The sequence below is a fragment of the Dryobates pubescens genome, chromosome 11, assembly GCF_014839835.1.
Source record: "Dryobates pubescens isolate bDryPub1 chromosome 11, bDryPub1.pri, whole genome shotgun sequence".
Lineage (NCBI taxonomy): Eukaryota > Metazoa > Chordata > Aves > Piciformes > Picidae > Dryobates > Dryobates pubescens.
Window position 1 is genome coordinate 36,050,188 of NC_071622.1, and position 144,179 is coordinate 36,194,366.

General features: G+C 44.8%; 1 protein-coding gene across 7 annotated transcripts; it reads right to left on the reverse strand.

Annotated features, from left to right (window-relative positions):
* Window positions 1-61,888: 61,888 nt before the first annotated feature.
* PTBP2 (polypyrimidine tract binding protein 2) lies at window positions 61,889-119,237 on the reverse strand. Of its 7 annotated transcripts, none has more exons than XM_054165180.1 (15): window positions 119,079-119,237; window positions 117,410-117,440; window positions 107,446-107,521; window positions 89,386-89,558; window positions 88,857-89,000; window positions 85,792-85,806; window positions 84,124-84,288; window positions 83,937-84,047; window positions 74,707-74,902; window positions 66,870-67,009; window positions 65,302-65,335; window positions 64,619-64,711; window positions 62,770-62,986; window positions 62,256-62,333; window positions 61,889-62,120 (listed from the first exon to the last, which is right to left on the reverse strand). In XM_054165180.1, exons 1-15 carry the CDS (start codon window positions 119,084-119,086, stop codon window positions 61,988-61,990), a joined length of 1,614 nt encoding a protein of 537 aa, XP_054021155.1. In that variant the 5' UTR covers window positions 119,087-119,237; the 3' UTR covers window positions 61,889-61,987. The 7 variants fall into 7 exon arrangements, with proteins under 7 accessions (XP_054021155.1, XP_054021153.1, XP_054021152.1 ...); XM_054165178.1 differs by having other exon boundaries at window positions 61,889-62,117; window positions 66,870-67,024; XM_054165177.1 differs by having other exon boundaries at window positions 66,870-67,024.
* Window positions 119,238-144,179: the final 24,942 nt, after the last annotated feature.

Below are 144,179 nucleotides of genomic sequence, written 5' to 3' on the forward strand. Positions count from 1 at the left end.
CTAGTTCCTCCTGAAATCAGCCTACATAAGCTCCAAGCTCCGTGTTCTGCCTAAAGCAGAGTATTAGCAGCTTACATAAGACAGATATTTTCTAGTTCAAATCTGAAAGCAGCCATGCTGGAGGAAAGGGGGAAAAAAGAGGGGGTGGGGGTGTGGAGAATAAAAGGATGTTATGAAATCCCCCCCAAATTGAGGATCATTGCCTTCTGTCCTTAAAGTGTGGGTAAAAGCTCAGTCTCCTTCCCTTTTCATCAAGTTTCCAGCTGCTATCAAACTGCCACAGTGGCTGCAGCCTGCACAAGCATCACAGAATCACAGAGTTGTCAGGCTTGGAAGGGACCTCAAGGATCAGCCAGTTCCAACCCCCCTGCCATGGGCAGGGACACCTCACACTACAGCAGGTTGCTCACAGCCACATCCAGCCTGGCCTTCAAAACTTCCAGGGATGAGGCTTCCACCACCTCCCTGGGTAACCTGTTCCAGTGTCTCACCACCCTCATGGGGAAGAATTTCTTCCTAACATCCAATCTCAATCTACCCATTTCTACTTTTGCTCCATCCCACCCAGTCCTATCACTCCCTGGTACCCTAGAAAGTCCTTCCCCAGCTTTCTTGTAGCCCCCTTCAGATACTGGAAGGACACAAGAAGGTCTGCTGGGAGCCTTCTCTTCTCCAGACTGAACAGTCCCATCTTTATCAGTCTGTCTCCATAGTAGAGGAGTTCCGGCCCTCTGCTCATCCTCATGGCCCTTCTCTGGATACCTTCCAGCAACTCCAGATCCTTCCTGTAACAGAGGCTCCAGAACTGGTTGCAGTACTCCAGTTGTGGTCTCACCAGAGTGGAGCAGAGGGGGAGAATCACCTCCCTTGACCTGCTGGCTACACTTCTCTTGCTGCAGCCCAGGCTCTGGTTGGCTTTCTGGGCTGCAAGTGCAGCATGGATCCCTTCCCCCCAGCCTGTCAGCTGCCCCACACAGATTGATGCTGAGGGTGCACTCAATGCTGCTGTCCATGTGGCCAAGAAACAAGCCTGGTCCCAGTCCTGATCCCTGAGGGACTCCACTTGTCACTGGGTCCTGGCTTCTCTGTCTCCTATAAAAGATCAACATTTGTCCAATCATTCACAGAACAAGTACAAGAAATCTCGCCCTGAGAGCAGGAGCTCCATTCTCACTGGCATAGAAATAAGGATTATGGTGAAACCAGAAAAAAAAAACCACAAGAAGGAACAAAATGAAAGCCAAGCAGGCTGCATCAAGAAGCAGCATTACAAATACAGGCAACTTGCTGCAGTCAGCTTGGGAAAGACTCAGGGATCATCTCTCTTCTTTCACTCCTTTTGTTTGCAGCCTGCCCTGCATTCAGTCATGGGGAGCCCTGAGTTAAGAGGGGAAGGGAGGGGAAGGTCTGAAAGCAAAGGCAGGGCTGCAGACGTCAGAAGGCAGAAACAGAGTTCAGCTCTGTATTTAGCCATGTGTGGTACAGCTGAGGGCAACCCCCAGCATTATTGCTCTCTACAACTACCTGAAGGGAGGTTGTAGCCAGGAGGGGGTTGGGCTCTTCTCCCAGGCAACCAGCACCAGAACAAGAAGACACAGTCTCAAGCTGCACCAGGGGAAGTTTAGGCTGGAGGTGAGGAGAAAGTTTTTCCCATAGAGAGTTGTTAGCCATTGGAATGTGCTGCCCAGGGAGGTGGTGGAGTCACCGTCCCTGGAGGTGTTCAAGAGGGGATTGGACATGGCACTTGGTGCCATGGTTTAGTAGTCATGAGATCTTGGGTGACAGGTTGGACTTGATGATCTTTGAGGTCTCTTCCAACCTTGGTGATTCTGTGATTAGGTAGATTTTTACACTGCTTGTATTCCAAGTGAAATCTTTCTTTTGAAACTGGACCCTTCTTTGATAAGCTAATTAATGTAGGAAGCTTAAAATATCATTTCCATTGCATTAGGAAGCTATTGTTTTCTCCCCACATAAGAAACATGTTTCTCTGTAGTGTTCCACCTTATCAATGACCTGGGGAAATCATTTCCAGTTTCTTTCAAATGCAGCCTCTTTTTGCCTATTGGTGATTTTGGTTTTGCTACAAGTTGTGCAGCCAGCAGCCTGTTTGCAGTACTGGATAGCCAGAGGTGTATAATCACTTCCAGTTTAGTATTTAAAAAGTATTTAAATCACAGAATCACAGAATTACTGAGGTGGGAAAAGACCTCTGAGATCACCAAGTGCAGCCTATGACCTTACACCACCACAGCAGCTAAACCAGGCCACCAAGTGCCACATCCGAGCTTTTCATAAAGACCTCCAACGATGCCAACTCCACCACCTCCCTGGGCAGTCCATCCCAGTGTAGAATGGAATGGAATGGAATGGAATGGAATGGAATGGAATGGAATGGAATGGAATGGAATGGAATGGAATGGAATGGAATGGAATGGAATAGACCAGACCAGGTTGGAAGAGACCTTTGAGATCACATCCAACCCATCATCCAACACCATCTAATCAACAAAACCATGGCTTTCTGTCATGAAGTGCTTCCTAACATCCAACCTAAATCTCCCCTGGCACAGCTTCAGGCCATGCCCTCTTGTCCTGTCACAAGTTGCCCGGCAGCAGAGCCTGACCCCCACCTGACTGCAGCTTCCTTTGAGGTAGTTGTAGAGAGTGATAAGGTCCCCTCTAAGTCTCCTCTTCTCCAGGCTGAACATCCCCTGCTCCCTCAGCCTCTCCTCATCAGACTTTCCCTCCAGCCTCCTCCCCATTCTGGTTGCTCTCCTCTGGACCTGCTCCAGCACCTCAATACCCTTCCTGAAGTGAGGGCTCCAGAGCTGCAGACAGTGCTTGAGGTGAGGCCTCACCAGTGCTGAGCACAGGGCAGAATTCCATCCCTGCTCCTGCTGGCCACCACCATTCCTGATGCAGGCCAAGATGCTAATTGTATCACTTACTTTTAAAATAACTTTTAATGCTGAAAAGTATCATTCCAATATTGTCTGTAGAGGGAAGGGGGGCAGGGAGAGGGGAAGCTGTTATTGCCCCCCTGTTTTGCCAGGGGTGTTCTTGTGCTGTTTCTAAATACCTGTAAATATTGCAAATATTGCATAGTTTGTACATACTCATTGCATTTCATTTTAGACTGTAGTCCTGATTGTAAAATACAGCCTCATTTACTTCCAACTGAGCTGGTCTGGCAATTTTATGTTGGGGGGGGGGGGAGTGAATTTTCAACCCAACACAATCCCTTTCCTGTTCTCTCTCTTGCTATCTTTCTCTCTTTCTCTCCCCCCTCTCCCTCTTCCTCTGTTCCATGCACTTATATTCTGTTAACAAATAGCCTGGCTTTGCTATTTGGCCTCCCTTGTGCCTTTAATTTCCCAACACACAAAGGTGCAAACAGAACTGGGTCTCTCTGCCCCTTAGGACCAAGGCACTATACAAATCACACACGGAGCAAGGGGAAACAAGTGCCAGGGCTGCACTGGAGGTGCACTTCTGCCTTTGACAGGGGGATGGGGCATGGCTCCTTCTGCCTAGTTCAGAGGTTGCAGCAGCTTGTGCCTGCACATCACAGGTGTGCAGGGCTGTTGCTATGGAGACTGGACTCAAATGAGCAGGAAATTTCATTTGGATCAAGTTCCATTCTTGGGCAGAGGAAGAAGGCTCCGTGTTCAGCATCACATATGGCATCGGTTAGCGTCTGGGACGCACAGTCTGTAAATAACAACAGACCTGGGAGGAGAGTCACATTTTCCCCTTGTGGCATTAGCACCTGTAAATAATACCTTGGAAGCAGGGATTGCAATTTGGAACATCCCTGCAGCATGAATCTGGGCTTTTCCCTGTGGAGACTGTGGCAGGCAGAGCTGTCAGCAGAACCACAGCACGAGGGGCGGCATCACCACGGCACGCAGTGGCCAAGCTGGGCACTGGGCACGCAAAGCCTGTGAGGCTTTCTTCAGCTGAAAAGCAGGAAACTAATTGCAGGTGAAATGTTTCCTTAATTTTAACTGATGCAAAAACACTAATTTTGGTTAATCAAAGAAATCAGACTTCAGAGGGAAAAGCTTTCTGAAGGCACTCAATGAAGTGAACAGTTTGAAAACAGTGCAATGAAATCTTTTCACTTTTCCCAGCTGCCACGCACCAGGATTTATCAGCTCGACCAATTCATGGAAGCTGACAGAAATTTGCTGAACAATTCCACACACCACAGCTTAGATATTTTTTTTTTTTAGAGAGAAGGAGAATTTGACTGAAAGCTGCCACCCAGCTCTCCTCACTAAGGACAAAGAAAAGACATTATCCTGCTGGAGCGGATCCAGAGGAGGGCCACAAAAATGATCAAGTGGTTGGAGCAGCTCTGCTATAAGGACAGGCTGAGGGAGCTGGGGGTGTTCAGAGGAGGCTCCAGGGAGACCTAATAGCAGCCTGCAGTACCTGAAGGGGGCTACAGGAAGGATGGAGAGAGCCTGTTTGCAAAGGCCTGCAGTGCCAGAATAAGGGACAATGGCTTCAAACTAGAGCAAAGCAGATTGAGATTGGATGTGGGGAATGAGTTCTGCTCCATGAGGCTAGTGGAACACTGGAACAGGTTGCCTAAGGAGGTGTTTGGGGCCTGGAGATATTCAATGTGAAGCTGGACAGAGCTCTGGGCAACCTGATCTAGTTGGGAATGTCCCTGCTGACTGCAGAGGGGTTTGGACTGGATGAGCTCTGGAGGTCCCTTCCAGCTTGGATGGTTCTATGATCATCAGGCTGGAGAGCATCTGAAGTAGCTGCTGCTGCTTTTTGTTTAACCCTCAGCCACATTCTGGCCTCCAGGAACAGGGCTCAGTTGGTTTGTAAGCAGAGAATGAATGGCCACCCCTTTTCTGCAGAGCTCAGAAAGTCTCCTCAGACTGCCCAGGGCAGTGCTGGAGTCACCACCCCTGGAGGTGTTCAAGCAGCTGTGGAGCTGGTGCACAGGGACATGGTTTAGTGTTGACCCTGCAGTGCTGAGAGGAAGGTTGGACTGGATGAGCTCAGATAACTCCTCCAACTGGATGTTTTCTGTCATGGGTGTTCACCCAACAGAAGGGACAAAAATCTGCAATTCCTGGGAAAAGCCAATGAAGAGATTCAAGCAGGAGCCATGGACCAACAGGGGGACTGGAGATGCCACATGGCTGCAGAGTGGCAGCATAGCCCCTTGCCTAGAGGCTGTGGGTCACACATCATGTCTCAGTAAGGAAGGCTGGAGGACTTGAGAAATAGGATGTCAGACCTCCTCCAGAGGTTAAAATCTCATTAGGAGAAAAAGCTCTGAGCTGGTCTGGCAAACAAACAGGAGGTATCTTTGGTGGGATTCGGTTCATTGTTACTTATTGCATCTTGTTATTTGCAAGCTCCTGGCTATTTACATCTAGCAGCCTTATGCAAACAGCTATTACACTGAGAACTTTGTTTGTGTCAGAGTAATGTTCTTCTGCACTGATTCATAATAAAAAAATCCTTTAAAAAGATTCTACTACTGCTCCTGAATTTAGTGCAAGGCTGGTAAAGAACAGACTATGACAAATCCCTTGGCCTCAGAAGCACCTTTGCTGAAGCTAACTGCTGTTTCACTCAGGAAAGCCACGGGGAGATCCAGTCTGCCTCGACTTTGGAAAAGCCTTTGGCCCTGTTTCCCACAGAATTCTCCAGGAGAAACTGGCTGCTCATGGCTTGGCTGAGCAATGCTCTGCTGGATAAAGAACTGGTGGCACAAACGGGCCCAGAGAGTGGTACTCAATAGAGTTAAATCTGGCTGGTGGCTGGTCAGAAGGGCACCTGGGGGTGCTAATGGACAAGGAGCCAGCAGTGTGCCCAGGTGGCCAAGAAAGCCAAAGGCATCCTGGCTGGGATCAGAAATGCTGTGTCCAGGAGGAGCAGGCAGGAGATTGTCCCCTGGGACTCAGATCTGGTGAGGCCACACCTCGAGTGTTGTGTCCAGTTTTGGGCTTCTCAATCCAATAGAGATGTGGAGGTGCTAGAGCCAGTGCAGAGGAGAGTAAGGAAGCTGTGAAGGGCCTGGAGAAGAGCAACTGAAGGAGCTGGGGATGGTTAGTTTGAAAAAGAGGCGGCTGAGGGGAGACCTCATGGCTCTCTACAGCTACCTGAAAGGAGGTCATGGAGAGGTTGGTGCTGGTCTCTCCTCACAGGTAATTAGTGATAGAACAAGAAGGAACAGCCTCAAGCTGCATCAGGGTAGGTTCAGACTGGACATTAGGAAGAATTTTTTCCCAGCAAGAGTGGTCAGGCATTGGAATGTGCTGCCCAGGGAGGTGGTGGAGTGCCCAAGCCTGGATGTGTTTAAAGGTGTTTTGGATGCGGTGCTTGGGGCTATGGTTTAGGGGTGACCCCTGTTGAGCAGGGTTCTGGCTTGGTCTTGGTGTTCCTGAGGTTCTTTTCCAACCTGAATGTTTCTGTGGTTCTGTGATTCTGCTCCTGGCATATCTAAAGCAGCAGTCACTGCAGGGAAGGCCACTTGGCACAACTTAGCTATCATAACATCTCTCCCTAAACCCTATCTTAACTCCCATAAATAACAGATGAGGTGGAATCTCCTTTTGCTTGTCAGTATTGTGCTCTTTTATTATAAGAGGAATCTATTTTGTGCTGTAATAATACCACTTGCCACAATAAAATAAGAGGGCTTGTTTCTCCACAGTCCCTGCCTGAAAGAAGCACCTGGGCTGCAGCAAGATAAAGAAAAGCCAGAGGAAAAAAAGAAGCAGATCAATAAAGTTTCACTGGTAAATTGAAATATTTACTGTCTTGGGGTGGGGGGGAGAGGAAAAAAAACCCTGTTATTAAAATAAAAGTATCTGCAATAGTGCCAGGCAGTGTGACAATGAAGACATCATTACCAAATAGGAGTCTCTGGTCCCTTAGCTGTCAATAATTAATACATTATTTACACTTGCACACTCTCATTTCCCAGCTTTCCAGATTTCATTTACACTCTGATCCTTTGCTTAGCAGCAAATTTAACATCACTGTGACCTCCTCCTGCCTGGCACTATGCACCTATCAAGCAGGGAAAGGGAGCAGCATCTAATATGTGCATTTATTAAAGCAGGAAGCTTCAGCCGCCGGAAGATGTGACAAATGCCAGAGTTTGCCACCATAAACTGGAAGAGAAACAAATTGCTCCTAAAGAAGAAATCAATTAAGAAGCCATCTCAATAGTGCCGTTTGTGGGAGCCTTGGAGTTTGCATGTTTTAGGGAAATGCAGCTGAAGTGTTTCTAATTAAAACCCAAAGGAATTAGCAAACTTAGGGAAGTCACAGCACAAATTGGAGGCAACCTTCTGTTAAAGATAGACCATTTTAACTAGCTGGGATGCAAGTGCCCTGGTAGCTTGAAATAAGCATTTTTCTCGTGGTGCAGGGGAGAGGCATCCCTTCCTAGGAGAAACAATGTCAGATGGTTGTATGAGATGTAAATTGCTCTTCCATCCCAGTGTACATAAATGTACATATTTATTTAGTGTCAGAACATGCAAACTATCAGCAAGAAGAAAAAAATTAACAGATGATGCTAAAAACTCTGCTGTGAGCAAGGGCTGCCAGAAGAGAGAGAAGCCTTTGGAAGGCAGTGCCAGGTTGCACAGAATCACGGAATCATAGAATCATGGAACTACAGAATCATAGAACCACAGAATCATGGAATCATGGAATCATAGAACCACAGAATCATAGAATCACAGAACCACAGAAATATAGAATCACAGAATCATAGAATCACAGAATCATAGGATCATAGAATCACAGAACCACAGAATCATAGAACCACAGAATCATAGAATCACAGAATCATAGGATCATAGAATCACAGAACCACAGAATCATAGAACCGCAGAATCACGGAATCATAGAATCACATATCATAGAATCATAGAATCATACAATCACAGAATCATAGAACCACAGAATCATAGAATCATAGAATCACAGAATCATAGAATTGCAGAATCACAGAATCATAGAATCGCAGAACCACAGAATCATAGAATCACAGAATCATAGAATCACATATCATAGAATCATACAATCACAGAATCATAGAACCATGGAATCATAGAATCACAGAATCATAGAATCACAGAATCATGGAATCATGGAATCACAGAATCACAGAATCATGGAATCATAGAATCAGAGAATCATAGCATCACAGAATCATAGAATCACAGAATCACAGAATCATAGAATCACAGAAACACAGAATCATAGAACCACGGAATCACAGAATCATAGAATCATAGAATCACAGAACCATAGAATCATAGAATCATAGAATCACAGAATCATAGAATCACAGACTCATAGAACCACAGAACCACAGAATCACAGAATCATAGAATCATAGAACCACAGTATCATAGAACCACAGAATCACAGAATCATAGAATCATAGAATCACAGAACCACAGTATCATAGAACCACAGAATCACAGAATCATAGAATCATAGAACCACAGTATCATAGGACCACAGAATCATAGAATCATAGAATCATAGAATCACAGAATCACAGAACCACAGAACCACAGAATCACAGAATCATAGAATCACAGAACCACAGTATCATAGGACCACAGAATCACAGAATCATAGAACCACAGAATCACAGAATCATAGAATCACAGAATCATAGAACAACAGAATCACAGAATCATAGAATCATAGAATCACAGAAACACAGAATCATAGAACCACAGAATCACAGAATCATAGAATCAAAGAATCACAGAACCACAGAATCACAGAATCATAGAATCACAGAATCATAGAATCATAGAACCACAGAATCACAGAATCATAGAATCACAGAATCACAGAATCATAGAACCACAGAATCACAGAATCATAGAACCACAGCATCACAGAATCATAGAATCACAGAATCACAGAATCACAGAACCACAGAATCACAGAATCATATATCATAGAATCATAGAATCATACAATCACAGAATCATAGAATCACAGAATCATAGAATCATAGAATCACAGAATCTCAGAACCACAGAATCATAGAATCACAGAATCACAGAATCATGGAATCACAGAATCATAGAATCATAGAATCACAGAATCACAGAATCATGGAATCATGGAATCATAGAATCACAGAATCATAGAACCACAGAATCATAGAATCACAGAACCACGGAATCATGGAATCATAGAATCACAGAATCATAGAACAACAGAATCACAGAATCACAGAATCATAGAATCATAGAATCACAGAAACACAGAATCATAGAACCACAGAATCACAGAATCATAGAATCACAGAATCATAGAACAACAGAATCACAGAATCATAGAATCATAGAATCACAGAAACACAGAATCATAGAACCACAGAATCACAGAATCATAGAATCAAAGAATCACAGAACCACAGAATCACAGAATCATAGAATCACAGAATCATAGAATCATAGAACCACAGAATCACAGAATCATAGAATCACAGAATCACAGAATCACAGAATCATAGAACCACAGAATCACAGAATCATAGAACCACAGCATCACAGAATCATAGAATCACAGAATCACAGAATCACAGAACCACAGAATCACAGAATCATATATCATAGAATCATAGAATCATACAATCACAGAATCATAGAATCACAGAATCATAGAATCATAGAATCACAGAATCTCAGAACCACAGAATCATAGAATCACAGAATCACAGAATCATGGAATCACAGAATCATAGAATCATAGAATCACAGAATCACAGAATCATGGAATCATGGAATCATAGAATCACAGAATCATAGAACCACAGAATCATAGAATCACAGAACCACGGAATCATGGAATCATAGAATCACAGAATCATAGAACAACAGAATCACAGAATCACAGAATCATAGAATCATAGAATCACAGAAACACAGAATCATAGAACCACAGAATCACAGAATCATAGAATCATAGAATCACAGAATCATAGAACCACAGAATCATAGAACCACAGAGTCACAGAATCATAGAATCACAGAACCACAGAATCACAGAATCATAGAACCACAGAACCACAGAATCATAGAATCACAGAATCACAGAACCACAGAATCATAGAATCACAGAAGCATAGAATCACAGAATCATAGAATCACAGATCATAGAATCATAGAACCACAGAATCATAGAATCACAGAATAACAGAATCATAGAACCACAGAATCATAGAATCACAGAATCACAGAATCATAGAACCAGAGAATCATAGAACCACAGAATCATAGAATCACAGAATCATGGAACCAGAGAATCATAGAACCACAGAATCATAGAACCACAGAATCATAGAATCATATAATCATAAAATGTCCCAGGCCAGAAATTATGTCCAAAGCTCATCCAGTCTGATTCCCCCTGCAGTCAGCAGGGACATCCCCAACTAGATCAGGCTGCCCAGGCCCTCGTCAAGCCTCACCTTCAATATCTCCAGGGATGGAGTCTCAACCACCTCCCCAGGCAGCCTGTTCCAGTATTCCACCACCCTCAAGGTGCAGAACATTTTCCTTAGATCCAATCTTAATCTGCTCTGCTCTAGTTTGAAGACTCATGATGGAGTTAGTTTTTCTGTTTCAAAAAGCAAAGTCTTCTGGACCCATCTTTGCACACTGGAGACTGGCACTGGATTATTTTTTAATGAGAACCACAGAACTTTGGGCTTGGGGATCTCAGACAATTTGTTGTTGTTGTCGTTGCTGTTGTCTGTATTGAGTGCAATACAGTGCAATACAGAAACTGCTAGGAGTAAGTGCAACAGTAGACCTAGACTCATAGAATTGTCAGGGTTGGAAGGGACCTCAAGGATCAACCAGTTCCAACCCCCCTGCCATGGGCAGGGACACCTCACACTACATCAGGTTGCTCACAGCCACATCCAGCCTGGCCTTCAAAACCTCCAGGGATGAGGCTTCCACTACCTCCCTGGGCAACCTGTGCCAGTGTCTCACCACCCTCATGGGGAAGGAATTCTTCCTAACATCCAATCTCAATCTACCCATTTCTAGTTTTGCTCCACATTCTTCTTGTAACAGAGGCTCTAGAACCTGGACACAGTGCTCCAGGTGGGGTCTCACCCAAGTGGAGCAGAGGGGAAGAGTCACCTCCCTCGACCTGCAGGCCACACTTCTGTTCATGCAGCCCAGGCTCTGATTGGCTTTCTGGGCTGCAAGTGCACACTGCTGGCTCCTGTTGAGCTTCTCATCCACCAGCACCCCCAAGGCCTTTTCTTCAGGGCTGCTCTCAAGCCAGTCCCTGCCCATCCTATATCGGTGCTTGGGATCGCCCTGACCCAGATGCAGGACCTTGCACTTGGTCTTGTTGAACCTCATGAGGCTGGTTTGGGCTCACCTCTGCAGCCTGTCCAGGTCCCTCTGGATGGCATCCCTTCCCTCCAGCCTGTCAGCTGTACCACACAGCTTGGTGTTGTTGGTGAACTTGCTGAGGGTGCAGTCAGTGCCACTGTCCATGTTGCCAACAAAGATGGCAAACAAGCCTGGTCCCAGTCCTGATCCCTGAAGGACTCCACTTGTCAGTGGCCTCCACTTGGACATGGACCCATTGAGAGCCACCCTTTGGGTATGGCCATCAAGCCACTTCTGTATCCACTGAGTGGTCGATCCATGGAACCCATCCTGCACCAGCTTGGAGGCCAGGATGTCATGTGGGACAGTGTCATCCCTTGTCACAGAGTGCTTTACAAAACTGGACAGCTGAGGGAAACTCACACTCTGGTTTCCTGTTTGTTTGTTGTATGGCAAGCAAAAAAGAGTTTGCATGCAGATGCCATCTGTGCAGCATGTCCTCATAATAGCTCAGGAATCCAGAACAGATCTTCTTGCAACTGGGTGACATTTGGGCATGTTTTGGGTACTCAGCAATTTGAATCCAGGCCATGGCCTGGACTTTCCTGGAAGCCTGTAAGACAGTAAAATGGTTACTTTAAATTTTTTGGTTTGGCAGAGTGGATTCATTACTCTTTGCACCTCCATCACAAAGCTTGTGCCAGGGTTCCTGCTATAAAATATTGCTAACAAGAAAACACAGCCGATACAGTGGGCTCCTGGCAGGCAGCTGGCACGCAGGAATTCATCCTGGAGATTTTTATGTCCAATGAATGACACCAGTTTCTCAGAGTACAAAAGGATGCAGAAACTCCATTTTAGTGAACATCAACTCGATTTGGTGTGATTTTGTAGCAATCAGTTCTTTTAAAGCTTGTTGGGGGAAGAGAGAGGGACAGCAGGATGCAGCAAGCACCAAGCATGCAATAAGAGCTTGCCCACACCAGTGCCTCCTGAAGATTACTGCCTCCAGCTCTGGAGCCATCAATACAGGAAGGACATGGACCTGATGGAGCAGGTCCAGAGGAGGGCCATGAAAATGACCAGGGGGTTGGAGCAGTTCTGCTGTGAGGACAGGCTGAGGGAGCTGAGTGTTCAGCCTGGAGAAGAGAAGGCTCCAGGGACACCTAATAGCAGCCTGCCAGTACCTGAAGGGGGCTGCAAGAAGGCTGCAGAGAGACTGTTTGCAAAGGCCTGCAGGGACAGGATGAGGGACAATGGCTTCAAACTAGAGCAGAGCAGATTTAGATTGCATGTTAGGAACAAGTTCTGCACCATGAGAGTGGTGGAACACTGGTACAGATTGCCCAGGGAGGTGTTTGAGGCCTCATCCCTGGAGATATCAAAGGTGAGGCTGGACAGGGCTCTGGGCAACCTGATCCAGTTGAGGATGTCCCTGCTGACTGCAGAGGGGATCAGACTGGATGACCTTTGGAGTTCCCTTCTGGCCTGGCCCATTCTGTGATTGTATGATGCTGTGATTCTATGATTGATTCTATGAGTCTATGTATCTTTGATCCTATGATTCTGTGATTCCATGATTCTATGAATCTGTGATTCTATGATTCATTCTATGATTCCTTGTTTCTATGCTTCCATGATTCCATGATTCTCTGCATGTGGGCTTACAGACTGAGATAAGCAGAGATATAAACAGAGGTAAGTGATGAGAGGGGAAGGTTGGTTAATGCCCTTGACCATCTGACATGCTGTGATGGGTTAACACCCATCCCAGAAGCAGTGGGGGAGGGCTTGTGAGTGCTTTGCCCTCCCTGCAGGGCATTTTCCCTCCTGGGAAACTGAGTCTGTTCCACTCCCCCTCCCTGCCCAACGAGGGTATAAAAGGGAGGACACTGCAGCCATTAGCTTTCTTCTTGGCTCCTGCCTCTCCTGGACAAGAGCTACTGCAGCTGCCTTCCGGGTTCTCTACCATGTGGTCAGGCCTGATCCTTCTCCCTGATGCCTCCATGCCTCTTCAGAGAGACTGGTTTTGTATTTGGTTTTTATTTCCCTCCCATCCATCCTTGTTCCTTGCCCTTGTGAACCTTACCTGTTATTGTTCTACATTATACATATATATATTTTAAAGAAAAACTCTTTACCTCTCTACTTCCAAGTCGACTCCAAATTAGTTCTTGGTGAATTTGCTCCGTCCTTTTTTTCCCCTCTCTGTTGGGAGGGAAGAAGGGAGAGCAGAGGAAGGGATTCTCCGCCTTGCCCCCATCTGAGCTCTTAAGTCCCAGTGAAGGCTCAAACCACCACACATGCACTGGGCATTTTTTCCTTTTTCATATTTTGCCTAGAGGATAAAAGAATAGAATAGAATAGAATAGAATAGAATAGAATAGAATAGAATAGAATAGAGTAGAGTAGAATAGAATAGAGTAGAATAGAGTAGAATAGAATAGAGTAGAGTAGAGTAGAGTAGAGTAGAATAGAAAGAATAGAATAGAATAGAATAGAATAGAATAGAATAGAATAGAATAGAATAGAATAGAATAGAATAGAATAGCCTAAACTTCCCCTGGCACAGCTTGAGACTTTGTCCTCTTGTTCTGGTGCTGGTTGCTTGAGAGAAGAGGATAGGATAGGATAGGATAGGATAGGATAGGATAGGATAGGATAGGATAGGATAGGATAGGATAGGATAGGACAGAATAGAATAGACCAGGTTGGAAGAGACCTTCAAGATCATCACATGCAACCTATCATCCAACAGCACCTAATCAACTAAACCATGCAACCAAGCACCCCATCAAGTCTCCTCCTGAACACCTTCAGTGATGGTCACTCCACCACCTCCCCGGGCAGCCCATTCCAATGGGCAATCACTCTCTCTGTGTAGAACTTCCTCCTAACCTCCAGCCTAAACCTCCCCTGGCACAGCCTGAGACTGTGTCCTCTTGTTCTGGTGCTGGTTGCCTGGGAGAAGAGACCAACATCTGCCTGTCTACAACCTCCCTTCAGGTAGTTGTAGAGAGCAATAAAGTCACCCCTGAGTCTCCTCTTCTCCAGGCTAAGCAACCCCAGCTCCCTCAGCCTCTCCTCATAGGGCTGTGTTCCAAGCCCCTCACCAACTTTGTTTGCCCTTCTCTGGACACGCTCCAGCAAGTCAACCTCCTTCCTAAACTGAGGGGCCCAGAACTGGACACAGTACTCGAGGTGCGGCCTAACCAGTGCAGCGTACAGGGGCAGAATGAAGGAGACAGAGGCAGCTTTGGTTTCATAGGGTCAAGCATTCTGGTTTTGCTAGTTTTGGAACCTAGCTGCTGACACATGAAGAGAAGAGAATTCGGCAGGGCCAGCCCGTGCTGTGTGCCAGTCTGTGGCATGGGGACGGATAAGGATCCCGATGCAGAATGTGAGCTGTGTGTAAAGCCTCAGCAACCCATCTCCAGGAGGGGAGTTTATGTAAATCACTATTAGAGCCTTTCCTCTTGTTTGCTGATAAATTTATAGACATTAGCATCAAGGTAGCAATCAGGATTCATCAGCTTTGCCTTTTTATAACCTGTTAGTCTCTGATAACTTCCCTCTCCGAGTGCCACACCGTAACGCTGTGCGCTATTAAATGATATGCACAAATAAGCACCTAATGGTAGATTTAAAGATGTTGCAGCAGTCCAAGTCCCTTCATTTTCCTGATTATAAGGGCATTTGCATAATGTATGAATTCAAACATTATTGCTGTTAAATAATGCATAAATATTCTCCCATGCTGAAATCCATCTATTTCCTCTCCATGAATTATTTCGAATGTATCATTCAGTTGTTTTTTCTACTTAAAAATGGAGTTAGGACTCTGCATACATCAGTATTATGGCTGGAAGAAGTAGCAGCACAAGGAGCTGGCTGAGGCTCCAACCTGTAAATGAAGTATGCATTATTAAATGGGCCAGCTCCTTCCTTCTTCAGAAAGCACCACCACCAGAATGCAATATTGAGCGTTTCTGAAGCAGCGGAAAGGAGGCAGGTAGATGTTGGGTTAGCCTGCAGGTCTTGGGAAAGAAAGAGCAAACAAAACAACAGCTGGAAAAAAAGAAAAGAACCCAAAAAAAACCCCAAACAAGATAAAACCCTAGCCATTTGATCCTCAATCTTAAGGGAATACGAACAGGGTCAGACAGAAAGGGAGAGAAACCTGCAAAAGACAATTGTGTAAGTTCTTGAATAGCTCTTTGTGAGCAAGTGCAGGGTTCTGCACATGGGCCAGGACAATCCTCACTGTCAATACAGACTGAGGGAGGAGAGGTGATAGAAAGCAGCCCTGAGGAAAAGGGCTTGGAGGTGCAGGTGGATGAGAAGCTGGACATGAGCAGGCAGAGTGAGCTTGCAGCACAGAAGGCCAATGGCAGCCTGGGCTGCATCCAAAGCAGCATGGCCAGAGATGGAGAGAGGGGATCCTGTCCCACTGCTCTGCTATTCTGAGACCTCACCAGGAAGGACATGGACCTGATGGAGCAGGTCCAGAGGAGGCCATGAAGATAATCAGGGGTTTGGAGCAGCTCTGCTGTGAAGACAGGCTGAGAGAGCTGGGGGTGTTCAGCCTGGAGAAGAGAAGGCTCCAGGGACACCTAATAGCAACCCGCCAGTACCTGAAGGGGGCTACAGGAAGGCTGCAGAGAGACTGCTTGCAAAGGCCTGCAGGGACAGGATGAGGGACATTGGCTTCAAACTAGAGCAGAGCAGATTTAGATTGGATGTTAGGAACAAGTTCTGCACCTTGAGGGTAGTGGAACACTGGTACAGATTGCCCAGGGAGGTGTTTGCGGCCCCATCCCTGGAGATATTGAAGGTGAGGCTGGACAGGGCTCTGGGCAACCTGATCTAGTTGGTGATGTCCCTGATGACTGCAGAGGGCTTGGACTGGATGATCTTTGGAGGTCCCTTCCAACCCAGACCATTCTATGACACCCATTGACATCCAATTCTGCATCCCCCAGATGATGAACCTTTTTATTTGTATTTGATTTTATAAAACCTGCCATGCAGCAAGCTCTGAGATAAATCCTGTCCACACTGTCACAGCAGTCAGCTGCCTCAATGACAGGTGCCAGGATGAATAAAAGGATGTCAGGATTCCAGTGTCTAAACTTAAGCACAACAGAGTTTTACTCGGCGCATAACATTGACCAATCAAAAGGTCAGCATGAACATAACCTACAACCTGTGTCCCTCCTGGGTCCGTAGCCCAACTGAAATGGTCAGGAAGATAAAGAGTTGAATAAAATACAAAACATGAGCCAGCAGTGTGCCCAGGTGGCCAAGAGGGCCAATGGCATCCTGGCCTGCATTAGGAATAGTGTTGCCAGCAGGAGCAGGGAAGTCCTTATGCCCCTGTACTCTGCATTGGTTAGGCCACACCTTGAGTCCTGTGTCCAGTTCTGGGCCCCTCAGTTTAAGAAGGACATTGAGACACTTGAACGTGTCCAGAGAAGGGCAACAAGGCTGGGGAGAGGCCTTGAGCACAAACCCTGTGAGGAGAGGCTGAGGGAGCTGGGGTTGTTTAGCCTGGAGAAGAGGAGGCTCAGGGGAGACCACATTGCTCTCTACAACTACCTGAAAGGTGGTTGTAGACAGGTGGGGGTTGGTCTCTTCTCCCAGGCAACCAGCACCAGAACAAGAGGACACAGTCTCAAGCTGTGCCAGGGGAGGTTTAGACTCGAGGTGAGGAAAAAGTTCTTCACTGAGCAAGTCATTCATCACCGGAATGTGCTGCCCAGGGAGGTGGTGGAGTCACCGTCCCTGGAGGTGTTCAAGAGGGGACTGGACGTGGCACTTGGTGCCATGGTCTAGTCATGAGATCTGTGGTGACAGGTTGGACTCGATGATCCTCAAGGTCTCTTCCAACCTTGGTGATACTGTGATACTGTGAAAACCCCAAGAAGTTAAAGGCACCTTGTGGACATGCTTAGAAACGTGCCAATGTACAGGTTTGTCTGCTCTACCCCAGTGTCCTTGTCTGCTCTTTTATGCCACTTCATCATCTTGGCTATGAAATTTCTGCTTTTTGTATCTTCAGGGCTCAAAGTAAAATTTCACTTATGACTTCTAATTGCACTGCCTCCCCCTTTTCCCTTCTCTAAAACTGATGACTTGGTTTCTGATTACAGAAAGCACAGGAATCAAACATGCAGTTGAAAGTAACTCCAAGCTCATCCAGTCCAACCCTCCACCCAGCACTGCAGGGTCAACACTAAACCATGTCCCTAAGCACCAGCTCCACAGGCTGCTTGAACTCCTCCAGGGTGACTCCAGCACTGCCCTGGGCAGACCATTCCATTGTCTGAGAACCCCCTCTGGAAAGAAATATTTCCTAGCATCCAGCCTGAACCTCCCCTGCTGCAGCTTGGAACCATTTCCTCTGCTCCTGTCTCTTGCTACCAAGGAGCAAAGGCTGCTCCCTTCTTGCTCCAGTCTCCCTTCAGAGAGCTGTAGAGAGCCATGAATTATCCCCTCAGCCTCCTCTTTTCCAGCCTGAACGCCCCCAGCTCCCTCAGCCCCTCCTCATAGCCCAGGTGCTCCAGGCCCTTCTCAAGCCTTGCTGTCCTTCTCTGGATGTGCTCCAGAATCTACAAGGACAGGTTGAGGGAGCTGGGGGTGTTCAGCCTGGAGAAGAGAAGGCTCTGGGGAAACCTAACAGCAGTTTGCCAGTACATGAAGGAGGCTACAAGAATGCTGCAGAGAGACTGTTTGCAGAAGTGACAGGACCAGGGGCAATGACTGGAACCTAGGGCAGAGCAGATTTAGATTGGGAGTGGAATCTGGAGGGTGGTGGAACACTGGAAGAGGTTGCCCAAGGAGGTGGTTGGGGCCCATCCCTGCAGATATTCAAGGTGAGGCTGGACAGAGCTCTGGGTAACCTGATCTAGTTGGGGATGTCCCTGCTGACTGCAGGGGGTTGAAGGGGGCTGAGCTTTCCAGGTCCCTTCCAACCCAGACCATTCTGTGATTGCATGAAGTGCAATCATGCAGATTCCCAGGGTACAATTAGTGGAAAGCTGAAGAGCCAAATGGGCTGCCTGGAGCAGAGCTACCCTGTGTGACATCTGCTGTTCTTTGGCAGTTACCAAAAGTGGTGCAGAAAGGACCAGGGAGGTGGAAGGAAGTACGCTCTAGATAAAACTGCCTGTGTTTAATTGAGGACTGCATTAATGCTGTGTGAAACTCACCTCCTGATCTCACTGTGGGTCTGCTGTGGGGAGCAGAGGGGCACAGTTCAGAGCAGTGACAAAAAAGAGTGGTGGTGTACATCTGAAAGGCTGCTTCCCCTGGGTCGCTTGCTTTCACTTCTGCCTTTAATGCTGATAAGAAGTGACAGTAGTTGGATAAAACAAAACTGGAGCTGAAGAGCTTATAAACCTCCTGACACTTCAATAAACCAAAAGCCAATACAAACCTTAAAGACAAAAAACCCCAGAAAATCATCTATCCATTATTTTGTCTTTGAATGGCCACGTGGAACAGAACTAAGCCACACTCGGAGGGCTAGAAGTGACCTCCTGATTTATTTTACTCCCATTTAATACATTTTAACCAAAGGAGTGAGAGCTAAGCTCTACATGAAGAAGTAACATCTTTTATAATCTTTTAGACAGTTGCTGCCAGTTCTCAGGAGAGCTGCTGGTAAATGTCTACAAATCAATACTTAATATTTTAGAAAGATGAAGTCTTAATTATCCATCTCCCCTTTCAGCATCAAACCCCTTCCAGTGAACACACAACCATTCGCTGCTTGGGGCTTTGGCTGCTGCTTCTTAATGCATCTTTCCCTACAAGTCACAGAGAAGGGTTTCACAGGATCTCAGGCTGTTAGAGGTTGGAAGGGACCTCCAGAGATCATCAAGTCCAACCCCCCTGCAGGAGCAGGACCATAGAATCCAGCACAGGTCACACAGGAACACATCCAGACAGGGCTGGAATGTCTCCAGAGAAGGAGACTCCACAACCTCTCTGGGCAGCCTGTTCCAGTGTTCTGGGACCCTCACAGTGAAGAAGTTCCTCCTCATGCTTATTAGGATCAGTGTAACTTGCACTTTTGCTATGCTGGATTGTATTTGGCTTTCATCATGAAATCTCATTACACCAAAAAGAAATGGAAACACATTGTGCAAGTGAAAGATTTTGCAGAGTACCCTAATGAAATTACTCTGCACCTGTGAAAGAACACTTTGGATGTGGGTCATCCAGACCCTGAGTACTGCTCTGCTCCCATTTGCTGTTGAGAATGAAGAATGAATTCTGCAGTCTTTGGCATGATCACAGATTTGTGCTAAGCTAACTGAAGGGGTCTGTCTTGGCTCCTGAAGCAGTCGTGGTGGCTGAAGCCTGATGCTGAATTGGTGACTTACTTGAGAAGAGATATCTCTGTTTTTTGCTTGCAGCTCACAGGCTCACAGGGTGCTAGGGGTTGGAAGTGATCTCAGGAGATCTTCCAGTCCAACCCCTCTGCCAGATCAGTTCTATAGAATTCACCACAGGTCACACAGGAACACATCCAGACAGGGCTGGGAATTCTGCCGAGAAGGAGACTCCACAACCTCTCTGGGCATCCTGCTCCAGTGCTCTGTGACCCTCACTGTGAAGAAGTTCCTCCTCATGTTGAGGTGGAACCTCCTGTGCTGTAGTTTATATCCATTGCCCCTTGTCCTATCTCAGGGCACAAGCAAGCAGGGGCTGTCCCTGTCCCTTCCTTCCTGACCCCTCAGCCCTCAGATATTGATAGACATTGATCAGATCCCCTTTGAGTCTTTTCCTCTCCAGACTAAACAGCCCCAGGGCTCTCAGCCTCTCCTCATCAGGCAGTGCTCCAGTCCCTTCAGCATCCTTGTAGCCCTCCCTTGGACTCTATCCCACAGATCCCTGTCCCTCTTGAACTGGGGAGCCCAGAACTGGATGCAATATTCTAGGTGAGGACTCACCACAGCAGAGTAGAGGGGGAGGAGAACCTATCTGGATCTGCTGGACACACTCTTCTGAGTGAACCCCAGGATTCCGTTGGCCTTCTTGGCCACCAGGGCACATTGCTCCCATTTTGGTGTCATCAGCAAACTTGCTGAGCAGACTCTGTTTGTCTGTCCCCTCATCAATGTCATTGATAAAGATGTTGCACAGGAACAGACCCAGCACCGATCCTTGGGGGACTCCACTAGTTACAGCTCTCCAGCTGGACTTGGCACCATTGACCACCACTCAACATGTTTCCAACACATTTTTTTGTTTGCTGAAGAGAGTCTGTGTTTCACCTGAGTTTATCCATCCATAAGTCTATCTCAGCAGGCTTCTGAAGCTCCTGACATTGTCCACGCCTCCTCCAAGAGCCCAGTTCAGCATATCAGACTTAATTATGTGCTCTGCTCAGAGCTGCCTTCTTCCCCACGTAGGCAGCAGCCTGAACTATGTATCCAACATCAAAGCAGCAAAGGCTGAGCAAGGGGCAAGCAGGTCCTGCATAAAACCACAGCCAAATGGAAACCAAGTGTGAAAATTAGAGAATTATGTTACTTGAACATTTTGAATTTGCAGTCCAGACAAATGCTAATGCAGAATATCTGCAAGTAGAATGATTAAACATGTGCTAATGGAATCATGGAATCATACATTGGTCTGGGTTGGAATGGGCCCCCAAAGGACAGCCAGTCCAACCCCCTCTGCACTCAGCCAGATCAGGTTGCCCAGAGCCCTGTCCAGCCTCACCTTCGATATCTCCAGGAATGGGAGGTAGGGATGGGGCCTCAACCACCTCCCTGGGCAACCTGTTCCAGTGTTCTACCATCCTCATGGTGCAGAAGTTGTTCCTCACACCCAGTCTAAATCTGCTCTTCTCTAGTTTGAAGCCATTGGCCCTCAACCTGTCACTGCAGGCCTATATAAACAGGTTTGTAATATTATGTAGGCAGTTCTGAGGAAGGCAGCTGTGAAATCTGATGGCTCAGTGTTCATCCATCCCATGACTTAAAATGTTACTGCAAGTGCTCTGAGATTCACTCACATTCTGTTTAATGGAGGCTAGAAGAAAGTAAAAGAGGAGAATCCAGCACACTCCAGATCCTTTGAAAATGAGTTGCACACCAAATTCTTCTACTACTAATACCCATTTTTCAGGGTAGCACCTCCAAGCACGATGATTTTTAGCAGAGGCCAGAAATGCAGTCCACTGACACTAACAGCAGCCCTGCAGCAGCACCTGGATGAGCCCCAGGAGCACAAAATCACTGCAAAACTTAAATACACACACTCCAATTAAGTGGAGATTTTGACATGGGAACTCTCTGTTCAAAGAGAGCTGACAAAAAAACCAAATGGATTTTTCTAATAGCTGTTTCTATTTCAGAAAGCCACTTACCTGCTCCTCTGTTCCTTGCACTTGATCCTGCACTCAAGTCCTGTGCTGGGTCTGTGGCACCACATTTCGTTCTCTGGCCACTGATTTTGAGGTCACAGGCACAAGAACTCGAACTTCACTATAGAAGCTGAGCATGGAATGAGAGAGCAGCACTACAAGATAAATGAATGCATGATATCTGTGCCTGGTCAATAGGATACTAAAAATAAATGTCTTTGGAAATGTAAAGCTTCCATGTACTCATTTCTGCTTTCCTAAGCCTAAGAAAGCATGTTCTATCAGACTGCTGCTTAGGAATACAGCAGCCCTCCTCTTACAGCGCTCCAGATCCCACAGAACCACAGAGAACATCTGGGTGAAAGAGACCTCCAAGCTGATCCAGTCCAACCTTCAACCCAGCACTGAAGGGTCAACACTAAACCAAGTCCCTAAGCACCAGCTCCACACCCTCAGGGCTGGTGATTCCAGCACTGCCCTGGGCAGACCATTCCAATGTCTGAGAACCCTCTCTGGGAAGAAATACTTGATTTGATACTTACTGAAAAAGTTTGAGACTTAAAATGAGACAACTCTAATGGCTTTTCTGGAAAGCAGCTCCATGGAGCAAGACCTTGGAGTGCTGGTGGACTGCAAGTTGTCCATGGGACAGCAATGTGCCATTGGGGCCAAGAGAGCCAAGGGGATGCTGGGGTGCAGCAAGAAAAGTGTGGCCAGCAGGGCTTGGGAGGTTCTCAGGCTGGAGGTGAGAAGAAAGTTCTTCACAGAGAGAGCTGTTAGCCATTGGAATGTGCTGCCCAGGAAGGTGGTGGAGTCACCATCCCTGGAGGTGTTCAAGAAGGGATTGGACGTGGCACTTGGTGACATGGTTTAGTAGTCATGAGGTGTTGGGTGACAGGTTGGGCTTGATCTTTGAGGTCTTTTCCAACCTTATTGATTCTATGATTCTATGATTCTTCTCACCCTCTGCTCTGCCCTGCTGAGACCACACCTGCAATCCTGTGTCCAGTTTGGGGCTCCCCAGTTCAAGAGAGACAAAGATCTGCTGGAGAGAGTCCAAGGGAGAGCCAGGAGGATGAGCTGGGGACTTGAGCATCTCTCCTGTGAAGAGAGACTGAGAGCCCTGGGGCTGTTCAGTCTGGAAAAGAGAAGGCTGAGAGGGGATCTGATCAATATCTATCAATATCTAAGGGGTGGGTGCCAAGTAGAGGGGGCCAAGCTCTTTTGGGTGGTGCACAGTAATAAGCCAAGGAACAATAGAGACAAACTTGAACATAGAAGGTTTCAGCTCAACATGAGGAGAAACTTCTTTACAGTGAGGGTGACAGAGCCCTGGAGCAGGCTGCCCAGGGGGGTTGTGGAGTCTCCTTCTCTGGAGACTGTCAAACCCCACCTGGATGCATTCCTGTGTGGACTTTCCCAGGTGCTCCTGCTCTGGCAGGGGGGCTGGACTGGGTGATCTCTGGAGGTCCTTTTCAATCCCTAGCATTCTGTGATTTTGTGATTCTTTGCTGCTAAACACTCCAGGGTCTGGCAGTCAGCCCTTTCCCCTTAAAGTATCTCTTTCTTACACTAGTATTGAAAAATATCACAACTGGCACTATTTGCATACCCAGCATCTGTGCTGTCAAAACACTTAATGTTCAGGTTAAAACAAAACAAAACAAAACACAACCCCAAAAAAAAACCCCCAAAACCCCAAGCCAACATCCCAAAACAGAAGAGAGGCTACAGTATTGAGTTCTCTGTGTCATTCTGTCAAGTACAGGTCTTGCTGTGTCAGCCAGCACATGGACTCTGTGAATCAAGAATGAACACAACCATTCCATGAAGGCAGATTGAAGAGTCTGGGAATGAGAAAGGAAATCTCGGGTGCCAGTGTGATGAGATTAGTGAAATGTGGGCAAATCTTAATCATGTCACCAGGATTTGAATCTTTAGGGTAGAAAGCAGCACAATCTCCTCTGTTACAGCAAGCTCCTTTCGCCCAGCATGTCGCCGGAGGAACAGACTAACACCCGGGCTCTGTATTGCTGTGAGCAGTGCCTGTCTCCAACAGAAACCTCTTTGGTAAGACTGTAGGATGCTGCAGTGTCCATCAGGGAACCTCAGCTGTAGTAAGTGTGTGGTTTCAGGTAACATTTGATGTGCTGGAGCATGTCCAGAGAAGGGCCATGAGGATGAGCAGAGGGCTGGAGCTGGAACTCCTATGGAGACAGACTGAAAAAGTTGGGGCTGTTCAGTCTGGAGAAGAGAAGGCTCCCAAGAGACCTTCTTGTGGCCTTCCAGTATCTGAAGGGGGCTACAAGAAAGCTGGGGAGGGACTTTTTAGAGTGCCAGGGAGTGATAGGACTGGGGGGAATGGAACAAAACTAGAAATGGGTAGATTCAGATTGGATGTTAGGAAGAAGTTCTTCCCCATGAGGGTGGTGAGACACTGGCACAGGTTGCCCAGGGAGGTGATGGAAGCCTCATCCCTGGAGGTTTTGAAGGCCAGGCTGGATGTGGCTGTGAGCAACTAGATGTAGTGGGGGGGGTCCCTGTTCATGGGAGGGGGAGTTGGAACTGATGATCCTTGAGGTCCCTTCCAACCCTGACAATTCTATGATTAGGAGTCAAGATTTGCTGCCATACCCCAGGCTACCTAATCTGTTTATAGCCAGGTAGAACTAAATGTGCTTACATGACACTTCCATGAGCCAATGGCTGGGATTAGAAATGCTGAGACTAGCAGGAGCAAGGAGGTGATTATCCCTCTGTACTTGGCATTGGTGTGGCCACACCTCGAGTGTTGTGTTCAGTTTTGGGCACCTCCATCCAAGAGAGATGTGGAGGTGCTGGAGCCAGTGCAGAGGAGGGCAAGGAAGCTGTGAAGGGCCTGGAGAATAAATCTGATGAAGAGCAGCTGAAGGAGCTGGGGCTGGTTAGTCTGCAAAAGAGGAGGCTGAGAGGAGACCTCATGGCTCCCTACAACTACCTGAAAGGAGGGTGCAGAGAGGTAGGCAGTGGTCTCTTCTCACAAGTAACCAACGATGGAACAAGGGGGAATGGCCCCAAGCTGTGCCAGGGCAGGGTTAGGCTGGACATTAGGAAACATTTTTTCATGGGAAGGGTTGGGAGGCACTGGAACAGCTGCCCAGGGAGGTGGTGGAGTCACCATCCCTGGAGGTGTTTAAAAGCCATCTAGACCTGGTGCCTGGGGACAGGCTGGGTGGAGTGGGCAGAGTGGCTGGGCTGGGTGGGCTCAGGGGGCCTGTCCAGCCTGGATGAGTCTGTGATTCTATGAAGAAGGGACAACGGAGCCCTCAGGGCATCGTACCTTCAAAGAAAGCAGCAGGGCAGCCCCACAGTCTCCCTAGCACAGGGAGGATTTCCCTGGCAGTACTGTGATGTGCAGGCCTTCAAGTCTCCCATCAGCTGCTTTCATGGTGGCTGCAGACGAGTGGAGCATGCATTGAAGTTGCAGCTTTTTAGCAGCTGCTGTGTCTTTGAACAGTTGTGGCAGAGCAGCAGCATCTTCTCACCCCCTCCTATTTCTTCCTTGTGTTCATGCATTAAGAGCATTTCCTTGCCTCATTCAAGCACAGGCTCTGTTGAATTTGGTGCTGCCTCACTGAGATTTCTGGCCCTTCACAGCTTCCTTGCCCTCCTCTGCACTGGCTCCAGCACCTCCACATCTCTCTTGTATGGAGGTGCCCAAAACTGAACACAATACTCGAGGTGTGGCCACACCAATGCCAAGTACAGAGGGATAATCACCTCCTTGCTCCTGCTAGTCTCAGCATGTACTCCACTGCAATGTCTTCACAAGATTTTTTCTCCCCCACCCCCCAACTGAAATTGTCCCCAATACCATGAGTGCACAGCAGCTGGATCAGACATTTGGTCCACTAATTAAGGGAATGGGAATAATCAGCTTTAAAGCTCTAATACCCATCTCTAAATACTTCTAAATGAATTCCAAGTAATTTTTTTACACCACAAGTAGAGAGCACTGCTTCTTGCACAGGCTTCTCACTTTGGTCTAAGCTGATTCTTTCTGGGTTTGGTTTGGGGGAGGACAATCAACAGTGGTCTGATCCTGGTCGCTGTGGGTTAAAAAGGAGACTTTCATCTGGCATGAACAGAAGCAAGATCGAGTCCTAAATGCACCTCTTCCCTAGAGGACCAGGACATTGCTGATGTGAGGGATTGCTTCAGCAAGCAGAAAAATAAGCTGGAACTTCTCCTTTTGCTTTGTCCTTTGCATTTTTCATACTCTGTATTGACAGCTTCTAGATGTGCAGCATTCTGTAGCTGGTGATCCTTCCTACGTCTATGTGCTTTGCTGTCTACAGCCCTATTAACCTCAGATTTATTAGCTAGTTTGTCAGCCACTTACACTGCCAACTTCCCAAGAGGCAAATACTATCTGAAGATGCACCAAAAAGACAGCAATAGGGGAAAAAAAAAAAAAAGAAAGAAAACCAATCAAACCTACAACCCATCTCACCCTCTTAGACTTTAAAAACGCTTAAACAGCAAATAGTAATCGAAGATGCATTCTGCATGGACTCAACTGGGACTTACATCACAGAACCACAGAGGGTTAGGGGCTGGAAGGGACCTCTGCAGATCACCCAGTCCAACCCCCCTGCCAGAGCAGGGTCACCCAGGAACACATCCAGGTGAGGTTTGAAAGTCTCCAGAGAAGGAGACTCCACCGCCTCTCAGGGCAGCCTGCTCCAGGGCTCTGTCACCCTCACAGTAAAGAAGTTCCTTCTCAAGTTCAGCTGGAACCTTCTGGGTTCCAAGTTTGTGCCTGTTGCCCCTGGTCCTGTCAGTGGACACCACAGAAAAGAGCCTGGCCCCTTCAGGTATTCATACATAAGGTCTCCTCTCAGTCTTCTCTTTTCCAGCCTTTCCTCACCACAGAGATGTTCCAGTCCTGTCATCATTCTTGCAAGCCTCTGTTGGACTCTCTCTAGTATAGCCTTGTCCCCCTGGAACTGGGGAGCCCAGAACTGGACACAACACTCCAACACATGTAGCAAACTCAATTTGTCTGACCTTCAGCAACTTATGGGAAAAATTAAAAAGAAGGATCTCAGAGGAGATTTGGTAAGATATTAATAGTGAAAAAGAGACATCATTTTTCTGTGATTAAGGCTCAGCTGTAACATGTCCTCAAGGGTCATAATAGTGATTGTTGTGCTCAGGGAGAGGCTGAGAGCCCTGGGGCTGTTTAGTCTGGGGAAGACTGAGAGAGGATTTAATCGATGTCTATAAATATCTGGGGGCTGGGGGTAAAGAGGGAGGGGACAGGCTCTGCTCAGTTGCACCCTGGGATAGGACAAGAGGCAATGGATGGAAACTACAGCACAGGAGGTTGAGGAAGAACTTCTTTCCTGTGATGGTCACAGAGCCCTGGAGCAGACTGCCCAGAGAGGTTGTGGAGTCTCCTTCTCTGGAGGCTTTCCAGCCCTGTCTGGATGTGTTCCTGTGTGACCTGTGCTGGATTCTATGGTCCTGCTCTGGCAGGGGGGGTTGGATTTGAAGATCTCCAGAGGTCCCTTCCAGCCCCTAACAGCCTGTGCTCATCCTGTGACTCCCATGACAACGATATGCTACAATGCAAGCTGTGGGCACAGTATCTAGGGCAGAGACACAGACTTGCTTCACCACGTGCACATGGAGGTGGCCAGGACATATAAGTAACATTTACATTCCTGAACACCATGCATATCTGTCTGTAGGTGCCAACTAGAGACTGGAAATCAAACCAGGAAGGGCATAGCAGGGTAGTCTGACATGTTTGGCTAGCTGGAAACACAGAGGTAGGCTTTTGGCTCACACATAAGGTGAGCAGGGAAACTTTGCTAAAAGACAATGAGCCCTTTGCTAGTTTCCTCTGTGCAGATCAAACATTTCATTTTTTCAGGCACATGTCTGCAGTTAGGACACATTTGAAGAATAATCATTGTTCTCAGAGGCCTTCAAAACATATTCATCTTGCTGCACAGTCTGCTCTAGGGTGAGTTCGTCAGGCAGCAGGATAAAAGCCGTCAGCTGCCTCAACGCTGCTGTGGCTATTTGAAACAAAGCCTTTCCCTGGTGTACATCTCTGGCATTTAGAAGAGTGCAGTAGTGGTTTTGTGTGAGCAAAAGCTATGAGAATCCATGGAAAGCTGTGGGAAAGGCTGTTGTGGAAACAGGGAGGCAGAGTGGGGAAGGATACAGGTTCACAGAATCACAGAATGGGTTGGCTTGGAAAGGACCTTAAAGATCACCCAGTTCCAGTCCCCCTTGCCTAGGGCAGGGACACCTCCCACCAGCCCAGGTTGCTCAAGGCTTCATCCCACCTGGCCTTGAACACCTCCAGGGAGGGGGCATCCACAGCCTCCCTGGGCAACCTGTTCCAGTGTCTCCCCACCCTCACTGGAAAGAATTTCCTCCTAATCATCTCCAGTCTAAATAGAATAGAATAGAATAGAATAGAATAGAATAGAATAGAATAGAATAGAATAGAATAGAATAGAATAGAATAAACCAGGTTGGAAGAGACCTTCAAGATCATCGTGTCCAACCTATCATCCAACACTACCCAATCAACTAAACCATGGAACCAAGCATCCTGTCAAGCCTCACCCTGAACACCCCCAGCGATGGCAACCCCACCACCTCCTCAGGCAGCCCATTCCAATGGGCAGTCACTCTCTCTGTGTAAAACTTCCTCCTAACCTCCAGCCTAAACCTCCCCTGACGCAGCCTGAGACTGTGTCCTCTTGTTCTGGTACTGGTTGCCTGGGAGAAGAGACCAACCTCCGCCTCACTACAAATCTGCCCTCCTCGAGCATCCTCCTCCTTCCTCTCATCCTATCACTACATCAGCCAAGGTCAGCTCTCATTGCAGACAAGAACAGTTTCGCTTACTTACTCTTCCTATTTTCCTTAACCAGCAAAAACACCAAACCAAACCAATCCAAACCAAACCAAACAACAAACCAGAACAAAACCCAAGCAAACAAAAAGCTTACCGAAAGCAGGACTAGAAGTCAAAAAGCAAACTCTGGAGAAATAAAGAGGCAAAACCAAAACAAGCACAAAAAAACCCCCAACCCAAACACTCATCTCCAAAAAAGCAGCCTAATGTCAAGGAAACTTTAAAGAAAAAGAAAGGAAAATCCAGAAACTAGTGTTGGGTATCCAGCCGTGCTATCTTTTATCTCCCTATGCCATCAAGGACTCAGTGATATCTATTGCAGTGGCCTAAGATGCACTTGGGATGTAGGAAACCTTTTGAATCATTTGCAATAAATTCAGATGAAAAATAACCTGACAGAACAGATTTTCTTTTGAAGTGCTTGTGATATGGAAAGCATCAGCACTTTAGCAAGAATCAAATCCATGAAGGGCTGCTGAAGGAGTCTATTTCACTTACTGAACGAGTGCATTATTCATTGAAAATAAAACAAATAGGAAAGTAGTTTACAGAACCACAGAACTGTCAGGCTTGGAAGGGAGCTCAAGGATCAGCCAGTTCCAACACCCCCTGCCATGAGCAGGGACACCCCACACTACATCAGGTTGCTCACAGCCACCTCCAGCCTGGCTGCAAACACCTCCAGGCAGGAGGCTTCCACCACCTCCCTGGGCAACCTGTGCCAGGCTCTCACCACCCTCATGGGGAAGAACTTCTTCCTAACATCCAATCTGAATCTACCCATTTCTAGTTTTGCTCCATTCCCCTCAGTCCTATCACTCCCTGACACCCTAAAAAGTCCCTCCCCAGCTTTCTTGTAGCCCCATTCAGATACTGGAAGGCCACAAGGAGGTCTCCTGGGAGCCTTCTCTTCCCCAGATGGAACAGCCCCAACTCTCTCAGTCTATCTCCATAGCAGAGCAGCTCCAGCCCTCTGCTCAACCTCGTGGCCCTTCTCTGGACACCTTCCAGCACCTCCAGATCCTTATTGTAATAGGGGCTCCAGAACTGGATGCAGTCCTCCAGGTGGAGTCTCACCAGAGCGATGCTGAGGGGGAGTTTGCAATGGCTGGGATTTAATTCTAATGAATCTCTTCTCAACCACATATTTTCTTATCTCCATTCTGGAAAAAAAAAAAGAGGAAAAAAAATGTTGTAGTCTTGTATAAAGTGCCTGAGTGACTGGGGTATTGCTGCCTTTTTTCACCCTTCCTTTTTTTTCATTTCTTCTATTAAAATGTCCTTGTGAAGATGATGAATGCACCAAGGCTCTTAAAATGCAGAAGAGTACAAGCCTGTGAGAGCATGATAGGTCATGGGTACCTGTGGGTGTCACACTACCTGTCATGGTAGGGCCAAACCAGCCCCAGCACAAACCCAGACAGACCCTGATGTGTCTAGACGTGGTCCCCCTCTCCCCCCTCCTTCCTGCAGAAGTCAGGGTAATGTGGGAAAAGGAACAAAGGGGACAGCACCATGTGTGTCTGGTGAACAACTCTCCTTCTGGGGTAAGGGCACCTGTGCTGGCACTGCTCCTGCCTGACCAGGCTATGTTTCTGCCTTCTATGGCCACAACCTGGCAGAGCCCCTTCTGATTGGGTAACTATGTGCTGGCTTCAGTTGCCCTGTTGGCCCAATTGAATCTGGGGCAAGGCTGATTTCTGGAAGCTCTGGAGCTTGGAGAGCAGGAGCCTGAGAGGTGACCTCATTCCTGTTGATAAAGATGTGCAGGGTGAGTGCCAAGAGGATGAAGCCAGGCTCTGCTCTTCAATTCCTGTGTGATCTGCTGTAGGTGATGCTGCTCTGGCAGGGGCATTGGAATGGATGAGCTTTCGAGGTACTTCCATCCCCTAATGTTCTGTGAGTCTGTGATAAGGTTTAAAAGGTTTCAAACAGCAAAGTCTGGCCAGTCCTTGTCCTGCAATGAAGGCTTACCTGCAGGGGAAAGGGAAGTCTGGGGGAGATGTTACAGCATGCCACACCTGCCCATCCCTTTCCCTTCCTTCTACCCATCTGACACAGAACCTTTCTGAGTACAGCAGGAGTCCAAGCAATTGTTTTGATTTGTGCTGTGCCATTTGTGAGACCTTTCTTAAGATTTTACCAGATAATGAGCTTTTATATTGCAAGCATTCTTCCCTGCAAAAATCACACATGATTCACTCTGCATTATTTAGTTTGGTTGCTTTTCATGGTCACTGTTGCTTACCACGCAAGCAGAGGGAGTTGGGGCTGTTCAGCCTGGAGAGGAAAAGGCCCCCAGGAGACATTATTGTGGCCTTCCAGTATCTGAAGGGGGCTACAAGAAAGTTGGGGAGGGACTTTTTAGGGTGTCAGGGAATACATAGAATACATAGAATACATAGAATAAACCAGGTTGGAAGAGACCTTCAAGATCATCGCGTCCAACCCATCACCAATCCAACACCGCCCAAGCAACTAACCCACAGCACCAAGCACCCTGTCAAGTCTTCTCCTAAAAACCTCCAGTGATGGCGACTCCACCACCTCCCCAGGCAGCCCATTCCAATGTGCAATCACTCTTTCTGTATAGAACTTTTTTCTAACATCCAGCCTGAACCTCCCCTGGCGCAGCCTGAGACTGTGTCCTCTTGTTCTGGTACTGCTTGCCTGGGAGAAGAGACCAACATCTGTCTGTCTACAACCTCCCTTCAGGTAGTTGTAGAGAGTAATAAGGTCACCCCTGAGTCTCCTCTTCTCCAGGCTAAGCAACCCCAGCTCCCTCAGCCTCTCCTCGTAGGGCTTATGTTCCAAACCCCTCACCAACTTTGTTGCTCTTCTCTGGACTCGTTCCAGCAAGTCAACATCCTTCCTAAACTGAGGGGCCCAGAACTGGACACAGTACTCCAGGTGCGGCCTAACCAGTGCAGTGTACAGGGGCAGAATGACCTCCCTGCTCCTGCTGGCCACACTGTTCCTGATGCAGGCCAGGATGCCATTGGCCCTCTTAGCTGCCTGGGCACACTGCAGGCTCATGTTCAGTCTACCGTCGACCAGCACCCCCAGGTCCCTCTCAGCCTGACTGCTCTCCAGCCACTCTGACCCCAGCCTGTAGCCCTGCATGGGGTTGCTGTGGCCAATGTGCAGAACCCGGCACTTGGATGTGTTAAATCTCATGCCGTTGGACTCTGCCGAATGGAGCAAAACTAGAAATGGGTAGATTCAGATTGGATGTTAGGAAGAAGTTGAAACGATCAGTAAAAAGGCTACTACATGCCCAACCAGGACAGAAGTTCTTCCCCATGAGGGTGCTGAGACACTGGCACAGGTTGCCCAGGGAGGTGGTAGAAGCCTCATCCCTGAAGGTTTTGAAGGCCAGGCTGGATGTGGCTGTATGTAGTGTGAGGTGTCCCTGCCCATGGTGGGGGGGTTGGAATTAGACGCTCCCTGAGGTCCCTTCCAACCCTAACCATTCTATGATTCTATATTTTGCCTAAAAAGCAAACAACCCCACCCAATCCTGGTTTTGTCAAGGAATGTCTATGCACTTACTGGAGCTGACATTTGCAGCTACACACTTACAACTGCTTGCTCTTCACTGTTGGGTTTCTTGACTGAAATGCCATTTGTTTTGTGGAGATAAAAGCAACGTGGCTTGGCCCGTTTCTGGTTATTAAGATGTGGCCAAGCAGCAATTTCATTTCATTAAATAAAAAAAGCCCCTCAGATATCACTTTCCTTGCACTTGCTTCATAGATATACACTGTTTAAAATTCTGAAGAGGATCATTACATAATGCATTCATTCACCTTCTGCTTAGTGGAATCACTTCTATTAGCATAATGGCTTCTGCAACCCTCTGCTAATAATGATTCTGTTGTTTACACACTGTTTGCATGTGTGTAAGCTGTACTATTAGCTTTAACTAACTCCCCTAAACAACAAAATCATAAAAAAAAAAGGAATAATAAAGACAGCAGAAAATAGCAAAGCACAAGAAACTCAGGAATGTCAGAGGCTTGCAGAATGCAAGCCTTTACTCAACTCTAGACTCCATCAAAACCTCTTCAATTGCTCTGGGTAAATAGGACTCATCCCCCCCTTTAGGGACTGCAATAGAGGCTTCTACTGTTAATAGACAACAAAGTGGTTTGAAGTTCAGATTGCATGGCTTATAGCCACTAATAACTGGTGGTCAAGAGATCATTAAACCAAGAAATAAAGTCTGTATTTTAGTTGTTAAGGCAGAACTTCCCATAGAGGGGAAGTATCCCAGGGACAAAACATTCCCAGCTGAGCAATAATGCAGAGTATCACAAACTCAAGAGGTGTGAGAAGCTGCTGAAATCACTTTCCCACTACCAGAAACTACTAACTTGAAGAGAGCTCTGGAGGATAATGGGATAAATAATACCAGACAAGACCTGAGGCCATACTGTGGTCAGTTTGGGCTCCTACCAGACGAAAAGGAGAGAGGAGCCAGAGAAGGGCCACGGTAGTGAGAAAGGACTGGGCAGGCTGCTAGGTGAGAAGAGGCAGGGAGAACTGAGAAAGAAGGCTTAGGGAGCCCTTACCAACATGTTCCAGTGCTTTTAAAGGATTGCTACAAAGAAGCTGGAGGGTTCCCTCGTTGCAAAGAGTCACCTGGAAAGGACAAGGAGCAGTGGGCACAAGTCACGGCTGGGGAGACTCTGGACTAAAGTTTTTCCCAGTGACAACAGTCAGCCACTGGCATAAGCTCCCCAAGGAATTGGTTCCTATTCCCCAAGGTGCACAGGCTCACAGGATGTTAGGGGTTGGAAGGGTCCTCTGGAGATCTTCCAGTCCAACCCCCCTGCCAGAGCAGGACCATAGAATCCAACACAGGTCACACAGGAGCACATCCAGACAGGGCTGGAAAGTCTCCAGAGAAGGAGACTCCACAACCTCTCTGGGCAGCCTGCTCCAGTGCTTGGGGACCCTCAAGGTTGGACACTTAAGATTCACCTGGACAGGTGCTGGGCCAATTCGTCCAGAAGGTGCCTTTGCCAAGAAGGGTCGGACCAGATGATCTTTGAGGTTCCTTCCAGCTTTGGTGATTCTCTGAATCAGGGCAGTAGAAGGCAGTGTTTAAGCTGTTCTAAGTGTTAATATTGCTTTGACTTCAGAGGGATCCATCAACAGCCATGACTGAGTTAGGAATGGACTGTGCTGTTTATGTGTGCAGATCCATGACACTAGCTGCTGTGCTCCACTACAAAAGGTGGTTCTGATCTTCAGTTTAACTCCAGTCCATGAGGCAAATGACTGCCAGCCCCTAATCCTTTGGCAACGAAATGCAAATTTAAGTTAGCATAAAGCCCTTGTGATCCGTCCACAATTAGAAGTTTGGAAGTGAGTGTTGCACACACATCCTTCCCCCCATTTGAATCTTCAGCCATCTGTGTAAGGACTCAATAAAGAAAGCTATCCATCCTCTTTTGTCAAGCAGTAGTCCTCCAGTCTCCAGCTATAAATGAACAGCACAATAAATTAAAGGTTTGACAGGGAAGATGTATGGCTTCACAATACTGCTTGATCTATGTTCTTAAGGAAAACGAAGAAACAAACCAAAACCACTGAAACCCACAGCCCTGGCTGATGCCATTGATTCCTGGGGGGGGTTAGGGGGGATATGTTTAAATAAAAAATACAGAATGTCTCTTTTTTTTTTCACTCAACCTTGGAAATTATTTTAACTCACAAGGTGGTTGTAGCCAGGAGGGGATTGGTCTCTCACCCAGAGAGTGGTGGTGAATGGTGCCACATCCAGCTGGCAGCCAGTCACTAGTGGTGTGCCCCAGGGATCAGTGCTGGGCCCTGTGCTCTTTAACATCTTTATTGATGATCTCGATGAGGGCATTGAGTCCATCATCAGTAAATTTGCAGATGACACCAAGCTGGGGACAGGATTTGATTTGCTGGAGGGTAGAGAGGCTCTGCAGAGGGACCTCGACAGGCTGGACAGATGGGCAGAGTCCAAGGGCATGAGATTGAACACATCCAAGTGCCAGGTTCTGCACATTGACCACAGCAACCCCATGCAGAGCTACAGGCTGGGGTCAGAGTGGCTGGAGAGCAGTCAGGCAGAGAGGGACCTGGGGTGCTGGTTGACGGTAGACTGAACGTGAGCCTGCAGTGTGCCCAGGCAGCTAAGAGGGCCAATGGCATCCTGGCCTGCATCAGGAACAGTGTGGCCAGCAGGAGCAGGGAGGTCATTCTGCCCCTGTACACTGCACTGGTTAGGCCACACCTTGAGTACTGTGTCCAGTTCTGGGCCCCTCAGTTTAGGAAGGATGTTGAGTTGCTGAAAGGTGTCCAGAGAAGGGCAACAAAACTGGGGAGGGGTCTGGAACACAAGCCCTATGAGGAGAGGCTGAGGGAGCTGGGGTTGCTTAGCCTGGAGAAGAGAATGCTCAGGGCAGACCTTACTGCTGTCTACAACTACCTGAAGGGAGATTGTAGACAGAGGTTGGTCTCTTCTCCCAGGCAACCAGAACAAGAGGACACAGTCTCAGGCTGCACCAGGGGAGGTTGAGGCTAGAGGTTAGGAAGAAATTCTTCACAGAGAGAGTGATTGCCCATTGGAATGGGCTGCCTGGGGAGGTGGTGAAGTCACCATCATTGGAGGTGTTTAGGAGGAGACTTGATGGGGTGCTTGGTTGCATGGTTTAGTTGATTAGGTGGTGTTGGATGATAGGTTGGACTCGATCTTGAAGGTCTCTTCCAACCTGGTTTATTCTATTCTATTCTATTCTATTCTATTCTATTCTATTCTATCCTATCCTATCCTATCCTATCCTATCCTATCCTATCATATCCTATCCTATCCTCTTCTCTCAAGCAACCAGCACCAGAACAAGAGGACACAGTCTCAAGTTGTGCCAGGGGAAGTTTAGGCTGGAGGTGAGGAGAAAGTTCTTCACTGAGAGAGTCATTCATCATTGGGATGTGCTGCCCAGGGAGGTGGTGGAGTCACCATCCCTGGAGGTGTTCAAGAGGAGATTGGACGTGGCACTTGGTGCCATGGTTTAGTCATGGGGTCTGTGGTGACAGGTGGGACTTGATGATCTTTGAGGTCTCTTCCAACCCTGGTGATTCTGTGAAAACAAGAGGAAGCCATATATATATACACACATATATATACATATACATACACACATATAACAGCATGAAATCCACTTTGGTGCTAGAGGTAACCCTTCAGGATTAAAATGAAGGATATTGGTAACTCAAGTTGTCAAGATACTTTTGAAAGACACAGCAAAACAGAAGCTCCCCTCACCTGCCTGTCCAAAGTCACTAAATTAGGTCAGAACCAGTGGAGAGAAACAGTTACTGCAGGCATGACTTAACCTCCTATCTCTGCTAGAAACCTATCTTGACACAGGTCAGCCTGTCCTGTTGAGCTGCTTATCTCTGATGACTAATTTTGAGACTCCAGCAGATGACTGGTTCAGATGAGGTGGCTAATATCTAGGCAGCTGCGTTTAGAGGAGATGAATCACCCTGAAGAGCCTGCCTGGCTGCTGTTAAAAATAAATGGGAAGACAAATTTTCTGTGGTGGTGCAGTACAGAGTGGCCATTTTAACAACTCACTCGTGCTTCCATCTCGCTGGGATGTGCCGCACCAAAACCTGCAATAACTGAGCTGTTTGAAACACTGCAGGATGCCTCTAATGCAGGTGAAGCAGAGCTGTCTGTATTTATCATCTGTGGGAAGCTCCAGCCCAGGAAACCATTGATGTGAGCAGTTTGACTGAGTTGGTAGAATGGCTTTCAGACACAGGAAAGTTTGTGGTTAGCCATTAAAATCAGCAGAGCTGTAGAGTTCAACATGCATTTGGAGGAACCTGTGTCCATGAGGGATATAGAATCACAGAATGGGCTGAGTTGGAAAGGACCTCCAAAGCTCATCCAGTCCAACCCCTCTGCAGCCACCAGGGACATCCTCCACTAGGTCAGGCTGTCCAGAGCCCTGTCCAGCCTCACCTTCAATATCTCCAGGGATGGGGTCTCAACCACCTCCCTGGGCAACCTCTTCCAGTGTTCCACCACTCTCATAATAAAGAACTTGTTCCTCACATCCAATCTCAACCTGCTCTGCTCTAGTTTGAAGCCACTGCCCCTGCTCCTGTCACAGAACAGTCAGTTGGAGCAAACAGAGAGCTATTTTACCCTCCCCACCCCAAGAAAAAGAAAACAAACATGCACATTTGGGAAGTGAAATGGAAATACAATTCACAAGTGTACACAACAGTACCAAACACACAAATCCATATTCAGCCTTGGCCCAGTCCTCCAACCTGAGCTTACCCAAACCTCACTAGGTCACCACCGTCCAAAACCTTGCCCACAACCAAAGCTCCATGCCCCCAACCCTCTAGCCCACCCCATCCCCCCCATGCCTCCCTGCTTCCCTCCCAGCCTTCCTAGGCCTGAAGTGTGCAGCTGAAAATTGGCTTTGCCAAGGCTGCAGAAGTCAAACCTCCCCTGCAAGAGATAAGAGCCCTGCTGGGAGCAGCAGAGGGGGAGAATGGGGAAGAACAAACTGTGAACCTCCTTTAGATAGGGAAGATGCAGCAAGATGCAGCTACACAGTGAGGGGGACGGAGCCCTGCAGCAGGCTGCCCACAGACCTTGTGGAGTCTCCTCTCTGGAGACTTCCAAGCCACACCTGGATGCATTCCTGTGTGGACTGCCCTGGGGGATCCTGCTCTGGCAGGGGGGTTGGACTGGGTCATCCCTGGAGGTCCCTTCCAACCCCTACCATCCTGTGATTCTGTGATATGGAGCTGCTGCTATGGAAATGCTCTGTGTGAATGCTGCTGCTGCTGCTGCTATGGAAATGTTCTACCTTCAAGCTGCTGCTATGGCACTGCTCTACCTTACAGCACAACTTTGTCCATAATAGAGAGCTCTCTACTGCATGGTTGAGAGAAACCTGCCAATAATTGGCACTCAGGCATGAGCTCCACACCAGGAAATCAGGGAAAGTGCCCTGGAGGACTCTTGCAACCTTCAGGTGGACTTCACCCTGCACTGGGCTTCAGTGTCCCAGGACAGGCAGGCCCAGACTGAGGGTTGTGTCAGGAGCATCATCCAGTGCAGCTTAAGCCAAGATGAGATCTGCACAAAAGATGATCAGTCCCCTCAACAGGGCAGCACAGGGATGTCTCTCCTAGGTGAATGTCTGTTGCAAAACGCTTCCTCTTCTCTCCATGTCCATCTTCTCTTGACATATGACCTTTCAGCACCCAGTGCTGTGTGAAATAACTGTGATTTTCCTTCCAGCACCTATCAAGAGCGATGAGCTGGCAGATGGGGAGCACGTGATCGGCCCACTCAGCTCCCTGCCTACCTGCCAAAGCAAGGCTGCCACAGAACAGAACCTGCCCTCAGCTTCGGATCCTTTCTGGAGAAGCTGCTGGGAAAACTCTTGGAACATGGGGAGAGCAATAAAGAGAATGGGTAGCAAATAACTTGGGAGTCAGCAACCCCCTGTGCAGTCAGCAGGGACATCCCCAACTAGATCAGGTTGCTCAGAGCCTGTCCAGCCTCACCTTCAGTATCTCCAGGGATGGAGCCTCTACCACCTCCCTGGGCAACCTGTTCCAGTGTCTTACCACCCTCATGTTGAAGAACTTCTTCCTAACATCCAATCTCAATCTGTTCTGCTCTAGTTTGAAGCCATTGTCCTGCACCCTGTCACTGCAGGCCTTCACAAGCAGCCTCTCTCCAGCCTTCTTGTAGCCTCCTTTATGTACTGCAAGGTCAGTTAAGTAGGGAATCTGGTTTCAATGAGCTGACAGGGATGTTGTCTTAAAGTACAAAAAAGAAACGAACAGAAAATACAATCTCACTGCTAGTAAACAATGAAATCACTCATTGGTTGAGAGAAACAAGATCAGGCTTTGCTTTTGAGAGCTGTCCCTGCTGGGGAACAGCCTTGCAAGGCCAACAGCAAGTAGGTAACCCTGTCAGTCATACCACGTCAGGCTGAGATTGCCTAGGAAATTGTGTCAGAAACACCAGGCTGGGGCACAGAAGCCAGTAAAAATGGCCCCAGTGGGAGGAAAAGTCATCAGAGGCAGGTTGTTTATTTTGTGGGAGGGTGGGAGAGAGGAAACAAGGTCAAATAATGGGGAGAAGTGTGCCGAGGTGTGCACAGCTCCTCCATCTCATTGCAGGAAGCAGAAATTGCCTCGAGGAGAAGAGCTGCAGGATGCAGCCAGAAAGGGTGAAGTTGGATGCAGGATTGAATATTCAGGAGTGAAAGTAGCCTCATGGTTTGAGAGTTCAGGTTGGGTTTGCTTAAAAATCTTCTGGAGCTCTTGAACAAGCCATCAAGAAATTATCATATGATAAGGAAATAGTTTTCCAGAAGCTGCTTTCAGTGCAAGGACACTGCTGGGTCTTGAGGTGTTCAAGAGGGGATTAGATGTGGGACTTGGTGCCATGGTTTAGTAGTCATGAGGTGACAGGTTGGACTTGATGATCTTTGAGGTCTTTTCCAACCTTATTGATTCTATCATTCTATTCTATGATTCTAATAAGCAGCTGGCAGCAAGGGCAGCCTGACTGATGCTGCCTGAGCTGCCTGTGCTTCCCCAGAGCCTGCAGCTCCAGCCACTAGCACAGAACCAAAGAACCACTCACTCCCAGAAGGGCACTGAAGGGCTGGAGAAGGTCCAGAGAAGGGCAGCAAAGCTGGGGATGGATCTGGAGAACAGGGCTGGGGAGGAGTAGCCACGGGACCTGTGACTGTTTAGTCTGGAGGGGATGCCTCATTGCTCTTTACAGCTCCCTGAAAGGAACCTGGAGCCAGGTGGGGGTTGGGCGCCTCTCACTAGTATCAGGTGATGGAGGGAGAGTAAATGGCCTGGAATTGTGCAGGAGGAGGGTTGGGTTGGATATTAGAAGAAGCTTCTTCACTGAAAGGTCTTTCTAACACTGGAAGAGGTGGTTGAATCCCTATCCCTGGAGGTGTTTCAAAGAGGCTGAGATGTGGTGCTGAGGGACATGGGTTGGCATAATCCTTGGTAGAGTTAGAGAGTGGTTGGACTGGATGATCTCAAAGGTCTTTTTCAACCAAATGATTTTGTGACTGTGTGACTGTGCGAAATAGCAGTGAGAGACTGCAGAGTGGCAGGGGGAGAAGTAGCATGGGTCTTGCCCACATGTCCGCCAGCGTCCAACCTCTTGCTTTTCCCTCTTCAGACAAGAGAACAGATCAGGCCAGTGCTCTTCATGAGCAGAAAGGGTCTGAACTATACTTTCAGTCACTGACTATCCCCGGAGGATTATTAGGATGATTGCAGGATCATTTGGCGCCTCTCTCTCATAAGGCACCTTTGAACCCAGACTGCCTTCATCTAGTTGTGAATAGAAGTTAATTTAGAGCTATTCAGAAGCTAATTTAGAGAGATTTCCTCAGCTTTCCTCAAAGGAGCAGTCTTTTAGGGCCCTATTTCGAAATAGTGGTGGGGTTTTTTTCTCTTTTTACTGTGAGTTACAGGCTCTGCTTCAAGGAAAAATGCCTTGGTTGCAGCGCTTCAGATGGTGGCTACTTCATACCTTTTAAGCAGTGCTTAGTTCTGAAAACACTAACAGGGCCTTCACAGAGCACAAGGACAACTCACACCTGCCATATCTCTGTGGCTCTTGACCCCACTGGTGTAGGCAGATACCAACAGCAGGCTGTGGAGGACTCCTGGACTGCAGCAAACACTTTCACCTTGCATATCGTTCCTCAGGAATCTCCACTGTTGCCACTCTGGTTACATACATCCCACCCACTGCCACCTTGCCACCAAGCAAGCTCCTGAAGCCCAGGGGTGCTGCTCACACAGACCCTTCACAGAATCACAGAGCATTAGAGGTTGGAAGGGAGCTCCAGAGATCACCGAGTCCAACCCCGCTGCCAAAGCAGCATCATCCAGGGAGATGTTTCCTCTCTCTTCCTCTTGCTCCTGCCCCTCACCTGCCCAACAGACCTTTTGCTGCTCCTGCTCTTACCATGTGGTGACACCTGCACCATGCTGCATCCAAACTCCTAGGGACTGCATCTAAAGAGAATCCACACTGCATACAGGGAATCCTTTGCTGGCTGGGCCTGGCTTTGTATATTTGAGACTCTGTCCTCTTGTTCAGGCAACCAGCACCAGAACAAGAGGACACAGTCTCAAGCTGCACCAAGGGAGGTTTAGGCTGGATGTTAGGAAGAAGTTCTTCATAGAAAGAGTGATTGGGCATTGGAATGTGCTGCCCAGGGAGGTGGTGGAGTCACCATCACTGGAGGTGTTTGGGAAGAGACTGGATGGGGTGCTTGGTGCCATGGTTTAGTTGATTAGATGGTGTTGGGTGAAAGCTTGGAGTCATTGATCTCAAAGGTGACTTCTAACCTGGTCTATTCTATTCTATTCTATTCTATTCTATTCTATTCCATTCCATTCCATTCCATTCCTTCATACCTTTGTAACTTCCCTTTTACTCCAATGGATTTTCTGTTTTGTTAAACTTACCTTTTTACTTCCAAATCGATTCAAGACTGTTTCTTTTGTGATTTTACCTCTCTTTTCTTCTGCCTGCTTTTGTAGGGAAGGGAAGAAGGGGAGAGGGGGAAGGCAATCTAAATCGGTTCATTTGGGCTTTGGGGCTCTGGGAAAGCTTAAACCACAACAGCCTGGGTCTGAGCTTGGCAGCATTCAGAACAAGAGGACACAGTCTCAAGCTGCACCAGGGGAAGTTTAGGCTGGAGGTGAGGAGAAAGTTCTTCACAGAAAGAGTGATTGGCCACTGGAATGTGCTGCCCAGGAAGGTGGTAGAGTCACTATCACTGGAGGTGTTCAAAAAGGGATTGGATGTGGCACTTGGAGCCATGGTTCAGTTGTCAGGAGGTGTTAGGTATTAGGTAATGGGTTGGACTTGATGATCTCTGAGGTCTTTTCCACCCTGGTTGATTCTATGATTTCGCAGTGAGTAGTTCAGCTGTAAGTACTGCATGAAGCAAGAGGTTACCCTGACCCAGTGCACTTGGTCACCACTTTCTTGCTTGAGTTCAGGATGTTCTTGGGAGGGGGGGGAGGGGGTCAGGTGGGAGTTTGATTCTTGTCTCCAGCCAGAACTTTCTACAGACAAAAAAAAAAAAAAAGAAAAGAAGAAGAAGAAAAAAGCAGAGAAGTGAAGTTGGGCTGAGGTATTGTCTTTCTGTGTCACTCCCCTCCTCCCCTCAATCAGGTAACCAAATTGATTAAAAAGCTGTTTTTAAAACAGTGGATTACTCAGTCTTTTGTAGTTCCTTTGCAAGGGGAAAAAAAATAAACCAGCAGTGCCAAATAAAAGGGAACGTAAAGTTTCCAGTAGAGAGCTGAGCCTGTAATCTTTGTGTCTGTGTGTGGGAAGCACTTGAAAATTACCTCCTACAGACAGATTAGTGACTTGCTGGTGGAGGGAAGTTTCTTTAAAATTCTGCTTTGCATAAGCTTTAAGTTGCAGAAAACATCTGCTTCCCTGTGAGCTTCATGGTGTAGGTACTACCTGGAAGAAATGTCAGGCTGACACCTCCCCAGTTGTTTGCTACCCATTCTCCTTATTGCTCTCCCCATGTTCCAGGAGTTTTCCCAGCAGCTTCTCCAGAAAGGATCCGAAGCTGAGGGCAGGTTCTGTTCTGTGGCAGCCTTGCTTTGGCAGGTAGGCAGGGAGCTGAGTGGGCCGATCACGTGCTCCCCATCTGCCAGCTCATCGCTCTTGATAGGTGCTGGAAGGAAAATCACAGTTATTTCACACAGCACTGGGTGCTGAAAGGTCATATGTCAAGAGAAGATGGACATGGAGAGAAGAGGAAGCGTTTTGCAACAGACATTCACCTAGGAGAGACATCCCTGTGCTGCCCTGTTGAGGGGACTGATCATCTTTTGTGCAGATCTCATCTTGGCTTAAGCTGCACTGGATGATGCTCCTGACACAACCCTCAGTCTGGGCCTGCCTGTCTTGGGACACTGAAGCCCAGTGCAGGGTGAAGTCCACCTGAAGGTTGCAAGAGTCCTCCAGGGCACTTTCCCTGATTTCCTGGTGTGGAGCTCATGCCTGAGTGCCAATTATTGGCAGGTTTCTCTCAACCATGCAGTAGAGAGCTCTCTATTATGGACAAAGCTGTGCTGTAAGGTAGAGCAGTGCCATAGCAGCAGCTTGAAGGTAGAACATTTCCATAGCAGCAGCATTCACACAGAGCATTTGCATAGCAGCAGCTCCATATCACAGAATCACAGGATGGTAGGGGTTGGAAGGGACCTCCAGGGATCACCCAGTCCAACCCCTCTGCCAGAGCAGGATCCCCCAGGGCAGTCCACACAGGAATGCATCCAGGTGTGGCTTGGAAGTCTCCAGAGAGGAGACTCCACAAGGTCTGTGGGCAGCCTGCTGCAGGGCTCCGTCCCCCTCACTGTGTAGCTGCATCTTGCTGCATCTTCCCTATCTAAAGGAGGTTCACAGTTTGTTCTTCCCCATTCTCCCCCTCTGCTGCTCCCAGCAGGGCTTTTATCTCTTGCAGGGGAGGTTTGACTTCTGCAGCCTTGGCAAAGTCAATTTTCAGCTGCACACTTCAGGGTTAGGAAGGCTGGGAGGGAAGCAGGGAGGCATGGGGGGGATGGGGTGGGCTGGAGGGTTGGGGGCATGGAGCTCTGGTTGTGGGCAAGGTTTTGGACGGTGGTGACCTAGTGAGGTTTGGGTAAGCTCAGGTTGGAGGACTGGGCTGAGGCTGAATATGGATTTGTGTGTTTGGTACTGTTGTGTACACTTGTGAATTGTATTTCCATTTCACTTCCCAACTGTGTGGAGCATGTTTGTTTTCTTTTTCTTGGGGTGGGGAGGGTAAAATAGCTCTCTGTTTGCTCCAACCGACTGTTCTGTGACAGGAGCAGGGGCAGTGGCTTCAAACTAGAGCAGAGCAGGTTGAGATTGGATGTGAGGAACAAGTTCTTTATTATGAGAGTGGTGGAACACTGGAAGAGGTTGCCCAGGGAGGTGGTTGAGACCCCATCCCTGGAGATATTGAAGGTGAGGCTGGACAGGGCTCTGGACAGCCTGACCTAGTGGAGGATGTCCCTGGTGGCTGCAGAGGGGTTGGACTGGATGAGCTTTGGAGGTCCCTTCCAACCCAGCCCATTCTGTGATTCTTACTGCATGACTGAGACTTAACTTATGGAAACACTGACTCCACACTCTACATTTGCTTAAGAAATGAGCACCTGTAGTGCTCAATATAAATCATGAAGGAGTAGCAATTATGATTAATGATCACTATTAAAAAACCTTCAGTTTTAGAAAGGCATTAAGGCAATAGCTTATCCCCACAGAACACTGCCTTGGCGTGAAAAGCATCCTGAATGGTTTACTCTCCTGCAGTGATGTGAAGAGTTTGCTAAATGGAGATGGTCAAACCCTGCAGAAATGCAAACATTTTCATGACTATGTACTGCAATTCAAGGAAAGATGGTTTTGTCCTGGGATAATATATCTCCTTTAGATACCACGAGGATGAGCAGAGGGCTGGAGCTCCTCTGGTATGGTTACAGACTGAGGGAGTTGGGGTTTTTCAGTCTGGAGAAGAGAAGTCTCTGAGGAGACCTTCTTGTGGCCTTCCAGTATCTGAAGGGGGCTACAAGAAAGCGGAGGAGGGACTTTTCAGGATGTCAGGGAGTGATAGGAGTGGGGGGAATGGAACAAAACTAGAAATGGGTAGAGTCAGATTGGATGTTAGGAAGAGGTTCTTCCCCATGAGGTTGGTGAGACACTGGAACAGGTTGCCCAAGGAGGTGGCTGAGGCCCCGTCCCTGGAGATGTTGACGGTGAGGCTGGAAAGGGCTGTGGGCAACCTGATTGAGTTGGGGATGTCCCTGCTGACTGCTGTTGGACTGGATGAGCTTTGGAGGTCCCTTCCAACCCAGACCATTCTGTGATTCTATGCTAAGCACATTTACTCTTTTATTCCAAACACTGTGCTTAACACCCATGAAAAGGGGAAAAAAGAACCAACCAGGCTTGCTGTCTGTGTAGGAACTCAGACACCAGCAGCCCTAAAGTTAATTCCAAAGACACTTAGGTGCATTCCATGAGAAGGGGAAATACTTAGCAAACTTTCAGCCTGGGAGATTGAGGGGAAAAGTTCTGCAGAATGGTATTTTCAATTAGCACCTTACATGCTTCCCCAGTCCACCGCAGGCTGAAGCTAATGCCAGCTTCCATGCACCCCTGTGCTGATTTACAGGAACCAATCTTGGCCATCAGGAGAGGCAGACTGAGTAACTTCTTCCTTTCACCTTGGCACCAGCTGTAAATACCTCCAAGCAGAAAGTCACTGAGGGCAAGGGTTACGCACTTGGGACTGGCGCTGCTGTGCTGCTCCCACAATGATGCGCTAAGCCTCTGTGAATTTTCCGCTGCTCCTGACACGGGGTTTTGTTTAGTTTGGAACAATCCTTTCTGTGAACCTGAGCGCTGCAGCTGATTATTCTTTTCAGATGGCTTCCTGCACTAACGTCCCAAGACTTAATTCTTGTTACAGTACTCTCTCTACCCTGGGGAGCACATTTCCTATTGACCAATACTCTGCTCAATACCGATGGTAATTGTAAAGGCACTGCGCTGAGATTAAACCTCCTACTTCCACATCTCATGCACAGCAATCTGAGAGGGTTATTAAAACAGACTCCCTTCTGATCATCTCTGTAGACATTTTAATCTTACATTCAGTGTTTTTATATCCAAACCTTGCTCCTCACACACAGAGGAGAGGGAATTAATTGAATTGAGTGGGAGGTTGATCTGGTGGAGTCTATTGGAACCGAGCAAAAGCCTATCTATTGAAAAGCACTTATCCTGAATTCTAACAAAATAAGCCCATTTTTAAACTGCTCACTTCAAAGGGAAGAGTGGGAATTGCTCATGCTCTGTTTTCCCCCACTGGTGTTTCTATTATCTTTTTTTTTCCCTCCTTTTCATGACAAACAAAACAGGCACCTGGGAAAGGACGATAGAATTGCAAGGTATGGAGTGGAGCACATCTGGGGGATACTTTTTTGCCTGTTGAAGTTATTTCTAATACAGAAACGTGGAAGGCCTTTCAGTGGAGTCACTGTAAGGGAGACAGTGAGCTAAGCAGTTAACAGCCCTTCACTTTCTCTCTCTGCCTCCTGAGTGAGGTCAGATGGTCTGAGTTCACTCAGTGATTTTCTCATGGCTTCCTGATTACATGTAAAGGAGACAAAAACCAGCAAAAGCAGGGAAAGGCATTTCTCAAAGCCTCCACTCAGATGTCAGTGCACAACCCCATGCAGTGCTACAGGCTGGGGTCAGAGTGGCTGGAGAGCAGCCAGGCAGAAAGGGACCTGGGGGTGCTGGTTGACAGCAGGCTGAACATGAGCCAGCAGTGTGCCCAGGTGGCCAAGAGGGCCAATGGCTTCCTGGCCTGGATCAGGAGCAGTGTGGCCAGCAGGAGCTGGGAGGTCATTCTGCCCTGTGTTCAGCACTGGTTAGGCCACACCTTGAGTCCTGTGTCCAGTTCTGGGCCCCTCAGGGGCCTTCTGGGCAGCTGTAGTAAAGAAAAGCTGTCACTGTGCTTAAGGTTTGGTGCACCCAGCCTGAGCTAGATGGGAAAATGGAAAACCAGAGAACTCGAGATCAGATGTAAACTGGCTCTAGCAGAACATTGTCCTTCTTTTAACATTCAGTTTTCTTTGCTTGTTTTGTTCTGGGCTCCCCAGTTCAAGAGGGACTGAGATCTACTGGAGAGAGTCCAAGAGAGGGCTACTAGGATGCTAAAGGGACTGGAGCACTGCCTGGTGAGGAGAGGCTGAGAGCCCTGGGGCTGTTGAGTCTGGAGAGAAGAAGACTGAGGGGATCTGATCAATGTCTATCAACCTGAGGGCTGGGGGTCAGGAAGGAAGGGACAGGTACAGCCTCTGCTCACTTGTGCCCTGAGATAGATAAAGGGGCAATGGATATAAACTACAACACAGGAGGTTTCACCTCAAAATAAGGAAGAATTTCTTCACTGTGAGGGTCCCAGAGCGCAGGAACAGGCTGCCCAGAGAGGCTGTGGAGTCTCCTTCTCTGGAGATTTTCCATCCCTGTCTGGATGTGCTCCTGTGTGACCTGTGGTGAATTCTACAGAACTGCTCTGGCTGGGGGGTTGGACTGGAAGATCTCCAGTGGTCCCTTCCAGCCCCTAACATCCTGTGATCATCCTGTGACTCCAAAGAGCAAAGCTGTCAGTAACCTTCAGAAAGGTGGCACAGGAACCAGTCTAGGGCTAACTCTGCAGCGTGCAGCCAGCTGCATGACCTTGCTTATCAGCTGTTTCACTGGCTATAAACAGAAATACTTCACTCTGCTCCTTGAGAGCCTCCATTATTACAGCTTCTTAAAATACTTTCATGGTACTGACTCAGTTTGGTGCAACAGCTTTATTCTTGGCTCAGTTTCTTTGACGCCCAGATCCCAGATCCATGTTGATACACATGGCAATTATGTTCCAACTAGAAATGCCACAATATTGTACTTTCTTCATTACTACATAAATATGTAGATTCATGTGCATGGCTCCCAAGCAGTAAATATTACCATTATCTGTCACCATAAACCAGTAAAAGCCTGTCTCGTGAAGCATCACTTTCTTGCCTTTCTCCTTTTACACTACAGTGAGGAAAAAAACCAAACCAACCAAACAAAAAAGCCAGAAAGCTCATCCAGCCCAACCCCCCTGCCAGAACAAGGTCACCTAGAGCAGATCACACAGGAACTCATCCAGGTGGGTCTTGAATATCTTGAATATCCCTCCCAGAGAGGGAGGCTCCACAACCCCCCTGGGCAGACTGTTCCAGTCCTCTGTCACCCTCACAGGAAAAGAATTCTTCCTCATGTTCACAATGAACTTCCTATGCTGCAACTTCTACCACTGCCCCTTGTGCTGTCATTGGGCATCACCCAGCAGAGCCTGGCTCCAGCCTCTTAGCACTCACCCTGCACATCTTGATCAACAGGGATGAGGTCACCTCTCAGGCTCCTCCTCTCCAAGCTCCAGAGCCCTCATCTCCCTCAGGCTCTCCTCATAAGGAAGATCTTCCACTCCCTTCATCATCTTTGTGGCTCTGTGCTGGACTCTTTCAAGCAGTTCCCTGAGGTCCTTCTTGAACTGAGGGCCCCTGCACTGGACACAATACTCCAGATGCAGCCTCACCAGGGCAGAGATGTAAAAGAGAGACTTTGCCCCATGAAACAGAAATATCAGCACAAGGCCACACTCCATTCACCTCATGATTAACAAGGAACACATTGTCTCAAGACACCACTTCTGGAAATAAAAGAAGAAGAAAATCTCACTGAGATGACCACCAGAGCTGTGCCTGAAAGAAGCCTGCTTGGACCAAGGGCACCCATAGCAGAAACCCAACAAAAGTGGCCAAAAGTAGAGAAAAACAACCTCTGCAAACCCTCCCACCCCTGCCCCCCAAGCTCATGCAGAATAATCAGCATCTCAGAGATCAGCAGATGACACCAAGCTGGGGGCAGGAGTTGATCTGTTTGAGGGTAGGAGAGCTCTGCAGCAGGACCTTGACAGGCTGCACAGATGGGCAGAGTCCAAGGGCATGAGATTGAACACATCTGAGTGTCAAGTTCTACACATTGGCCACAGCAACCCAATGCAGTACCACAGGCTGGGGACAGAGAAGCCAGGCAGAAAGGGACCTGGGGGTACTGGTTGACATCAACCAAACATGAGCCAGCAGCATGCCCAGATAGCCAAGAAGGCCAATGGCATCCTGGCCTGCATCAGCAATAGTGTGGCCAGCAGGAGTGGGGAGGTCATTCTGCCCCTGTACACTGCACTGGTTAGGTCACACCTTGAGTACTGTGTCCAGTTCTGGGCTCCTCCATTTAAGAAAGATACTGAGATGCTGTGTCCAGAGAAGGGCAACAAGGCTGAGGAGGGGTCTGGAGCACAGCCCTGTAAGGAGAGGCTGAGGAAGCTGAAGGTGTTTAGCTTAGAGATGAGGAGGCTCAGGGGAGACCTTATTGCTGTCTACAACTACCTGAAGAGATGCTGTAGCCAGGTGGGGGTTGGTCTCTTCTCCCAGGCAACCAGCACCAGAACAAGAGGACACAGTCCCAAGCTCTACCAGGGGAGGTTTAGGCTGGATGTAAGAAAGAAATTCTTCACAGGAAGAGAGACTGGCCATTGGGATGTGCTGCCCAGGGAGGTGGTAGAGTCACTGTCCTTGGAAGTGTTTAAAACAGCCTTGATGAGGCACTTGGTGCAATGGTTTAGTTGCTTAGATGGTGTTGGGCGATAGGTTGGACTTGATGATCTCGAAGGTCTTTTTCAACCTGGTTAATTCTGTGATTCTGTGATCATTAATCCATGCTTATATAAATGTTTTTCTGTCTCCTTGAAGGAAAAAAACCAAACATGAAGAATTTAAATAACTCTGCAGAAGCAAAACACAGACCCTGAAGCTGATGTGCTGCACTGCTGCAGCAGCTTGTGGCAAACCATTTCACGAGGTGCTGTTCCAAAGTGATGTGTTTATGTTCATTTACATTGCTTCTGTAATTGTGTCTAGAAAACAAAGACATTTGCACAGACATTTAGATCAAGGACCATCACTGTGTGTCATAGCTTCAGTCCTAGAGATGCTTTATGCCTATGTTTAAAGTCCATTTCAGTTCAGCCTCAAGGGCTAGAATGATTATGGCACAGAGTCACAGGATCACAGAATGGGCTGGGTTGGAAGGGACCTCCAGAGGTCATCCAGTCCAACCCCCTCTGCAGGGACATCCTCAACTAGGTCAGGTTGCCCTGAACCCTGTCCAGCCTCACCTTGAATATCTCCAGGGATGGACCAAACCACCTTCCTGGGCAACCTGTGCCAGTGTTCCACCACCCTCACGGTGCAGAACATGTTCCTCACATCCAATCTCAATCTGCTCTGCTCTAGTTTGAAGCCATTGTCTCTCATCCTGTCCCTGCAGGCCTTTGCAAACAGTCTCTCTGCAGCCTTCCTGTAGCCCCCTTCAGGTACTGGAAGGCTGCTATTAGGTCTCCCTAGGAACACCCCCAGCTCCCTCAGCCTATCCTCATAGCAGAGCTGCTCCAGCCCCCTGATCATTTTCATGGCCCTCCTGTCAGCATGGACTGTTTGAGACCTGCTATTTCCTTACATTTTTACTGACATTTGACTTGTGTTGAAGCAGGCAGTCCTGTTTTCTCCCCTCCCCCCAGGTGTATGCTCCATCTACTTTGGCATTTCTCTAACAGTTCAGTGAGCAGGGTCAGTCTGCTCAAGATAAAAAGCTAATACCTAAAAGGGGAGAGAGAAAGAAGGGAGAAGTTTGACTGGTTTGGTGCGGGGCCTGTCAGTTTAGCAGGCTGAACCATCCAGGTGAACAGTAATAAAAAGAGAGGCATCAGAGATAGCAGAGGATCACTTAGCCAACAATGGAAGGAGCAGGACTGATCCCTTGAACAACATCAAGCTGTAAGAACAGCCCAAGCATAAACTGAAAGCACTTCCTGAGCAATACCTGGCTCCTTCTGGAAGTGTGAGAAGAGCATTTAGGACACTTCCTGTCCTTGACAGCCACATTAACAAAGGGACAGGAGAGATACTTAGGTCACGTTTTCAGTGTCAGTGTATTTAAAGTGTTCAGCCTACTGTGTGTAGCTAAAGCTTTCCTCTAACCATCACATCTGGTTTGAGGAATCAGGCAGATGATGTGTTAGAACCTTTCAAAATCCATTTACCATTTGGCAAGCATTAAGTATATTACTCATCCCTTCCTCTTACCTGTTCCTTACCAGAGCAGCCCTGTGGAGAAGGACCTGGGAGTCCTGGTGGACAACAAGTTCTGCATGGGACAGCAACGTGCCCTTGTGGCCGAGAAGGCCAATGGGATCCTGGGGTGCATTCAGAGGAGTGTGTCCAGCAGATCCAGGGAGGTTCTCCTTACCCTCTGTTCTGCCCTGGTGAGACTTCACCTGGAATATTGCATCCAGTTCTGGGCTCCCCAGTTCAAGAGGGACAGGGATCTGCTGGAGTGAGTCCAAGGGAGGGCTACAAGGAAGCTGAAGGAACTGGAGCACTGCTTGATGAGGAGAGGCTGAGAGCCCTGGGGCTGTTGAGTCTGGAGAGGAGAAGACTGAAAGGGGATCTGATCAATGTCTATCACTATCTGAGGGCTGGGGATCAGGAAGGAAGGGACAGGGACAGCCTCTGCTCAGTTGCACCCTGGGATAGGCCAAGGGGCAATAGATATAAACTACAGCACAGGAGGTTCCACCTCAACATGAGGAGGAACTTCTTCACTGTGAGGGTCACAGAGCATTGGAACAGGCTGCCCAGAGAGGTTGTGGAGTCTCCTTCTCTGGAGCCTTTCCAGCCCTGTCTGGATGTGTTCCTGTGTGACCTGTGCTGGATTCTGTGCTCCTGCTCTGTCAGGGGACTTGGAAGATCTCCAGGGGTCCTTTCCAACCCCTAACATCCTGTGATCCTGCAAAACTGTCAAATACAGGGGAAGAATAAGGAAATCAGTCAGGAACCCCAATGAAGCAAACCCATCGGCTCTTTCTCTGTGGCAATACTTGTTAGTGCCTCTGAAGAGCAGAACAGCAGCTAGGAGGCATTCTGGCTCTTGATGTAGAAGCACTCCACAGTTACACAAAATACATGGAGATTTTGCACTCTAGATCCTAGCAGCCCAAAGATAAGCTGTGACAACTAATGACAAGTATCAATTGGTTAAAGATTTGAGTCAGATCAACAGTCTGCAAAGTCTCAGCTCAGGTCACAGGGTTCTTAGATGCTCTCCACTTTCCCAAGTGAATCCCACCAGACCTTGCAGTGATGCACAGCTCCTCTCCAGAGTGCTGCCTGGCAAATTTAGAGCTTGTGCACCACTGCAATTAAAAACAAACCAACCAACCCCCCTGAAAATTCATTTCTGAAATTGAAAAGCAAGGAAGAGTTCTTACAAACAGAGTTGTGGTGTCACAGGGTGAAACTGGCTGCTCTAAGGCCACCTGCACCTTTTGCTGGGCAGATGTAGACAGAGCTCTCAGCTACTCTCTGATCTGTGGAGAGCGATTCAGTATTTACACAAAATTCTCTCCAAAGCCTTTCCCCACACATCCTCAGTCACTACATCTGGATGAACTTTTTCCTTTCCCTAGAAACATGGTTTTGGCAGGGCAGAGCAGATGTCTGCCAAAGTGAAAATCTCAGCCTCCAGCAGCAGTTGCTTAGACAGAAGTGCCTAAATGGCAGACTCACAGAAACATTCAGGTTGGAAAAGACCCTCAGGAACACCAAGACCAACCCAGAACCCTACTCTGCAAGGGTCACCCCTAAATCGTATCCCCAAGCACCACATCCAAACCACCTTTAAACACATCCAGACTTGGGGACTCCACCACCTCCCTGGGCAGCACATTCCAAAGCCTGACCACTCTTGATGGGAAAAACTTCCTACTGTCCAGTCTAAACCTTTCCTGCTGCAGCTTGAGGCTGTTCCTCTTGTTCTATCACTAATCACCTATGAGAAGAGACCAGCACCAACCTCTCCATGACCTCCTTTCAGGTAGCTGTAGACAGCCAAAGTCTAAGGGCATGAAATTTAACACACCTGAGTGTCAGGTTCTATGCTTTGGCCACAACCCCCCCATGCAGTGCTACAGGCTGGGGACAGAGTGGCTGAAGAACCAGGCAGAGAAGGACCTGGGGGGTACTGGTTGGCAGTAAGCTGAACATAAGCCAGCAGTGTGCCCAGGTAGCCAAAAAGGCCAATGGCATCCTGGCCTGGATCAGGAATACTGTGGCCAGCAGGAGCAGGGAGGTCATTCTGCCCTGTACTCAGCACTGGTTAGGCAACACCTTGAGTCCTGTGTCCAGTTCTGGGCTCCTCAGTTTCAGAAAGATATTGAGAGGTTGGAATGTGTTCAGAGAAGGGCAACAAAGCTGGGGAGGGGTCTGGAGCACAGCCCTGTGAGGAGAGGCTGAGGGAGCTGGGGTTGCTTGGCCTGGAGGAGGCTCAGGGGAGACCTTATTGCTCTCTACAACTACCTGAAGGGAGGTCTCTTCTCCTGGGTGGCCAGCACCAGAACAAGAGGACACAGTCTCAAGCTGTGCCAGGGGAGGTTTAGGCTGGAGGTGAGGAAGAAATTCTTCACAGCAAGAGAGATTGGCCCTTGGGATGGGCTGCCTGGGGAGTCACTGTCCTTGGAAGTGTTTAAAACAAGCCTGGATGAGGCACTTGGTGCCATGGTTCAGTTGATCAGATGGTGTTGGGTGAGAGGTTGGACTTGATGATCTCAAAGGTCTTTTCCAACCTGGTGAATTCTGTATTTTGTGTTAGAAGCATTTCAGCAGGACAGCTGGGATGGGCAAAGGCTGCTTCTGCAGTGCAAGAAACTGGAGGGGATGGGGTCAGCACAAAGGACACTGGAGCACCATTCCATGGAATACAGTTGGTCAGAAATTTCACAGCAGCCATCTTTTCATCAGAAACCAGCAATTCTAACATGTGTCACTTTCCAGGACTCCTCTAGATGCCTCCAGCTTACTCTATCTCTTTGGCAAACCATCAGTGTCAGTCATCCTAAGCCACCCTGACAGGTAACCTATCCTAGGGTGAGAGGCTGCAGGTTTCAGGCTTGCTGGCTTCCAAGGATGCCATCCTGGGAAAACCTCCTTCTGCTGCAGCCTGTGTGCAGCTGCTAAGATCTGCCAGCTCTGTACCTGTTTAGAAGTGACATCACCTCACACTTGCTGCTTGTGATCAGATTTGTCTGGCAAAAATCAGAATCACAGAATCAATAAGGTTGGAAGAGACCTCAAAGATCATCAAGTCCAACCTGTCACTCAACACCTCATAACTACTAAACCATGGCACCAAGTGCCACATCCAATCCCCTCTTGAGCACCTCCAGGGATGGTGACTCCACCACCTCCCTGGGCAGCGCATTCCAATGGCTAACAACTCTCTCTGGGAAGAACTTTATCCTCACCTCCAGCCTAAACTTCCCCTGGTGCAGCTTGAGACTGTGTCCTCTTCTTCTGGTGCTGGTTGCCTGGGAGAAGAGACCAACCCCCTCCTGGCTACAACCTCCCTTCAGGTAGTTGTAGACAGCAATAAGGTCTTCCCTGAGCCTCCTCTTCTGCAGGCTAAACAACCCCAGCTCCCTCAGCCTCTCCTCACAGGGCTGTGCTCAAGGTCTCTCCCCAGCCTCCTTGCCCTTCTCTGGACACGTTCAAGAGAATCCTCCAAGCAGAATTCAACCAGAGATTCCCTCAGCACCCATGATTTCTAAGAGCTATTTGTCAACACAGCTTGGAGAAACCTGCTGAGACTCCCTCAGCTCTCCTCTGCCCCACACTGCTCCTGCTGCAGCACTTCCCTCCCGTTTCTCAAGCACTCCCCAGGCCCCATCCTGCTTGCCACCTGTTAGAGACAACCACATGCATGCCCATTTGATAATCCCTGCCAAAGTGAAACAACAGAAGGCAGCACATTTTTTTTCTTTCCCTTCTCCACAGCACTGAAATGTCTGTGCTAATGGCTAGTCCTGAGGCTTGACCTAGCAACTCTCCTGATCACAAGCATAGAAATAGTAACACCTCCATACAAGAGACTTCTGTTCTGTCTGACAAGAAAGCAGCCAAAGGCTGCAGGACTCCCAAGGAGGGGCCAGGGGGTCTCTAAGGAACAGGACATTTCCATGGAGACAGTGCAATTAATTATGTACATCTCATTTCCTAATGAAGCTGGGCTGAAACTCATAAAACATGCAGAACTCTCCAATTCTAGCAATACTGTTGGCAGCTGGGTTTTGGTTTGGTTATTTTTCCAATCCCCTCTTGAACACCTCCAGGGATGGCGACTCCACCACCTCCCTGGGCAGCACATTCCAATGACGAACGACTCTCTCAGTGAAGAACTTTCTCCTCACCTCGAGTCTAAACCTCCCCTGGTGCAGCTTGAGTCTGTGTCCTCTTGTTCTGGTGCTGGTTGCCTGGGAGAAGAGACCAACCCCTTCCTGGCTACAGCGTCTCTTCAGGTAGTTATAGACAGCAATAAGGTCTCCCCTGAGCCTCCTCATCTCTAAGCTAAACACCTTCAGCTTCCTCAGCCTCTCCTTACAGGGCTGTACTCCAGACCCCTCCCCAGCCTTGTTGCCCTTCTCTGGACACAGCATTTCCCAAGGAGAAGTAGTTCTGTGTTTTGCCTTTGCTGCCTGCATGCAGAACTAATCAGAACCTAGGTTTCAAACATGCCATGTAGTGAACTTCAAAGTGGGAGAAACCCAAGCAACATCATCCTTCCCCAAAGTCAGCTGCTTCATCAGAGGGAAGGGCAGGCAACACAGAAAACCACAACACAGGTGGATCATGCAGTGAAAATGAACTTTTTGAGGGTGAAGCAGGAGCTCACCAATTTCTTCTGACAACCATCACAATGTTAGGAACTAGGAGGGACCTTGAAAGCTCATCCAGTCCAACCCCCCTGTCAGAGCAGGAGCACCTAGAGCAGGTCACACAGAAACACATCCAGGTGGGTTTTGAATATCTTCAGACAGGGAGACTCCACAACCCCCCTGGGCAGCCTGTTCCAGGGTTCTGTCACCCTCACAGGGAAGAAATTCTTCCTCACATTCACAATGAACTTCCTATGCCTCAGCTTCCACCACTGCTCCTTGTGCTGTCATTGGGCATCACCCAGCAGAGCCTGGCTCCAGCCTCTGGGCACTCACCCTGCACATCAACACGAATGAAGTCACCTCTCGGGCTCCTCCTCTCCAAGCTAGAGAGCCCTCAGCTCCCTCAGGCTCTCCTTGTAAGACACCAAACACATGCACATGTGTGTAAATGTGCTGCAGTTTTCAGAGCTGAGGAGACTCAGGTTAGGCAACTCTAAATAAATTCTTTGATTAAAAGCAAAACAAAAGTTAAATTGTCTACAGCCTCATTGTTGTGGCACGCAGCTCCTCAGCAATGCAGGCACCTTCACTGCTTCTGGCAAGCCAAGTGTGGACTAGCAGAGTAATTCCTAACAGATTATCACTCTCTGCAGATAGATTACTGCAGCCAATGACTGACTTTTCCAAGGCCCACTAAGCAGAAGACAGTACACCAGATCCCCCAGGAGAGGAAGAGCAGTCTCTCCTTGTCCTCTCCATGGATCAGAACCACACTGCAGGCTGCAACTGCTCCTGAAGGGAACCAGCAAGGTGAACAGGATTGGTGATGTTTTGTGACCAAAGTCTGGGTGAATTGAGCTCATGACCTACAAGGAGCACCTAAGGGAGCTGGGGGTGTTCAGTCTGGAGAAGAGGAGGCTGAGGGGAGACCTCATTGCTCTCTATAGCTCCCTGAAGAGAGGCTGGAGTGAGGAGAGGGCAGCCTCTGCTCCTTGGTGGCAAGAGACAGGAGCACAGGAAATGGTTCCAAGCTGCAGCAGGGGAGGTTCAGGCTGGATGCTAGGAAATGTTTCTTCCCAGAGAGGGTTCTCAGCCATTGGAATGGTCTGCCCAGGGCAGTGCTGGAGTCACCATCCCTGGAGGTGTTCAAGGAGCCCGTGGAGCTGCTGCTTAGGGACATGGTGTAGTGTTGACCCTGCAGGGGTGGTTGGAAGGCTGGACTGGGATGAGCTTGGAGGGCTCTTCCAACCAGATGTTTTCTGTGACTAAAATTGAAAGGCACTCTTGAGCACATTCACAGCTTGTCCAGCCTCCTGCACACAGCCCAGGATGACAGGAGATGGGGAGTTCTGTCCAATGACTGAAAGTGTGTTCACCTCAGCAGAACTCCAAACTTTAGGTTGTCTCAGTATCTGGAAGAGAAAACAGCCTAACAGCCTTGCCTCTTTTTAAGTGCCCTTACTCATTGTAAAACATTTAATACAGGGAAAACCATTTCTTGAGATAGGTGAGTGGACTGATGCTCCTGTTTGCAGAGGAAAAAAACCCCCAACTAGTTTTTTTCTAGTGTTTCAAGAGAACTGCTTACTATCGAAGCAGAGAACGAAACATTATCTGGAGTAAACTGGGGTGTCAAATTGCAGCACCTTAAAACCTGCAAAGGATACTAAATGTAGGGCTACAGGGTCACAGTATGCCAGCTTGGAAGGGACCTCAAAGATCATCTGGTCCAACCCTTCCAGGAAACAGTAGAGTTGAAATGAGCTGGCCCAAGACCCTGTCAAGCTGAGTCTTAAAACTGACCCATGTAGGAGATTCCACTGCTTCCCTTGAGAGATGATTCCAGGGTCCATCTCTTCTCATAGGGCAACATTTTCCTCTGGAGTCCAATGGGAATCTCCCCAGCAGTAACCTATCCCCACCACCCCTTGTCTTCGCCATGGGGCTCCTTGCCAAAAGGGAATCTCCATTCTCTTGGTAGCCACCCTTTCTGTGCTTGTACATGGTTATGAGGCCTTTCCTGAGCCTTCCAGGCTGAACAAACCCAGCTCTCAGCCTTTCCTCACAGGGCAGAACGTGAGCCTGAGCAGCCCCGAGTCCCAGCTTGATATATCCTTAACAAATGTGTTGGTTTTTTTTTCATGCTGCAACAGACTATAATAAACATAAGGAAACTTACAATCTACCAAGGAACTTTTCCCTACAATGGCTCATGAAGCTGAAATTGATATAAAACACTCAACCCAGCAATCTACAAGTAGTCATAGATTCAGCAAGCTTGGAAGAGACCTCAAAGATCATCAAGTCCAACCTGTCACTCAACACCTCATGACTACTAGACCATGGCACCAAGTGCCACGTCCAATCCCCTCTTGAACACCTCCAGGGACGGTGACTCCACCACCTCCCTGGGCAGCCTATTCCAATGGCTAACAACTCTCTCTGGGAAGAACTTTATCCTCACCTCCAGCCTAAACTTCCCCTGGTGCAGCTTGAGACTGTGTCCTATCAGCTACTATTCCTGCAGGGCCAAGGTGCCTTTTAGTAACAACACACAGAAATATTTCCAAGCGCATTCACTTAACTTTGAAGCTTTGCCACAATTTTGATGCAGAAGGCCAGCAGGTTTGGGATGACTTCATTTACATATTTTATTTCCCAGTGGACACTCAAGGAAATCACAGGAACATTCAGGTTGGAAAAGTCCCTCAGGATCACCAAGTCCAACCCAAAACCATGCTCTGCAAGGGTCAGCCCTAAACCATAGCCCCAAGCACCACATCCAAACCACCTTTAAAAACACATCCAGGCTTGGTGACTCCACCCCCTCCCTGGGCAGAACCTCCCTCATCAAAGAATCATTTTTGGACTTCAACAAATTTCATTGCTCCATTAAGAGGAAAAAAAAACCCCAAAATCTAATAACTCCCAAAGGAAAACAAATGAGCAACAACCTTCTGTCAAAAACAACAACCCACAACCCAACAAATCAACCCTGGAATTATGTTCAAAACTTGAACTTGAGGTTGGAGCAGCAGCTTGCCTATGGCAAAGGTAACCTGAAAGCTGACATCTCATGGAGTGTAAGAAGTTATTCATAAATCTCATTTTTAGCAAAATTTTAATAATAAAAAGGATGCTTTGCATTTTGACAGTCTGAAGGACTAGAAGTACAAGAAAAAAAACTTATTTACAGTTCTTATAACAAAGGTGTACAAACTGCTATACAAAATGCAGTACCAAGGGAAAAAAAAAACCCCAAACCAAGCTTTTGAAAGTTCTAGCAGGTAGGACACCAAACCTGTATCCTCTGAGGAGATACCACTTTAAGACTAAGTATCAATAACTGAAGAGTGTTGTTGTTTTTTCTTCTTCACTGAGTGGCTCAAAAACAGCTTCCGTGACAATTATGACTCTCAGTGCTTTTAATTTTGGCTGATACAAATATAACCTCTGAGTAAAGGTACTGAATTTATAAACAAATCAAGTGCAACCCCAGAGGAAAGGTACTGAATTTGTAACAAACTAAAGAGAACCTCAGAGTTAAAGGTACTGATTTTATAACAAACTAAAGAGAACCTCAGAGTTAAAGGTAATGAATTTATAACAAACTGAAGAGAACCTCAAAGGTACTGAATTTATAACAAACTGAAGAGAACCTCAGAGTTCAAGGTACTGAATTTGTAACAAACTAGAGAGAACCTCAAAGGTACTGAGTTTGTAGCAAACCAAATACAACCCCAGAGTAAAGGTAGTAAATTGATAACAAACCAAATCCAATGTACATTCTTTTTTCCCCCTCGAGGGTTTTGCCCCAACTTTTCAAAACAAGAAAAGGAGCATAGAAAGTTTTTTGTTGTTGTTGTGGCAAGGAAATAAGCCTGGCAAGAAATGAGTAAGTTACAGTTTTACCAAAACCTCTGTGTTTGTAAACAGTGAACACTGCAGATGGATAAAGTCCTCTCAGAATTAGACACAGAGCGATTGCTGTAGGGCCACCAGATACAGATGCTGTCAACTGAAAGCAGATCAGCACAAGCTGAACCCAGGGAATGGTCAGTTGCAATTCACGTTTCTATGGGAAACACGCAAGCACATTCTGATATGCAACAGGAAATCAGACATATTTTCACTTCTAGAAGGCTGGAACAGGAAAATTGGCTCAGGTGGACCCTGAACTACTGCTCAACGGGGAGACAGGCACAGCAGTGCATTTGGGTGCCTGAGTTGTAGAGAGAGGTTGACTCATGAGTGTCATGTATGGATGAATGTGATCCTACTAGAAACCCAGCCAGGGTGACCAGTGTGGGATCTGGAGTACAGCTGAAGTCATCTCTTGGCTTCATTTCTGACACAACAGGGGAAAACCTAACACACTTTATTTCATGTAGTGAAGACTAACACAAGCCTCCTATGCTATACTGTGACTTTTAAAGCTGACAGCTATGTATTGATTTGAACACCAACCCCCAAAGAACAGAAGTCATCTGACATCAGTAAAACTACAGTAGTTGTACTGGAGAAAAAAATGCTTCCAATTGAACAGAGACAGATTTTAACAAAGCCAATGCTTCAAGATCATAAAGTTACTCTTAAAAAGGGACTGTGTAAAAGTTTGAAGCCTGTTTCTAGTCAAGGTGGGGGGAAAAAAGAAACATAACCCACAGCAATCAGCTCAAATCAATATGGAAAACACACTATTAAAGTGCTCAAACTGGTTTTACATTCATTTGAACCCATGGCTCTGAAAAGATGAAACATCCTGGGCTGGCATATGCATGGTCCACTAACTAACTAACTAACATTGAAAACTTGGTTACTTTCAGTCCATGAAGATACTATATGATTAGTAGAAAAATCTTTAGCAGACAAAAAAAATGAAAGATGAAACTGCAGCAAGAGAGCATGGCAAACCTGAGAGATCTATTAGTGCATAAAACTGCTTCAAAACTGAAAAGATAGAAAGAGAGAGCTAACAAACTACAATAAAAGTTATGTCTTTAAAGCAGTAAGTTACAACAGGGTGGGAAACGTTTAATATGCACACATATGCCTGCAAAGGGGTCACTAGCTTTCTGGAAATGAAGAGCTGGCATTTTTCACAGCACCAGATTCATGGTGAAAAGACAAATTGTGGGGTTTTAATATTATGCTTTTCCCACCCTGGCAGAGAATAAACATGAATTTAGAAGCACAGTAGAAGAGAAAAACAAAGGAGAGAAGAGATAGGAAGCAGCAGAGAAAGACAGAAAAGGTGAATACAGAGCTACAGAAGTGTTTATTGAGCATGCTACAGAGGTAAGCAGAGTACACACAAACAGAAATTAAACAACCATCAAACCTCCCAACTTTGTTAGAAAATTAATTTTTAATTGTGCCACTTTCAAACTATGCTGAACTTTACAATTCTAAAGATGTAAAAACTCAACTAATAGAAAATATACATGACCATTTGTTTGGTTTTCTTCTTTTTTTTTTCCTCTACATAGGAACAGAATCTATGGATCTCGAAACTAAGTACATCAATTTCAAAAAGTATTGGTCATTCAAACAGAACCGAGGTAGCAGTTCACGCTGACAGAACTGCCTGCAAATCAACTGGATCTGTAGATTCTGAGTCATGTTCATAGTAAAGTCAGATCAGTTTCTAAATACAAAATATTCTGAAGAGATTTATTAAAACTGAATATTACAATGCAAGGTAAATTAAGACTAAAGGCACATAAACTTTGGTCCCACCTGGTTGTCAGTTTCAGAAAAACTGCCACAAAGTTTCCTGCAAGCACTTGCAGCCCACTTCCTTCAGCACTGAAAAATACATGCACCATGTCCTCGACTAGCTTGACCGGTCTGTACATGCTCAGAAATCCACAACCATATTCCATATCTTAATTACAAACTAAAGATGCCAAGATATATTGAAATGCACGTAAGTCATGTCAACTTCAAAAAACATCTATGAAAAATATTCAGCCACAAACAAGGACATTACTTAGTGCTGACATTTATATGATACATCCCACAAGAGTGTGTACAAAAAGGTTAAGATTCCACAACGCTCTTCACGTAGGGCTCAAAGTCACAGAAGTCGCTTTCTGTCCTTGAAGAAATTAATATTCTGTACCTTGTTAACTTGAACTAATGCCTACATTCAGAACTGAATCTAGACCAGAACCATGAAATACAAAAGGCTTTAAAAACAAAAAAACCAAAAACAACAAAACAAAACCAAACCCAAAAAGAGCACAAAGCAAAAAAGTAGCAGAACTCAAACAGCCTCATTTTAATCCCTCGGTGGACCTTACTCCAAGAAAAAAAAAAAAGTGACAAGCCAGCAGATAAAAGAAATCTATCAAGCAGGAGAAACAAAAGCTTAACCTTTTTACACACTCCTGCCTAAACATATTTAAATTATCATGTAACAATGTGCCCCAGACAACCAAATTTGCTTTTTTGTTTTTTTTTCCACTAGTTATGCAATTCCAGCAGTACTAGTTTTCCTTTTTTTAAGGCACGTTGAAAAACTGTGGTATCAACTCGAAAAGTCTTCGAAACAAAACGATGGTGTACCTAAACAACAGCTGAGTAACAGCAGCCAGCATCACTGCTTCTTCAGAGGTTTGTTTTAATTCTATTTGTTAAAACCAAGGAATGGTAACGGAATGAAAAACAAAATAAAACCAGAACAAAACAGAAAAGGGAAAAAAAAAACAAAACCAACCCCAACAGAAGACAAACTCTGGTCCCCACTTTCCTGAACAGTCAATAGGTGACAACACCAAACAATGCAATAAACCCTCCTGTTCAATCCGCCTTTTTAAATAGTCGACTTAGAGAAAGAAACTCTCAGATGGTGATTTTCTCCCAGATTGTAATTGTGAAGATCAATCAAAGCCTGAATGGCTTCTTCCACTGTTGACATCTGAAGAAGAGCCATCTTGTGATCTCTTCTGAAACAAAAGAGTGCATTAGGAACTCGAACAGTACAGGGGTGGTGCTTAACGATTGCTATCCTCTACGCACGCTTCCTTCAGACGTGCTGCAAAGCCACTGCCTTGAAAGTTAAGGGCAGAAAAATTACTTACTGAAAAAATTTAAATGCTTTCACAGTGCCTCCAGTGTTAGCAAACAGTGTGCGGAGATCCTCTTCTGCTACCGACGGTCTACAGACAAAGACAAAAGCATAAGCAAGAAACTGTCAGTCACAGAATGGTAGAGGTTGGAGGGGACCTCCAGATATCATCCAGTGCAACCCCCCTACCAGAGCAGAATCACCCAGGTAGTCCACACAGCAATGCAGTCTCCAGAGGAGACTCCACATCGTATCTGGGCAGCCTGTTTCATTGCTCCATCACCTTCACTGTAAAGAAGTTTCTCCTCATGTAGAGGTGAAACCTTCCATGTTCCAGTTTCTGTGCATTGTTCCTTCTCTTACTACTGTGCACCACCCAAAAGAGCCTGGCCCCCTCCACTTGACACCCACCCCTCAGACACTTATAGACATCGATCAGACCCCCTCTCAAGCCTCCTCTTCCCAAGTCAGTTCCATGTGTTGCGGTTCACATTCACACCCCTGGCTCAGGAAGAGCTGACACTTACGGAATATTGGAGAGGTGCAGCGTTGCAGAAGGAGGGAATATGTTCTGAAAGTTTTTTGAGCCTGGCTTTTTGAAGCGATGCAGAGGCGAGTTACCAAAATCTTTTGTCAGGCCTTGGTCGTCAAGCCCCTCCCGAGGTAGTTGTACTGTCTGGTGCTTAGAAAGGGTAACCCGAATAATCTTCCCGTACATTTTTTGTCCGTTCAGATGGCTCATGGCTGAAAAAGACAAGTTGTTCACTCCACTCAGTGTCACTTCTGCCTAGTTTGGGGTGCACCACACGAGCAAACACAAGAACACCCACGCAAAGAAAAGGGTCAAGGCGCTAAAAGATTGGAATCAAGAAATAGGTAGGTGCTGCCCCATGCCCATGGTGCTGTGGTGGTGGTGATGGTGTGGCAAGGAAAAATGTCATTTAAATGTGTTATGGCTACTCCCTAGAGGTGCTCAAGGCCAGGCAATGAGCAATCCGGTCTAGCAGGTATCCCTGCTCATGGGAGGGGGGGCTGGAACTAGATCTTAAAGGTCCCTTCCAACCTAAACCATTCTATGAATCTATGAAACTAGGTCTGTGGGAACTAAGCAAATATTTAGACTTATTTAAAGGCCATCACATATGATTCAGATGCTTAATTCATTTAGCATATTGTGCAGATCTTCTGGAATACAAGTTGTCATGGGGTGAGGTGGGTGCCTTTCAAAAAAAGGCCATGGAGTAGAGTCCCCCAGGAGGACCAGGAAAGGCCCAGGGAATGGATCAGGGAATGGACCAGGAAATGGTAACTTTGTTATTCATAGAATCAATAAGGCTGGGAAAGACCTCAAGGATCATCAAGTCCAACCTGTCACCCAACACCTCATCATGGCACCAAGGGCCATGTCCAATCCCATCCTGAACACCTCCAGGGCTGGTGACTCCACCACCTCCCTGGGCAGCACATTCCAATGGCTAACAACTCTCTCTGTGAAGAACTTTCTTCTCACCTCCAGCCTAAACTTCCCCTGGTGCAGCTTGAGACTGTGTCCTCTTGTTCTGGTGCTGGTTGCCTGGGAGAAGAGACCAGCCCCAGCCTGTCTATAACTTCCCTTCAGGTAGTTGTAGAGAGCAATAAGGTCTCCCCATAGCCTCCTCTTCTGCAGGCTAAACAATGCCAGCTCCCTTAGCTTCTCCTTGTAGGGCTTGTGCTGAAGTCCTCTCAGTCCCATTCAATCCCATAAATCCTGCATCTCTAGAAATTTGGCTGCAATGTTACTGTCTTTCTCTTTCTTTTCTTCTCCCTGGATGCAGTGAGCTACCTTAGCTGGTGTGGAGGAGGACGGTTCCAGTCTTATTGGTGGACTTCACTTTTACTGCACAATCTTGGCCTGTTTAGGTCTAATGCCAGGGACCAAGGGGAGGCAGTTACAGCCCTGGTGAGCCTGAATCCAGCCTAGCAATGGGGAGGGGAAGAAAGAGCCCTGGGGGGGTATGTTAGACCTGAAGTGGGGAGAAATGAGCAACCGAAGATGTGTGGTTTAGTCTGCTTGGGGGAAGGTTTTTTGGGGGTTTCCATGTATCTTGCATATGTATTAGGTGTTAAGGATTCATGCATTCTGTATTATTCTGCGTATTTTTGAACACAATTTCTGTCCAATTCAACAAGAGCCTCTTTATTCTACTCCCTTTGGGAGTAAAACTATTTCTGTCCGCACTCAGACTCAAGTGCAGGCGATGAGGTTTTGGATCTGGCGAGCAACAAGGACACAAGACAAAAGCACCAAATATAACCACAATTAAGTTCACCTGAATTCTCACAACGCAATTCAAAGTACTTTGACTAACAGGAACACAAGAAGAAAACGAATCTTACCCAGCTGTGACTGGTTTCCATCAGCCATCTGTATAAGAGCACTGTCTTTCTTATTGTACAAAATCTTCACACGCTGCACATCACCATAAACACCTTTTCAAAGCCAAAGGTAACCCAAAAGAAAAAGCGCATTTTAAAGCTGGTCATCTAAGCAATGTCTCTTCTGACATATCAATGGAACACTCAGACAGCAACAAGATCACTCACTCCAACTCACCACTCTCACAAATGAATAAAGGAGATAAAGATTTCGAATAGTGAATTTTGAAAAGAATAATTTCTGATAAACCCTCAAAGCTATGTGAATGATATTAAATTAACAACCATGCAAAAAATATATTAGCATGCATTAGAAGAAAAAAAAACAAAACAACAAAACAACCAAACCAAAACCAAACCAAAAAACTGTGTCTATGGAAGAGTTTTAAACAGCAAAAGAAAAACAGCAACAGATTTACTATTCAACTTTAAGCCAAAGTGCTAGCTACAAGTAAGAATTAAGATGAAACAAAATAAAACCAAACCAACCAAAAAAAAAAAACAACCAAGGGAAAAAAAAAAAAAAGAACAACAACAACCAAAAAAAAAAAAGAACCAAAAAAACCAAAGAAAACCAAAAATCAAAGCAAACCAAAAACCAAAGCCAAATCAATAATAAAAGTATAGTGCTAACAATAACATACCGAAGAGGGTAAACAGACTTTGGGGCGTAACCATCTTTAGAAGGAGAGAAGAGCAAGCAGCGTAAGACAAGAAGAGAGAAGAGTCGAGGAAGAGCGGAGATGAACAGATCATCCATAACGAAGGGTGGTTCCCGCAGAATGGTGAGGTGGTCATGGATCATGGTTTCAAGGCGGTTAATTGGGGCAAGTTGGTCCGAGGAACATTTTGTTCAAGCACAGAAGCATGAACATAGGGAATGAAAGACAGGGAACGTAGACAAAGACGAGGAGAAGGGTAAGACAGGGAAGGGCATGGGAATTCGGGTAAAGACAAGGAAAGGGAAGTTGAACACAAAGGGAAAAGGATGAAATGGGGAAGGGAATACAGCAATGCAGAAGAGAAAAAAAAATAAGGAAGTGGGGAACAAAAAAAAAATAAAATATAGGTCAGTACATAGGAAATGCAGGAATTTGGTCAGAAAATGGTTGGTTTATGTACTGTACAAGAAAAACTGAGTAAAATGTAGTCACCCAAGACAAATATGGGTAAAGTACATTCATATAAAGAGTAAACTACAGCATTTCATCTCAACATGAACATAAATTAAAAAAAGCATGCAATAGAAATTTTCAACTCAGAACTTCAAACTGCGTAAGCGTGGCTGGTTATGAAATGCAGGCAAAAAAATCTTCCAGTGGCACTCTGACCCCAAACATTTTCACATGCAAGACTGCGGATGACGAAATAGTACCGGACCATAAAGAACCAAAACAAAAACAACCAAAAGGCAAAAAAAACCAAAAGCTTAATGATTTACAGTGACAGAGGCCAGTTAAAAATGGACTGATACAAACTTCCCACATTTCATACCAGCGTTCACAGCCATCAAAATAACGTAAAGGACGGTAAAAATGCACAACTAAATTAACCCCTTTAGATGGCCCAGTTAGCAGGAAAGACATAGTTAACTCGAAAAGGCTTTGCCAATAGTTTTTGCAATTACCCCTTCCCCCCCCCCCACCTTTTTTTTTTTTTCAAAGATAAATGAGTAACTGCAAAGTCAAAAAAAAAAATCCTAAGGGAGACTGGGAGAGTGGCTTGTCAAGATCATTGGGAGAACCTTCAAAGAAAAAAGCGTTAGAGCAGTTCACGTAAATTAAGACCTCAAAATGGGAGATACAAGCATGAAATGAAATAGCAAACAATCAGAAGAAACAAAACAGAAGTTCTACTTGGCATGATTCTAATTACAACAAAGCAGAGTTGCTGCTGGTTTTGGGGGGGGATAAAAAAAAAAGAAATAAAGCTTTCAATTCAAATGTCAAACGAGCTGCAGTTACCACATTTTTCTGAGAAAAATCAGGTAGCTGACTATCAAAGGGCATTTACAGCTGTTAGCTACCTGGGAAAACAAAAGTATTTAACAATAATGGCTTGAAAATTATTAAAAGCAACCAAAAAAGGGGAAAAAACTACTCTGATCATAATAATCCAAAAGTAACGAGGCCGAACAGAAAGAAATTATAAAATACTGACAAATGAAGTGTGACTAAGGGGAGAGGGATGGACACTAAGTTGTTTCACTGACCTCTTCATTTAAATTGCTAACCAGGAGGACAGTATTGCCACCAGCTGAAACTCCAGGCATTCCCACACGGCCGGCAGCAGCAGCTGCAGCAGCGGCAGCAGCGTTTGGAATAGCCAAAGGACTCAGAGCTCCTGGAACAGCTGCAACAGGAAGCCCTAATTTTAAAATAAAGCATATTTTACGAAACACACACAAGTCGTCTAAAAACAAATACAAACTGCACCTATCTCAGCACAAGTGCTGCATACAACACTCTACAAAGCACACCAAGCTGTCCAAAGGCTTGTGAAATGGGTTGTTAAATCAACATCAGGAAATGTGAGGTTAGGGTTTGTTTTTAAATTCATGTAAAGTCTTCAGAGAAATGATGAGGTGTAAAATGCTCTCTGCTAATAAACACTCGTGTGCACCACAACTCTTTCCAGCGTACCAAGCGCTTTATCAAAATGATCTGGAGTAAATGCTGATCAGATCGGTAAGGATAAACACTAACTGTGCTCTCCCCCACCATTCAGATCCTTCTTTTCCATTACACTGTGAGAGGCATTCCCTACTTCAGTTTGATGCTTCTAACTAAATGCACAATGCTGGAATTGGTCACGTGAAAAGGCCTCAGAGCCGTACCATAAATAAGGGGAGGAGGCAAACTTCTAAATACAAGATTCAAGGAAACACTGCTGGTTAATGCCCCATGGCTTTGCTAAGCCAATTCCCTGAGAAAGTCATTGTTATGCCACTCTTAAGTTAAATTTTCAGCTGTGGTTTGTTTTTTTTCCACTTCCAAGGGAACTCTTGTTGAGACCTGCTGGTTCTGCCTGTTCAAGTCAGTGGGGTACAAGGCAAATGTGCTATTCCCAGGATCTGTCAAAAGGTCCTTGGGATGAATATGCATTCTCTGTAGTTTATATAGCCACAGTTTTACAACATTTGATCAAAACCTTGCATTTTACAGAATTCAGTGAAAGGACACCAAACATGTTTCACATGAACGAACAAACCCAAACCAAACCCCCAAACACACACATACACAAATCCCAAAGAAAATAAAACATGAGCATTCTATTTCTTTTCCTGCAACTGAGTTCTCAGATTTCAGTATCTTGGCAAAGATTCTAACACTTATATGAGAATAAATCTTATGAAGAGCGACTGAAGGAGCAAGGGCTGATTAAAAATCATCTGAGAAGTCTCACTGGGAAGGATTATTTGCCAGCAGGAGCAGGGAGGGAATCGTCCCTCTGTACTCAGTGTTGGTGAGGCAACACCTCAAGTGCTGTGCTCAAAGTTGGGCACTGCAGTACAGGAAGGCCATCGAGGGGCTAGAGTGGGGACAGAGAAGGGAGACTGAGGTGGTGAGGGGCTGGAGAACAAGGCTGTGAGGAGAGGTTGAGGGAGCTGGGGCTAGTCAGTCTACAAAAGAGAAGGCTGAGTGGAGACCTCATTGCTGTCTGCAACTACCTGAAAGGAGGCTGCGGAGAGGTTGGTGCTGGTCTCTTCTCACAGGTAATTAGTGATAAAACAAGAGGAACAGCCTCAAGCTGGAGCAGGGCAGGTTTAGACTGGACAGTAGGAAAATTTTTTTCCCCAGTGTGACCACCCCTGGATGTGTTTAAAGGTGGTCTGGATGTGGTGCTTGGGGCAATGGTTTAGGGGTGACCCTTGTAGAGCAGGGTTGTGGGTTGGACTTGGTGATCCTGAGGGTCTGTTCCAACCCAAGTGTTTCTGTGATTCTGTGGAGATCATGCAAAAGTAACACAACTTTAGGCCAATCTTCCAGTATGCCTAGCAGACAGTCGAACTATAACCCTTACACTATGCACCTAAGACTACTTTCCTTACCACATCAAGTTTTATTTCAAAGGAAGTCAGAAGAGAAAAATATTTCAGTTAATTCCCAAATAAGCAGATAACAGCAAATATATTCAAACATTCCTTTTTCCCCCCCTTTCTTTTAGTATCATGCCCTTTTTAGTATCAGAGAGGGACTGAAGGGGGGAAGTAAGCAAGATTATTTATTTCCCAGAAGACATTTCTTTCTTCATTCCAAGTCTTTGGTTATGTCTTGGTACAATTCTACATTTGTGAAAAAACAAGTCATTAAAAACAAATAAAAGTGAGACACATTTTGCTGGGTTGGACAAATGATCCATCAAAGGGAACAGGACATCCATCACTTTGCTGCAATAGTGCTTATCACTATTACTAATCAAGCACAGCAAAAGATTTTTCTGGTCATTTCCTGTCAAAGCACATACAGAAGGAAGGACAATATATATGTTCTAATAAAGGAAATTAAAGATATGGAATGCTTTCCAATAAAGTGAAAAGATGAAAAGTGTTAGTGTTCATTGGTCAAACCCCTGAAATATAAAGTTGTGAGTAATGATAATTCCAGTCATCACTAATACCAGAAGATAAAGGGAAGAAAATTTACTTGGATCAGAAGGCAATGAATATGATCTTTTTATTACATTGTAGGTGGTATTTGTGTGACTGACTAATACATAGGCAAGACAGGGTTTTTGCTTCTTTTCTCCCTTCCATCCTGCACAAGCACTTCAGATTTGAGACTACTGGATGGCCCATGGAAACAATAGCCAGTTACACTAACCAGGCAACAAAATTATACACATTACGCTTCATCACATAAGCCAAGCACTAGCTAGCTGGGGGTTAGAAAAGTACTCCCCTCAGCTATGCTACTGAGTATCCATTGTAAGAGCTGCTCTAGGTCTTCCATCAAAGAAGCCAGAAGTAACACCAGCTCTCAGAGAAAGGACAGGAAATCAGGTAGGCCACTCCTAGTTCAAGTGTAGAAATTGTGTTTCTCAAAATCCATTCTGTGTGAAAGGAAATTGCAACACCGTACACTGACACATGCTAATGCCAAGGCAAGAATCTAACCTAAATATGATCTATGTTTTGCTCTAAAACTATTTGGTTCGGAAACTTGTGAGTGCTTTGTATTGCATTTGCTGTTTGTTTATACTCAGCTACTGTAGAGGTCACACAGACAGAACTGTCAAGAGCGACAGTAAGGTGCGACAGATGTCCACGTGAAGGGAAAACACTTATGTTCCACTAGATCAAAAGCAATCATTTAGCCACTGGAAAACATCAAGACACTAGAGCACTTCAAATCTCCTAGTGTGTCTAAGCACCTCTCCCTAACCTTTGAAACTTTAAGCCAGCTCAGCATTTTCAGGGCTGAAGGGTTCTAGAAGATGACTAATCAAGCTTTGAGGACTCTGCCCATAGTTGGGCGAAGAACAGCCAAGGAATTCACACTTAAAAAACAAAGTCCATCACAGCGCCAAAAATCTCTACAGGACATACTTTGGTTCCACTAAAGAAGTTAAAAACCAAATATTAATTCAACACCATTCATGCAAAAATATTTTCAATAATTAGCCTCTGAAATAGATTAGTTTAATAAGTAACTTAAGCAGCATTAGGGGAACATGCTAATGAAGAAAGGCAGCAAATGCTAGAGCTGTGGGAGCCCTAACCACACCAAGGTATTTCCAGCTGTAACATTAAACAATTATCTAAATCAAAGTATTATTACATATTGGTATTTGCAAATTTAAGCAGCCCTTATTTAAAACTCTTTTGTTTGTTTCAGTTCAGTAAAATACAGTTGCTATTCATTCAAAAGTTGGTTTTCTTTCCATAAGTTAATCTTCTGTGACTTTGGTTGGGCAAGGGAGGTGGCCAGGGAGAACATGTGTGTATATAAAAATCAATTATCTGCTTCTGATAATTCATTTGAAACCAGCCCATTCTGCCCATTAGTAATTTTCTCCTCCTTTGAGAAGGTAACAAGACTCATCGGGAAGATGTCCGATTTACAGTCACAACAATTTCTGAGACCCGATTTCAACATAGCTGAGGATGCAGTAGATGAAGCCCATGGGCTAAGATCACCTATATGATCTGCACTCTGCTTTCCCATTCTCATTTCAGCAAGTTTTTAATAAACAGGAACAACTTGCATGATGATGATTAGTTATTGTGCCATACACTAGCTAAAATTGGAGGACTTATCTGCAACTATTTAGAAATGTGATCAACTGGTATTACAAAGCTGTGTCCTGAGCTTTATTTTACCTTTCAACAAATACAGCTTTTTGCAAGTATTAATGAAAAGATTATATAGAATCAGAGAATTGTCGGGGTTGGAAGGGACCTCAAGGATCAGCCAGTTCCAACGCCCCCTGCCATGAGCAGGGACACCTCACACTACAGCAGGTTGCTCAGAGCCACATCCAGCCGGGCCTGAAAAATCTCCAGGGATGAGGCTTCCACCACCTCCCTGAGCAACCTGTGCCAGTGTCTCACCATCCTCATGGGGAAGAGCTTCTTCCTAACATCCAGTCTGAATCTACCCACTTCTAGTTTTGCTCCATTCCCCCCCAGTCCTATCACTCCCTGACAATCTAAGAAGTCCCTTCCCAGCTTTCTTGTAGCCCCTTTCAGATACCGGAAGGCCACAAGGTGGTCTCCTTGGAGCCTTCTCTTCTCCAGACTGCACAGCCCCAGCTCTCTCAGTCTGTCCTCACAGGAGAGGATCTCCAGCCCTCTGGACCATCCTCATGGCCTTTCTCTGGATGCATTCCAGCACATCCAGCTCTTTCTTGCAAAAGGTACAACTTTTCCCTAGGTGTTGAGGTCTTTTTCCTCACTGAAATTTACCCACAGCAGGTCACATTATTTAGTCCCCTCAGTACCTTTTCGCATGACTTCAGAAATGCAATTAGAATATTTAATTAGCTAATATGACTATCACCTCTGTAATTTTACTAGTCCCCAAAAAGAGTTTAATATACAAAAAAAGATTAATAAACGCTATAAAAATGAAAATATTGGAAAATCCATGTAGCTTTGTAGACACCCATCACAAAAGTATCCAACTGGCTTTCAAGCCTAAAATGCTGGAACATTTTGCCTGCTCAAACTGAGGCCACTTGGATAACTACAAGAAATATGGTAACCCCAAATATTAGACACATCCAAAATGATGCAGTGATCCAGGCATCCTCAGAGCATGATTCCACTACGCCAAGCAGATTAAACCTGCTGATCTGATGCATCCTATAAGCATTATATACAAAGAAGTTAGTAAGCCTGAGACTGGAAAGCAACTTCTCTGGATTCAAGAAAATGGCAGAATAAGTTAGCTAAGTTATGCTGCCCTTGGCACAGTTTCAGTAAACCATGAATCTTTACTCTCTCCTCCTCTAAATCCTTGCCTTACAACATCTAGTATGACGACTCTCATCAATAAGCAGCTTCTCTACTTTGTTTTTGTCTCGCTACTCATACTGCAGCTCAGCTGCACTGACAAAAGTATTACTTACTGCCTCCAGGGTGTTTCTACAGCATTCATCTGAATTTCTTCAGGGAAGATGGAGGAGTGTTTGTGAACAGTCCATTAAATGAGAGACTTGCATTTTTAAATGATGGGAAGTTAAAAAGGAAAGAAAAGAAAAAACAAACAAAAACCACCACCAAAAGCAAAAGAACAACCAACCAAAAAAAATAAGCTTTATGGTGGTTCTTCAGAGAAAGTAAGATTCCTTCCATCTTTTGACTTTCCAAAACTTCTACTGTAGCTACAAGTGAAACACCACTTCACAAATCATACTGGAAGATGTGAAGTCAAGCACTCCAAAATGTGTGGGAGGTGAGTGGGCATGGAATTTACAACTAGATACAAAATGCATCTTTCAAGCAATTTGATTTTGAAAAATGGTAGATACAGTTCCTTAACTACAATATTCACCCTTGTCCTGGGCTCACTAAGTGCCTTCTAACATATGCAACATAGACCAGGGACTCCTCTTTACTGTATCAGCCCTGCCATCAGCTTCATGCATCCTGTACAAAAAATGAAAGCCATGAAGCCTATCACATAATCACAGAATGTTAGGGGCTGGAAGGGACCTCAACAGCTCATCCAGTCCAACCCCCCTGCCAGAGCAGGAGCACCCAGAGCAGGTCACACAGGAATGCATCCAGGTGGGTCTTGGGTATCTCCAGAGAGGGAGACTCCACAACCCCCTGGGCAGCCTGTTCCAGTGTTCTGTCACTCTCACAGGGAAAAAAAACTTTTCCTCATGCTCACATGAAACTTCCTATGCCTCAGCTTCCACCACTGCCCCTTGTGCTGTCATTGGGCATCACCCAGCAGAGCCTGGCTCCAGCCTCTGGGCACTCATCCTGCACATCTTTATCAACATGAATGAGGTCTCCCCTCAGTCTCCTCCTCTCCAAGCTAAACAGCCTCAGCTCCCTCATTCTCTCCTCGTAAGGAAGATGTTCCACTCCTTCAATCATTTTTGTGCCTCTGTTGTTCTTAAAAGTTTCTTTAGAAGAAAAATGAGTAATGATGGGGAAAAAATACTAAGCAGAAGAACAAGGATCACAGCATAATGTTGGATAAAAGCTAGGAGATTAAGTCTGAGCACTATTAAATTTTGAAGAGTGAAAGGTGATCACAAGAAAGAGCAGAAACTTGACAGAAGAGGTAAACTTCTGCAATGAAATGTAAAACAAAAAAGCCACTGCAGATTTCTCCCAAAGCATGCATTCATTATTTTGCTAACAGTCAGAAGCTACAACCGTCTATTTCACAGAGCCTGATGAACTCAAAAGCTGGGAGGATTTTGTAACTCATGTACCACAGCAGTCCAAGTACAGAGGTTGGGGTTCTTTTTCCCTTTTATTTACAGAAACAACAGACTATTACTTTTTCCTTTTTCTAAGCAAAAAATCATTCCTCACTGAAGGACATCAGCAAAATTGTTTTCATCATCTGATGTTGCATGCATTAGAATGAATTAAAACTGCAAACCATGTTAAGTCCCATAAACTTTGGTGGGAGAGTGGGCAGCAGAAGCCAACAAGAACCATGTAAAAGAGGAGAGGACATATTTGGGAATAAAAGTAAAGCTAACTTAACTTTTTGTATACTTTGTGCATTTCATGTTTTATCACACATTCATGGATGCAGGATTTCTAAAGACAATGTACTTGTGTTACTTCAGTCGAGACCACAGGATGGTCACAGGATGTTAGGGCTTGGAAGGGACCACTGGAGATCTTCCAGTCCAACCTCCCTGGCAAAAGCAGGACTATAGAATCCAGCACAGGTCACACAGGAACACATCCAGACAGGGCTGGAAAGGCTCCAGAGACGGAGACTCCACAACCTCTCTGGGCAGCCTGTTCCAGTGCTCTGGAACCCTTATAGGAAAGAAGTTCCTCCTCATGTTGAGGTGGAACTTCCTGTGCTGTAGTTTCCACCCACTGCCCCTTGTCCTATTCCGAGGCACGAGTGAGCAGAGGCTGTCCCTGTCCCTTCCTTCCTGACCCCCAGTCCTCACGTATTTATAGACATTGATCAGATCCCCTCTCAACCTTCTCCTTTCCAGACTAAACAGCTCCAGGGCGCTCAGCCTCTCCTCACCAGGCAGTACTCCAGACCCTTCAGCATCCTTGCAGCCCTCCCTTGGATTCTCTCCAGCAGATCCCTGTCCCTCCTGAACAGGGGAGCCCAGAACTGGATGCAATATTCCAGGTGGGGCCTCACCACAGCAGAGTAGAGACGGAGGAGAACCTCCCTGGATCTGCTGGACACACTCCTCTTAATGCACCCTAGGATCCCATTGACCTTCCTGGCCAAGATCACAGCGGAGAGTGAACCCTGACACTCTCTTTGGACACTGACAATTAAAGATCTTCAAATTGTGGCAGAGTGATCAAAAAACCATTTTCATCAAGCGACTGCAATACAAAATGAACAGTATCAGGTTCTGACATTCTGAAACCATACCTAGAAGAGAGGTCTCCTTTGCAAACGCTGCAGCAATAGCTGGGTCCAGCGCTGGCTGTCCGTCACCCGAGGGAAGATCAGGCCGAGTGTAGTCCCTGCTTTTGTCGTTGTTGTACTTGACATTCAAATTCACCAGTTTGGAAAAGTCAATCCGCAGGGTGCAGCAGGCATTGTAAATATTTTGACCATCTAAGGCCTGGAAAAGGGAGGCAATTTATTTTACAAATACCCAACACAGGTTAGTTGAATTTTTTTTTTTTTTTTAATCATCATTATCATTAATTATTTTTATTTCAAACAAGGTCAGTGTATAGATATTGATCTGTCTGACTGCCTGGCTTAAAACCAATTCAGATTAAAGTGCATCCACCTCTCAACATTATTCCAGGAAGCTCGATGTTTACTTGTACCTAGAAGCTTCTCATGCACCACAGCAGCAAGAGACATTTTCATGCAGTCAAACTTGAAAGTTAACTTTGTCAAACAGAGTTAATAAACCTGGTGTTTCACAGTAGAGCTTTGATTCAGACAATGCCAAATAAATGTCTCAAAACAAAAAATAAAATCAATCACACAGGTACTCTAAGGAAAGTTGGCCTAAGAAAGAATCAGTGTAGACTTCAATACCTTGTTAGACAGCTCACTGTTAAAGCACATTATTTACATTGTTCCTGCAGGTTTGCCTTCTCCCCTCAAAAGCAATTACTGTCAAAATTGAAGGCAAATCAGCTTTATTTGCTGACTTAATATAACACTTCTTTAAGTAATAAAACCCCCCAAATGAATCCTGTTGTCACAATTTATTGCTACTTCTGAAACAATGACTATTAACGGCAACATCAACTCATAAGGTGATGCCACTTAGAACTCTGAAAACACTCTCTCAAAAGGCCTACTCATGCCTTTTGTACATCTTTATTATGTATCAAGCAAATTGGTATACCTGGATTTTATTCTATTTAGCTTGGGCATTCCTTCCTTTCACTTAAAGCACTAACTGCTAAATATAAGAGATTAAAAAAATGGAGACTTGTTGAGTAGAATAGTAGAGTGGAGAGTGGAGTAGAAACCACTAAGTTGGTTTCTACTCTTAAGAAATGCTGGGAGGTGAAGACAGACCTCATCTTAGAAATGAATCTGTTCAACCAAGTCGTTATGCCAAATACCAAAGTACCACATAGAGAGAGATGGTGAGAAAACCCAAACAAATCTCACTTTCAAACAGAAACATCACATCTTTTGGTACCCCTGATTAATGCTGGGCTGCAATGTACCACTCTAGACATCTTCTCAACACATATATAGTCAAAGCAATTAAAAAGGAAACTCCTCTGCTTGAAACTCAGCCTAAACAATGCTTTCTACTGCCCTTGATACAGAGAGTCACTGAATCTGGAAGGGATCTCAAAGATCATCTGGTCCAACCCTTCTTGGAAAAGGCATTTTCTAGACAAAATGGCTCAGCACCTGTCCAGGTGAATCTTAAGTGTCCAACCTTGGGGAATAGGAACCACTTCCTTGGGGAGATTATTCCAGTGGCTGACTGTTGTCACTGGGAAAAAACTTTCCTCTAGTCCAGAGTCTCCCCAGCAGTAACTTGTGCCCACTGCTCCTTGTTCTTTCCAGGTGACTCTTTTCAACAAGAGAACCCTCCAGCTTCTTTGTAGCAATCCTTCAAAAGCACCGGAACATGTTGGTAAGGGCTCCCCTAAGCCTTCTTTCTCAATTTTCTCTGCCTCTTCTCACCTAGCAGCCTGCCCAGTCCTTTCTCACTACCGTGGCCCTTCACTGGCTCCTCTTTTTTTGTCTGGTGGGTACCAAAACTGACCATGGTATGGCCTGAGGAGCACCCAGTACCATCCTGTGCTGCTTCTTACACAAGAACAAAAGCATGTAGAACAGAACCTCACACCTGCTCCTCTCAGACACACTGGAGAAAGTGAGAAGATGGCAGCTATACCATCAGTGAATGTGCAGACAGACACCATCTCAAAGGACTCTAATTACTGCTAAGAAACTTCTCTTTCTTTGAGCATTTATCTATAGATACATGGACTGGTGACACAGCATCACACCACACACCTGCCAAACTCACGAGTGTATCATTCTTTACCTTGCCTGTGCCAGCAAACCCATCACTTAAGCCTCAATGACAGAAGCATCCAAACTTTTCTCATCATGCAACAGTAAGAGTGAAATGATATTGAACAATCGACAGGCCCTTGGCAGCCTTCCCTTGTTACTAAAAAGTACCCTCCTCCTCCAAGGAGTGCCCCTTGGACCTTCTCAGGGGAGAAATTATTCTGATGCACTGATGAGAACATGCAACGCAAGCTTGTCAGCCAGATCCCTGAGAAAACGCATGGTGAATAGAACAGAACAGGTTGGAAAAGACCTTTGAGATCAATGAGTCCAACCTATCATCCAACACCATCTAATCAACTAAACCACGGCACCAAGCACCCCATCAAGTCTCCTCCTAAACACCTCCAGTGATGGTGACTCCTGGGCAGCCCATTCCAATGGCCAATCTCTCTTTCTGTGAAGAACTTCTTCCTAACATCCAGCCTGAACCTCCACGGGTGCAGCTCTTATTCTGGTGCTGGTTGCCTGGGAGAAGAGACCAGCCCCCACCTGGCATACAAACAAGAAAGCCAATAAGAACATGTGGAAGACCAACAGAAAACAGGTAAGAGAAAGACCAAAAAACCTCTTTCTTGATTCAGGCTGACAGCCAGCCCAAGGAGAGGACCTCAGTTCCACAGTGCAGACACATGATTATCCACACCACTTTCTCTATGACCTCCTAAGTTTTTTTTTCAGGAGGCAGGAACACCACCACTGACAAAACCAAACAGGCCCACCCCCCCCCAGCAACCAACCAACCAAGATTCTAATAACTAGGTATGCTGCATGGTTACATGCCATAGAAACACCGAACAGCTTCAGAAGAGACCTTAGAGGTCATCTAACCAACCCAACCTCTTCCACAGGCAGAAATGCCTCTCAAATAGCCCAAGTTACTCAAGGCCCTATCCATCCTGGCGTTGAACATCTCCAGGAAGGGGGCATCCACAACCTTTCTGGACAATCCATTCCAGAGCCTTGCCACCCTCAGAGTGAAGAATTTCTTCCTCAGATCCAATCTGACACGCTTGTAAAATGTCCCTCTGCAGCTTTCCTGTAGGATCCCTTCAGGTATTGGAAGGCAGCTCTAAAGTCCCTCCAGAGCCGTCACCAGGCTGAACAATCCCAGTTCCCTTAGCCTATCCTTATAGCAGAGGTCTTCCAACCCCTGGATCATCTCTGTGGCCCTCCTCTGGACTTGTTCCAAAAGCTCTATGTCCTTCTTACACTGGGGACACCAGAACGGGATGCAGTATTCAAGGTGGAGTCTCACAAGGGCAGAGCTACAGCAGTTAAGAAAGAAAGTCACAGTTCCAAATACTACTAAAAGATGCAAAACAGTGGAGTTGGCAGGAAACAACCCAGTAGTTGTCTAGGAATGCTACAGAAGAAAAATATTGAAGAAGTCTTTAACAATCAGGGTTACATTCACAAAGAATCTAAAGTCTGCTCCTGTGTCAGGGCAGCATCCTTAACTGAAGGGAAGAATAAACAAGCAAGGCCTAACAATACAGGAAACAGCAGAAATAGCCTGGGAATTCAGCAGGATCCAAAACAGAGAGCTATGACTGGCCTCAGCCAGTAAAAATAACCATACAGGGAATACCAATGAAATTAAGGTCCACACCATGAAACACAACATTCTCTAATTTATTAAAGATAACATCAAATTGCCCTCTCTTTTTGCTCATAGCAGCCAGGAAGACAAAGGGGAAAAACCTGCTGATTGAGAAAGTATCCCATAGATTAAAAAGTCAGATAAGAGATTGTTCCAAAGGGCGGGGGGAGGCAGAGATTAAAAAAAGGGCCTTGGCAAGCCTTACTTTGAATATCTCCAGAGATGGAGCCTCAACCACCTCCCTGAGCAACCTGTTCCAGTGTTCTACCACCCTCATAGTAAAGAGCTTGTTCCTAACATCCAGTCCAAATCTGCTTTTCTCCATCCAGTCACTGCAGGCCCTTGCAAACAGACCCTCCCCATCCTTCTTGTAGCCCCCTTCAGGTACTGGCAGGCTGCCATTAGGACTCCCCAGAGCCTCCTCTTCCCCAAGCTGAACACCCCCAGATCCCTCAACCTGTCCTCGCAGCAGAGCTGCTCCAACTCCCTGATCATTTTCATGGCCTTCCTCTGGGCTGCTCCCTGTACTGAGGGCTCCTGACCTACAGTATTACATGACACTCAAGGATCTCTTGTTTTCCAGTGTGATTGTGGATGTTCAGAGAGGTGATGACAAGAGCAAAGGCCATCTCAGACGGCAAATATAGTCTATGGTTACCACTGTTGTAACACCTGATTGACCGATGCAGCTCTCTGGTGCAGTTTCACGCAGATTAGAGTCAGATCTATCGGTAGGCTCTGAAGCGGAGGATGAACATTACTAGAACAATTTCTTCTCTCAGGCTTTCATCATCTGCATGAAGGGCTTTCTGATGTCATGGACAGAAGTCACAGCTATTAGTTTCAGGGTTCAAGATGCCTGCAATTCCTTGTGAAAGAAGAGTCCCTTGAAAAGTGCTGTGATTAAAAGGAACTATGCTTTGATGGGTGCCTCGTAAGACCTGTACAGACCCACATCTCTCTGGAATGATTCCCTCCCTTCAACAGGAGACAGTCAAGACAGCCCTCTAAAAAGCAGGAAGAGATATGCCACATTGAATATTCTTTAGCTATTTTACATCCAGTACCCAGAAGACAGACAAGAAGAGAGTTTGGAAGACGTAACATGATTTGACGCTTTGATACTTTCATTTCCCAGTTCAGAAAGAGAGCCCAGAGATTTAGCTAGCAGGTATTTCTGGAGACACATAGCTTCAAGCCACAACAAATAGTCTATCTGTCTCTCTCTTTGTCAAGCACTGTAGGCACCTAAGATGATCATCCAAGACAGGAAATAGATCTCTTGCAGGACGAGGATAGCTTGAATGCATTTACTAAGGTCCAATAAAGAAAAATCAAATTAGAGTGGAGAGAAAAGAGTGGCAGAGAGTGGCAACACGACAAAACCCATGCCTTCTCTCCAAATTTATAAGGTGAAAACAAAAGAAATTTAGTCCCTTTTCTCTCTCTCTTCCTGCACACAAAGCAGGAGAATCTAGAAACAAGATCTTTAGAGGGGAGTAACAGCGTAACGCATTAAAAAGAGAAACCCTTACAAAATACACTCCAGAACAAGCAAGTACCTGAAAGCAGCTGACAATCATACAGCGAGTATCTGCTGGGAGAGAGGGTGTCTACGTGCATCACAGCTACACATTTGAATTCCTTTCTTTTCAGACAATTGTCTTGGAGCAGTTTCTGTGGCTAAGTGTCTGCAGAACACATTCTGTTCTCTAAAACTCAGACGGAGGGCTTTTTGTGGAGTTCCATGACCAGTTCCCTATCTTTTTTTCTTCTACAAAACTGGAAATCCCAGAACACAAACGTTGTTGTTTTCTGATATAATGGATACAAATCCAGCACTCTTCTGTTCACCTGTACACTACTTACCATGGCCAAGTACACATTATGCTCCTTGGGATTCAAGATGCCTCAATACCTTATAATGTAATAATCACAGATTATTGGCCCTGAAGCCAAATACCTTGTATCTGGGGATGTCCTTGGCTTCCCCTCTGGCAATCACTACCTGAAATTCCTGCTACAGATTTTAGGGCAACATGGTAAAGCAGAGGTATTTTGCAGACTGCTAGCAGTGCAGAGCCACCCTGAAGCTGTCACTCAGAACAACTAGAAAGAAGGTATCTTCAGTGTAGAGCCAAATCTTGAGACAACTGCTGCGGAGGTACTCTGAATCACCTATGGGCCAAATAAGGACCAACCAACAGAAACTCTCAGTTAGACTTGTGATTGTTTTTTTAACCCATGTTGGGTCAAGATTACTGTCATGGGCTAGACAGGAGCCTCAGTTAATCCTCCATAGATGAGGCATTAATAAGTGTCAATATGCAAGACTTAGCAAGTCTTTTTGGTGCACTTACAGCAAGACACCAGCCTGGCTTAGCAAGCTGTTCAGACAGAAGCAGCAGCACTCTCATCTTCCTAAGATAGACTGGATTACTGCTACTCAAGTATTTCAATTTCCTGCTTATGCTGAGGGTACTGCTCCTTTACTATGATGCTCAGAGTCTACCTCCTCATGCACAGGCATCTCCAGGACGCTACCTTCTGTTTCACTAGAAGCAGAGTAGTTCAGTGTGCTCTATTGTTGCACATTATCAGTTCTTTCTTCAACCACAGCACGACTGCTGCATTGCACAGCAGCTGACATTTGCTGTCTCCACCTTCACTTGCTGCTCTAATGACTATCTGGTCTGAGGGTGGTGATGAGACACGACTCAGCGTAGTTACACCCTTGCAGGAGAGGTGCTCCTCAAAAAGCAAGTGGAGCAATGCCATTTTCCACTACTTGCTCATTCAAATAGCAAAAGTGCTCCCACAAGGCTAGAGGCTTTGTACTGTACATTCTTGTCAGTGTCCCTGTTGTCTCAGAACCTTCAAATGAACAGCATCTCTCCTTGGTACTTACATCACTGGAGTTTTTCAAATTGCTCTTTAACTTCCTTAATAATCTTCAATTTCTATTAAGGCCACAATCTGATTTCCTGTGAAGAGTGCCAGTGGAAAATTAAATTTCCCTGTGATCTTCTAGAGTAACAACTGATGGAAAACAAATTGAAAACTACTTTACTCTTTTACCATGCTTTCAATTTTGAACTCCATGCAACTTAAGTGCAGCCACCACATCCTCTTGCTCTCATTTCCACGTGTGTTTGAACTAGATGTTTGGTGTTTTTTTTTCCTGCCATCTGAGCTTTTCTTTCCTTTGGGTGTTTTTGTTTTAGTGGCACTCCATGTTTTACCACAGTAGCTGAAACAGAAGAACTGTACTTATTTACCTCTGGTTTGGGAGGGTAGTCAGGAAATCAAACCTTCCTCCAAATTCAGCCTTCTTCAACACCTGCAGTTGGTACTATTCTCAGTAGGTGGTGGTCTTGTGTATAAACAGGTTCAAATATGAAACTAGCAAACCTAAATCCATCTCAATTTGTCACTAAGGCTCCAAGTTCACTCTGACAATGGTTGTACATGCAGGAGTCGCTGCTATTCAATGAAGTTTAGTCATTCCCATGAGCTACCACAGGCACACAGCTACCCTAATCAAAACATGCAATACTAAAGAAACAAATACATGCTTTGAAAAGCAAAACAAAAACCAAACAAAATCTAAGTCCAACACAGTACCCAACAAGCTTGTACCAATTTGTCACAAGTCAACATCAGCAAGAGAGTCTCAGGTTTCTTTCTTACTTTTACATACCTCATCCTTTTGTTATTTTGTCATTTCTTTCTAAAATATTCCTAGAATTACACTGATAATTTTCAAATCACTACAGTCCATTTCACAGATGTAATCTTCCCATTAAGTCTTCTGATAATATATGCAAGACTCAAAAAATGAAGTCAAAAAATTCATCACTTGATGTCATACTTTGCTTTTAAAAGGCACTTTAAAAGCAACATTAACATCTATTACTGAAAAACAATTTTCCACACACAAATCAAGACTGAATGGCAACACTCTGCAAACATGTTAGCACCCAACTGTCTATGACATATTTCAAGCACAATCCTAATGACTGCAGTTGATTTCTGCAGCAGTTGTACATTAAAGACCTAGCTGCCCTATTGCTATTTTAAACCTGCTTAGAAGGTGAAAGGTATCTCACACAACCCAACTGTTATGTAGCACAGTGATGTTATTTACATCCCCCCCTCTACTCTGAGACACCACCTAGTATTTGACACCTCTAAAAAGGATATCCTTGATTTAAATTATACTCCAAATCTACAAATATTTCTCGACTGATTTGCAGGTGTATATCATCTTAAAGCAGACCTTCATAAACCCAGCTGAGGATCCTGTCCCTGGCTAGCTTGATTTTTCTCACTGAAATGAAAAATTACACTCTGCATTTTGAAAATTACTTATTTCCTGCAATTCCCTGTGCCTATCACCTCAGGGTTTTTTTTAATCATTACCCAATATTTGTTAAGGATGATAAAAACTACTATCTTCCACCACTTAACATAGGACTTTATTTTGTCATCCTTCTTTAAAACAGAAAACTAAGCCTATTTCTTCTTTCCTCCACTAAGAGATATTCCTTGCCAACTTCATCTGACATGCAAGCTTTTCACTTTTTTCTTGAAGTTCTCAACTCTTCTGTCATCTCTGGGCAATAAGCACCTACTATGCTGCCAAGCAACACTTCACCAGCACATCAATTTTAATCAGCCTTCTGCAAACCCACACTGCATGGTGAAGGTCTGAATATAAAAATTTATTCCATTTATCTCTTGAAAACAGAATTAGAAATCTAGCCTTCCCCTTTGGTTCAAAGTCCCTACTGCCACAGACCTGAACATGTCCCATTCAGCTAATTCAAAACATCAGCTCTAGGTGACGTGTTGTGTATCTTTGTCATAATTAATCCATCGGCTCCCTCCTGCTAATAGGAAGTTCTTACTTCTCCTACCAAGGATAGGAAAGTTTCCAATAAAACAGAAGTAAGATTCTGCTCTCATCTCTCACTGCTGCACAGCTTCTTCAGAGTCTGGTCCTATCAGTAAGGCTGCACTCCCCGGGGCATTTCCTGTGTAACAAAGTCTGGGTATTGTTTTTAGGATACTAAACATATATCCAATCCACAAACCCCATCTTTGTTTTGATGCTTAGAAAGTACTTATCAAAAACAGTCCAATGGGCTCACTAAGTCTGCTGCTTAGTGAATTTTTACTTCTGGTTGGCATTTTTACTTCTGGTTGGCATTTTCACTTGCAGTCCTGTGTGTTATTTCATCTCATTGCAGTCTTATTATCTTTTCAGAATTAAGAGTTGTAAGCAATTCTTTAAATATAGAATCCTTAAACACAGTATCTTAGAGCACTGATTTCAGTCAATGTAACATTATGTAATAACTCTTATCTGGGTTTTTTCCAACTTGAAAAATTCACACAAGTGCTAGAGAAGTATGACACATTACTGTGGTCTGTTACATTAACATTTTACACAAGCAGGTCTCCAGCCTTAAAAGACACTTACTAGTTTTGCTTGCTGTGCATTAACTGGATCTCCATACTGCAGTAAAGCTTGGAACTGGTTATTCTTTGTGAATGTGATTATCTTCAATACAGCACCAAATTTGGAGAATATCTGCCAAAAACATTGCAAAGTGTTACACAGCAGCTCCTCCTAATCACAGCTCGAGTTGAAACAAAATCCAACTTACCTGATGAAGAACATCCAGGGTTACTGGATAGTACATATTGTCAATAATTATTCTAAGGACTGGACTCTGAGCTGGAGTCACTGCACTCTCACTAACAGTGGTCCCGCTGATGGGAGCGTTCGTTGCCTGCACAGCCGTCACTGCTTGAAGAACAGCCTGAGCCCGCTTCAACAAAACAAAGACAAAGCCAACCAGAAGACAATTTAACAAAAAGAAAATTATTTCAAGATGCTAGTTAAAATTAATCAGCAATATTAATACAGTTAACTTCAGAAACATCAAACAGTAAAATAGTCCACTGGTTTAAAACTTCAAGCTACAGACAGAACACAGTGTAAGTGTGGGGCAGTCTGACTCTGTGAGACAAGAAAAATTAAAACATCGATTCATCCCTATGCCACAGCAAGGAGGGGCTTTAAAAGGCACCATTATCAACCTTCCTAGCAGCAAATTTATTGTTCTACTAGCAATGAGGGGTTGCTAGGTTTCAAGACTCTTCAGACTTTTTCCTTTTCTTGAAAGAAAAAAACAAAACAAAACCAAACAACAAAAAACCCACACCAAACCAAAAATACCCTCAACCAATCAAAAAAGGCAAGGACAACAACAACAAAAAAGCCAAAATATCAACAACACATAAGCCACCAAAAAAAATTCCATTCTACTGAAACCTGCTTTTCTAGCAATTGTATTCCAGTTAACATTTCACTGCCATTTGAACTATGTAGAAGGCTCTGATAGGAAGGGACAGTGCTACACTCAGTGAAATACATTGAGAGACTTGAACATGTCCAGAGAAGGGCAACAAGGCTGGTGAGAGGCCTCGAGCACAAGCCCTGTGAGAAGAGGCTAAGGGAGCTGGGATTGTTTAGCCTGGAGAAGAGGAGGCTCAGGGGAGACCTTATTGCTCTCTACAACTACCTGAAGGGTGGTTGCAGCCAGGAGGGGGTTGGTCTCTTCTCCCAGGCAACCATCACCAGAACAAGAGGACAGTCTCAAGCTGCACCAGGGGAAGTTTAGGCTCAAGGTGAGGAGAAAGTTGTTAGCCATTGGAACGTGCTGCCCAGGGAGGTGGTGGAGTCACCATCCCTGGAGGGGTTCAAGAGGGGATTGGATGTGGCACTTGGTGCCATGGTCTAGTCATGAGGTCTGTGGTGCCAGGTTGGATTTGATGATCTTTGAGGTCTCTTCCAACCTTGGTGATACTGTGCGAACACACAAGACTGACAAACGTGAGGAAGCAGTATGCAAAGAGAGGTAAACCAACTGGTGTCTGTTACCCACCCTCTTTCATTAAAAACAAAAAAAAGTACTCTCCATGCATGGGGATCTCCTTTTTTTAAAACACAAGTAGGGGTGTAAAAACTCAGAGTGACCACATGATGACATCACAGGAAAACGCATCTATGCAACTACTTTCACTGCCAAAACTGACAGTATTAGAAAGATTAGATGTCTTTTTCCCCAAGAAAAAGTGCAGAAAAAAGGGTTTCCATTTAATACTTTCATTACAGTAGCCTTACAAAGCAAAATGATACAAAACAGAGACAAGTGAGCATGCCAGGTAAAAAAAAAAAACCCAACACAAACCAAACCCACTGTATTAATGCATACTGCATATTTGAAAGGGATTAGAGCTACTACACGATTTCATGTCTCACAACTTACATGATACTCCTCATACTGAAACGAATCAATGAGTAAGGAAAGTGGGGGAGGAAGAGGAGGGAAGAAAAAAAAAAAAAAAGACCTGGTGAACACTAGTTGGGAAAACAAAATGTATCTCTGTGTTTTACTTTAAGTATTGTTACTCTGTAAAGACATCCTTTGATAAGAACACAGTATTTTTGATTTATTTTTTGGGTTTTGCCCCTAGAGGCACCAATTTCCAGCTGGCTGGCTATTTGGCTGAGTTGTATAATCACTTCCTACTCATTGTTTTAGGACAGAAACAGCACAGATCAATTAAAACTCAGTTCTTAAAGTGACTGGCAAAAGTTCCAAGCTCTGTAACTCGAAAAACCAAAGCTTGAGAAGTCAGTTTTCACATATGGCCCTTTCCAGGACTATCCACCTATGCTCATGTATCCTGTTTCATTCCAGTCGAGTTCATGTGAATACATGATGGAATACAGGACTTAACACTGGCACATGTATCAAATTATGACAGTGAATGTTTTGTCAAACAAATTCCAAATAATATTTAGAACCTTAAGCAGTGCCTTTTGAAGGCATCCGAATGGTATGCACAGCTTTGATTTTTGCCAGATTACACAGCTGCACCATTCCAAAAGCGTAACATTTATTGCTACATGTTATGATGTCTGTACAGTAAGACTAAACCCATGCATTTCTAACACACTGATGATTAAAGTACAGTCACAGAGATCAACCTGTCCTCTTTTTTTTGAGTCTAGATACAGCAGGATTGTTGGGTTTGAATCTGAGTTTGAATGCTCCTCTCTCAAGGAAAGGAATTTCAGATGTATAAAGTGGAGATGAAAACTTCAAATGGTCCTTTTGAAACTGTTTATTCATTTTAAGTGCAAAACTAAAAATAAACTTGGAAGCTACTGCTTTTGAGAAATGCAGAATAATAGCACAGTTTAATGGATCTTTTCTTGCTTTCATTATTTCTAAAGGCCTGTCTGTTTAAAGTGTTCTTTGACTAAATATATTTTTCCCTCTATCTTCTTTATAGCTGAGATACTTGCACCTTTCTCCAAATTTTTAACCTATCATTCCAGTTGCAGGTACTAACATCCTGACTACTCTTTCTATTCCTGCCTGAATATCCAGAATAAAAGACAATTTCAAAATGAGTTTGGCTGGATGAAAAGGCTTTCAAATAGAGATTAAAAGCTTAATGAGTATAAAAATAAAATAAATCTAAAAAAAGTAGACTATAAAGAGTCTGTACCTGTACCACCTTTATTTTTCCTTACAGAAAAAGAGAGTAATCAACCATCCCATGTTTACACAATAGCTATAGAATATTTACTAAGCATCTATTGATACCATTTAATTCTAAAACAAAGAAATGGTGACCTGAAGGACTGGGAACATTTAAATTTGGTATTAATAAGCATGGTGGCATAAAAGTTAGCACACAGAATCAGAGAATTGTCAGGGCTGAAAGGGACCTCAAGGATCATCCAGTTCCAACCACTCTGCCATGGGCAGGGAAACCTCACACTACATCAGGTGGCTCAGAACCACATCCAGCCTGGCCTTCAAAAGCTCCAGGGATGAGGCTGCCACCACCTCCCTGGGCTACTTATTCCAGTGTCTCACCACCCTCATGGGGAAGAACTTCTTCCTAACATCCTATCTAAATCTACCCATTTCTAGTTTTGCTCCATTCCCCCCACTTCTATCCCTACCTGACACCCTAAAATGTCCTTGCAGCCCCCCTCAGGTACTGGAAGGCCACAAGGTGGTCTCCTGGGAGCCTTCTCTTCTCCAGACTGAACAACCCCAACTCCCTCAGTCTGTCCTCATAGGAGAGGTGCTCTAGCCCTCTGATCATCCTCATGGCCCTTCTGTGGACACACTCCTGTATGTGGTGGACATAGTAAAAACTCTGTAGCTATTTCGCACTTCCTAAGTATCTATTTATACCATTTAATTCTAAAAACAAAGAAATAGAGACCTAAAAGACTGAGAATGTGTTAAAATTTGGTATTAAGCAGCATGGTGGTGTAAAGGTTAGCACATCCTATACATGGTGCACATAGGAAACAAAACCATTATCAGCACAGAAGCCAGAGGACAATGCATGAGACAGCTTCTTAAGGAAGTATGCCCATCCACTATATGTACAGACAGAATTCATCCTCTTTTCATTTCTTTTTTATGTGTAACTGACATTTTGGATTTAAAAAAGTTAAAAAAAGAAAATCTCCATTTTTAAAAATAGAATGATTCTGAGGAACTGGAAAGTTTAGAAAGCTCAACAGGAAAATCAACAGCATACTTGATCTGAACCCAAGATGTCTTTCAACAGATTATCCTGAAATGGGTTTTAAAAGCCATGCTAGTAGCTACACACTTTACCTAAGACACGACACAAGACACAAACTGTAACTTATGTTGTCTTTGTAATATCAAAAAGAAAACCCAAGAAATTAACCTTAAATTTATGGGCTCACTAGAGGTAAACTGATCTCCTCCTGTAATTTGCAAGCAATGGTCACCATGTTGGTTTTGCTAATTTCCCTGTTCTACTAAAATCACAGTGTATCTGTATTGGATGTGAAACAGGTTCTGCAAAGGCAAAAGATTTTTTCTGTTAAGCATATTCACCTCTACAGTGATCATTAAGGTATTTTTCTCCAGGAACAGATCACATAATCTGAGGTTATCAGCGCTATCAGAGTTACACAAAGCACAGCAACATCAGCATTGGCATTAGTTATGATCACTAGGGAAGTTTAGGTGTCAGAAGTTCCTTTTTTCATCCACAGTCTCTAAGATGGAAATTTTATGAAAAAAATTCAAGTTCATGTACAAAAAGAAAAGATTCTGAGTTGTCTTTTAAAGCAACATTAAGGAAATGTATTGTGGAATGATTACACAGAAAGCAAAAATCCTTTAATTCCACAGAATGGAATGCTCAGAGGTAAGACCACAGTGGAGTCAAAATGTGGACAATGCCAACCGATTTCAACATCTGCCCCAGAAGCTAAGCAAGCTGTGCCTCAGTTTGTAATACTACAGATGAGGATACATACCTGGTTAAGTGTGTTATCAGTCTTTAGTTCCTTATGATTGGAATACTGGATATAGATAGGTTGGTTACGAAGATGAGGTGTGACTGCAGAGTAGTAATTGACCATAGTGATAGCTGCCTCTTCTGTAGCAAGTTCCAGAAAGGCCTGCAATTAAACAGTTAGCTTTCAGTATCAACAAAGCCCAGGATCTTTGTATTAGTAGCATATACAAACAAAAGGATTAACAAAACCTTTTAAATATCAGTCTTTAGAAGACGTCATTCTCTTAAATATCAATTTTGTCTGCTAAGATACAACTCCAAAAACTCCTCTTGGTTTATGTAGCTGCCAGCCATTCCCTGCTGTTCTCCCCACCCCCCATTTACTGAAAGACACTATAATTTAAAATATTCAAGTAACAAAGCTGTCTTGTTAGGTGGTTGGGTTTGTCCATAAACATTTACTGCAGTATGACTTATTTCTATAGTACTTTAACATCATCTTTTGAAATTACAGTAAGCAAACTGAAAGACAGAAAGCAAAAAATTACCTGATTTTTCCCTTTTAGCATCAGGATGTTGGTTACCTTACCAAAAGGTAAACCTAAAGCAATAACTTCTGTCTCTGTCACTTCCCCAGGCAATTTCCTGATATGAAGAACACGAGAAGGAGCCCCATCCATTTTATCATCACTTTTGAATTTCTTGTTGTCATTACCATTGGCTGAAAGACATGGTCAGACTCTATTTGAAAAGTTTACTGACATTAATGCTTTCAATCACAAACATGAGAGAATTTTTAAGTCATCTCTTAGTTTGATCTAAATAAAAACCAGGGGTTCAGAACAAATTCTGAGGTGGTAACTGTTACTTAATTTTATGAAAGGTGAACTGTTCAAGACTAATTCAAGAACCCTCTGTGGTAAGTCATTTTCTAAACAAGACAAAAAACTACAGCAAATCCCTTTTCACATCACCTCACATAACACCATGTAAGAATATTAATTATGACAGAAGGGCTTGTGTGAAGAAGTCTAAAATATATCTTTTAAAAAGATAGGCTATCCAGAATTGCTTCTGAAAGGAGAAAAATGGTGGTGAATAATTACCTGATGAGCTGCTAAAGGAAACTTTCAAAGATTGTTTGCACTAAAGAGCCAGACACAAAAAGCATCAAAGCAAGACAGGAAGAATTATTGATGGCAACAAGTATGACCCAGAGTGCTGACGTCAGAAGTCTGATGAAATCTACAGCCTCAGAATTTAAGGATTAAGTACAAAAATATCTATTATGTTCACAGGATGTTAGGGTTTGGAAGGGACCTCTGGAGATCTTCCAGTCCAACCCCCCTGCCAGAGCAGCACCATAGAATCCAGCACAGGTACACATCCAGACAGGGCTTGAAAGTCTCCAGAGAATGAGATTCCACAACCTGTCTGGGCAGCCTGCTCCAGTGTGCTGTGACCCTTACAGTAAAGAAGTTCCTCCTCAGATATTTCTAGACACTTATGAACTAATAAACATGATGTAGCCAAATTGGGGGGGTTGAGGAGGAGGGAAACAAACAAACAAAACTCCAAACAAACAAGTGAGCCAGGCAAGATTCTCCTCACAAAAGAGGGAAGAATTAACAGTATTGGGTAAAGCACCATAAAGATACTCTTCTTGTACAGCAAAATTCCATCTTGAGTTCCTTGATCTTGAACACATGCAATAAAAAACTATCCACCTGGATAGAATACGTTTTGCTTTGGAAGGAATGCCAGGGGAAAAAAAACATGTAATTATTTACTTTGGTTAACTACAGAACACCACTGTCATAAGATACATGACAATTAATTCTGGGAATCAGAATGCATTCAGACACAAAACCAAAGTTAAGGCCTTCTCTTTTACTACTTCTGGCTATAAAACAGGCAAGTCAGTGTGTGAGCCATTCAGTCTCTGATTTCATGTCAGTAGAGCAGTCCAATAGTTACCTGTATTTCAAAGAGAGACCACAAACTGTGAGTAGTAGAAAGATATTTGTAATTATTAGGGTTCAAATTCAAAGGCTGAAGGCTTATAACAAAAGATTTTAAAAAACCTAAAATAGATTATAAGACTGCTTCTGTTTACTCACTAAAACAGCAGTAATAATAAATGGAGGGTGAGGGGAATCAATAGGAAGCACTCATGTATGTTAAAATCCTCCAAAAACTTGATCTTCATAAGAAAGTTGATGCCTGTTTTCCAGAGGAAAGAGAATAAAGTCCTCAATTATCACACAGCAGTAACTACAGCATGTAATTCTGAATTTCTGCCAAAATTCATTTACACCTCATCTGATTCCCTGCATACAATTACTGCACTCATTTCTGACCAACTCGAGCATTTAAAGTTTTGATAAGGGTGTGTCTAAATCATAATCTGTAATTCCATTTGTTAACCCAGTTTGTCTAAACCAAGCCAGCTTACTCAAAATTCAAGTTTTACAAGTCAAGAACCGCCACACTTCAGAGCTGAATTTGAAAAGCCAACCAGGTATGACATTTAACTGTGTCATGGCAAACTCAAGGGTCTCTGACCAAACCTAGCAACATACTTTTTACTTTCTCAAGGCAATTTCATTCTCCATACTTCCACTGAAGGAACTGATGGAAAAAGAATAAATCTATACATCAAGAACTGTTTACATCACTCCCTTAGACTTTTTTTTAAACAGCTAAACTTCTTTCATTTGAATGTTCTTATGTTCCACTTCAGATTTAGCTGTGCATAAAAGTGCAGATATTCTCCCTTCCTTAAAACCAGCATGACTTGGAGACAGGTCACCTTTTAACTTCCCCTTTCCCAACTGACCCTCCCCCCAGAAAAGAAAAGAGAACAAGTAATTAAATTTCAGAACTCAGAACAGAGCCTTTAGCAGACAGAAAAGCAGCTGGAACTGGTGAAAATTCAGCTAGCAGTATCTCCAACTGACAGTTCTAGAAGTGAGCAAATCACACTACATTACGTATTTTATTTTGGACTGCTGCACAAAAGGCAAATTCTGATGGAGCACAGAGTTAAATCTCAAAAATACACAGTGAACTAGGACCTGAACTCTGTCCTTAAGCCTATAGAAGGCTTCTATCTGAATCTGTTCAGAAAACCTGGCAAGATTTGGCTTCCAGGTAGCCAGATTTTGCCTGTTGAAAAATTACCCACTATAGCACTTCATCCTGAAAGTGACAACTGAAGTTTGTGAAAAAGCGTATTCATTATTCAACTGCAGCTCAGTGCACAACTGCCTGCCTTACTTCTCCATTTAAATCTCTAAAGAAAACCTAGAAGCAAACATCATGAAGTATGACAGGCTTAACAATTCATTACAAACACGTTACAAACTTTCAAAGAACAAGAGAATTACAGTGGCACTGACACTAGATTTCCAATGGCTTTCGTATTTCAGCTTGCTAAATAATTTCTATTCATTAGAAATTTCAAAAGCTATATATGAAACTTTAACAACATCAAATGTGAAAGTGAAAACAAAAGGTTTTAAACTCAAATCTTCAGCACCATCATAAATGACACTGTTGAGGGGTCTGCTCAGCCAGACGTGAAACTGGGAAGCTTAGCTGATACAGCTGATGGCTGTGCGGCCATTCAGCAAGACACGGACAGACTGAGAGCTGGACAAAGAGGAAGCTAATGAGGTTCAACAAGGATACATGCAGAGGCCATCATCTGGGAAGGAATAATAAACTGCACCAGTTTATTATTTTGGGAGGTGATCTGCTATTTATTATTATTATATTTAACTGGGAGGTGATCTGCTAGAGAGCAGCCCTGGGGAGAAGGACCCGGGAGTGCTGGTGGATAACAAGTTCTGCATGGGAAAGCAAGGTGCTCTTGTGACCGAGGCAGCCAATGGGATCCTGGGGTGCATTCAGAGGAGTGCGTCCAGCAGATCCAGGGAGGGTCTCTTACCCCTCTAATCTGTGCTGGTGGGACCTCACCTGGAATACTACATCCAGTTCTGGGCTCCCCAGTTCAAGAGGGACAAGGATCTTCTGGAGAGAGTCCAAGGGAAGGCTATGAGGATGACAACAGGACTGAAGCACTGCCTGATGAGGAGAGGCTGAGAGCCCTGGGGCTGTTTAGTCTGGAGAGAAGACTGAGAGGGGATCTGATCAATGTCTATAAATATCTGAAGGCTGGTGGGGGTCAAGAGGAAGGGGACAGTCTCTGCTCACTTGTGCCCTGGGATAGGACAAGGGGCAATGGGTATCAACTATAGCACAGAACAGCAAACTCCTCATGTTGAGGTGCAACTTCTTTACTGTAAGGGTCACAGCACTGGAACAGGCTCCCCAGAGAGGCTGTGGAGTCTCCTTCTCTGGAGACTTTCCAACCCTGTCTGGATGTGTCCTGTGCGACCTGCTCTGGCATGAGGGTTGGACTTGATGATCTCCCTAAGATCCTGCTATCCTGTGAAGTATTTTGTGAAAGTGGGAAGAAATCCCTGCTTTCATTACATCAGCAGAAAAGTATATACCATGAATCCTCAGATCAGTACTTAGCTGTTCTGTCTTTTGTGGGTGGTTTTCAACATATAATTTCAACATATTACCTTTTCCACAGTATTTTATTTTTTTAAATAAAGCTGGTGTTAGAGTTGCACCTTAGGCAATCCTAATGTTAGCAATGAAAGTACCACTGGACAGTTAAAAAAATACCATTCACATATTTGCAGAGAAATGTTCCTTTAATAATTTCTGCATTACTTGACTAAATTGCTGTCTAATAATTGCATTTTATAGTGTTTCAGCTTTTGATGCATAAAGTTTAAGGCACAACACTGTGAACCTCATGAGGTTCAACAAGACCAAGTGCAAGGTCCTGCATCTGGGCTGGGGCAACCCCAAGCACCAATACAGACTGGGCAGGGACTGGCTTGAGAGCAGCCCTAAAGAAAAAGACGTGGGGGTGTGGGTGGATGAGAAGCTCAACATTGAGCAACCAGCGTGCACTTGCAGCCCAGAAAGCCAATCCCATCCTGGGCTGCAGCAAAAGAAGCATAGCCAGCAGGTCAAGGGAAGTGATTCTCCCCCTATACTCTGCTCTGGTGAGGCTCCACCTGGAGCACTGTGTCCAGTTCTGGGGCCCCTATTACAGGATCTGGAGGTGCTGGAACATGTCTGGAGAAGAGCCAGGAGGATTATCAGAGGGCTGGAGATCCTCTCCTATGAAGACAGACTGAGGGAGTTGGGGTTGTTCAGTCTGGAGAAAAGAAGGCTCTGAGGAGACTTAATTGTGGCCTTCCAGTATCTGAAGAGGGCTACAAGAAAGCTAGAGAAAGACTTTTTAGGGTGTCAGGTAGGGATAGGACTGGGGGGAATGGAACAGAACTAGAAGTGGGTAGATTCAGATTGGATGTTAGGAAGAAGTTCTACCCCATGAGGGTGGTGAGTAGGCTGCCCAGGGAGGTGGTGGAAGCCTCATCCCTGGAGGTTTTTAAGGCCAGGCTGGATGTGGCTATGAGCAACCTGATGTAGTGTGAAGTGTCCCTGCCCATGGCAGGGGGGTTGGAACTGGATGATCCCTGAGGTCCCTGTCAATTCCATGATTCTACAGATTCTATGAACATGAAAGTAGTATTTTGTTGTATTATGCATCTTTTCCTAAATAGCAGTTACCAGCTTTAACTTAACTGCTGTATACAAGCCCCTCTCGTTTTTAAAATAAAAACCCAATAACCCTTAAACTAAACAGCTATTAAACTATTCTTTTTAAACTTACTGTAAGAAAGAGCCCTAAGTGCTAAACTGTTGAAGTGAAAAGGAATATGTGCATATGTATCTATTTCTTAAAATAGTACAAAGATAGATACTTAGGCACTAAATCTGTATGTATGGCTATCAGAAACAGGGCAGGACAGAATGGATGGGAGGCCAGCAGCAAGCCACTCCCAGTGCTCCCTAAATTCCCCAAGGAAGATTTCAGCAGTAGGACATGCAACTATGACAGAAGTTATTTATGAATTATTGGCACAAGCATACTTTCCACATTTGGGGGGGTGGGAATGAAGCCCACCTTCTTAAACTAAGATTTACTCCAAAATGCTTGACATTGCATTTTAAGAAGGCAGATGAAATTAGCACAATATTGGTTGTGCCAGGGGAAGTTTAGGGTCAAGGTGAGGAGAAAGTTCTTCACAGACAGAGTTGCTAGCTGTTGGAATGGGCTGCCCAGGGAGGTGATGGAGTCACCATCCCTGGAGATGTTCAAGAGGGGATTGGATGTGGCACTTGGTGCCATGGTTTAGTAGTCATGAGGTCTGTGGTGACAGGTTGGACTTGATGATCTTTGAGGTCTTTCCCAATCTTATTGATTCTATGATTCTATTACTGCTTTTCTTGAAAGCCATGAGGACATGGACTTTTTCTGATTATCCAGTCAGCATAGCCTAATACTACCTTAGTATTTCAATAATGGCAGTAATAAAGAGAGTGTCATATAATAAATATGCATTCACATACACAAGTGAGCTTTTCAAAACATCTGTGTAACAAAGGAAATTTAGCCTTTGGAGCAATTATTAAAGAGACAGTAGCACTGTCTGTAATCTCTCTCTTTGACTTTGGTCTCTTTTTAGGGTACTTCTCACCTGCAGACACACCACTAAACCACAATTTGGAACAGAAAAGCCACATTTAAAACATGAGAACCCAACACGTTCAGCCCCACTGAAAGGTGAACTCAATGACTGTGAAAATGATAACTTTGTTGTCTAACAAATTGTATTGGCATAATCCACTTCTGTAAGGTGCAAGGGTAAGGCAAGAAGAGTGAGTATTGAAAACAATACTGTGTTATGGTAGAGATGCACTCTAGGGAGACAAACAAGCAACCCTAAAGATATTTCCCTATGTATCAGGAGAAAGATAAAACTGCAGAAAATTAGGGGGGGCAATGGAATGTTGGAGAGGGAAGCCTCACAAGCCAACTAAGAACTACTGCTAATGAGCTACTATTAAACTGGAAGTTTATTGGGAAGTAGCAGTTTTACCAAGTAGTTTGAACTTTCACCAGACTTGAGAAGCCTAGTCCAACTTGAAACTTCGGTCACTAATGCTTTTACAAATACAAAGATGCACTGAAGAGCATAATGCCATAATATCAACATGAGGGGGGTGGGAAATAATTGAATCATCATGAGAGTAGCATGACTAAACCACAGTAATAGCCTTAGTTCATTCAGTAATCAAGTTACAACCTTAAATACATCAGTTACAAAAAAGAGGGGGGAAGGGGGGCGAGAAACAGAAATCTAACCCTGAATATTTGTTACATTTTGTTCAAACAACCAAAAAAAAACCCTTTGCCAATGCACTGATATAAAAAGCACTCTTTGGCTCTCCACCAAAAAGAAAAATCCAGTTTCCATGTGACATCAGTTGTCTATTTGTAAATAAACCTCTCATTTCTACAAATGGCAATCAAAGCATTATCCTCTTATCTAAATAGGACACTACTGTCTAAATGTAAATGATACATAAACCACATCCCTGTTGCAGAGTTGCTTCAGTTTAGCATAAATCAAGTTGTTGAAATGGAATGCTTAAGAGTTGACAAAACCTATAAATGGCCATTATGGAAATAACTTCAGTCCCTGGCATTTTTAGCTAGAAAATCCTATTTTATTAAATACAGAAAGAGAAACCTACATAAGCAAGAGAATGAGGTGCAATGTACACAAGACACACTGTAAGTACACAGCATTCAATTGTTTGACTCATGGAGATTCAATGCTCCCAAGCAGTTTTTGCTGACAGCTTGATCTTTAAAGTTCAGCATAATTCCTAGCAAACAGTGCAGAGCTTCCTACTGCTAACCACTTTTGAAAACATATTTTAACAAAATTTCATCCTACAGTTTTTCTCTGCATGAGTTCTTATTTTTCAAGAAATACAGAGACAACCTAAAGTGTTCTGAGGCCAAAAAATATACAATTTACCTTGAAAATATCTGGAGTCTTTATTTTAGATATGCAATTTTACTTCACAGTAACCTTCTCTCATATTCACACAATCTCCTAACACAGATATGTAACTATGTTGCTGTGGACAATGATATTGCACACAATAAAAAGTTGCTTTCACCTATTATTTCCTTGAAAGAGAGAAGAAAAATGTTAAAACTTCATCACAAGATGCCAAGTGCAAATCCTTGCATAACTATGGTAATAATTGCTATGTAGACATCATTTCTGCAGGAGTCAGTTTCACAGCTGTCAGTACACACCAATAACTACCCTCAAAACAAATCATACTTAGCCTTTCCTTATTTTATCCTCTAGTCAGTTTAGTACACATTAAAGACAAAAAGCTAACTGTAGCAGTATTATCCAGTGTTGTGGCTCATGTAGAGGGTACTTCTAACTAAACGTGCAATTTGATGTCATCAATAATTAGAAGACAGGACACTCATCCACGCAGGAAATAGCTGGCCAAGAGAAAGGCAATGGAAATACCTAGCTTACAGCTGGGGATTACAATCAGACAAATTCTGATTAAATACTGTACTGGTTAACAAACACAGAATCACAGAACTGTCAGGGTTGGAAGTGACCTCAAGGATCATCCAGCTCCAACCCCCCTGCTGTGGGCAGGGCCACGTTCCACTAGATCAGGATGCCCAGAGCCACATCCAGCCTGGCCTTAAAACCTCAAGGGACAAAGGAGCCCTCTCTTCTCCAGACTGTACAGCCCCAACTCCCTCAGTCTGTCCTCACAGAAGAGGAGCTCCAGCCTTCTGATCATCCTCATGGCCCTTCTCTAAACACCTTTCAGCACCTCCAGATCCTTCCTGTAATAGGCACCCCAAAACTGAACACACTGCTCCATCTGGGGTCTCAGCAGCACAGTGTAGAGGAGGAGAATCATCTCTTCTGACCTGCTGGCCACACTTCTCTTGATGCAGCCCAGGCTCTAGTTGGCTCTCTGGGCTGCAAGTGCACAGTGGTGGCTCATGTTGGGCTTCTCATCCACCAGCATCCCCAAGTCCCTTTCTTCATGGTTGCTCTCAAGCCAGTCCCTGCCCAGTTTGTATCAGTACCTAAAACAACCATCAAAGGAAACTGCAGACAACCACAAATTGGAAGGGTGTAACAGAGACCAGTGTGGATTCATTTCTGAGGTTCTTTCCTTTCGTGTGTGTGTATATATATATAGCTTCATGTCACAGATAGTATGTAGGAAGAGGAGACCTTTGGTCTGATTCAGTGACAAACTGTTCCACAAGTGCAATGGAAGTTTCTCAAAACAAGAAAACCAGGACATTTGGCTAGAAAATGATTGAAGAAACAAACAACAAGAACAAAACAAAACAAAAAGATAAACCATGAAGAATACGAGGGTCTCTGAAATTTGTTAATCTTAAAAGTGAAGTTTATATGTTCGGTGTTAATTATGTTTGCTTGGTGAGTGTGGTTTGTTGTTTTGTGGGTTTTTTTTTTTTGTTGGCTGTTTTTTTGTTGTTATTTTGGGGCTTTAGGGATGACTGTTCTGCAAGACTTCGATCTGCGAAGTACTTTAATATCTCATTATCCTTGCCTTGCTAGGCCACTACTATTTGCCACTTTCCTCTGCTCTGGAACACTGGAACATTGCATCCAGCTCTGGAGCACTCAACGCACGAAGAACATAGACCTGGTCAAGTAGGTCCAAATGAGTGCCACAAAAATGATCAGGGGGTTGGAGCAGCTCTGCTATGAGAACAGGCTGAGAGTCCTCCTCTGCTATGAGGACAGGGGATGTTCAGCCTGGAAAAGGCTCCAGGGACACTTAATAGCAACCTTACAGTACCTGAAGGGGGCCTGTAAGAAGGCTGGAAATTGTTAGCAAAGGCCTGCAGTGACTGGACAAGGGGCAATGGCTTCAAACCAGACAAGAGCAGATTGAGATTGGATGCGAGGAACAAATTCTGCATCATGAGGGTAGTGCAACACTGGAACAGGCTGCCCAGGAAGGTGGTTGGGGCATCCCTGGAGATATTGAAGGTGAGGCTGGACAGGGCTCTGGGCAACCTGATCTAGTTGGGGATGTCCCTGCTCACTGCAGAGGCTGGATGACCTTCGGAGATCCCTTCTGGGACAGACCATTTTGTGATTCTATGATTGTATACTGTGCAAGTCTTACTGCTTCATCTAAAACATTAACCAGTAGGAAGAGCTGTATATTTTTAATCATGGACATGGACTATGCACAAAGGACAATCCTGATCAGTCAGAAAGAAAACTTATCATGCCTACCAGGAATTTGGGCTTCTAGAACTAAGCACTGTCAAACAATTTAAAAATTAACCACATAGCTTTTAACTGCCACACCTGCACAGAGGCTGCACCTCTGTTTCACAATGCACTGAGGCCTGTGTAAGTTTACTTACAACCATGATACACGATGTGGTAACATGGCTGTTCAATGCTGCACAAGCCTAAAAGTAATGCATAATGCTGCACACGTATAAAAATAATGCACCTCCCATTAGCCCTTACAGTATGTTTAAAATAGGGCAGTAGAGTGAAATGCCATTAAAGTGGAACAAAAAGAAGTTACTATACTATGGTGGTGCAGATAGAAACAAACTAAATTAATAACATTCACCAAACCCTGAGGTTTTTTCCCAGGAGTTTGGCTTTTTGGTTGTCTTTTTGTTTGATTGTGGGGTTTTGTGTTTTGGTTTGGGGGTGGGGAAGGGTTGGTTGTTTTGGGTTTTTTTCCCACAGTTTCTCAATTTACAAAAATAGCATTAATACTGAGTTCATCCATATGCACATGTCCACGTATGTCACCAGAAAAATGGAAATTATAGTCTATTATTAATTATAGTTTCCAATCACATGTGCTGTACTTCAAATCTATCCAATTACTATTAAGTGTAATCAATTTGCAAACTTCAGAAGTAAATTACCTATGTTTAAGCATCGTTAATGTTAACTAATAACCAATTTTCCTTAATGTGCTATCATAACCAGCATATCTATGTTTATACCCTGAAATAAACACAGCACTTGAAATATTATTAGCTCCTATGCCTCATAGTGCAAAGCATTCTGTTAATACAATCTATTACCTACCAAAGCCACTGCTAACATTTTCTGCTAATGAAATAAAACCAAGATCAAGATTAATGGCATCATTTAAAGCTCCAGGAGTTTGGTGAGCTCGGTTGCAAAATTATTTCTCAACTATTTTTACTAACTGAACTTAAATAGACAAAGGTGAACAAGGAAAATAGTGGCAGCTATAGTAACAACAACAACAACTACTGCCAATTCTGTTCCAGTCCCCAGTCTTTGACAAGACAATTTTCCAAAAACTTTCACCAGTATCTTTTGCTCTTTTTCTACATCTCTTAAATTTTTTAAGTTTTTGTTGTGGATTTCAGTAATACACTCATGGTATATATGTTCATATGTTCTTCATATACATAACAGTTCCTAAAACTTCCAGTAAGCTGTTCTCCATCTGACAAAAAGCCTCACAAGAAGTTCAACACAGAAGAAACCCAACACAGGGAAAGTGTCTTTTCTAGTTCTTAATGAGAAGTGACATTTTTCCTTAGATTTAAAAGCCACAGAACAAGCCATTGTATTTACTGAATATACAGCACTCCAAGGTGAAAAAGGTTTGCGTATTGGTGTAGAGCCATTTATAATGTGTCTTTAAAAACAAAACAGTCAAAAATATTTCTCAACTATCCTGATTTCAGCTCTGTTTTCCTCAGAAACCTGTTACCAAACCACATTTCAGTTTAAACTGACTTTAGTCATTATGTATCAACACAAACAAAAGCAAATTCTCAGATTCTTTATGAGAGGGCTATGCTCTCCAAAGAGATCAGAACCAAGCAATATTCTGTTAGACTGACAATATTTTCAGAAAAGCCCCATGAAAACACTAGTGGTAGCAGCTCAATGCACAGTAGAAGGCCTGACAATACAACTTCAATATATTGATGTCACCTGATGCTATAAAAAGCTCAGAAACTTAAAAATCTAACATCAAAACCAGAACAACTTAGAAAAGATGGGGGGTTGGTCTCTTCTTCCTAGTATCAGGTGATAGAACAAGAGGAAATGGCCTGGAATTGTGATAGGGGAGGTTTTGGGTTGAGATTAGGAAAAATTTCTTTGCTGCAGGAGTGGTCAGGGATTGGAACAGGATGTCCAGGGAGATGGTGAAGTCACCATCCCTGCAAGTGTTCAGGAAACATGTGGCCATGGCACTTTTGAGACATGGTTTAATGGTCACGGTGCTGCTAGGTTGAAGGTTGGACTCCATGATCTTAAAGGTCTCTTCCAACTGAAACAATTCTATGATGATTTGCTGACCTAGAAGCTTAAAAACTCTTCCCCCTTAAAACAAATTCTCATCTAGTAAATGGGATTCTTCCCTCAAAGTTGATAGGATGATGCTTTGTCATATTGCTCATAAACTAATTCAAGAGGGTGGGGGGGAAGAATTTCTTGTCTACTGAAATACAAAAGCTTAACTGAAATTAAATTCCACAACAATAATGACAGTAATCAAATTATGTCCAAACAGAAGATACAAGGGTTCATAATTAACTGGTAGATGCATAACTCATCCCCAATTATCCAAGTGTAACTTTCTTTGAAGGCTCTTTTGTAAAAAAGGCAGTATCTTAACTTGTAGTCAATGTTACTCTAACATACTATCAATATCCTTTCATCTACACAGGTTCCAAGATGGATACTGACAGCAAAGCTGTTTAGAAAATGCTCAAAGATCAGGCCTTGTATTTTGAGCAATGTCCTTTAGACAGCAGTCCAACATTCTAGCATTTTCCTTAATTCCGTATTGTTTATCACTTGCTAGTGGTTCAAACAATCAATAACAATGCAAACCAAATGTTTATTCAACAATTTTTTCTTTCACAAAAGAACCAAGAGGGATTCATATGTATGAACTATAGGTATCCTTCATGCCTTTCTCCCAGAAAGATAATTAGAGAATTACAGTACTGTGATTGAATAGCAGTTGAGTAACAAAAAAATCCTTGTGGAACTGTTACCACAACAAAAGGGTAGGATGATCATCTTTGAAAAACCTCATCTCCAGCCTCACTGCTAAAGACACAACCCCTACTTCTATCAAACAAAAAAACCACCTTTCATGAAAAAAGTCACAGGATATCAGGAGTTGGAAGGACCCAACCTCCCTGCCAAAGCAGGACCATATAAACTAGCACAGATCACACAGGAATGTATTCAGATGGGCCTTGAAAGTCTCCAGAGAAGGAGATTCCAAAACCTCCCTGGTGAGCCTGTTCCAGTGCTGTGTGACCTTTACAGCAAAGAAGTTTCCCCCTTGTGTTGAGATGGAAGCTCCTGTGCTGCAGCTTACATCCACTGCTCCTTGTCCTATCACAGGGAGCAAGCGAGCAGAGCCTGTCCCCTTTTTTTAAAAAGCAAGCACACACTTTCATGAAAAAGCAATTTTTTTGCACAGCTTAGGCAGTTTGGTTTAGGTTAATATGTCTACAGCAGAGATTCAGAAAGAAAGAAGGCTGTGATTCTCAAGTTTTTCCTGTAAGTTTAGGCCTCCTAGCAACAACTGGTGTTTTGATTGTGTATACTTATACCAACGAGGATCAAACTTGTCTCTTCTGTCCATCTACATACCCAGAAAAATATCAGATAATGAAATCATCAAGGTCAAAACCAGAAAACAATGGATCAGGTCTCAAAGTCATGACATTTCCAAACACTAAGAATGAAAGTTTTTAAGCGCTACAGAGTAAGCCACTTCCTATGTCTCCTTACAAAGCACTTAATCAATGATTACAGATCCTTTCAAGCTCTAGAGAATCTGAAAGATCCACCATTACCATGCCTCAGCTACAGCAAAAAAAGAAAAAAAAAAGGTTAAGTTCTTCTGAAGAGAAAAATAACAACAGAACTGAAGCAAAAGGAGGCCATTAATTCACATATTAAGAATACTTCAGGAGATGGGTACAGAAAAATTAACACACTTGTTTCCATTTCAGATCTAAGTACTCCTGTATCTACAATCTAAACTTGAAAACTGTACCCATCCAAGAAAAGCAATTCCAAGCTCACAAGGCACAAGACATCCATGGGAGGATCTACTCAGAAATAACACCAAACTGTGGATTTAGCACACTGTACAGGGTACATTAATGCTATTTAACGAAAGCAAGCAGGTGAAAAATTTGAGCACAATCCCAAGAAACTGCTTAAAAACAGAATAGACCAGACCAGGTTGGAAAAGACCTTTGAGATCATCGAGTCCAACCTATCCTCCAACATTATCTAATCAACTAAAGCATAGCACCAAGTGCCCCATCCAGTCTCTTACTAAACACCAAACCAGCCTTTCCATTGACCTCTACATTCAGATTGGGATTTTTTTGTGTTTGAGATCATTTTTCTACCAACAGACAGATGAGAAGGCTGAGGTACTCAGTAACATTGTTGCCTCAGTCTTCATGAGCAATCTCACTCCTCACCTCTCCTGAACTGATTGGCCACTAGGTGAGGACCACAGAGGGTAAAGTCACCCCCACTCTAAACGGAAGATCAGGTTTGGGACCACCTGAGGAACCTGAACATACATAAGCCTATGGGACCTGATGAGATGCATATTTGAAAAGCCCTGGCAGCCAGGTGAAGTCCCTGGAGACTGGAAGAAAAACTTTATACCCATTTTATAAAGGGTGAAAAAAAGAGGACCCTGGACATTAGCAACCCACCAGTCTCAGCTCTGTGCCCAGGAAGATCATGGAAAAGATCCTCCTAGAAGGTATTCTGAGGACAGGGAAGTGATTCAAGACAGCCAGCATGGCTTCACCAAGGACAGGTGCTGCCTGACCAACTTAGTGACTTTAAACAATGGAGTAACAACATCAGTGGACAAAGGAAAAACCACCAGATGTCGTCTCTCTAGACTTCTGTAAAGCCTCTGACACAATCCCCCATAATATCCTTCTATATAAACTAGAGACATATGGGTTTGATATGTGGACTGTTCAGTAGATAAGGAATTCACTTGATGGTCATATCCAAAGGGTAGTGATCAAGGGCTTGATGTCAAGATGGAGACAGGTGACAAGCAGCGCTCCTCAGGGGTCCATAGTGGGACCAATGGTGTTTAATACTTTCCTCGGTAATAGACAGTAGAGATTGAGCGCACCCTCAGCAAGTTTCCAGATGACACCAAGCTGAGTAGTGCAGCTGACATGATTGAGGGAAAGAATGACATCCAGAGGGACCTGACATACTGGAGAAGTGGGCTCAGATGAACCACATGAGGTTAAATAAGGTGAAATGCAAGGTCCCGCATCTGGGTAGGGACAATCCTCAGAACAGGCTGGGGAGGTGACGAGACCAAGAGCAGCCCTGTGGAAAAGGACTTGGGAACATCGGTGAAGAAGAAGTTGGATGTGACCCAGCAATGTGCACCTGCAGTCTAGGTGGCCAGCCATATCCTGGGTTGCATCAGAAGAAGCAGAGCCAGCAGGCTGAGAGAGGTGATTTCTGCCACTCTGCTCTGGTGAGACCTCACCTGGAGTATTGTGTCCAACTCTGGAGTTCTCAAGACAGGAAGGACATGGATCTGCTGGAGTGGATCCAGAGGAGGGCCACAAAGAACATCCTACAAAGACAGGCTGAGAGATTTGTGTTTGTTCAGCCTGGAGAAGAGAGGGTTCTGGGGATACCTTATAGTGGCCTCCCAGTACCTGAAGGGAGCCTACAGAAAAGCTGGAGAGAAGCTTTTTATAAGGGCATGTAGTGACAGGACAAGGGGCAATCATTTTAAACTAGAGCAGAGTAGGTGTAGGTAAGACATCAGTAAGAAGCTCTTTACAATCAGGGTTGGTGAGACACTGGAACTGGCTGCCCAGAGAAGTTGTGGATGCCTCTTCCCTGGAAGTTTTTAAGATCAGACTGGTTGAGGCTTTGAGCAACCTGGTCTGGTGTGAGGTACTTCTGCCCATGGCAGAATGGTTGGAACTAGAAGAAATTTGTGGTCCCTTCTAACTTGAGCCATTCTATGACTCTATATACACTACACATATATATACACACACTATAGATATACACTATAGACTATGTAGACTATATAGTCTACATATAGACTGTACATATACACAGTTAATAAGAAAAATTTCTAACAAGCAACTGATACTACAGTAGCCAAGCCACTAACCAGACCACTGCTGCTTGTTAATGAGATCATTTCTGAAAAGTAGTTTACAGTTCTGGATGCCTACAGACATATCAAGAGGTGTTAGGTATAAAATGTAAAGAATCAGTTAAACTGGAAAACTGTCCCACAAACACTTATCCTTTGGTTAAAAAAAACAAACCCAAAAGGCAACAAATAAAACTACAAAACTCAAACCCTAAATCAGTTGTAAAGGGTAGGATACAAAAAAGAAGGTGGGGAGGAGAATCTAAATAAATGCATGCTAAATGTTAAGCTCCCAAATCCACATACAAGAATCAAAACACTTTTTGCCATTTTAATAACTTTTTTGAGGCAAAAGGAATTTCCATTTAAATTTTGAGGCTTCTTAGACAAATCTCTGCATTTTTTCTTCTGAAAACTCAAAATTATAGTAATTCTTATTTCAGACTTTTCCCCTTTAGCTCTTGGGGTTTTCATTTGTTGTTAGCTTTGTTTTGTTTGTGGTTTGTTTTTTTTCTTTTGATAAATTAACTTGCATTTATTTTTCCTGAACTAATGTCCCTTTGAAAACAAAGAAAAATTGGTTAACATTCAGGACTTTCTCCTTGTAAGCGTTCTCTCTCCCACTTCCCAAATCCAAGCCCTCACACAAATATCCCAAACTCCTTTTCATTCTAGTTTCTCACTTAAGCAAAGCAAACTACCAAGGCACCAACATCCAGGACTGAGAGAAGAGGGACCTCTTTCAGAACCAGATGAAGTAAGGAAAGCAGAAGAGGCACATAAATATTCTGGGGTTCTAAACTGGCTGTGAATTGTCACATTGCATTTTTTACATATTCTAAAGAATTATCTCTTCACCTGTGGTTATGGAACTGCAAATGGAAGTGGCTCTCCTCTCTTCCGCCACCACTCCTCCACCCAATGCTGCAAGAAATCTACCAACTGCTCCAAGGAAAAACTACTTCTTGGCAGCAAAGTTTAGCACTGGATTAGCTCATTCTGCAAGTGTAGGCTATGCCTTTAAAATTTTCCACAGATCTTGAGCAGAAAAGTAGTAAAATGTAAATAAATCACTATTAGGTATAAAAAGGAAAATAAAGATAATTCTAAAACTTCCATTGGAGAGATAAGGAACTTAAACTGGGAGTACCAAAACAACTTTCTCTTCTCTTTTCGCTTCTTCGCTCTGATGAGATACCAACTTGCTTCTGCTTGACCTTGGCTGCATTGCTTTGATATTAACATTCTTCTGCTCCTTTCTCCCTTCTTTTGTACAGGGGGGTCTGGGGAGGCAGGGAAGGAGAAGCTAGTAGCTTCCCTTGGTCTTTGATCAGGGGGGGTTCTTGCGCTGTTTGTGAACTGTAAATACTGTCTATTTTGTATATATTCATTGCAGTTCATTGTAGATTGTACTTTTGGCTTGTAAATACAGCTTTGATTTGCTTCCAACTGGGTTGATCTGGCAAAGTTAATGCTGGGGGGAAATCTCAACCCACCACAAAGACTATGAGCACTCCAACATAGACAGTGGAGCAGGGCTCTGCTTAGTACATAGGAAGAGAAAGCACAAAACTACTCATTCTGGCAACAGGTGCCACCACAGCACCCTAAATGTAACATGAAGTAACATCCTGAATCCCCATCTTTTACTATTAAAGGAAAGAGTCTGCTAATTCTAGTTACTACACTGCTTGGCACCTAAATACAGAAAAAGTGATCAGGCACATTAGAGGGAGACACAAAGGAAGAAAAAGAGAAAAAGCATGACCTCTGAAGTGAGCTCTCCAAGGGAACTCAATGCACATTCAACACACAGAAGCATTAACCAGAATAGAAGGGCATTTGATTATGTGCCAATCCATGAAATGCTTTTCCATCTAGCATCACCAGAAATTTGACTAAACCACCACACACACTTTGTACTGATACGCTGAGATTCTACAGCTGTCATCTCAAACTTCGGTAGGGAAGCAAAGTTTCCTGCTTTAGCAGTCTAAAGCACGATAGAGTAAAACTCTGCCTTCCTGATTTGGTACTGTATGATGAAACTGGCACGGTGTTCTTGCGTGTAATGCCCAAATTCACAGATGTCTGTGTTAGGCTGGAGTTAGGCTGTTTACCCTTGCTGGGTAAATTGTGATCATTTTGAAGGCAGATGCACAAGACAAGTATAATTTTTCATCCCATCATCCACCCACAATCTGAAAGTTGCCTCTTATTTTATGGGATTATTCCTCTCAAATACCCAAGATTTGTGTGTGACGAGGTGACTACAGTAATTCATGCTAACAGTTTATCCCTCTATAGCACAATGGATACTTGTTTCAGCGTTCTCCCCTTGTAAACAGGAAAAGAGTCCAAGTATAAATGATAGATTTCTTCTTCGAAAGGGCATCACTTACCAGTAACTACCATGCTGCTCATGTTAGAGTTCGGGCTATTGAGTACACTGCCTGAAAGAAGTTCGTCAGATCCTCTCTAAAAAGAAAGAGACAGTAAGAGATTTTTTTTTTCCTCTATTATGTGATTTTTTAAAAAAAAGATGATATTAAAAATGTCAGTTTGACAGGGAAAACTTCTAGAAGAATTTAAGCAAGCATAATGAAACCTATTCAGATTTGGCAGAATTCCCTTATTTCAGGAAAGTGCAACAACTTGAAATCTAAGCAAAGCAGTATATTTACCTAGCAGTCTTTGAAATAAGAACAGCTCAAGCACAGCTGTTTCACCCACCACTGAAGGTAAGCTACCTCTAGACACAATGAGAACTGCTGAACAACAAATTCATCCAGCATTTCAAATTAGAGTATGACTCTATTTCAGTAACATTTAAATGATTGCTTTGGTATTTCAATATATAGTAAGTTATATCTACATGACACTATAAGGAAAAATCTATAAAAACAGAAAAGTAGTATTTAGCTCAATTCTAACAATTTATTTATTCAAAACAAAAGACATTTTTCCATAAGAAATTATCACTTTTCATTTGGAGGATGTTCATTTGTCCTGCAAAATACAATTTAGGGTAGAAAATTACATCTTCACTGTAGTTCTTAAATATGACAAGTATCAGGTAAACGCTCCTTTTGAAAATGCTCCAAATTGGGCTGCAAAAAATCAGCTAAGGTTTATATTAAAAACATACAAGACAATCTTTTCCTCTCAAATTGTTTGGAAGAGGGGCATGTGACAAAGCTAAAGAGGCTTCTGCTTCCTTCCACACCTTCCCCCCCTCACTTTTCTTTTACATACTCCATTCCTCAAGACTTCATCTTTCAAGAAGCCCCCAAAATATCGAGGTCATCTTTCTTTGTAATTCTTTTAAAGAGACTAAACCTGACATCCTTTGAAGACTCTTTAATTTCTTATTGGTTCTTTCCCCACTTCAGAATTACTTCCCCAGCACTCTTAACACAGCTAAAATGGAAATGAGGGAAGATAACAGCTCCTATCCATCTTTATCAAAATAAGTGTTTTTCATTCTGTTGTGGATACTATAATAGAATCTCAAGAATACTTAGCAGGCATGTTTTACAGGGCACCTCAATATTGCTTACTGAGTTAACCTGAAGATAACATCTTTCTAGACAGCACAGTTACAAGATGCAGAAAATCAAGCCTTTACCATTTTGGCATAGTGCACTGTGTGTGTGTCCGTACCTAGCATGGTACGTTGAAAGTTTGAACCATTCAATAGTACGCACACACAGAGCCATTCAAACTTATGCTAAAGCATGAAAAAGTTTTCAACACCAGCTCTGAAAAATATTTTATACATATTATTAAGTACTCTTAAGTTCTTATGAGTACACAGCAAACAAAGCTCTGCCTATCAAACCAAAGCTTAATGCTGGAAGGACCACATCTTCTCAATGGAGGTACAGACCTCTAATCAGATATAGCTAAGGAAAAGTTTAGGTGGACAAAATGGAGAAACATGTTACAGCAGTTATGGAAACTCTCCATTATTCAAACTACATTGTTTTCTACTCTAAACATAATACAGTAATCCAGGTACTCAGTACAAGTTGAAACAAACATTCCTTCTTTCTCTTTACTGGTCTGATTTTTTGACATAGTATTTACATGGCACAAATATTGCAAAGCTCAAGATTACTAGGAGTATCAGATCACTGAGTGATAACTGCAGTTATTTCTGCTCACAGCTATCTACCTAGCCTGGCTTGAAAGCCCTTGCCTGTAGCCTGGACAGCTCAATCACATCAGCGAAAATAACAGCAGACAGTGAATCAGTTTGTAGTCAGGTGTATTACAATAATTCAGCAGCCTTTGTATTTTTGCCTCCTTAACACAGCAAACATTAATTTTCAGTGGTACAACAGGATGACATAAACAGCTGAAGCACCCCCAGTACTAAATGAATGCTCTTCCTAAAACCTGCAGGAACTTTACAGTTCTGAAATAGCTCAGATTTGAGCAGTCCTCAGCTTCAAAAAGTTACTTACATCAGCAACTGCTGACTAGCACAACACAAAAGTGATTACATAAACTTCTGGTTCCTAGTAAATCAAAAAGCTGTAAATTTCTTAATCCACAGCAGAAAGGCCCCAAAAGGGCACACATTACTCAGAGTGGACATTCATTCACTATATTTCTGGTTAATGAACAGTTAAGAGTTTTCATTATGAAATGTGTGAATGCCAACCAAAAGATTTTGTCACTTCTTTTGAAAAAGTTGTAACAATTTTTTGCTTCAGAAGAACAAATACATGTGAATTCCTTATACTGGCATGTATCATAAAAGTCTACATTTGTTTTGTTCTCATGAATCAGTGCTGACAAGTCTGACTCACAGATGTACAGGTTCATACATGGAACATTCTTCCAGTTCACTATGAGATCACAGACAGAGCAAACCTATACTAACTCACTCCCATATATACACTTGCCAAGACTAGTAATTGACAAAGGTATCTCTTAACATGTGAGTAATCATCTTATGATTATTTTTGCTTATGAGTTCTTGAGTTGCCTAGACACCTCTGCACAGCATCAGTTACGTACTTGGTCAGAGCATGGGTACATTACAAAATCAGAAACACTAACTGCCTGGTAATTCTCATTTACTTCAAGAGTTATCTTAAGATGGCAGTTGTCTAGTAAAGCAATTTAGTATAAGCATTTCAAGTAAGCCAATGCTTACTCTTAGACTCCACTACTATGTGACACAAGCACCGCTGAATTACAGCGCAGACAAACACTTATTTCCTTTATCTCAGAGACTAGACTTTATTCAATGTGTGGTTTGGGGTGCATGGCTTGCTTTCTATGTGCACCTTCTTTTAGATGGTGCTAAGCCAAAAAGGACTGGCAACTTGCTCCAAGGGGCAAATCTCTCTGTTGCTCTGTCATTTCACAGACAAATTACAGAATTATAACCCATTTCCCAAGCATGTTGAATATTCACTCCTCTTACTCTCAAGTATACCAGCTCTGCTACTCAAATCCTGCAAAGCAAAGAAACCTTTAAGCTAGTGTAGGTAATTTCTACCAAGTGTTTCAGAGAAAAATAAATTAAATACAGATCTTTGAAGAATATAGCAAGTCAGATTCAACAAAGAATGGAAAATCAAAGAGCTCACTCTTTTCCCCATCTGTGCTAACCACTGTGTTCTAAAGAATCAAGCCAGGTTGAGATTGCATAAGATCACAAATGCATAGATCACAGAAATGTCCAAGTCTAAGTTAAAATAACAACAAAAAAAAAATATTATTTCATCATAGACTGTGAAGGAAAGTTCCCATAATAACAACATGGTGGCAGCTAACTGAATATTCATTTCAGCATGAGAAAAGGAAGTTATAAAGGGCAACAGAAGCACAAACTGTCATTATGCTATTAACAGGTCATCTCCTGACATCTAGTCCTCAACAGCACACATTTTCAATGCCATATTTATATTCCAACCAATGTCAAGAACATGACTCTATATGAAACTTCCATAAAAGCTAAAGCCCCAACTATCCAGATCAGATCTCTGGAACACTTTACATTAAATCTTATAACTGCCAGACTAACTTCTCGCAGTGAGGAAATGTGTTGCAGAGTCAATACTGTCCATTCAATGAAGCCCATGTTATCACACCCTTGGCTACCTGACAGTATGTCTACCCATGGTGTGAAAGCAATGCATTAAAGTATGGCTTAAACCAATGGAGTTCTGTAAAACTTATGTGGAGAACTGCTCTAAGGAAAAGCTGAAAATTATACCAACTCAAGACGTCAAATGTATTTTTGAGATGCTCAAAAATCATATATACAAAAAAATTTTATGTACTGTAAGCTGAAGACACCACTTCAATATTTCCATTGATTTCTGTAAGTCTGTCTCTTCTACAGTTAAAAAAATAAATAAATAATTCAATTGTAGGTAAAAAAAAAGCGCCCTTAGCTTCACAAATTCATTTCCTAGCTCTTTGCTTTAACCATCATAGATAACTCTGAACCCCTCCCTACACAAACTGGATTTACATAGTAGGATTCCGGACCTCCCCCACAGACTACTATAAAGCTTAATTCTATCACAGGTTATATTAAGTAGCTGCACAATTTCAGGAAGTCATTTCAGTCATACTGTCCTTCCAGGCTAATCATACTATTTTTAAGTTTTTGCCAACTAGTTTCATCACATTCCAGACTTTATTACATTTAAGAGGGGAAAAAACCAAAAGAACCAAACCAAAAAACCACACAAAAAAAAAAAAAAACCAACCAAACAAACCAACCACCACCACAAGGAACAAAAAGAGTAGCATCTATGAATTGAAAGTTATTGAAGAGGTTGTCTTTTAAGTATCAAAGTAGTTTCTGACAACTGTTTATGAGCAAACAGTAACAGATCTTTCCCCAAGATTCCAGGACTGTAGAGAGACTGACAGAAAAACCAAGTGCATTACAGAAGGCTTATTAGAAGCGTGGGTAGATGCACTACGATACCACAAAACCACTAAAACAATGACAGAAGAAACAGTAATCAAGTGACAAAAAAAAAAAAAAAAAACTCCAAAAAAAGACCTCTATCTTTTCTAGTGGGAATTTAAGAAAATATTTTAAAGAATATACTCAAAGATCTTGAAAAAGTCATTTTCTGATAAATCCCCTCATTCGTGGTATTACAAACCTCCCTAAGAAACAAGATGCTTTTGCCACCCCACCCCTTCCTTCTCGCCTCCATTCCTTCCCCAGGTGCAAGCAAAAAAGGAAAACCTTAGCTGCACTGCACATTTACCACAGTCATTCTCAGCCTACAGGCATGAATTTCCCAAGGGGTATGACAAGCCAGGAGATGGATCTCATGATTTAAAGAGATCTAACATCACTGTAAAAGACTTCATTTCTAAGAACACCTGGGAACAATTTGAAAGAAAAAGGCAGTAGTATAAGAGAGGAATAACTGCATATTTAAAAGATTTCCAACCCACACTTTAAACATTATTCTCTAACTTGTATACACACTGCTTCAACAGTAATTGTATGAACTAACTTTGGCGACTGGATGCTGGAAACAACAGGCAACACACTTTAAGCTCCCAAACACAGCATTTATAACCTTTGTTCAGTTTACATGCAATGGATCAGAATTCCATGAATGCCTCACTTAATAGAATACATTTTTAATGAAACTTTATATAAATACACCCTCACACGCTCTTTAGTGAAGAAATACTTGATCTGCATGATGCTCCGACTCTACACACTATCCTGTCATCATCCAAATTACCCAATTAATAGACTAGTTATAACTGTCATATGCACAGGATCAAGAAGATTCATTCAGGACAGAACAAAACCCAAGCTGAAATACAAATACACAACCTAAAAGAAATTCCATGCAGGTTCATAGATAGTTTACAAAGCACACAGTTTAAACTATAAGCTTGCTATCACTTCATCAGAACCTTACATACAAGTACGTGCACTTGACTCGTTGGGTTTTTTTAGGATGACATTATTTAACTACATTAGCATGAAATCTAGTCTAAGACCATGAATTCCATGGGTGCTTAATGAAGGAAAAATGTTATAAAGCAATCTAATTCATGAAGTTAACTGGGTACAATATGACAACCTTTCCATGCTTACCCTCTGTATTCTCTTTCTTCAATTATTTTTCATGCTGCCTTTAGCCAACTGTGTATTGTTCATATAGCCTAACTACTAGCTTCACCATTTTTACTTGTTTTTTCTTTTTTGTAAGGAAATACACAGGAGAATTTATTTATTTTTACACCCCCCCAACTGTATGCATGCCCTGGGCCTAATTGATGAAAACACACCTAGTCTGGATAAACTGCAAGAGTGATCAAGGGAACATGAAAAGTCCTTAAGACCGGAAGGAGACACATCTCAATTCCACTGAAAAGCCTTCCAGATATCAAAATACTATGTGGAAAAGAGTCAATTTTCTCCAAGCATCTGAAGATCACAATGGACTATTAAACAAGAAACCTGAAGAGGAAAGAATCAAGTCTCCAATTAAACCCTGTCACTCAGCCTCATTTGGAAACTTTCAATTGTAAGGAAAAATTGCAAGAAAGGATCCAGTCCCATACCAGATGCCTCTTCATACATCCATGAGGAAGTAACACAAAGATTAATTCATTCCAGCATTTCACACTTTCTGTTTCACTTCTACCAGGAAAAAGTGTTACTCTGAAGCAGCTGTATGTAACTAGCAGTAAATCAAAATGGGTGGGAACTATTTGCTGGAAATACCATCTGGATGAGTTCTTAACTTTCTGGTCAGACAATCAAGGCACAAAGTCCTCCAGTAGCAGTTTCCACATCTCAAAATAAAATCCATGAATAAAGTATTTTCAACTCAATTTTCTGCTATTTTGCTATAACAACTGAAAAGGGCTAGTGTTACTTCTGTCTGTAACTCAATACTCATGTTACACATTCATAGAAAAACCTAAAAATGGCTGTATGTACTTGCAGTTAAACAAAAACAAACAAACAAAAAGCCACCACCACCAAACATCCAAACCCCTACAAACATCATAGTCTCAGAATGGTGGCAGAACAAGCACTTAAAAAAAAATTGCAAAATAAAAGTAATTGGAATAGACTGTTCTAGGAATAAATACAAAGCTAATTTCAAATAGGGTCAATTTTCAGAAGTTACTGTTAAAAAGAGAGGAGATGTCTTTCGCTGTAAGAAGGTACTTTTAGCACTAAGGACATGTCCCCCATGCACCGCTGAAAGGACATATCCAGATGCTGGTTCTGAACATGGTAATACTTCACTTACACTCCACTGCCAGAATGTTCTGTACATTATTTGCTGTCTACTGTTGCTATGACTAAGTACTACCAAAAATAAAAGTTGATTTCAAAGCATTATTCTAGCTAACACAAAGTTATAAAGCAAAGTTATAAAGTTATAAACAAGTGCCTCCAATTCACAGACTAACAATCCGTTTTTCTCTTATCTTCTGCTTTTATCAGACTCTGCATAATCTACTAGCAATCTACTAGTGATCTGCATGCAAAGACAGCTCAAAACTAGCATTCTTTTAACTATAATAAAACAGACCATTACATGTCATTTTCTGTATGAATGAGTCATAGTTACCCTACCATCTAGAATGATGACAGAGAAGACAAAGTAGGTTTCAGAAAAAGAAACAAACAAAAAAAGCTACTTAAATACATTTTCTTAAGTATAGTCTAAACTTATCTTCAGACAACTTGCTAGAATTTCTGAGGGGTTTTTCCTGCACCCTTTCATTGTGTAGTGTACAGTTTAAAGAAAAAGTCATGCTACATCCACAGTATCTTTTCCCACCACAGGAAAACTGTTATCTCAATAAAGGTCAGTGCTCTGTAATTTTGTAAGACAGGAGATTAACCCTCAAAACTTGAGTTTAAAAAGTGGGAACTGCTTCAAGGGTACTTACACTGATACTTTGTGCTCTCTTCCTTTTCTCCATCAGCTCATCTCTTTTCTGGTTTCAGTGACACTGCTGTTTAGAAAACTATCAGCAAGGACTAGCATAACCAAGTAAACCCACACTGTTTCTTAAACACACTATAAAGCCTGATGCCCTGACTTCTGGGGGAAAAGGCCAATCCTGTATCTTCAAACATTACAAAACTATCTTTTTACTAAGATAAGCATTTTTGCTTGTGGGTGTTACTGGGGCTGCCCACACCTGGCAGATGAAACTCAGATTTTGGCCAGAGTAACACAAAGTTGCATCGACATCATCACAAATTCCCAAATGCTGCACCAAATAATGCATTCATGGAGCAAGGCCTGCTTCTTTTCTCTCACCACATAGAAGAAAACCTCAGCCATTCTGCTATGTGCAATGACGGAACACAAAATGAGTCACTCAGTTGTTTAGGCCCCATTTACTGCACTGCTACGCATGCCATCCAGGAGAAAGGCAATAAATTACACTGAAGTGGCACATACTGAAATACAGTAAGATAGAACTATCTTCAGCATGCACTAAAAAGCCTGCTTAGGTTATCCCCTGCACCTGTGTGAACATTTTATGCCCCTACAAAGACTTATTTACTTCAAAGGTAAATTATATGCTTAATATATTCAACGGTTGAAAAAGGCTCTATCCCTCCAAGTCACAAATCAGTTTACTTATCCAGATTAAAGCATTGTAAGTGTAAAGAGAACACAAGGCAGCAGTTCAAATTACAGCTATTAGATTACTCAAACCGATATAGTCAGTGAGCAACAAGAAGTTTGAGACTAAAGCAGGCCACTTCACTTCTCCGGACCTCATGCAACTAAAACAAGGCAACTGAAATGTACCTTTTCAAAGCAAAAAAGCAAACATTTTACATAACATGGCCATTTTAAAAACTATTCATAAAGGAATTTACACGTTTAAAATAGAATTTCAAGAAACTACAATTAAAAAAAAAATATATATAAAATAACCCGTTCTATTCAAGAATACACAAATGGCTGACATACAACAGGAGTTCACAAAGTAACATCAGACAAGAGCAATTGAACACATCACCAGAAATGCTGTGTAACTGATTATCATACATACAGTAGCTGCAAAATCTCAAGAAAGCATCAGGTCAAACAACCTCCTGGATAAGTTGATTTAGCACAGGTAAATCCCTGCCTACTTCCAAGGGCTATGCAACCCAATTTATAAGTTGTTTTGCATCAACGCTATTCATCTGGGTCAGTTTACTTCTGAAAAGACTTGAACTTCCTTAGGTATTCCTTCAAACTACTAAATGCATTCCTAAGTATTAATCAGTTAACACTTTGTCCTCTCAGGCAACAGAGAGACAATGATGCCAGTTTGTATTTCTAAACGAGATTAGCTCCTACAGAAGTACTTCAGCAACTACACTTTCCTCTTGCTCCGGAGTGATTTTAATCTTGCCTACAACACTGCAGGAACATGCAGAGAGAGGTGGGACCAGAATGCATATAACTGACTCCTTACAGCTCTTCCACAAGTAAGCTTGTTCAGAAAGATAACACAGGCACACCTGACAGAATAGCTGCTCTATCAACAGGCTAGCTGTGTTGCACAAACTAGTTCAAATCCAACAAGGCAAATACTGAATCTGTGCCAGAGTGCTTTACTAGAGGAAACCTGGCTTACTAAGCAGTTACTACAGATCAGCTTCAGGTGAAAAGGCAACTACATAGCATAGCTGAAAAGCCCCTGGACAAATATGGAGACTTAACTGTATGCACTAGGAAACCACCATGAAACGGAATTGCTTGAGTGCATTCATTAACATAACCTAAAGTTCCCTTGTCCCATTATCTTTGTATTCACATTTCTCGGTCTGCTTCTGCAAAGTACTAATTCCTGCAACAGATTTGAATACAAAACTGAAATAAATACTAAATGAATTATTCAGAACCTTTCATTGTTATAACAAATACGATGAATTCATAACTCAACTTGAGAAATAGAAACTAAAGTGAAGAAAACACTCATTTTGCTGTCTATGTGAACGCTGCCTCACATATTTTTGTATCTTATTACAGCCACTTCTTTTTTACCTCAGTGGTAACTGTTTTGAAAAACTTGTGGGGGTGGGGGAAGAGAAAAGAAGATGTCTGTTACAGTCACCATGCAAAAATGAGAAAGTTTTGTTTTGAAAAAAGTCTGCAAAATCAAGCTTTAAAATAAGAAGCTGGCCCTACTACTTTAATCTAGAACTATTTACAGTTCAGTACCTGAGTCTTTTGTGTAGTACCTCCAATTTACCTCTAGGGAACCATCAGGGGACACAGACTAGTTAAAAATTCTACAACTTGCAATTACCAATGCTCAAAGTAGTTCATTTTGCACCAACAATTTGCCCGCTTATTTGCTAAGTGTGCATCCTACCTTCACACCAACTGCAACATCAGTGACAATGCTGTAAAGAAAGAAAGAAACAAGTCAACCAATTAATCCCCTTAAAACCAACTCTTCAATGCATTGCAACACCAAAATAACGAGCAATCAAAATAGCCAAGAAATTCCCCCATCAAGAAAACATGTTTCAAGAACACAGCAGGACTGAGGGGAAGTACAAAAGAACCCTACAAAAGCCACTAAGCTCCCCCAGCTTACAGACTCTTCCAAGAGTCCAAAGTTTCAAGTATACCTTACTCCAAATCAAGACTGCCCCCCCGCAATAAAAGTCTATTCAGGAAACTCAAGTTTCTGGACTACATAAGATCACAGGGTGAAGTAAAATAATTTGGAAGTAAATACAGAACTTCTCACACACACCTAGTAATTAGATAACTAGTTCAGCAACATGGTATACACCAAAGGCCTTCTTAAAGCAGAAGGTAATGAACAGGTTTTGAAATGAGCTTTGAAAAAAGAGCATGCTGGCAGGTGCCCCTATAGGAAAAGTCAGCAGGTTCACCTATGCAAAACTTTGCAGAAGGTATATCAACACACATCTTTTTGGTAGAGGCTGTGACATTGTAACTCACAGGGGGCAACATGATCCCCAAAGACACCTGAGTCCCCATCAAAAAAAAAACCCACACCAAAAAAAAACCCACCAAAAAACGAAAGCAAAACATGAACTTGTGAAAGTATTCTACAACGTGAACCTAATTAATGAGGAGACTTCTCAGACAGGATTTGCAACTCCCAACGTTATAATCACAACTAACCATAAAAGGCCTTTGGAACTCAGAGAGTTGAAAGGTTGCAATGCTTAAAGCATACCAAAGTGATTGCTTCTCTGTTTGAAGTGGAGCAAGCAACTTAATAGGAAATTTGGAAGCTGGAAGAGGTTTTATTTACACTACCACCAACAACCAGCATCGTTTTCCAGGTCCAGCAGAAAGGAGGCCTTGTGTCTGGTGACTGCCCACCCCAGCTCCCGGCCAGGACCGCGGGCCCTCGCTGTCCCGTATGGCTGACCCCAAAACCTTCCCTACTTTAGCTTTTAGAGACAGTCTCCAGCATACACAAAGGCATCTTTCCACCTGGGGTGGGGGGGAGAAGCCAGAGGGCTTATCAAGCAGTTTCTGAAAACAAAAGATCTCGACATCTGGCTCCCGCTGGTATTGCTCCTCCTCTCCACACAGCTCCAAAACAAACCCCAGACCGACAGAGCGCCTCTCCTAACCCCACAGCTCGAGGGAGGAGGAAGTGGGGGAGAAGGCAAATGCAGGGCAAAGGAGAACAAGAGACTCTGAAAGGGACGGATGGGGGTAGATCCCGCTCCCTCTTTCCAGGGAGATCTGGCGTCTCGAGGACTACGCTAAGTAAGGGACGGCCCAAAGCCCTCGTTCTTCCACCGAGAAGCCCGCGCTACGAAGAGGCCGTCTCCTCTTCCCTTCCCCCCACTCCGAACTGGGCCTCAGGCTCCAGCTGTCCCGCGGCGGGAAGCCTGCCTCTCCCCACCGCCGCCAGGGCAGCGGCCGCTCCCCACAGCCTCGGCGACACCCGCCCGCCGACAGCGGCAGCAAGCCAGCCCCCCGCTCGGGGACAAATGCCCCCACCGACCGGCGGCACAACCGCCTCCAGCAGCCTGGCCATTACTCACCCGTCCATGGCCGAGCAGAACAAAGCGCGGATAACCGGGACAGACAGCCACGCAGGCAACGCGCACGGGGAGGATGTAAGAAAATGGCGGCCTGGCCTGCACGAAAACCGCCGAACGTTGCCGACTGCCGGACTTCCTAAGTCGTCCCCCGCCGCTATAGCGCATGCGCCAGCCGCCCGCGCAGGCGCTGTCGGTGCCGCTGAAGTTTTTGCCATCAGCTGCCTGAGTCGGTCTGGCCCGGCCCGGCCTGGCCCGCGTCGCGTCGGGCTGTGGTGGAGGGAGCCTACCCCGCCTGGGCCGGGCCGTGAGTCTCTGACACCGCGCACTACTCCCGCCGCCGTGCGGCGGGGCGGAGTTTCCGCTTCTCCTGCCCCAGCGCAGGGCTTCGGGAGCGCTCCTGTGGGTGTGCGAGAGGTCGCGTCAGAGAAGCTCGGCTCACAGATCCTGCCCAGGGACAGCGCCCGAGGCCGCTGGAGCGGTGGGGCAGGCCCACCAGTGGGGCTCCTTAGTCAATCTCTGTCTCTGCCGCCCCACCTGCGGCTCCGGCTCAGCCGTCGGACCCTACCTGTTGCGCGGAGGACACTCCGTACTTGATGCTAGCAAGTTCTGGGCGCTGGGAGCCTGTCCCTTCCCCTCATGGGAAGCGTCCAGGGGGGGCCCGGGCGCGCCACTCCCTACAGATATCGCGACCCCGACGGGGAGCCGCTCGCTACCTTCCACTGCGCAGCCGTTTGTAAGGAAACAACCTGTGGACTGTAGAGCTGACCGCTACTACTCTCGGAGAAGTAATTAGAGTGAGCGTACATTTTAACTGTTGCAGAGAGTTACTGTGCTGCTTCGCAGAAGTGCGTGTAGCCACGGTGATCGGGGAGCTACCATACTAGGGGACGAACTCTTCGTTCTCCGTGGCCATTAAGAAACAGACCTCTCCAGCCGTTATTTTTGGCCGGATCTCAGTATTTCATCACAAACCGTGCAGAGTTTTCTAGAAAGGGCTGGTCGTGGGACGAGCCTGGATTGCATTCAAACAAAAAACTCACGCTGAAGATTTTATTTTACCTATGAAGGAAAGTTTGTAAAGCTCAGCCAAATGTTCCTGAAAGACAGCAATCCCAGAGGAGCATTTTAAAAGTATTTATAACATCTTTGGTATTTTAAGTATTTTGATCTGGTGGTACTGGTTTCAAAAATGGGTTAAGGAAATAGCCCATTGCCTGGCTCCACTTCCACAGGCTGGTGTAAGTCACACAGAATCACAAAATGTTAGGGGCTGGAATGGACCTCAAAAGCTCATCCAGTCCAAGCCCCCTGCCAGAGCAGGAGCACCTAGAGCAGGTCACACAGGAACACATGCAGGCAGGTCTTAAGTATCTCCAGAGAGGGAAATTCCACAACCCCCCTGGGCAGCCTGTTCCAGTATTCTGTCACCCTCACAGGGCAAAAATCCTTCCTCATGTTTCCATGCCTCAGCTTCCACCATTGCCCCTTGTGCTGTCATTGGGCATCACCCAGCAGAGCCTGGCTCCAGCCTCTTGGCACTCACCCTGCACATCTTTATCAACAGCAATGAGGTCACCTCTCCGGCTCCTCCTCTCCAAGCTACAGAGCCCTCAGTATCCTCACGCTCTCCTCATAAGGAAGATGTTCTGCACCCTTCATTTTTGTGGCTTTGTACTGGACTCACTCAAGCAGTTCCCTGAGGTCCTTCTTGAACTGAGGGGCCCAGAACTCCAAATGTGGCCTCACCATGGCAGAGTAGAGGGGGAGGAGAACCTTTCTTGACCTAACCACAGCCCTTCTCATCCACCCAGAATGGCATTGGACTACTTGGCCACAAGAGCACATTGCTGGCTCATGGTCAACCTTCCATTCGCTAGGACTCCCAGGTTCTTTTCCCCTTCACTGCTCTCCCTCAGGTCAGTCCACAACCTACACTCATAGAGAGGATTGTTTTTTCTCAGGTGTAAGTCCTTTGGAGTCTGACACTGAAACTGTTGCAATGACGAGTTTAGGAGCCACAAAACTCTGCATGTCTCCTAGGTTGAAAATCTTCACTATGCTTAACTACATCTGTCTTCCACTCCTCTGAGTGACCCCATGAGTAGCAGAGTAGCTAACTTACATACTATGCTTGAAATAACATCGAGGACTTCAGAGATTTAGAACTGCTTATAACCATCTCCACAAATCCAGTGCATGTTTAGTAGGCTTTGAGCCACTGAAGGCTGCTGGTTTAGTTTGTTTCTCTCAGTTGCCTCTACCTTAATTCCTGTTCATAGCCACTGTACAGTGGGTATTTTTTTGTCTTTCCCCTACAACTTCCCCAATAAATCTAAATATATCCTGTTCAGATTTTGTGTTGGTAGAAGTACTGATCCTTCCACTTAGCAATTAGTAGAGAAGCTATCTTTCCATCTGACTTGTCTATCTGCCTGCCTGTTTGGCTTACTTTGCCTGTATAGCAATGCCATCTTCAAACCCCTGTTTCTCTTTTGTAATATTCCCATTTTCTCTTTCTTTCATGACACTGAGCAGAATTAATCTCATTAAGTAAGCTAATACTCATTTGGTTTATCTTCTGAGTCAGAGGCTCTTCCATATAAGGGAGACTGAGGACTGTGTCTCGAGTGTTTATAGCAGAAAAGACACTGCATCTGAGTTTGCAGGATTAGATGGATACAGCTTCATGGAGAGCAAAACTCTGCTCATCCTGAAACTATCAATACAAGTGATAATTTATCAGTAGTTTACCTAAAGCATTTAATTTTAGAAGGGAAAAAAACTGCTAACAGTTTCACTCATAGAATGCCATAGCATCCTCTTGCACATTTGCTTGTTCAGCACAGTATCCACTTTCCTCTTCACCCAGCTTTGATCATTTTTATGCTGCTAGATTATTTGTAGCATGCTTTTGGATGCCTTGTAAAATGTCTGCCATATTTTGGGCAATGACTTCATCACTTGTTTTGTTTGGTTGCTACAGTATGTCTTTGCTTTATCTTCATCATGGTTTAGAGAGACAGAAAAAAACTGTTGCCAAAACCACCTCCTTGTCCTTAGAACCTGTCAGCTTTCTGCATGTCTTCCATCACCTGTTTCAGAAGGCAGCTGAAATGTCTACTAATGGGCAACCATTCAGTAAAACACCTCTTCCAAAATGCTTCCCATTCAGTTGTAATACTGTGAAACATTAGGACTCCATATCCTCTACCCATTTTATTGTAAACAAAATGTAAGTGTAGGATCACAGGACATTAGGGGTTGGAAGGGACCTCTGGAGATCTTGGGAGCCCAAGCCCCCTGCCAGAGCAGGACCAGCACAGGTCACACAGGAGCACATTCAGACAGGGCTGGAAAGTCTCCAGAGAAGGAGACTCCACAACCTCTCTGGGCAGCCTGTTCCAATGCTCTGGGACCTTTACAGCACTACTGTGCTGTAGTTTACATCCATTGCTCCTTGTCCTATCACAGGTTGCAAGTGAGCAGAGCCTATCCCATCCTTCCTGATACCCAGCTCTCAGATATAGACATTTCCTCATAAAATTATCATTAGCTGTACAAAAGTTCCATGCTTTTAAACTCCCATTAATCTTATTGCTGTAATAATATTTTATTTTCCAAGACAATTTGATTGTTGACATATTCAGATCATAGAATAGAATCATAGAATCAACCAAGTTGGAAAAGACCTCAGAGATCATCAAGTCCAACCTATTACCAAACATCTCATGACAGCTAAACCATGGCTTCAAGTGCCACATCTAATCCTTTTTTGAACACCTCCAGGGACAGGGACTCCACCACCTTCCTGGGCAGCACATTCCAATGATCAATTACTCTTTCTGGACAGACTGAGAGATGGGCAAAGAGGAACCTAATGACGTGCAACAAGGCCAAATGGAGAGTCCTGCACCTGGGAAGGAATAATAAACTGCACCAGTACCGGTTAGGAGGTGATCTGCTGGAGAGCAGCACTGTGGAGAAGGACCTGGGAGTCCTGGTGGATAACAACTTATTCAAGGGACAGCAAAATGGCCTTGTGGCAAAGAAGGCCAATGGGATCCTGGGGTGCATTAAGAGGAGTATGTCCAGAAGATCCAGGGAGGGTCTCCTCTCCCTCTACTCTGCCCTGGTGAGACCTCACCTGGAATATTTCATCCAGTTCTGGGCTCCCCAGTTCAGGAGGGACAGGGATCTGGTGGAGAGAGTCCAGAGGAGGGCCATAAAGATGCTGAAGGGACTGGAGCACTGCCTGGTGAGGAGAGGCTGAGAGCCCTGGGGCTGTTTAGTCTGGAGAGGAGAAGACTCAGAAGGGATCTGATCGATGTCTATCAATATCTGAGGGCCGGGGGTTAGGGAATAAGGGACAGGGACAGTCTGTGGTCACTTGTGCCTGGGATAGGACAAGGAGCAATGGATGAAAACTACAGCACAAGAGGTTCCACCTCAACATGAGGAAGAACTTTACTGTGAGGGTCCCAGAGCCCTGGAGCAGGCTGCCCAGAGAGGTTGTGGAGTCTCCTTTTCTGGAGACATTCCAGTCCTGTCTAGATTTGTTCCTGTGTGATCTGTGTCCATTTCTGGGTCCCTCAATTTAAAAAGGACATTGAAGCACTTGAATGTGTCCAGGGAAAGGCAACAAGGCTGGGGAGAGGTCTCAAGCACAAGCCCTCTGAGGAGAGGCTGAGGGAGCTGGGGGTGTTTAGCCTGGAGAAGAGGAGGCTCAGGGGAGACCTTATTGCTCTCTACAACTACCTGAAGGGAGGTTGTAGCCAAGAGGGGGTTGTTCTTTCTCCCAGGCAACCAGCACCAGAACAAGAGGACACAGTCTCAAGCTGTGCCAGGGGAAGTTTAGGCTCGAGGTGAGGAGAAAGTTCTTCACAGAGGTAGTTGGTAGCCATTGGAATGTGCTGCCCAGGGAGGTGGTGGAGTCATTATCCCTGGAGGTGTTCAAGAGGGAATTGAACGTGGCACTTGATGCCATGGTTTAGTAGTCATGAGGTCTGTGGTGACAGGTTGGACTTGATGATCTTTGAGGTCTCTTCCAACTTTGGTGATTCTATGATTCTATGACCTGCACTAGATTCTATGGTCCTGCTCTGGCAGTGGGGTTGGACTCGAAGATCTCCAGAGGTCCCTTCCATTTGCTTCCACCTGAGCTGGTCAGGCAAAGCTAATGTTGGGGGGAAATCTCAACCAACCACACCAACCCTTAACATCCTGTGATGCTGTGATCCAGAGCATTGCAGGGCATCAAGTTACACAAGCTTATTGCCTGTGCATTTCCTTCAATACCCATCAGTTGCTTTCTTAATACAACAGGTGGACAATTATCCCTGTTCAGCTAACCATGCCATTCATGAGTGCACATGCCTTCAGCACATCATCTTCAGTTAGATTTCAAGAGTTTTTGTACATGTTGTGGTTTGAGCCTTAACTGGAATTTAAGAGCTCAGGTAGCAGCAGGACTGAGAACTCCTCCCCTGCTCCCGTTCCTCTTTCCTGATAGACAAAACAAAGGGAAGGGGAAAGGATAGGGAAAAATAAGGGAAGGAAAAAAGGGAAAGAAAGGGACATAAGGAAAAAGGGGAGGAGGTAAATCTATAGAGAAATAACTTGGAGTTGGTTTGGAAGTAGAGAAGTAAATAAATTTCTTCCTTTAAACAATATATATATATGTGTATATATATATATGTATATATAACAATAACAGGAAGGGTTCACAAGGGTAAGAAACAAGGATGGATAGGGAGATATACAAAATCAACAGTCCTTTGGGGAAAGGTGGATGCAGCAGGGAGAAAAAGCCAGGCCTGACCACGTGGCAGAACCAGGAAAGGCAGCAGTGATGCTTGGCCCTCTTGCACAGGCGAGGCAGGAGCAAAAGAGGGGGGAAATGGTTGCCCTCCCCTCCCCTTTATAGTTTTGCTAGACAGGGAGGGGGAGTGGAACAGACTAACTCAGTTTCCCAGGGGTGGAACCCCCTCTGGGGTGGAGGGAAGGAAGGAACCAAGTCCACCTGGATCAGGTTTCCTTAATCCCTGGGGGAGAGCAGGGCTCTCACAGCCCTCCCCGCTCCCAGGAAGGGTGTCAACCCCAGCACAGTACACTTTTCCTCATCTCATTCTAGAAGGCCACAGTATTCTTTGTTATTTAAGATACAATCCAAAGGCTTTGTGTAGATGCATGGCCACAGTAGTCTTCAGTATTTAAGTTACCAATCTAATGGCTTTAGGTAGTTGCATAGTAAATGCTTTCTGGTTTACTTCTGCTGTGAGTTTTGGAGGTGATGGTTTTGGTGCTCTGTTGTTTGGGTTTTTTTCTGATAATATCAGTCTCATGTGTATGTTTGAATGCTTGATAAGCCATGAGCTGAGGCTTTCACACACACACACACACAAGTCAAGCATTCTTTGCTGTGTGAGGGCATTCATTTCAATTCCATGATGTTGCATCTGTAGTGGGGCTTGCTTTCTCGCTTGTGTATTACTTCCATTTTTCAGCAGAGGATTTAACTTGCCATTTTATCATTCAGTCACACAGTATCATGAGAGCTTTCCACAATTCTTCATGGTCAGCTTTTGTTTTTATTACCATGAATAATTCAGCATCATCAGCAAACCTGGTCACCTTGATAATCACTCTTTTTTTCCAGATCATTTAAGAATATGCTGAACAGTGCAGATCCCTGTGGGACACTACCAGTGACCTCCCTTGCCTGTGAAAAAACACAGACCATTTCTTCTTACCCTTCATTTAACACCTTTAAATGATTCAGTATTAATAAATAATAATTAGAATGTTATTAGTATATCAAATAATGTACCTTTTAATCCTGTATCAGCTTAGATTCTCTCAGGAGCTTTGGGGAGAGAATTTCACCCACTTTTTTTTTTTTTCATTAGATGACATAATTTCTACTAGACTATGCTAAACTCAAACTTACTGACTCCTTCAAACAATATGATAATTTTTACTATAAGATGCACATAGAATAGAATAGAATAGAATAGAATAGAATAGAATAGAATAGAATAGAATAGAATAGAATAGAATAAACCAGGTTGGAAGAGACCTTCAAGATCATCGTGTCCAACCTATCATCCAACACCATCTAATCAGCTAAACCATGGCACCAAGCACCCCATCAAGTCTCCTCCTAAACACCTCCAATGATGGCCACTCCACCACCTCCCTGGGCAGCACATTCCAATGGGCAATCACTCTCTCTGTGAAGAATTTCTTCCTAACATCCAGTCTGAACCTCCCCTGGTGCAGCTTGAGACTGTGTCCTCTTGTTCTGGTGCTGGTTGCCAGGGAGAAGAGGCCAGCCCCCACCTGGCTACAACCTCCCTTCAGGTAGTTGTAGAGAGCAAAAAGGTCTGCCCCTGAGCCTCCTCTTCTCCAGGCTAAGCAACCCCAGCTCCCTCAGCCTCTCCTCACAGGGCTGTGCTCCAAACCCCTCCCCAGCTTTGTTGCCCTTCTCTGGACACGTTCCAGCAACTCAACATCTTTCCTAAACTGAGGGGCCCAGAACGGGACACAGTACTCGAGGTGTGGCCTAACCAGTGCAGTGTACAGGGGCAGAATGACCTCCCTGCTCCTGCTGGCCACACTGTTGCTGATGCAGGCCAGGATGCCATTGGCCCTCTTGGCCACCTGGGCACACTGCAGGCTCAACTCACACATTACCAGCTCTTCCTTTTGTTCCTGCCACCAGCTCAGACTCTTTAGTTTCCTCATATTATTACCAGCAGTATCATTGATTGGTGTGGCTTAGTATAGAAGATCCTCTGGATATGAGGGGAATGGTTGATCGTTCCGTTTACCACTCTTTATTATATTAAACCACATTATTCGATCTTAAGCCAGTTCTAATCAACTTCATAAATTCCCCAGATGCCTTTGAGCAAAGTCCCAATGTTTATTAGTAGCTATTCATCTTTCTGTGCTCCTGTAAACAATATCCTTAACATTGCTTCCCAGCAGTCTGTGTTGATTTGCTTTGTTTTGTTGAACAAAGTTTGGAAGCCACAGAATGGTTCCTACCAGAACAGTGCCCTAAATAAAGGCCTTTCTTCCAAGTTCAGCTCAGAACTTGTCTATCTGATCTGAATCCCACAGGCAGAAGCACTGCTGGTCCACAGAAAGGCCCCAAGGATGATCAGAGGCCCGGAGCTCCTCTCCTGTGAGGACAGGCTGAGAGAACTGGGGTTGTTCAGTTTGGAGAGGGCTCTGAGGAGACCTTATTGTGGTGTTCAAGTATCTGAAAGGGGCTACAAGAAAGCTGGGGAGGGACTTTTTAGGGTGTTGGGTAGTGATAGGACTGGGGGGGAATGGATCCAAGCTAGAGGAGGGGAGAGGTAGGTTAGCCATTAGGAAGAAATTTTTTCCCCATGAGGGTGGTGAGACACTGGAGGTGGTGGCAGCCTCATTCCTTGAGGTTTTTAAGGCCAGGCTGGCTGTGGCTCTGAGCAACCTGCTGTAGTGTGAGGTGTCCCTGCCCATGGCAGGGGGGTTGGAACTGGCTGATCCTTGAGGTCCTTTCCAAGCCTGACAATTCTTTGAGTTCTATCATCCTTGCCAGAAAGACAGCTTATCTTGAGCTGGGAGTGTTACTGCTCTCTACCACCTCAAACACCAAACCATGTGACACAGTTCATACTGTACATCAGTGAGCATCCATGTGGGTCCAAAGGTCCATTCTTTACAGCTGGATTATTTGCCTGGACACTCCCCCTCTCTTGCTTATAATATATCCACCTGGAAACTTATTTTCCAGGGCAAATTCTCCTTTTTAGCACTGTAGAGAAATACACATACATTTACTTCAGTTTTGTTTTATTGTACAAGCATTCTATGACAGTGGTGATTACAAACAGCTCTCTATTACAGGATTTTCTTGGATGGTAGGTGTGCAGCCAGGGGCTCAGCTCTGGTCAGAGTGCTGTATTTTGTCATGGAAAAGAATAAAGGAGTGGTGAGGCATTGGAGCAGGTTGCTCAGAAAGGTTGTGGATGAGCCCTCCCTGGAAGTGTCCACAGTTCAGATTGGATGGGGCTTTGAGCAACCTGGTCAAGTGGAAGGTGTCCCTGCCCATGGGCAGGGAGGTTAGAGCTCCTTCCAAACCATATCAATCTACCATTCTATGACTGATTTATTTTTTTTTTCCTGAATGCAAAGATCTCTGTTGAGGTTATAACAAAGGGTAGGAAGTTCTCTGCCTCCTGACCACCAAAAAACCCCAAAATAGACCTTTCTGTTGTCACAAACAGGTGTCTTAAATGCTGGCCTAGCACTCTACAAGGCACAGGTGAAATGTTCCAACACTAAAGCTATGATTGCTCTCCAATCAGTAAAGTTAATCAGTTGTGAGAACATAGCTTTCAGCCCCAACTTTCCCAGTCTGTCTTCACAGGAGAGGTGCTCCAGCCCTCTGCTCATCCTCAACATCCTATAGATAGGTTAGAAAGGAAACAATGAAAAAACAATGTGTGGTGCTGTGCCATGCTGAAAATTCATGGCCTTCAAAGTGTGTCCAACAGCTCTAGGGAGGTTCTCCTCCCTCTGTTCTGCCCTGGTGACACCACACCTGGAATTCTGTGTCCAGTTTTGGGCTCCCCAATTTAAGAGAGTCTGGTGTCTGCTGGAGATAGTCCAACAGAGAGCTATAAGGATGACTGCAGGACATGAACATCTCTCCTATGAAGAAAGACAGAGAGCCCTGGGGCTGTTTAGTCTGGAGAGGAGAAGGCTGAGAGGGGATCTTACTAATGTCTCTGAATACCTGAGGGGTGGGTGTCAAGATGAAGGTGACAGTCTCTTTTTGGTGGTGCCCAGTAATAGGATAAGAAACAAGGGGTACAAGCTAAATCACAGGAGGTTCCACCTCAACATGAGGAGAAGCTTCTTTACAGTGAGGGTGATGGAGCCCTGGAACAGGCTGCCCAGAGAGATAATGGAGTCTCCTTCTCTGGAGACTTTCAAAACCTGCCTGGATGCATTCCAGTGTGGCCTGCCCTGGGTGATCCTGCTGTGACAGGGGGATTGGTCTGGATGATCTCTGGAGGTCACACAGTATCACTGAGGTTGGAAGAGACCTCAAAGATCATCAAGTCCAACCTGTCACCACAGACCCCATGACTAAACCGTGGCACCAAGTGCCACATCCAGTCCCCTCTTGAACACCTCCAGGGATGGTGACTCCACCACCTCCCTGGGCAGCACATTCCAATGGCTAACAACTCTCTCTGTGAAGAACTTTCTCCTCACCTCCAGACTAAACCTCCCCTGGCACAGCTTGAGACTGTGTCCTCTTGTTCTGGTGCTGGTTGCCTGGAAGAAGAGACCAACCCCCTCCTGGCTACAACCTCCCTTCAGGTAGTTGTAGACAGCACTAAGGTCTCCCCTGAGCCTCCTCTTCTCCAGGCTAAACAATCCCAGCTCCCTCAGCCTCTCCTCATAGGGCTTGTGCTCAAGGCCTCTCACCAGCTTCGTTGCCCTTCTCTGGTCCCTCCCTACCCCAAACAGTCCATGATTCTATCATTAAGATGTCTGCTGTTGAGGCATTTCTTTGAGCAACTGTTATGGATTTGACTCAGGCAGCAGCTAAGTTCTAACCCAGTCATTCTCATGAGGGTGCTCATTTGCTACCACAGTCTTTTCAGTCACTGAATAAATACAGTCTGTGCAGCTGGCAATGCTTTGAGAGCTTCAGTAGAAGCTACAAATACCTTGTGAGGCCATTTGAAAACAATCTACCCAAAATAGCTGCACACAAAAAGCTTTCTGTAGTACTGCCTCTCGAAACACTAAAACTCATGAACAAGGCTGCAGGCTTCCTCTGCCACCCATGAAGCCATCAGAGACACAGCACCCTGCTTTTGTGGGCACTGAAGCAGGAGGCATCCATGCTGGCAGTGTTCTCCCAACTTCTAAAGCTGATTCTATGGTCCTGCTCTGGCAAGGGGGTTGAACTTGATGATCTCCAGAGGTCCCTTCCAACCTCTAACATCCTGTGATTCTATGGCCCCCAGACAGCCCCCAGAGCTGCCATATTCTGGGTTCTTACCTGCAGCCACTGTTGAGCTTTTTTGCCTCCTAATACTGTAGCCAGTGCTTTATAGCAATCCAGGAGAAAATACCAAAGCCTCTTCCTAGGCTCTTCCTCAGGCTTGAGCTGGTAAACTTACTTCCATGTCCCAAACAACATATTTGGAGAGGGGAGTACCCATGCTGTTCTGGTGTGACACAGCTGGTCTGGTGAGCATGGAGCTGGGGTGTCCTGAACATGAATGCCTGAGGAATTTTAAGATGAGACTTCACTATAACAAGTAGAAATAGTGACTTCTGCTGTGCTTTAGGCTACAAGACTGAAAAGGCACCAGAAGGCAATCCATAAGCTCTGCAGCTCCCTGAAGGGAGGTGGTGAGCAACAGTACCAGAGAATATGGTTCCAATCTATGCCAGGGGAGGTTCAGGCTGGATGCTAGGAAATATTTCTTCCCAGAGAGGGTTCTCAGACATTGGAATGGTCTGCCCAGGGCAGTGCTGGAGTCACCACCCCTGGAGGTGTTCAAGCAGCTGTGGAGCTGGTGCTTAGGGACATGGTTTAGTGTTGACCCTGCAGTGCTGGGTGGAGGATTGGATTGGATGAGCTTGGAGGCATCTTCCAACTAGCTTTTTCTGTGATTCTGGTATTTTGGGTATGTTTGGGGGGTTGTTTTGTTTTGTTTTTCTATTTCTCGTGCTCCACAGGAATTTCATCCTATATTAGCTGTAGTTTGAAGCTGACCTGCTATAGGAGACGAAAATCTCACTCATGGTGAAGTAGGGGCAACAAATTAGGGGCACCTCACTAATGTGCATTGTCAAACCTAATTCTTCATGTCTTTGTGATTTGGAAATGATAGAAAAATCCAAATGTTCCTGAGGTTGCAAATATTCCCCTCTAGACCAAATGTTATTTTCCATTTAAGAATTTCAGTTTGTTCTATTACTGTATAAAGCAGGTACATTTTCCTTTCTCCCTTCCTTCCCCCTCTACACCACTCTGGTGAGACCCCTCCTGGAGCACTGTGTCCAGTTCTGGAGCCCCTATTACAGGAAGGATTCTAGAGGTATTGGAACATGTCCAGAGAAGGGCCACAAGGGTGATCAGAGGGCTGGAGCTCCTCTGCTATGAGGACAGACTGAAGGAGTTGGGGTTGTCCAGTGTGGAGAAGAGAAGACTCTGAGGAGACCTTCTTGTGGCCTTCCAGTACCTGAAGGCGGCTACCAGAAACCTGGGGAGAGACTTTTTAGAGTGTCAGGTAATGATAGGAGTGGGGGGAATGAAGCAAAACTAGAAATGGGTAGATTGAGATTGAATGTTAGGAAGAAATTCTTCCCCATGTTGAGACAGTGGAAGAGATTGCCTAGGGAGGTGGTGGAAGCCTCATCCCTGGAGGTTTTTAAGGCCAGGCTGGATGTGGCTGTGAGCAACCTGCTGTAGTGTGAGGTGTCCCTGCCCATGGCAGGGGGGTTGGAACTGGCTGATCCTTGAGGTCCCTTCCAAGCCTGAAGATTCTGTGATTCTTGTGTCGCATAAACTGTTTCAGAACCATCCTGTGGTAAAAGGCACATCCACTCACTCTGGAAATCTTCAAATTGGTGCCAAGTAGGAGAGCGACAGAGCAGAGATGAAAATCAGCAATCCTCTGTTCTCAAATTCATGATGTTTCCAGGATGGGCATTTATTTTTCAGAACACTGGCAATTTGGCACCCCCAAAAATAATACACTTCACAAGTTAAAGAGTTATCTTCTGTGCAGCCTGCTGTCCCTTAGGAGTGCTGATGTAGCTAGAGAACAGGAGCAGCTTGTCGGGCTGCCTTGCTAACCATCTGCTTGCAAACTGCAGAGAATTTCTGGCCACGTGTGACACAATATCTCATTAACCTTTTGTAGTATCTGAACCCAGCAAAGGAATCTGCATTTTGAGAAGAAACAGCAGCTATCATCTCAACTCCTTCTCATGAGCTGCAGCAACTTCAAACAATCAGCAGTATGAGACACACTCCAGTGGGATGTTGACTTGGACCACAGCAAACATCTTTATGTTTTATTTGCATGTCTGCTGTTCTTTGCTTACTTTTTAGCTCAGCTGTCAGTCCAATTCTGTGCTTGTTGTCTAACTGTGGTGACTTAGCAGATGTAAAATACAATTTTCAGCAGGTCTAGGGAGGTTCTTCTCTCCCTCAACTCTGCCCTAGTGAGAGCACACCTGCAATACTGTGTCCAGTTTTGGGCTCCCCAGTTCAGGAGAGACAGAGACCTGCTGGAGAGACTCCAATAGAGAGCCACGAGGATGATTAGGGGACTTGAGTATCTCCCCTGTGAAGAGAGACTGAGAGCCCTGGGGCTGTTTAGTCTGGTGAGGAGAAGGCTGAGAGGGGATCTGATCAATATCTATCAATGTCTGAGGGGTGGGTGTCAAGTGGAGGGAGCCAAGCTCTTTTCCATGGTGCACAATAGTAAGCCAAGGAACAACAGGTACAAGCTTGAACATAGAAGGTTTCAGCTCAACATGAGGAGAAACTTCTTTACAGTGAGGGTGACAGAGCCCTGGAGCAGGCTGCCCAGAAAGGTTGTGGAGTCTCCTTCTCTGGACACATTCAAACCTGCCTGGATGTATTCCTGTGTGGACTACCCTGGCAGGGTGCTGGACTCAATGGCCTCTGGAGGTCCCTTCCAATGTCTCACATTCTGTGATTCTGTGATTTTAAAAGGGCAAAACTGAACATTTACAACATTCTGTGCACAGAATGTGTAAAGTAGAAGTCCTTATCCTGTGATAAGTAACCAAAATACTGTATTGCTGAGCTCCTGGAACAGGTTTTCAAAGGGACTGGAGTGTCAGGATATTCATATCCCTCCTGCCTTCTGCACAAGGGCAGGCCGAGTTAAGCCTTGGCCTAGAGGCAAATTTAACTGCTGTGAGTGAGAAAGAATCAAGGCCACTGACACAGAAGTGTTCCTCAGGACCAGCTGGGTAGTCAGAGGCACAAAATATCTCACAGCTCCAACCCAACCTGAAGCAATGCAGCTCCCTCCAATTAAAGACATAGACTGCTGAGCAAAATAGGGCTCTGCACAAACATGGTCCTAGAAGGGGAGAGATTTTGTTTACAGATCTCTGGACTCCTTTTCCAGCTCTGTAATATTATTTTAGTTCAGACACAACTGATCTTCATTCTTAATTGTCTTTGTATTTCAAAACATTGGATGGGGCACTTGATGCCATGGTTTAATTGATTAGATGGTGTTGGATGATTGGTTGGACTTGATGATCTCAAAGGTCTTTTCCAACCTGTTTAATTGTATTCTATTTAACATTGCTGATATCTTCCCAGCCCTAAAGCTTAGGGATGGCTAGACCTACACAGTAAAAACTCCATCTTTGATTGTCCAACAGTGCTAAAGGCATGTTCTTAATGATAGAGAAACAGCAGGCATATGTGCTGGGTTGGAAAGGAAAAGTTTGAGCATACCTCACTTTCTTATTCTAACCCCTCATGTTTTTATTACTGGTAAACAGTACAATAAACCACCAGACTCTTCCTACAGCATGCAAGGTGTGACTGCTCCTCAGCTTGTGCCTTACTTGCAGCATGCTTCCTCAGCCTGTCCCTTCTGGAATTAGATGTGACACCCTCTCACAGAATCACAGAATTATTGAGGCTGGAATAGACCTCTGAGATCATCAAGTCCAGCCTGTGGCCCAACGCTACCACACCAACCAACCATGGCAGTGAGTGCCACATCCAGGGATGGCAACTCCACCACCTCCCTGGGCAGTCCATCCCAGTGTCTGATTCCCCTTTCTGTCAGGAAGTGCTTCCTAACATCCAACCTAACTCAAGGTGAGGCCTCACCAGTGCCCAGCACAGGGCAGAATTCCATCCCTAGTCCTGCTGGCCACACCAGGGTGATCCAGGCCAGGATGACATTGGTCTTCTGCACCCCCTGGGCACACTGCTGGCTCATGTTCAGCGGTTGTCACCCAGCTCTGCCAGGCTGCTCTCCAGCCACTCACCCCCAGTCTGTAGCCTGCATGGGGTTGTTGTGGCCAAAGGGTAGGAGCCTGCACTTGGCCTTGTTAAACCTCATCCCATTGGCCTTCAGCTTGTCCAGGTCTCTCTGAAGTGTCTTCCTACCTTCCAGCAGGTCCACACTTCCCGACAGCTTGGTGTCATCTGCCAGTTTACTAATGGTAGACTCAATCCCCTCATCCAAGTCAACAATAAAGATGTTGAATAGAACTGGGTGCCCTGTTGCAGTGCTCAGCTGGACACAGATTAAGAGTAGTGAAGACACAAAGTCAATAACAGCTTCAGAACTGATTTTCAACAATCTTCAGCATTTCTCGCTTCCAGTTGGTTTTGCTTCATTTTTCTTGTGAGGACACAAGTGAAACAAAGCAGGCTGGGGTTCCCCAGAAATTAACAAGTTGCTGGCACTCCTGTGTTAGGGCTCATTCTTCTCACAGCAAATCAGTGGGAGTGCTAGCTAATGTCCAGGTGCTCAGGCACACACAGGGAAGGCTTAAATGAAGCACTCTGTTCTGGAGAGGTTTGCAACGAGAAGCGAAGATTTAATGACAGGTTGCACTTAGATGCCATAAGCACCTTTCATGCAAAGACCACACATGCTGAACCAGTATAAATTGAAGCCTCACAAGTCCTCTGTAATGCATACAATAACAATAATGCTAACTATTGTATGTTTTTGTCATTCAGCTGATCCCTTTCAAGGCACAGAGCAGCAATGTGCGTGGTAGCGCAGGGAGGAAAAGCAGTTTAGGGTTGAGTCCCGAGTCTCTCATTGTAACCACAAGGGTAACTTCAAATCTGCACTAGTCACAGTGGGATCCTTTGGTAACAGGACAGTCATACCTTTGAGTTTCATATCTGCAACAATAAAATACTCCATAAAGAAACAAATTAAAATGGAAATTTTATGGGACTAACAAAAACTGTGTGTCGAACTCCCGAGTATTCAAGGATGCCTAGGTTCTGATCAGATACAGACTCCTTTCTCTGTGGGGGTAGAAACTCTATGTACTCAGCTCTCAGTGAAAAATATGATCCCAACTGTTATGGCCAGGAAGATAATCTTTAAACCATTTCCCTCCTGGAGGTGCAGCCAGCCTGTCAGATTAGCTATCAGAGGTGTGCGAGCCGCCTTGCTGAAGTGAAGATGAACATCAGCTTAGCGATGCAACTATCAAGATTTCAGACTGCTCTGAGAGACTATCAGAGTATCTGTAGAGTAGCATGTGAAGTCAGACACCCCAGATCTGAGATTATCCCCCTGAAAGGGTTGGTTACTATTATGCATAGTGTCTGTCAAGAGCCAGTAATCAGCCGCAGGCACTGATCTCCTTTACGGGCTCCTAGAAGCATGACACATTTGTAGGTTCAGTGCAGATGCAGACATTGTCTTACTAAGCAAGTCTATCACTTCTCAGTGGGCAATGGTTTTTTAAGAAGTCTCACAAAGCACAGGGGATTTTGGTGCCAAGCCTACCAAAGGGAAGTAAGTGTCTCTGAAAAAGTAGGGCCCCTGAATCATACAGAGGGGAACTGAAATTGCCTCCTAAATTAGCTGAGAATCAATAATTGTGAGGCAGAGCACCGGGAAGAGAAGATTTGATTTTGAATGATCCACTGGGCAATCCACAAGCCAGGGAAGAGGGAAGAAAAGGAAGATAGCAGGTGGGTGTCTCAGCTGGTGACTCTCTGCCATCCTGGGGACTGAGAAAGGGAATTTCCTTAGCGCATGGATTTGTTAGCCATCCACAGCCACACAGAGAGAAGAGAGGATAAGAAGGACAAGCTATTAAATTTCATTTTCAGATAAGTCTACTTCTCTTTCTATGTTTGCCATTATAATTTGTTCTGTATTGGATTTTGGAAAGAAATACTTCACTCTAACATGGCTTCAGTGAAGGGTGAGGTTTCAAGGTTAGTGGCTAAAATCACACCATTCCATCTCCATAACTGTAATGATCCATAAATCCAGCTTACTGGAAACCATGTGAAGTGCCCACTCTCCCCTTCCCTAGGTACTGAAAGGCAAGCTGCACAGTTTAGGTGGTGGTGATGCAAGAAGTACCTTTGGATGACCTGCATGAGCCCTGCAGACAGCAGGCCATGCAGAAAGGAGAGAGAAGAGTGCTGGGCAATAACTATGTTCTGGTTTATTCTCTATGCTTGCAATGGCTTCTTAACAAACGCATGCAGGTTTTAGTTTAGCTGAGAGCAGTGCAGAATTTCCAGAAGAGCAGCACCAACTCCACAGGCCTAGCTGCAGCATTTAAGTTGTTCTTTATTCTGCATAGAATCATAGAAGGAATCATAGAATGGTCTGGGCAGGAAGGGGCTTCCAAAGCTCATCCAGTCCAACCCCCTCTGCAGTCAGCAGGGACATCCCCAACTAGATCAGGCTGCCCAGGGCCTCATCCAGCCTCACCTTGAATATCTCCAGGGAAGGAGCCTCAACCACCTCTCTGGGCAACCTGTTCCAGTGTTCCACTAGCCTCATAGTGAAGAACTTCATCCTGATATCCAATCTCAACCTGCTCTTCTCTAGTTTGAAGCCATTGCCCCTCATTCTGTCACTTCAGGCCTTTGCAAACAGTCTCTCTCCAGCCTTCTTGTAGCCCCTTTCAGGTACTGGCAGGCTGCTATTAGGTCTCCCTGGAGCCTTCTCTTCTCCAGGCTGAACACCTCCAGCTCCCTCAGCCTGTCCTCATAGCAGAGCAGCTTCAACCCCCGATCATTTTCACGGCCTCCTCTGGACCCTCTTCATCAAGTCCATGTCCTTCCTATATACAGTCTCAAGCTGCACCAGGGCAGGTTTAGGCTGGATGTTAGGAAGAAGTTCTTCATGAGAAGAGTTATTGGCCTTTGGAATGGACTGCCCAGGGAGATTGTGGAGTCACCATCACTGGAGGTGTTTAAGAAGAGACTGGAAGAGGCTCTTGGTACCATGGTTTAGTTGATTAGATGATGTTGGGTGATGGGTTGGACTTGATGATCTCAAAGGTCTTTTCCAACCTGGTTAATTCTATTCTATTCTATTCTATTCTATTCTATTCTATTCTATTCTATTCTATTCTATTCTATTCTATTCTATTCTATTCTACTCTACACACATGGCCTTTGTTAAATGTGACAAGAGTCTCCTTCTCTCTGAAGACTTTCAAAACCTGCCTGGATGCATTCCTGTGTGGACTACCCTGGGTGATGGTGCTTTGGAAGGGGGATTGGACTCAATGTCCTCTGGAGCTCCCTTCCAACCTCTAACATTCTGCAATCCTGTGACTTTAAATGTAATTGGTCCAGCAGAACTTCTGACATCAGTTGTAACTGGGAAAAAACCCCAAAGCACAACGTTTTACACTGTATTCATTCACCCTTCATGAAAATTTTAACCAAAAAATAGAAAGCAGCACTTCTGGAAAGACCAAGAAGGAAAACAACTACAGGAGCCCCTCTGTGAAACTGCTACACCTAAGCAATGGGATTTCTGCTCAGATGAAGTGGAAAAGCTGGGGAACAAAAACTTTCTGCAGTATTTTACTTCCACAGCCTGACAGAGCTGCCAGGAAAAATTCCTGGCGGGTGTAATGCTGACCATATCCCGGATGCAGCAAGCTTTTAGCTGCATGCTTATCCCCTGAGTCATGCTCTGTGGCATTCTTTCACATTACTGCCTTTCCCCAGCCCTAACCCTTATAAAGAAAGAAGCAGTACTGAAGTGTATCAGCATAGAATTGTCAGGGCTGGAAGGGACCTCAAGGATCAGCCAGTTCCAACCCCCCTGCCACGGGCAGGGACACCTCACACTGCAGCAGGTTGCTCACAGCCACATCCAGCCTGGCCTGAAAAACCTCCAGGGATGAGGCTGCCACCACCTCCCTGGGCAACCTGTGTCAGTCTCTGACCACCCTCATGGGGAAGAACTTCTTCCTAACATCCAATCTCAATCTACCCATTTCTAGTTTTGTTCCATTCCCTCCAGTCCTATCACTCTCTGACACCCTAAAAAGTCCCTCCCCAGCTTTCTTGTAGCCCTCTTCAGATACTGGAAGGCCACAATAAGGTCTCCTGGGAGCCTTCTCTTCTCCAGACTGAACAACCCCATCAGTCTGTCTCCATAGGAGAGGTGCTCCAGCCCTGTGATCATCCTTGTGGCCCTTCTCTGGACACCTTCCAGCACCTCCAGATCCTTCCTGTAATAGGGGATCCAGAACTGGACACAGTGCTCCAGGTGAGCTCTCACCAGAGTGGAGTGGAGGGGGAGAATCACCTCCCTTGACCTGCTGGCCATGCTTCTCTTGATGCAGCCCAGGATGTGATTGGCTTTCTGAGCTGCACGTGCACACTGATGGCTCATGTTGAGTTTCTCATCCACCAGCACCCCCAAGGCCTTTTCTTCAGGGCTGCTCATCAATAGCAGCACAACATTAGGAGGATCAGTCCTTACACAGGTCTTTCTTTTTCTCTCAGCATCCTTCCTTTAACATGATGTAAAGAGAAGGAAAGAGATTGTGCACCTGATGCATCAGTTAGCAGAGTGAGTGTGCATGGATGAGGACAGAAGCAAATGGATATTTATTTTGTCTTTTCTTACACCACCACCTCCCCTCCATATCTTTAAACAAATCAGTGCTGATTTCATAATAGCCAGGATATTAGAAGCCAGAGTGGAGTATACCATTTGTATGAGAGGAAGAAAACCGAGGAAAAAACTTTTTCCAGTCAAACAAAGCAGTTTGTGACCTGCATAGAATGAAACTATTGACAAAGCAGCATAGGCTAGGAGTGTGTATTACCCATCTTTGCCTCAGAAACAGCAGCTGGAGTTGCAGTGACAGTACAGGGTGCAGCTCAGACTCAGCCCTGGAAGAGGGATCCTTCAAAACCCCTTGGCACAGGAAGGAAGCAGTCAACATTGGAGAGCTGAAGTGACTCATTCAGGGGAGTCTGGAGCCCAGCTGTGAGAACAGTCACTCCAAAGCTCTGAGAAGAGTGGTCCCCTGGCTTGGAATAAACAGCCTGCTTACTTAGTATCTGAATTCTCCTCAGCCTGTGGAGAATCTCCCTGCAACTGGTGCTTGACCCAGCATGCACGTCTGGGAGATGCTGCCTTCCCTACTACCGCTGCCTCTCTCTGTGACCGAGGTTGTGCCTAGCAAGACATCCTTCTTTTTGCTCTGTTTCAATAGTCTGCCAAGAGAGATTCTCCTAACTCTCCACAAGCTGTTCCAATGCACATTACAAGCTCTGAAAGGGCAGAAACTGTGATTTACTGGCAGCACTGGTCAGACCATGGGGTAGTTCTGTAAACATTGTTTATTGCAGGCTCTGCAACATCAGAAAGCAAACAGTGAGCTGCTTTCCACCCCTCCTCTCCCCCCCTGCCTTGTAACCAAATTCAAGGACGGGAAAAACGTTACTGATTGTTCATTTCTGAACCTCCAGCCACTTCAGTGAGGACACAGCTTTTGTTTGAGACAGCAGCTTGCTGGGGCTGCGCTATGGTGCTCGCTTTGAGAGCTGTATCTTGCAGACAGCTGCTCCTGCCTTCAAGCAGCGGTGACTTTTTCATCCGCCTCAAGCAATTCTTTGGGATGTCACACATCAAAACACAGCTCTGCTCCGTGCGTCCTAATAGGTAGCAAAGAGTTCAGGGTTTTTAGGTTCAGAAGCTGATGTAGTCTTGTTCTGACCTTTCTCAACATGCTGAATGCCCTCCAGTACTCAGCGCTAGAGTGTGGCAAGCACGGCAGAATCCCCATCAATCTCACAAAGAGAGGCAGCAGGGCTGAACTGCACCGCAGCTGAAGAGCATTGCCCTTACATATTCAAATCTGGGGTTGCAGCTCATTTGCTGCAGTGCCTTGATGCCTGCACTTAGCTTTCCTGAATATTCAGCAGCAGCTCTGTGTTCTCCAGCAGTATTTAACATCTTTTAATTAAGAGCAGGAGGTAATAAACAATATACCTGAACCAAGTGTTAGCAATAAAAAATGGTTGGTTGGTTGGTTTTGTTTGTCTGTTTGTTGGTAGTGAGAAACATCTTTTCTAGCTACTTCTTTCTCTGTTTAGGATTTCCAAAGTGGCACACAGCAATACACTTTCAAGCCTGCACAGCCAGCAGCACTTCCCTGGGGTCAGAAGCTTCACCTAATGCCAGGTGCTAAATCCATGCACTAGATCAGTGTAATGCTTTGGCTTTATTTATAGTGTTGTTCTCCTCCTAGCACTAGACAGAGGTACATATCATTACCAGCATTTGGGAGCTGAAGTTGAGACAGGGTAAGCTGTTGTGACTGGCTTGCTGTCACAGCACAGGGATTTGGAGGAATGGAGCTTTTTTCATACCATCTTAAGCTTTTTGGGTCAAAACCCAAATAAACCATATGTTATACTTCCAGCTCACTGGGAGATTTTTCAGGGGCCTGCCACTTTGAGGCATGACAAACCTCAGGCAGAAGAGTAAGAAGTGAGAAGTCAAATGAAGAGTTTATGAAGAGCAATCTGAGTAACAAATGTAAAGTGTTCATAGATTCACAAATGTGTTAGAAGGCCTCTAAGGAACGTGCTCACATCAGCTGTTTTAGATGACTTCTGTCCTCCAAAACCAGGTGTGGCAGCCCACAGCCTGGGCAGTAGCACTCTGCCCTGGGTTAGGAACTGGCTGGAGGGCTGAGCCCAGAGAGTGGTGGTGAATGGTGCCACATCCAGCTGGCAGCCAGGCACCAGTGGTGTGCCCCAGGGATCAGTGCTGGGCCCCATCCTGTTCAATATCTTTATTGATGATCTGGATGAGGGGATTGAGTCCATCATCAGTAAGTTTGCAGAGGACACCAAGCTGGCAGCAGGAGTTGATCTTTTAGAGGGTAGGAGAGCTCTGCAGAGGGACCTTGACAAGCTGGACAGATGAGCAGAGTCCAAGGGCAATAGATTTAATAAGGCTAAGTGCAGGGCTCTACACTTTGGCCACAACAGCCCCATGCAGTGCCACAGGCTGGGGACAGAGTGGCTGGAAAGCAGCCAGGCAGAAAGAGACCTGCTTTTACATATAGGGGAAGAGACCCACCTCTTGCCTTTTGCTTGGCTGGCAGGGTCCTAGGGCACAGCCAGGACCTGCTCTGGCAGCTTCCTGATCCATCTGCCCAGGCATTGGGTGGCAGAGGTAGAAGTACATAAGGCAAACCCCTGGAAAAAGCAAATGTGTCCCCAGAGCAGCTGCCTTCCCCAGGCAGCCTCACCTCTGGTTGTTCCAGCTGATGTCATACCCAGGCTCTGCCGTGGCCTGGGGCACCAGCCACCCCTTCCCCAAAGCTCTGCTCTCACAGACCACAGCCTTCCTCTGTAGGATTGTGATGAGCTTGTGACACCACACAGAGGAGCTCACCCCAGTAAGGAGGCCCAGCCAGCACCCGTGGATGATGTTGCAGCAGTCATCTGTTCTCTTCCTACCTAACCAGGGGGCCACCAGGCCCCCCAGCCTTTGTTGTCACCACCACCATCACCCAGGGTGCACCATGGGCACTCACCAGTGATGAGAGGAGAACCCCTCAGCCCAGATAGGCTCAGTTTGGGGCTTCTGCTTTTCCTGGGGGGAAAGGGGAAAAATAGGGGAGTGGATGGGGAGGACCAAGTGGCCACACCTGGGGTGGGAGGAGACTCCAACAGAGCCCAGGTGCTCTGGGTTTTGAGGGGAAAAAGGGGGAAAATGGGGCAGGTGAGGGACTTTTAGGGTGTCAGGTAATGATAGCAATGGGTAGATTGAGATTGGATGCTAGGAAGAAATTCTTCCCCAGGGTGGTGAGACACTGGCACAGGTTGCCCAGGGAGGTGATAAAAGCCTCATCCCTGGGAGTTTTTAAGGCCAGGCTGGATGTAGCTGTGGGAAACCTGATGTAGTGTGAGGTGTCCCTGCCCATGGCAGGGGGGTTGGAACTGGCTGATCCTTAAGGTCCTTTCCAACCCTGACAATTCTGTGATTCTGCCTGACACTGCTTTCTCTCTCTCTGTGACCTTGCTGCAATTGTCTTTTTTTTTACTACCTGTGCAGGTACAAGGGAGAAGGGGCAGGGAATAGGAGGGGCAGGGAGAAGCAAGTTAGCTCTGTGATGCCTCCTTTGTGGGACCAAGAGCTGACTTTGTCTAAGGGAGTGTTTCTGGGGTTGTTGAACTGTGATGATATGTAAATACATCCAATATCCATTTATTGCCTTTTACACTTTGATATTTACTTCACCTTTTGTAAATGTAGCTTTGGTTTGCTTCCAAAGTTCTGAGCTAGCCTGGTGACATATTCCCCGGGGGTAAATCTCCATTCTTGGGGGTGAATCTCTGATTGTTGGGGGGGCAACTTTAACCCCACAACAATTGGGCAGAGAACTCTCTCAGCTGAGCTTCAGCAAACCAGGCTGCAGGCTGGGCTGCTCTCATTTGTGTCATACAAAAGAGAACACAGAATTAACCAGGTTGGAAAAGACCTTTGAGATCATCAACTCTAACCTATCATCCAACACCATGTAATCAAGTGCCTCATCCAGTCTGCTTTTAACAACTTCCAGGGATGGTGACTCCACCACCTCCCAGGGCAGCACATTCCAATGGCCAATCTTTCTTTCTGGGTAGAATTTCTTCCTCACATCCAGCCCAAACCTCCCCTGGCCCAGCTTGAGACTGTGTCCTCTCCTTCTGTCCCTGCTGCCTGTGAGAAGAGACCAGCCCCCTCCTGGCTACAACCTCCCTTCAGGTAGTTGTAGAGAGCAAATGAGGTCTCCCCTGAACCTCCTCTTCTGCAGGCTAAGCAACCCCAGCTCCTTCAGCCTCTCCTCACAGGGCTGTGCTCCAGACCCTTCCCCAGTCTTGTTTCCCTTCTCTGGACATATTCAAGTATCTCAATGTCCTTTTTAAACTGAGGAGCCCAGAACTGGACACAGGACTCAAGGTGTGGCCTAACCAATGCAGAGTACAGGGGCACAATGACCTCCCCGCTCCTGGTGGCCACACTGTTCCTGATCCAGGCCAGGATGCCATTGGCCTTTGTGGCTACCTGGGCACACTGCTGGCTCATGTTCAGCTGCTGTCAACCAGTACCCCCAGCATTCCGCATTTGCTCGTGCAGCAAAGAGCACAGGGCCTGCAAATGCAGTCCAGGCCCAGAGAGGACAGAGGCCATGGCAGGGTGACTGAACAGCTGAGTGACTTGAGCAGGGCTCACAGCCACAGACATTGCTGCTAAATAGTCAGCAAAACATGACTGCAAAGTACCTGATACTTACTCCTTCAGAGCTCTAGATTGTTGCATGAAGAGAAGCTACAATTACTCTTTATGATAAAGGTGATGGTGTAGAGTTTGTAAGTTAGTTATAACAACACCTCAAGCATTTCCACAACACATAATTTAATATTCCAACTCATTAAAGATCTTATTCTAGAAGCCACTCACAGGCTTCATAAATGCATTTGCATGTTATTAGGGAAGGGTCTCAATAAAGAACAGTTTGAATGAAAATTGCATCATGTAGGGTAAACTGCTTATAGTAAAACCAGCTAAAAGAAGTTTTGCAGGATGACAGAATCATGTGGGGCTGGAAGCAACCTCAAAAGCTCATCCATTCCAACTCCCCTGCCAGAGCAGGGTCCACTACAGTAGATCCACGTAGGGTTTTAATATCTCCAGAGAGGGAGACTCCCTGGGCAACCTGTTCCAGTGTTCTGTCACCCTCACAGGGAGAAAACTTTTCGTCATGTTCACATGGAACTTCCTCTGCCTCAACTTCCACCATTGCCCCTTGTGCATCACCCAGCAGAGCCCAGCAGAGCCTGGCTCCAGCCTCTGGGCACGCACCCTGCACATCATGATCAACATGAATGAGGTCAGCCCTCAGGCTCCTCCTCTCCCTCCATTGCCCCTTGTCCTACCACAGTGTGCAACTAAGCAGAGCCTGTCCCCTCCCTCTTGACCCCCAGCCCTCAGATATTGATAGACATATATTAAATCCCCTCTCAGTCATATTGTCTCCAGA

What these genes read in the sequence shown, in the direction of transcription:
- PTBP2 (XM_054165177.1), bottom strand. An exon ending in ATGCACAGCAAGCAAAACTA is followed by an intron (nt 74,903 to 83,936) that starts GTAAGTGTCTTT and finishes TCCCTTTTCCAG; the next exon opens with GCCTTAGATGGTCAAAATAT. An exon ending in AAAGGAGACCTCTCTTCTAG is followed by an intron (nt 67,025 to 74,706) that starts GTATGGTTTCAG and finishes TTTTAAAATTAG; the next exon opens with GGCTTCCTGTTGCAGCTGTT.